The 144,179-nt window shown below is 44.3% G+C and overlaps 1 protein-coding gene across 2 annotated transcripts; it reads right to left on the bottom strand.

Annotated features, from left to right (window-relative positions):
* Window positions 1-23,951: 23,951 nt before the first annotated feature.
* Window positions 23,952-132,825, bottom strand: MGST1 (microsomal glutathione S-transferase 1). 2 transcript variants are annotated; one of them, XM_078674031.1, is made up of 5 exons: window positions 132,680-132,707; window positions 89,985-90,107; window positions 85,688-85,844; window positions 41,437-41,531; window positions 23,952-24,509 (listed from the first exon to the last, which is right to left on the bottom strand). In XM_078674031.1, exons 3-5 carry the CDS (start codon window positions 85,811-85,813, stop codon window positions 24,263-24,265), a joined length of 468 nt encoding a protein of 155 aa, XP_078530157.1. In that variant the 5' UTR covers window positions 85,814-85,844; window positions 89,985-90,107; window positions 132,680-132,707; the 3' UTR covers window positions 23,952-24,262. The 2 variants fall into 2 exon arrangements, with proteins under 2 accessions (XP_078530157.1, XP_078530156.1); XM_078674030.1 differs by lacking the exon at window positions 89,985-90,107 and having other exon boundaries at window positions 132,680-132,825.
* Between the last annotated feature and the right edge of the window lie 11,354 nt (window positions 132,826-144,179).

The raw sequence follows: 144,179 nt of genomic DNA, 5'->3' as shown, positions 1-144,179 counted from the left end.
ACCTTCTGCTTCCGGGCCTTTAGGTGGTTTTGGCTGCCACGCAGCCTTTGGCTATCCCGGTAATGGCAACAGGTCAGCTGCGGCAATAAAGGGGCAGCCAACTCTCCGGGTCCACATTCAGTCCTGTGGGAGCAACTGCTCACTCGAACCCGCGAGGCTCTGTCACAACCTGGGCGGTCCTGAAACTTCGGCGTCTCTCCTCTCTGCTACACACACCGCCGGGACACAGAAAGCACTCCTTCCACATTTCCCTGCAACAAAGGGTAAGATTACTGCATTTCCGGACCAACCACAAGGGCTCCGTCCACACTTTCCCCCAAAACACAGGGGAGTAATGACTGCGCTTCCTGGGCTCCTTCCCCGCAACGGAGGGAAAAATCACTGCGCTTCCTGGGGGCCAAAACCAAACACTCCTTTATAAGGGAAAGGTGAAGGACACAGCCCTATGGTAGAGCCAGGTACACAGCGCACTAGAAGTAGTAGTGCACACCACATGGAAACTTCCAGCAAGGCAGGGAGTTCCAGGAAAGAGAAAAAAAAGCACAAGGAAACTTCAGTGCCTGGAAGGCTTTGATGAACCTGACTCGTCCACAACCGGAGGCCAGCACACACAGGCCCTTGGAGAGTCCTCTCAAGCAGGGGCACAGAGCAATGTCCTTGTCATTTCCTTGGCAGAATCAGCTACTGTAGGCCAACCCCAGACAGCACACAGCAAAGGGGCACTACTCCTCCTCAGGTTTCTCCAGCTCTTCTCCTTGGCAAAGGTTCCTATTGATTCCTGATGTAGTCAAACATTCTGGGGAGTGGGCCCCAATTTTTATACAGCAAAATCCTTTGTTCTTTGGTGGCAGAGAAGCCCTCTGCCCAGTCAAACCCAGTTCTGTCCTCCCTTGTACAACTTCCTGGCAGGAGGTGGTGACAGCATTGTGAAAGGCAGACCAGGCCCATTGAGCTGAAAGGAAATCTCCTATCCCTACTTTAAATGCAGCCCAGGTCTATTCAGTCCATCCCTGACTCATCCAGACTCTCTTGAGCCACTGTGCCTCCCCACCCCGTCACCCCAGACAGTCAATACACATCCTAGCAGAGGCAAACTGGATGGGCCCAGCAAGAAAATACCTACTTTATAAAAGTGGTATTTTCAAACACAGAATGTAAAAATCACCTTCACTAAAAGATGCATGTTAACAATCAGAGTTCAGACATATCAAACTTTATTATCCTATACTGTTCTAGGGGTGGTTAGGCATATAAGATGTTATATGCAAACTCCCCTTTCTATCCTATGGGAACAGATAGCCTTGCAAATATACCTTTGACATACATTGCACCCTACCCATGAGGGTAACTTGGGCCTACCGTAGGGACGTCTTACATGTAAGGAAAGGGAAGATTTGGGCCTGGCAAGTGGGGGCACTTGCCAGGACAACATGGCAGTTCACAAGTGCGCATACAGACATTACAATGTAGGTCTGAGTTTCATTTACAGGGCTACTCATGTGGGTAGCACAATCAGTGCTGCAAACCCACTAGTAGCATTTGATTTACAGGCCCTGGCACACACTGTGCACTTTACAAGGGACTTACCAGTAAGCCAAATATGCCAATCATGGACAACAAATCACTATCACAATTTATGCAGAGAGCATATGCACTTTGGCGCTGGTCAGCAGTGGTAAAGTGCCCAGAATCTTATAGCCAAAAAAACAGCGTCAGAAAAATAGGAGGCAAAAGGCAAAATGTTTGGGGATAAACCTGTCAAAAGGGCCAGGTCTAACACCTTCTCAACGGGAGACCCTATGGGACATATGTACAAGCCCCTATCGTCACCTCAACGTCACTATTACTGACGTTGTGGTGGCGATAGGGGCTGTGCCTTATTTACAAGGCACTGTTAAGCCACTTCACCTTCACATTCACCTGTTTTTGCAACATGTTTAGCTGCTCTCTATACAGTACATGTTCCTAGCTAGAGAGGTAAACATGTTTCCCAACTCATTCCATGCATCACTAACCTGCCATACCCAATGCCTACTGTGCTAGCCTGACTTGCCATAAGCTACTGCTTAAGGTGATTTCTTGTTTTCCTAGCGCTTTGTGAGTAGACTTTTCTGTTTAATGCTGATCAGGGCTACTGCTGCGATTCTTTCTTTCTCACCCTTTTAGACTGCTGCTACTGCAGTCGTCCAGTGAACTCCACTGAGCCTCCAGAACTACCCTCTATTGGGAGTTTGTTCTTCGTCTTAGTTATCTGAATTTGCTCCGAAATCTACTTGCACTTTTCCAGAAAGAACTCTTTATGAGTTCTTGCTACAATAGAATAGGTCCTTTTCTTTAGAAAAGGGACGATACTCTGAATGGAACACACTGTTCCTATTTTTCTATGCTTGTTCTAACCACATTTTATTTATTATTTCTGTAAATGATTCGCCACTAATTTGAATAAAAGTACAGAAATACAGACTAATCTACTAAAATGAGGAAATACATTTTAAAACTTTACCAACTCTCTTTATTGACTGAAAACAAAATGTCAAACAAAAATCGATGTCTTGTATGTGTAATGTTCTATTAGAAAATGGTGGCAAATGTTTATTAGCCAAGAAAGGCACAGAACTTCTAGGTTTCTCTGAGTAAGTTTTATGGTGACATCTGTAGTGGAAATCTTTGAGACATGTCCATGCTAGCAGATCTATTGCAAGGGAACAAGTTAATACAGATTGCGCTTAGGGATCGAGTGACACCCATCTTAACTTCTGTTAGAAATTAAATCAAAACAAGGTTTTAGAAAGTAATGCTTGAAAACGTGTATGAGAAAACTATCTGTGAGAGACCTCAGGGAAACATCTATGGAACTCATGATATGACTGATTGAGAACATAGAAAGTGACACAAATTAGACAACATTTTCTGGAGGGAGATGTTTGATGATTGCTACTAATTACTGTAGGACTGGTTTTCAGTAGAATGTAACATTCATCCAGACAGCAGTAGTCAACTTTAAACTGGATCTATGCCGAGGTTTTGTCAACTAACACATCGCAGGAAATGTTTTCCTGCACACAAACACGAATATTCAGCAAAAAATATAAATGCCACAATCCTCATCTGAGTTCTTAAAAGACAATAGATGTTGGTATTCCTCTTCGTGATTGGGGGTTGGCACTCAAAGTTGATATTCTTTTCTGGAAATCATGAGGCAGGAATAAGAATTAAAGTCGGATATCAGAGACATGGGATATATCTACCTATATCATTTTAGAGAATGAGAAATCAAATCTTGTTAAATGTACATACAATATTTTTACTATATGTGGTGCAACAGCTTTTTAAAAAGATATGACAAATGTTTTATGAAATGTGTATATTACGTCACTGCATGTTTTGTACACATTGATGGTTGTCATTTGTTTGTTTTCTGTGGTATCTAAAAAGGGTTTGCTTGCATATTTCACACTGAAAATCTTGCCACAGCTATAACCCCGAAACAATATTGCAATCCATGGTGAATTAGGGACGTGTTTTCCCTGACTGTTACCTTTCTAAACGTGGCATTTTCAGAATAATAACATAAAATCACCATTACCTTGAACTGGCAACAAACTTGTTTGCACATACGGAGGATTGCTGAAGCACCGGCGAAGTCACAGCAGCGCTCAAGACAACATCTCGCCGCACCCGCTCCGCGGGTGCCGCATCGCTGTGTGTGGCGTTGCTGGGAAAAACGCGGAGAGGAGTCCTGTTCCACCGAGGCAGCCAGGCGGTGTTGGGCGTGTGAAACTAGCGGGGCTGCGAGCGTGCGGGGACTTCCATACCCAGAAGTCCCTGCAAGACCGTTCAGGTCCGCTCTCCCTGCTGGCCCGCCCCCCGCCCCCCTGAGACCTGAAAAGGGTGTTCCTGCGGCCAAGCGAGTGGGTCACCATTACCTTGAACTGGCAACAAACTTGTTTGCACATACGGAGGATTGCTGAAGCACCGGCGAAGTCACAGCAGCGCTCAAGTCAACATCTCGCCGCACCCGCTCCGCGGGTGCCGCATCGCTGTGTGTGGCGTTGCTGGGAAAAACGCGGAGAGGAGTCCTGTTCCACCGAGGCAGCCAGGCGGTGTTGGGCGTGTGAAACTAGCGGGGCTGCGAGCGTGCGGGGACTTCCATACCCAGAAGTCCCTGCAAGACCGTTCAGGTCCGCTCTCCCTGCTGGCCCGCCCCCCGCCCCCCTGAGACCTGAAAAGGGTGTTCCTGCGGCCAAGCGAGTGGGTCACCATTACCTTGAACTGGCAACAAACTTGTTTGCACATACGGAGGATTGCTGAAGCACCGGCGAAGTCACAGCAGCGCTCAAGTCAACATCTCGCCGCACCCGCTCCGCGGGTGCCGCATCGCTGTGTGTGGCGTTGCTGGGAAAAACGCGGAGAGGAGTCCTGTTCCACCGAGGCAGCCAGGCGGTGTTGGGCGTGTGAAACTAGCGGGGCTGCGAGCGTGCGGGGACTTCCATACCCAGAAGTCCCTGCAAGACCGTTCAGGTCCGCTCTCCCTGCTGGCCCGCCCCCCGCCCCCCTGAGACCTGAAAAGGGTGTTCCTGCGGCCAAGCGAGTGGGTCACCATTACCTTGAACTGGCAACAAACTTGTTTGCACATACGGAGGATTGCTGAAGCACCGGCGAAGTCACAGCAGCGCTCAAGTCAACATCTCGCCGCACCCGCTCCGCGGGTGCCGCATCGCTGTGTGTGGCGTTGCTGGGAAAAACGCGGAGAGGAGTCCTGTTCCACCGAGGCAGCCAGGCGGTGTTGGGCGTGTGAAACTAGCGGGGCTGCGAGCGTGCGGGGACTTCCATACCCAGAAGTCCCTGCAAGACCGTTCAGGTCCGCTCTCCCTGCTGGCCCGCCCCCCGCCCCCCTGAGACCTGAAAAGGGTGTGCCTGCGGCCAAGCGAGTGGGTCACCATTACCTTGAACTGGCAACAAACTTGTTTGCACATACGGAGGATTGCTGAAGCACCGGCGAAGTCACAGCAGCGCTCAAGTCAACATCTCGCCGCACCCGCTCCGCGGGTGCCGCATCGCTGTGTGTGGCGTTGCTGGGAAAAACGCGGAGAGGAGTCCTGTTCCACCGAGGCAGCCAGGCGGTGTTGGGCGTGTGAAACTAGCGGGCTGCGAGCGTGCGGGGACTTCCATACCCAGAAGTCCCTGCAAGACCGTTCAGGTCCGCTCTCCCTGCTGGCCCGCCTCCCGCCCTCTACGCACCTATATAGTTTTATCTAACTCCCGCAGCGCGGGACGCAGCCCGGGCGAAGACGGGGCAAAGACAGGGCCGTTTCAGGCCGTTACAGACCGAGCAAGACCGGACCGGGCTATCCCCCTTGGTTGTGTCACGTCCTATCTATAGTATAATTCTCATTTTGTAAAGGCTATATCCCCACCCTCAATTATGTCTGTTAGAGCCACAAGAAGTAAAACCACAAAAAATGGTAAAAAAGCTACAGGGACATTGGATGACTTCATCACAAGGACTAGCTTGTCTATTGATAACGAGATAACGAAGCTCCAGCACAGGGTCTCTTTAGAGCTGGAGTCTGCAAGGAAATTGTCAATTGAACTGGCACTGAAAAAGAGATCTTCCCTGGGTCATATCGCTACTTCTAAAACCCCGGAGCGCCTTACTGGCCCTGTTTCAATTATCACCTTGGCCGAAGTCCATCCGATACATGAGGAGGCAGCTCCTATTATCAACTTAGAAGAATGCAGCCAAGGTTTATCTGATAGTGTAGATTCAGAAAATACTCTACCTTCCGAACTCCTGACCGAGGCTAACCTGGGGGATAAAGTGCTGGGGGGAATTGGTTCGAGTGACACCCGTGAAACTGCTAAGCCACTACTCAAACAAAAACGTAAACGTAAAAAGCTATCCGGTTACGCTAGAAAGAAGGCTAAGATAGCATCAAACCAAAGTCTCTTAGGGGGGGGCACCCACCAGCCAATTGCTATCATTACTACTGGGACTGACCCTAAACCCTCTAATAATCAATGCAGCACAGACAACACAGAGCAACCTAACCCGGTACAAAGTATGGATGATCTAACAGAAGAGGGTGAAATCATCTCTACATCTAGGTATTCCACTCAAGGGGACAGGGAAGAATTCTTGAAAATAGTCTGGGAAACGCTTAAAGCACTTCTCAGGCCATTAGAAGTTAGACTAGCTGGAATTGAAAATCAATTACTTGAGGTAGAGAAGAGGGTTATAACATTAGCAAGTATAAGCCTTAATGGCAATAATACCTCCATACATGCTCAAACTCCGGCACCTGCTGTAACCTTAAACACCAATCCATTTAGTGTTTTGCAACAGAAAGAAGGGGCAGCTACTAATAAAAACTCTAATCTGAAAGTTACCCCCCGAACAGCACCTACTCCTACACCATCGAATGTGCCATCGGCGAATACAACTAAATCTCAGCTTTCTGTTGCTGCCCAATGTAAAAAATCGCAGCCAGTAAATGTTCCTACCACCAATCCTCCGACCGCAAATTCCTCTGTTTCTCAGAAGCCCTTGCAAACAAATAGATCTCATAAGAGCAATAATACTCAGGGCCATAATAAATCTATTCTTGAAAGATCTCAAGCAAATAGAATAGACTTACATAATTTTCAGCCAGCTCCTCCCTACAATAACTTTAGGGGAGGATATATCGATCTGCCCCCTGATGCTAGTCCATTTGTTATTGTCCTCACTGGTGTCCCTGAGCTACAAAATCAAAACGAAGAGAATTTTGCTTCATTAAAAAATAAGGTGATTTACTGGTTAAATTCAAATAAACCAATTCCAAATCACATGAGAAGCAAAATTCTGATGGTACGCAGGGTACCATGGGTTGGTCAAATGACAAAGTCTGTTCAGGGCGACTGTATAGTTGTCTCATTTGAGGAACCACATAGTGCGGAACAAATTTGTGCATGGAAATCGTATGGAGACACATACCCCATTACAGTCAGACCTCTCTCATTTTTTTACCCTCCTCCGAGGGTCCCTAAGTATGGTTCTGGTTGGAATACTACTCCTAATCTGTTTCATGGCTACGCACTAAATCCGGTCAGACAAACTGAGCTAAATGTGTGGCCTGGAGTTCCCACATATAATAGGTTCAGCTGCCTAGATGCAGTGGACTGACTTGAGACCATGTCAAACTGTATTCCTTTGCTCTATGATCTGTATTGTACACTGGGTGTGGGGCAGGATTTCTGTAGTTTAGGAATAACCACCTCTCACAAGCAAACTAATACTGAAGGTAACCGAGTATGCACTAACATGCCGAAAGAATGTCAAGGTGAAAATCTTAATCGTGCAATAGGGGCAGTGGTAACAAATACAGAGAATCAAGTAGATAACATATACTTAGATAGTACTGTCCCTTTGTTGGCCTCAGTAGCGCCTCATGTTAACTGTGACCTTTCTGACAAAGTGCCAATCCCAAAACTGAAATTTCTATCCTGGAATATTGCTGGGGTAGGAAAAAATTTGAAGGACCCCGAATGGGCAGATTACGTTGATTCTGGCGAAATCTGCCTACTGCAGGAAACTTGGTCTATGGATATTCCACACAGGTTGGGCTTTAAAACCTTTGGTAAAATGGCAACACAATCTGAGAGGGGAAGGCCAGCCGGTGGATTGATCATATGGATTAAAATTACATTATCTGTAAGGGCTGAATACATAGATATAGGAACACCTGATATTCTGGCTATAAAGATCGTAACTGCAAAGGGGTATGTATACTACATTATCAATGTCTATAATAGACCCATAGGTTGTTCTAGGGTTTCGCCTACCCTGGAAATCTTGGACTCCTTCTTAAAAACAGTAGTCGGCGATGTCCCAGTAATTTTGGGAGGTGACTTGAACTGCAATTTCGAACCAATTCTTGGTATTACTGAAGTTCTTGAGGATGAAGACCACGCATATAACATCCCCCAGCTCGAAACTGCAAAATATGTCAAGTGTACCACCCTAGCAGTCCAACTCCTAAGGCTAACAGTCGACCATAGCTTGAGAGCCTGCAATGGACGTTTACCGTCTGATCTAACCAAACAGCCAACCTTTGCAAAATCAAAAAGCAGGCTTGATTTTATTCTTGTATCACTGAGCATTTGGCACTTTATGATGGATTTTAGAGTAGTAAACAGGGACGAGAGTGATCATTATCCCCTGGAACTCTATATCGATGCACATATGTTCGGTGATTTTATGTACAGGGAAGCTGCTGAAGCTGCTGATGAATTATGTGAAAATGTACATATCAGCAACAATAGACGTGCCTTAAAGTGGCCACATCTGCTATCTGATGGCACAACCCTAGCAACAGTCTACACTCTTTTTGACTCAATCTTTGGCACCATAGCTGATCAACCCTTCCTAACTGAGAACTATGCGCATTTTGTTGATCTACACAAAATCTTCTTTGACAATCTTAAGATTCACATGACTAAAATGCCAAAGAAACATCAGCAAAATATAAGGATGGGTTGTCATGGGAAGCTTTGGTATAATCGTTCTTGTAAGATGGCCAAAAGGAAACTTCTAACTGCTATCAAAGAGGGCTCAAAACTGGATGTTAAACTTGCTAGGGAAGAATATAAGCACGTTTTAAAGGTTTCTAAAAATGAATGGGATGAGCTGCTTTGGGCAGATATGTTGGCTGCTGCTAAAACAAATGACAATGTTGGCTTTTGGAGGTTGGTTGCAAATGGGGGGCATGCAGGAAGAGCTGTCAAGGATACATTTCTGGATGAATTAACATGGGTAAATCATTTTACATCCTTGTATAAACAATACGACAGTGCTGCTGATAAGGACTCATGGTTACCCCCACCTCCTGAATGCCTTGATTTTACACTGGAAGAAACAATGAAGGCAATCAATGAACTAAAAAACAGTAAAGCCCCCGGTCCGGATAAAATACCTGGTGACCTTTACAAACACGCAATTGAAGTCTGGGCTCCTTATATAAACCGTTTATTTAACGTTTTGTCAAAAGATTGTTTGTTTCCCGAAAGTTGGCGTGCAGCGGAGGTTGTACTAATTTTTAAAAAAGGTAACAGATCTGATCCCTCTAATTATAGACCCATTAGTCTAATGGATACCCTACAGAAACTCTATGCCAAACATCTACTATATCGAATGAATGACTGGCTGGAGGAGTCTAAAATATTTACTAAATTTCAGGCCGGCTTTAGGTCTAAGACTAGTACATTGGACCAGGCCTTCAGATTTTGTTGTATTTATTGGAAATACGTACACATTAGGAAGGGTCACTTATATGTAGCGTTTATTGATCTTAGAGCTGCATTTGATCTTGTTCCTAGAAATTTGCTCTGGAGTACCTTGAATAAAGCCGGGATGCCAGGGTGTCTGTTAACACAGATAATTGAGTTACATGCTAGAAATTATGCCAACATTCGATGGGGCCCAAATGGCGAACTATCCCGGGATATTCCAATCAAGCATGGCGTTCGTCAGGGATGTGTATTGGCCCCCACTTTATTTTCTATTTTTGTTAATGATGTTCCAGAATATCTAAATGCCTGTAACAACGATTCACCCCAGCTAAATGGAGAGAGAGTACCTGCGTTGCTCTTCGCGGATGATACCATCTTAATATCCCAGACTAAGAGGGGCCTCCAGATACTCTTAAACTCCTTTAGTGGCTATTGTGAAAAAAAAGGCTTGGAGATAAATATTAACAAAACCAAATGTATGGCATTAAACCCTAGCAGACCTGATAAAGGGGTTTTGACTCTGAATGGACAAACTCTTGGAGTTGTTGACAACTTCTCTTACTTGGGGGTGATACTTGACTCAAAATTAACGTGGAAGGCCCAAATTGAGAAAAGCAAGGTGGTATATGCTCAAAATGTTAAGCCTATAATGAGCAAATTGAATGCCAGTTCAAGTAAGAGTGTAACACCTGTTCTTGAACTCTTTAAATTTAAAATCCAATCTGCTACTCTATATGGGGCTGAAATATGGGGTCCTTGGGCCAGTGAGTGCTTTCAAAAATTGGATAACAAATTTATGAGATCTATTGTAAGGGTTCCTACTAGTACCCCCTTAATCCCCCTTCAATTTGATTTAAATTTTAAACGAACTGATTACTTCACCATTATAAGACCTTTGATGTTCTGGATTAGAATTTGGTCCACTCCAGAATTAATGGACTATAGGAACAGTCTCAAAGAGGTATTAAACCTCGATTCTTTTAACTCCATCCTATGGTTTGGACATATACAAAAATGGTTTAGGATGCTGGGCCTATATTCATTATGGGAACAGCCGGAAAACCTTCCACCCTTTGCAAAAGCCATAGTGAAGAGAGCTTTTTGGTCCTATATGAACAATAAGGTTGTACATGAGAGTAGAACTGGGACTTTAACTAAAGATTTCTTATTGTTTAAAGATGAATCTTGCTTCGAATCATTTCTGGATGAAATTGAGCCTCCTGTGGCCAAGACCCTTTATTTGAAATTTAGATATGGGAATCTCATGCTAAACTCTAATTTAGAACGTTGGTCAAAGAAAAGTGTGACATGTACAATTGACAATAATAGAATATGTCCTATGTGTTTAGTTCCCTGTCTGGAGAATGAAGTCCACATGCTCTTTGTATGCAAGGCGTACACGAGAGCCCGGAAGAAATGGCTAAAACCTATGTGTGCTCTCCTGGGAACTAGAAATTGTCAAACTGCATATAGGATTGTTAAAACAGATACTGCCCAGTTCATTGTATTTAGCGTTAGTGGATTTTTAAAATCAGTGTTTTTTATACGAAAGAAATTGGGTAAAATGCTTTGAGAAATTATGACAGTCATTTTAAGAAGGTTTATTTTATATTGTATTACACCCCTGCTGCTAAAAGAACTAAGCTAAATGAATTATGTCGGGAAAACTGTGTTAAAAGGAGATTGCTGAATTGTGTCTTTTTGCACTTAATTTTTAAACGGATTGATATTCTCTTGTTTAAATGTATAAACATGTGTCTTTTATGGCTATTTTGCCGAAATAAAGATTTTAATAATAATAAAATCTGACTTTACCATTGAAGATGAATTTAAATTACAATTAATATGAGTGTTCACAGCATTTTTCTATTTCGTCTGAAACTGAAGTTATTACTTATTAAATGTAGTAACATAACCCAGCGTTAGCTTGTGGAAGAAATAGCCTCAGAGCTGGGAAAAATGACTTTAGGAGTTTTTCAATGCCAGCACATGTAAAACCGAAGTACACAAGTCCTACTTTTTAAATACAATGCAGCCTGCCCTGTGAACCTTTAGGGCCTACTGTAAGGGGGACTTAAAAATATTTAAAAGTAAGATTTATACATGGCAAATGTATATTTTGCCAGGTCAAAATAGCAGTTTCCAACTGCGCTTCAGGCTGCTGTGGCAGGCCTGAGACGTGTTTTAAAAGGCCACTTTAGTGGGTGGCACAATGAGTGCTTCAGGCCCACTAGTAGCATTTGACTTACAGGCCCTGAGTACATGTAGTAAGTACCATTTACTAGGAACTTAAAAGTAAATTAAATATACCAATCAGGTGGGAAACATCCTTTACAACGCAACCTTTACCATGCAGTGCTTTTACATCGCAACTTGTATAACGCAAACCATTACAACGCATTGCGCTGGGGGGCGCTCTAGGATAGGGAATAGATTTAATTTACTATCCAACACCTTCCCTACTATCCAAGTGGACTGGAGTTGGAATAGTAAATTAAACTATTCACTATCCAGCACCCCAAAGCGCTATGCGTTGTAATGGTATGCGTTGTAAAAACTGCGATGTAAAAGCATGCGTTGTAATGTCATACATCCCAATCAGGTAGATGCCAATTGCACCATGTTTTAAGGATAGAGCGCTACCTACTTCACTACTGGTTAGAAGGGAAGGTGCACAGATTGAAAATGCCAACAAAAACCGGTTTAGCAACATATGGAACACATCTGGGAAAGACCCTGCAAAAAGGGATAGGTCCAACACATACGTTTTTGTCTCACATAAATGAATTTAAATGTTAGTATACCTATATCAATTCAAACAAACAAAGCTTCTAATTTAGTAGGATATGCTGTACGCAGGAGAGCTACCAGTAGCTTACGAGCTACTCTTTGGAAAAACCTGCTATGTAGAATATATTAAAGTAGTCTCTGAATTTATTGTTTTGCAATGATTTAAATGCACTGGCTGGAGTTGGACTCGGAGCATGAAGAAGGAAGACTTGCTATGAAAATTATGATAGCACCAGTCAATGTTTTTACTTGAGGTTTGTTGATTTGGTCATGTCAATTCTTTGAGTAATCTATATTCAAGGTATATAACAAGCAAGTACGTACATGGGGTCTTATTTAATAGCTTACCACTTTAATCCTCAAGCCATTATTACCTTTTTGATGGTTCATATCATAGGCCTATTTCCTTATGTAATGTAAATATAATGGTTCTATGCCAAACCAGGCTTTCAAATGAAAGACTTGTCAATATAATCAAAGGAGAATCTTGTTTTTGTAGACAGGTAAAACAAAAAAGAGCACCTAAATTATGGCCATGAGCCACCCTCCCGAAGCACTGCAGAGACAGAATTCTCGATGTCCCAGACTCTAACAATTTAATGCATAGCAAATATCAAAATGGACTCTTTTCATATACTGATCTCCAGTCATTATTCTCTACACAAGAACTTACTTATGTTAAATCTGGATATGCCCAATAAAAATTGTGACTCCAACCATTTTCAGGACTTCAATCCATCAGGCCTTAGTTGCGCGACTCTTCTGCTGATATACATAATCATATCTAAAATGACATTGTCAACATAGTCGCAGCACTACAACTAAAGACACAAAGCTCTGAAGTCAACCAACCTTAGTTCTACAAATCCCTTGCAAAATACAAGATTAGCTCACAGTACAAAGAATACATAGCTTAACTCTAAATCACACTAACCTATTGGATTGAATCAGAGTGCACTTCCTCCATCTTCCCAGTACAGGATGAATACTTTCAAGAGCGATATCACCTCCCCCATTGCTGTAAAATCTTTATCCCAGTGTATCCATTCTATCTTGAAATATCTTATCCATACCCTCAGTCAGGGCAATTATCTGTATCTGAAAAAGTAAACCTCCCAAATGATAAAAACCTCTTGAACATACAATATACCTCAGATGCTCTTACATCCAATATACAAAATAATATTCAAATGTTTTTGAACTATGGTGTTTCTTAATCAACACTTTGCTATCCCAAGATATCTTCCCAAATATACTATAATTCAGACAGACTACTCCACTTTTAAGAAAACATAACAGGATTCAAGCATTCTATTCAATTTCAGACACCATCCTCCGGCTTGGGAGGGTAAAAGAGAGATATACATTCTATCACCTGAAACATATATCAATGACATTCACCTACTTGAAGACAACCAATTTCACTACTACAAAAGGATTTTCACTTTAAAATGTACTGGGTGATGTTCTTCAACCCATTGTGCTACTACACAAAGACTTCCACTTTAAAAAGTACTGGATGATTTTCTTCATGAAAGATGGGCTTTGACCTACATACAGTAGAGGCAAGTCATTTTCTTGATGTTTAACCCTTAAAAACAAATACCTCCTCCTCACTGCCAAACAAATAAATACATTTGATTCTTCCCTCATAAATGAACTAAAAGTAAAGGAATGTTCTCCTCACATTCCTCTAACAGTAAAGCTACTGGTTTTCACACTTGATTTCACTGTCTCCATCATATCTCAGATGAATTTGCAAATGTCCGTAATTATTCCTTAACTTGTTAATTAAACTCCAACTGGAAACATAAACTTGAGCACAAATAATGTCATGCTTGAACTTAAGCAACATAATTCTCCTACATATCCCTCAATCATCTTTTGCTCCACTCAACAACACGACTCGTTATGTATAAGAGGAAATTGATCATATCTCGCCATTACAATATCAGCATTGGCTTCCCAATGAGCAGAGAAGAGGTTCAAAATATGCTGCTACAGAGATAAAGTTATCTACCTAAACAGACCAGAATATCTCACCAATTTGCTCACCATCGTAGGCTGAATACAAGGGGGCAGGAGTTTGATCACTCTCCACCTAGAAACACCGACATTTTAAAACAAACCAGAGTTAAATCAGACTGACATATTTGGCAAAAATATTTTAACTCACAGCTGTCAATTTGTGAACTCTACCAATGCTTCTCTATTTCAGGAACTTTGATTCCTTTCAGAAGTTTTGCAGTCAAGAGCATTATTACCATGAGGTTAGATACATGTAAAATTATTTGAACACAAAGAAAGTAGATACATGCTCGATATATCTAGTGCAGATGGTTGCATTTGGCCATGAAAGAAGTTTCGCTATGTGTCCTTTCAATTCACTGACACCTGCTGGCATGGTGAAGCAGCAATGAAACCTTGGGTAATTTACTCCCATCGTATATTAGAATAGCACATTTTTGTTTGGAAGTATTTGAATGGATATCTTTGGTTAGCAGTACAAATGTCACTGTGTCTGCTATTATCGTAGCCTGGAACAATATTTAGGGGGCATCATGGATGTAAAGCTCCCACTGTTAAAGGCAATGGATTTGTGCAATAGTCACTTTTTCAAGCAATGAGAATTTCATTATCTCTAGGAAAAATTGTCACAGAAGCTTATGAAGAAATTCGGTACAAATGTTTAATTATGAGTGGTTTTATCTTATATTGCACGCTTTTATTGTGGTGTGTTGTATAGCTTGTTAGGTCTGGTTGCAAAAAACTTCACAGTTTAGAAGACATTATGTCCTCAAAAAGTTACACAAATTGTAAACAGTATTTGGATCAGCCCTGTTCACCCATTGTTTTTATGACTGTAGGAAGGTGGATCATTAGGAGGGATAAGTCTGCATCTACCACTAGCAATAGGGCCACCAACACAATATATGGTCCAGACAAGTCCTCAATAAATTGTTCCCTTAGTAGCTGGCAATAAGCAGGCAGGCTTAATTCAGGAGACAGGTATGTAAAGAATTAAAAAAAATACATTAAATAAGTAAGACACAACACACAATAAAATCCCACACCTATTTATACAAATAGGACATATTTTTATCTTAAATGACACAAAAACAACAAACATCTCGTATAGGGAACCGGAGATATGAATTTTTAAAGATTAATCACTTTCTAGTGCCCAAGAACATATTGCCAACTTGCGACATCTGGTCTCTCTTGATCCGGACAATGTCAAAGTTTGAGGCTGATCACGATGAAGCCCTGGTCGGATACACTACGAGGTGTACACACTTAGAAACTCTTCTGGAGGGTTTTCTCTTCATGGTAAGCAAGGCTGGATTTGCATCAGGTTTGCCGGCTCGGTTCAGGGGGACCCACTGATCAACTTCTGGAAGTCTTGAGCTCTGGAGATTTCAACGGGATGAACCTGAAATCGAGGCCAGGTCACGATTGAAGATTGTTGGTTTGACTCTCGACGTTGGGACGATCCACTTACGGAGCTTTTCCAAAAATTGTTCCAAACTTCTCCAAATATCTGGAACTTCTTTCTGAAGTTCCTCTTGTGGGTTTAAAGTGTCTAAAACACAAACTCAAGGGTCTTGAAGCTCTGAGATGGTCCTTGAAAGTATCGGACTACAGTTCCTACAATGCACCTGGCCAAATACTTAAAAGTCGACTCAACGCACTCCAGGCTGGGGACCTCATGATGGAGACGGTGTACGGAAACTGTTAACCTGCTGCTTTCCGGGAGTCCACTCATGAATTCTTTATGAAGCAAGGCAAAGTACTTTTGGCTGTACTTCCAAGTGTGCAACAGGAGCAGTCCTACAGGCAGCAAATTGTGCCAGCTTCCCCTCTCGTCACATGCCGCAGCTCCCTGCCTGCTGCCTTTTCTTGTGTTTACTCCTTTTTTGTTTCCTTTTCTTTTCTTAACTTGGTTTTCTTTTCCTAAATCTGTTTTCTGTCCCACTGAGTTCACAGTGATGGAAAACACATGTAAAAGTTAGCCACGAGTGTAGGAATGGTTTTACAAAGGTTAACAGTCACCAGTGGTAACAGCATGCACAGGAACGCGACAGCAGGCTTTGAAAAGACTCTGCTAAAAATACAAGCCCCGTCCGTTACCATGTGCTTGCTATACAGATCGTCTGCTGAGCGGACATGTTCAGGATTTCTTCCGCTTGCTCCAGTATTTGGATTGGCGAGTGTGTTTTGAAGAGCAGGAAGCCCCTCTAGTGGATGAAGAATTAAGAATCCTGCAATAGGGAGAATTGAACCGGACTGATTTAATGGTAGGAGAAATACTCAACTTAAAGTTTTGGACCTTTAACATGTAAACAAATGAAGCATCAGACTTCATTTAGAAAAGATTGTGTTTTTTTAATCTGGATTTATTGATGCAACAAAGACATGTAAAACGTTAATTTTGGAAATAGAGCACTTGGTAGTGCATTGAACTAATCTGATCAATAAGATAATTTTTTGTCATTTGAAGGGTGTTTAACCTTGGAACAAAGAATCAATCAATGTATAAAGTTATGAGGCAGGACCCGCATATCACAAATGAACAAGTGAGAATAATTAACACAATAAAGGAGAACCTGAGTATTGAACGCCAAGTTTCACAACTAAAAGTCATTAAAGACTTCACAGAAGAATAATGGGGTAATGCCCCATAGAACATATTGGGGTTAGAGTTGCACTTCACTGTTTATATAGGTCTCCTTCCATACTGTTCCCTTCCTTAAACCCCTTTCCCCCCCCTGGCCACTCCAACGATCTGTGTCATAATGACAATCAGACTTGGTGCTTCCTGGAGGTGGACCTTCTGACAACGTGCAAGCCTTTGTCCTTTGGCTCACCAAAGGCAAGCCCGTCTGTGCCTGTACGCAACTGGACCATGCCCAGAGCCAGGGCCCATGGTCCTGCCACTGGTACACCATGGACGAACCTCAGTCCCTCAAACCCAAGAGAGGAACCAGCTGCTCCCTCACTTTACCCAAAAGTATGGAAGGTCCCTTAACATCCCAGAACTACTGCTTCACCTGCAATACCTACTCTACAGTGAGGCCAAGCTGTCAGACTCCTGACCAGCTGATGCCCTACCCTTGTCAGCAGACACTCGGCCCAAAGCTCCACTGCATGCTCTTCAATGTCCGATCCCACGGCATGCATGCCTTTGAACTCTGGGACACCATAATCACACTCACCCTTAATGTGATCTTGGAATACCTCAACTTCCAGATCAGACTCAACGCAAAACCACCATCAGAGGAACCACCACCTACAGACCCCCGATCCAAGCTTCTGCAATGCCATTTCTGACTTCATTGCCTCCCCCGGCAATCAACTCCAAATACTTAATCTTCCTGGGAGACCTGAACTTCCACCTCGAGCACCCCAACAACACCAATTCTACCACCCACCTGGAAAACATGAAAAACCTCAGCCTCTCTCAGCTGGTCTTCACCCCCACGCTCATCACAAGTCACACTGGACCCTATTTTCTGCTCTAGTAACAGAATCAAGCTCTCACATACAACCAAACTCACCTAGACCAACCATAGTATCATCCATTTCACACTCACTGGCTCCCCAGGACTGCTGACCAGGCCACCCACCGACCCTGCTGGACATGGAACGGTGTCACAGAACCCATATGGATGCTCCACCTCTCCGAGAACCTCAAATGCAAAGTCCAGAATTTCTAAAAGTGGTTCTCTGCCACCACAGACACCATCGCCCCCTTGAAAGACTCTCCCGGAGACAGACCCGTAAAGCAGCAGCTAGTTCACCCCCAAACTTCAGATCCTCAAACGCGACTGCAAGAAACAGGAGTGAAGCTGGTGCTCTAGCAAGAACCCCTTCGACATCAGCACCTTCAGATCAGCCCTCTGCAACCACCAACGTGACCACAGGGAAGCCAAGAAGGTTGCCCTCACCAACCACATCGAGGCCAGCGCCAACCATGTCAAGGAGCTCTTTACATTCGCCAGAGAGTTCTCCTGCCCAGTAGCCACCGAAAACGCTATCCTTCCCTCTCAGGCTCTCTGCGACACCCCAGCGGAACACTTCCATCAAAAGATCACATCTACAGTAACTTTGACCCCCAGCCCACAAACCTTAACCATCTCCAAGCACACACCGACACGGCTGACACCAACCGACTCTCCAAGTGAAACAGCCCTGGATCCAAGACACCACCACCATCATGAACTCAATCCACTCTGGCTTTTCTTCTGACCCATGCCGTCACCACATCTACAACCTAGGGAAAGTAGAAATCAGCATCCACCACACAGAGATCCTCTACTCATTCATCACTACAGCCACCGTCCCCGCCGCATGAAAGCACCCAAAGGCCAAGCCTCTTCTAAAGAAGCCCTCTGCCAACCCCAGCAAAGTCAAGAATTACTGCCCCATTTCGCTACTTCCCTTCCCGGCCAAGGTCTTGGAAAAAGCCTTCAACCACCAACAGAATAACTCGAACAGAACAACCTTCTCAATGCCTTCCAATCAGGATTTCGGGCCAAACTACATCACCAAGATTGCACTGATCATAGCAACGGATTACATCAGATGCCTCCTCAACCAGGGGGAAAAGGTGCCCCCATCCTCCTTGGCCTCTCTGCAGCCTTTGCCACTGTCTACCATCACACATTCTCATCACTAGACTCCGACACCTAGGCATCCAACACAATGCTCTCAACTGGATAGCCTTCTTCCTCTTTGTAAACTCAGAGGATCCATCTACCTCCTTTCTCCTCCAAGAACATCATCTGCAGCATCCCCCGGGGCTCCTCCTTTAGCTCCACCCTCTTCAACACGTACTCTTGCAGACATCGCCAGCACCCATGTACTCCGCATCATCTCTACACTGATGATACACAGCTCATCCTCTCCCTTACAGATGACGCCAACACCCCCAGAGCCAACTTCCAGAACACCATGTTCAAAGTGACCAGTTGGATGAGGACCAACTGCCTTAAATCCAACTCGGATAAGACAGAGGTACTCATCTTCTGTAGCAACCCCTTCTCCTTGAACACCTCCTGGTGGACCACCATTCTCAGCCCTGCACCCTTACCCTTCAACCACACACACAATCTCTGAATCATCCTGAGCTGCCAACTAACCACTCCTCCTGCTTTCACAGGCTCTGCATGCTCCGGAAAAATCTTACGATGGATCCCCACCAGAAAAACAGTGCCCCAGACCTGTTTCACCAACTGCCTCGACTATGGCAATGCACTCTACGCCTGTACCACCAAGCGACTACTCAACCACCTCCAGACAATCCAGAACACTGCAGCAAGACTCATCGTCAACCTCCCTAGAAGAACTAGCACCTCACCCCACCTCCGAACCGTCCACTGACTCCCTGGACAGAAAAGATGCCTCTTCAAGTTTCTCACTCACACCTACAAGGCCCTCCACAACTTCGGACCTGCCTACCTCAACCACTGTTTTATGTTCCATCGTCACACCAGGGAACTCTGCTCCTCCTTCTTCGCTCTGGCCCTCATCCTTAGCATCCGTCGGAACCACTGCGGAGGTCGTTCCTTCTCCTACATCGCTGCCAATGCCTGGAACAATCCCCTCCACCTGCGCACCTGTTATTCACTTATGCAATTCAGAAAAAAGCTCCAGACATGACTATTCAAGCAAGGATGGCAGGATCTAGCACCGGGAGACCCTCCTGGGAGACAAGCCATGCTTTGCAAGAGCCTTCCGATTGAATGAATCTTGTGTGGTTCAGACCAGGCTTCCAGGAATGCCATCCTTTTCTTGTAGTTTCAGGCAGCAAACTTGAGTTGTTATGCAGCTCTCACATAAATATTCAATTATCTATGGCGACAAGCAGGGGGCACCCCTGTCCAATGAGGTGCAGGGTGCCACCTAAAAGTATGACAGCTTCCTCCAAAGTTTGTCATATTCTTGGCCCACAAAACATTGCACTTTAAAATTCAAGATGGAGATGTCCTCTCCTTTGGAGTAAGAACTGACTAACCCAACTAAACCTACTGGTGTGGCTTTTTTCCATTAAGCCTCCACTCCAGAACTTCTGCAAATTCCATTCCTGGGCTGTCATGTTGCTGGGGGTAAAGAAAGAGGGGGTAGGCCTGGCTGGCATTACTTACTGTCCTGCTCTCTTTGAAGCCCAGTTTGATTTACCCAGCCCCAACCTGGGCTGATCTCTCCAGATGCAGAGCTCCCACATCAGATAACCACTGCTTTATGCAGTGCACTTTCACCTCATCACAGCAGCCTGGCTGGTCCTGTTAAGGCTGACCAATAAAGTGAGGGTGCTAGAAGTCTGGATTTTAAATCACAGAAAATAAAGTTCTATAACTTATTTTTTGTACTAGTGTTGGCAAATTCAGCAGTGGCAAGTTGTCATTGCCAGGGTATATAAAACATATTTTATAATGTCCCTGCTTATAGTACCATGGCACCCCACCATGGGGCACTTAGAGGAGACTTTGAGGATGAAATATGTAAAAATATGGTAGAGGACCAATTTGGAAGTACCTTTTATTCCAAAGTCGAATTTGCATATAATGTACTTTTAAAGACAGTCTGCAAAGCAGAGCTGTCTGTAGAAATGGCAGCACAGTAGTGCACACTACAGTGAACGAAATCTACTGGGCCTCTAAACCCTCTTCCTCTATTATATACTATGGACTTATAGGTAGCTTATATCCCCTTTCCTTATTATATGCTAAGGACTTACATGGACCTGTCTTTGCCAATTGTAATTATACCTAAATGCCATATACCTTTTTCATCAGAACACTGGGCCAGGTTAACAGAGCCCAGGGCACAGTCAGAGTCAGTTACCATCAGTATCAGTAAAAAAATCAGGGTGATCAGGGCAAAAGGGAAGACTTTCTCACAATGATTTGTTAGATCTGGAGTTAGCCAAAACCGTTTTATTATAATTGTATGTATATTATATGTTCTTAAAGGGGCTTCCAGTCAGATTTCTTCATACACTGGTCTGTTGTCATGTCATTCACATTTTGCTTCCTCCGATTACAGCCTATAGCATGGAATAATTGGTCAGCTGACCTCAGCCACTGGAAACCTCAATTTGAGTAAATGCATTTTGCTCTTTCACAAGGAGCACACCAGGAAGTTCCTTCCAGTGCTAGTGTTTAAAAAAAACATATTACTTTAGTGTTGTCTTTTTCATAGCAGGACACTTTCTACACGGTTATTTGTGTTTACACAGGGTAAAGTCCAGCTTTATCAGTTCCTGTCTGGTGCTAATGTTGTTGTAAATTCCTTTTGGAGACCTTTTTTGACTGCTGTTATTTCACAGCATAACAAATTGTGTCCATTGAAACTGTTGTTTATAAAGCTTTCCTCTTTGTAGGTCATGCTGAAATGTATTTTAGTTGAGACTTGGCTTTTTAGTATGCGTTCAGTGCTCCTGTGTCTCATGCTTATATGCACATTTGCCTGTTATACATGGGATAAAGTACCCCCTACATAAAGTAAATTGCAAGTCACCGAGGAGTTCCATGGCCATATAGAGGAGCGAGGCTGAAGGCAGAGTTCCTTTATAAGGTTATGGAACTCCAAGGTGACTTGCAATATCCTTATCATGTATGGCAGGGGGTACTTTATCCCTTATAATACATCACACATCACCTTTCTCACAAACCACTTAAATCGTTGGGGTGGGGCTGTTTCATATGAAAGAGAGAGCATGACTGCAAACATGAAGAACACATCAAAAATAGTTTGCTGGTTGTTGAGAAAAATATATTAGAATCAGTTGAATAGAAGTCAGTTTTCTATTTTAAAGCCGCAGCAGAAACATGCAGAAATAATCCAACTTTTCTATAATTTCCAAGGAATGCCAAAAATAAACATTGCCATAAATATCTACTTTTTGCTTGACACTGTAAAGTTAAAAAAACAGAGCAGATGAAAGAAAAGCAACTTTTTGTTTTTGTTCCTTTAAACAGCTGCTTTAATTGTGCTCTGTGACCTGACCTGCCTTTCTCCTCTGCTACGACCTCTGGCAGCAGGCATTGTGGCATCAGACCTCAACTTTAATAAGCTTTTACAGTTGACTTCTGATGTCATTTCGTTATAATCAGTGACTGTGTCGCAAGTTGCCAATTATAAAGAAATTAGAGAAGCATTTTTATTTATGGATTGCAAAATTCTATGTATTATATTACTAATTGTAGCGCTGCTGTTTATTCCAATTTGCTGTCTTATCCACCTGTCTGTTTCTCTATCTGTCTATCTACCTGTCTGTCTATCTATGGAACTCTCTCTATCTAGATCTGCCTCTGCAATCTTATCTGCCTTTGCAACCTTATCCATCTGTCTTTGCAAATCTATCTAAGCAATGATATCTATCTATACAACACTATGTGTATACACAATCCTGTCTATCGGTCTTTGCAAGCCTCTATATCTGTTCAAGCTTTCCTCTCTATTTATATAAAAATTTTAAAAATCATTAACAAAGGCGAGAGACTCGCAGCCAACACCAGAATGATTGACTTTGAGGCCTGGTGGTTAGCCAAAACCTTTTGATTTTACTAAAATTATGTGTTAAAGACAATGGCTATTACAGGTTATTATACAGACTTCCTCCATTGTTACTTTGGTGACATTCACATTTTCTTTCACCAACTCCTGCATAAATCATGTGGTATTGTGACAACTCACTTAGGCCGTTGACTGACTTCAGACTTCACTGTAAGTTGCAGCATGTTGCTCTTCCACAAACAACGCACCCACACACAAAGTAGTTTACTTCAGTGCCAGAGATTACTGTGATAATGCATTTTTTCCCCGTTTGTGAGGGCCCCTAAGCATTCACACCAAAAAATGTTTAAAAAAACCATGATAAAACAAAACATGAATTGCCAAAGTCAAAAAGCAGGCGGCCAATGCCAGACCTAATTAGCTTTCCCAATAATTTTTCATGTTTTGCCACTCGTTGAATGAGATGTACATCAAGGCTATTTCCTTCTGTGGATGGATTGCCCCATATTGGTTCCCGTTAAGTTTGGGTGATGGGATTCAAATAAGCCTTTTGTTATACTGAAGTAAAATGTGTGATGCTTGCTCTATGTACTTCACTGACAAAAGATTTTTATGGTTAGCTTATGATTTTTCTGTTTCACTAAGTGGTTGATGTTTGCATGCTTTAGTCTGTTAAAAAACAGAGTGCTATTCACTATGCATGTTTATTTGTTTTACTGTCATGACAATTTTTTGCATTTACAGTTTTTTTAACTCACACAGTAAAGATGTGTTTCAAAGTAATATTGCTTTGAAAATACCGTGAGTTTGACAAAAATATCTAATATCCAATATTGAAACCTCTTAAGTTCAGGAGTTACAATAAAAACGTCATATCCTCTCACAACGCTTACTTGAGGGGGACAGCTTGACTCTGGGAACGCAGCCTGTTCAGGAAAGGCATACTACTCCCAGCTCTTGTACTCTTGTAGCTCAACGTGTTGCTTCAATATGGGATTTTCTTTCTAGCACATCTGGGGGCAACGCTCACAAAGTCTTGAAACTATTACCAAACACTTCAACTAGTAAAAATAAATACCATATCTGCGTGGTTTGCCAATGCATATTTTATGTGCTTTGTGTTATTATCTTGTGTACCACTTGTCATGTTTTGCTTTCTGTGATATCATAGTGTGTTCTTCAACTTCCAGCTTTATGAAAAGGCTAATATTGTTGTTTCAAATATGGCCATTTTATTTATTATGTTTGATATTTCTTACCCGTGATCTATATTCCAATAAATTTCTAATACCATAATTCAATGTTTCAAATAGATGATCGGTGATAACCTGTTTGTAAGCAGTTATATAAGAGGGAAAAACATAATGCAATGCATTTACATGTCTTTATTGATTTGGACATATTTTAAACATGCAAATCAAGTAAGGGTATATGAAGAAAAACTGTCATGGGAATCATGAAAAACAGTTCTCCTGAGTAAGCTGGGTTCACATTAAAAAACAAATCACACAACACTAAATATTGTAGTATTTGTTAGACAGCAGGTTTAGAGTTGGACTGTGCAGTAATAATGCTCCCAAAACCAACACAAATGCAGGTGTTTTATCTGATGCAATATTGTAATAATCCTTATGCAGCACATGCACGAAGTAAGCTGAACAATCCAGTAAAATGGCATTCATTACAAGTACAAGCCAGTTGTTAACAGTCTGTAAGCCATAGAAATAGTCACAATAAAACCAGCAAAGAACGACAACCCTCTACATGGCTGGGGAAGAGGGACCAGGTATGAGATGGAGTGGAAGATTCTTGATCCTGCGAAGATCCTGAAGTGCAGCAAGGCAGTGAACAAATCCGGCCGGCTCAGAGAATACAGCAAGCCGATCCCGATAAAGGGGACGATATTCTCAAGATCATTCAGGTGACACCTGCACAAACACACAAGTCATTTGGGTTAATTGAGATGGTCACAGAATTGCAAAAAGCCCAGACTGAACGGTTGTAGCTTGGTTTAAATGAGATACAAGTTAGATTGCTTCATTTAAATGGCTTTCCCCTCTTTATTTCTGACAGCTAAATCAGAAAGCTCATCATTTTGTTTGTAAAATATTCCATTTCCCTTCTCATTACATTACTTTCATATCTTTGCATTCCGAGTATATTGTCCCTTCGTCTCTTTGTAATAGTTCATTATATTTATTGGAAAAATAAATTGGTATTTTTTCAGTGTTCATAAATATAATGGACTGAAGGCACTAAAGAAAAGATGGAACCGCTTTCAGAGATACTGGTCATGAACTGGTGTTTTAAAAAATATAGAAAAGTATGAAGTATGGCGAAAACACGAACAACATACGGAAGCATAAAATATGGGAGGAACGGGCATGATAAAAACACCTTCACCGCTTTCAATTATGTTCTTGCAATGAATTATGCAAAGAAAATTTCTTACCCTACATAATTTCTTCCCATGAATTTTTCTTAACAATTGGTCCACCCTAATAGCACCAGAAACAACTGAAAGTGTGAAAGCTTAGGGCCTTATTTAGAGTTGGGCAGATGACAAAAAGGTGTGGATGTCCGGCTGCCCTAATTGCAATATAAACAACCTATATGCACTGTAAATTAGGCAGATGGGACATTTGCCACTTTTGATCAAGGGCGGCTCCTCTGCTAAGGTGGAAAGTGCATCGCCCCACTGCCTTTCAGCAAAGCAAAAAAGGAAAAACTTAAATCTTAATAACAAGATGTTATTCTCATTTTATTTTTCTGTGCTAGCACAGGTTTGTGGGGAGGGGCTAAGCTGCGCAGAGGGGAGGAGGCACACTTCTAATTACTCATGAATGTTTGGCCAGCCCTCTGGGGCCGGCCAAACATTCATGCGCACTTTGCATGTTCTCCACCCAGGCTGCATTACAGCTTGGGTGGAGAACATGCCTAGGTTTCCATTCCAGCCAACTTACCTCAGACATGACCTGTGCATGCAATAAGTTACTAGTCCTTAACCCCATCAACCAACTGCCATCTACCACACCACACTTTCTGGATTTGCCACCAACAATGTAACCCCCACATAGCAGGTAGAGGTGGTGGATTTTCAAAAAGGACTTCATGGTGATCTTAAGCACTTCTCGAAATCTGATGTGATAAAATGCATAAAGTCCACCTTCCATAAAGCTTCTGGTCCACACCTTTACCAGAACATTTGGAAAATGCAAACGAATGCACACAAAAAGAAGTGCAAAGTGCTCATTCAGTTATTGCTTACAAATCAAATTAATTGCTTTCTTCGTCGCAATCCACCAGAAAATGTCATCCATTAATTTATAAAAGCAAATACTCTATATTGACCTCAGTTGCTGCGAATGTGAGGCCAGATTAAGAAAGATTTCTAGGGCTGACGCAGGCATTAGCAGCCTCATTTGAGTCCCCTGGAGTATTATAGTAGTACAGATTGGAGGGCAGAAGCTTGTGTATCCCTTTCTATACTATACACTGCACAGGATGGCATTTTGCGCCCTCATACTGCTAAAGGGCTATTGCATAACATGCCTGGGAGAAAAGGCCAATGCAAATGAAGGAACAATTTGACTTTGCCCTCTTGCCATATTAATGGTTCAGGAGCAAAGAGGCTTAAGAAAGGTCGCTGATTGTTGCCCCAAGACTGTATTTTAAGAGGGGTCACTAGGTTACAGTGAAGCCCACACAACTATCATGTGGTGCATTAAAACACTTCACCCACCTGTGAGGGGGCCCCTGCCAAACCTCAAAAGTCAGGCCAGCCCTCCTGCAGTAGTTTTAAAAAGCATCTCTGTATTTCAGTACTGTACACTTCCCAGTAGGTATGAACATCCTGAGAGTTGTAGCTGAGGAGTGTAGAACACATTTTGGGAGAAATGGAGTGTGAAAAAGTGGATTATTAGTTGAGGTGGATGGTGGTTCATAACAAATATTATTGTTATTATTCTTGTTAGGTCCAGTAAAGGTTTTAGTAATTTAAAACTGAGCTCAACCCCTGGGTAGCTAAGACACAGGGCGGACATACCTGATTTATGAATATGTGTAAAGCATTTAGAATGACCAAAACAGTTAAAAAGACAAAAACACAACACGATAAAAATCCCACCCAAATGTATTAACTTAGAGAATAATCTAATGAACAAAATATCCCAAAATGAAAAATAAATCTAATGAAGGGAATAGGAGGTAAGATTTTTTAAAGTTTTAAATAAAGATAGCACCAAAAAGCCTTACGCACTTGGCATGATCATCAGGTTGCGTTTGGTGGGACCCTAGGCATGATTTAACCCTGACTGCGATGGAGCACGGGTCGAATACAAAAACCAGACTCTTGTAAAGAAGAAGACTCTAGGTAGGAAAGTTGGGAATGAAAGAAATTCAAATTGTTGCCCAAGGAAGGTCCCTTGTTAGCTGGATACTTTTGGCGCCCTTCGCCTGGTGAAGACATTCCCCTTCGGACTTAGTCACTATTTTGGAGCTTGGATTCCTCTAGCGTTTTATGGCTGAAAGCTGTAGCCAAACAGGATCCACAAGGACAGATAGCCTCTTTGTGTCTTCCCGCTGAAATGGTTTGGCTGCTTCAGAAAAGCTACGAGCTGAAGCAATATGAATCTTTTGCCCAGCAGCAATGCACCTTCATCAGTTTGACCTGGCAGGTTGGTCATGGTGCCCCAGATGTCTTTGGAGCCAAAAGGTTTCAGTATGTTAGGAGGAGTACACTTTGAAACACCCAAGGGTCCTAAGACCTCAGGAACAGCACTTGGGGTCAAGACTTACTCCAGCAAAAGCCACAGAAGGGTTCAGGGCAGGTCCAGTTGGAACTGGTCAACTGGGCTCTTCACAGGAAAAAGGGCTTCTAGCAGATTTTTGTGTCCCTGTAGCTTAACAGGAGGTCAGCTAGCTGACACTTGTGGAGAAGTCCAGCTTTTCAGGCCTCCTCACAGGTCTCAAAAATAGTTGCACTCCTTTGTCTGTCTTTGTCTGTATTCCCCAGGTCCAGTAGTGTGTTGAAGAGGACACAGGGATGTAACATTTATGCCTGGCACTAGCCTTTTGGTTTGGGGGGGGGGGGGGGGTACTCCTGGGCCATCCCTAACCAGAAGGGAAAATGATCCCAGAGGTAACCCAACCCACTTTTTCAGTTTCTATGTACCCTACAGCAAAGAATTCCACAGTGCCCCTCATTACCTAAATCCAACATAGCAGACCCTTTCTTCACCTGTGCAGAGTTTCTGGGCTCACCATAGAGGTGTTGCCAATAAAATGAGCAACCCCTCCTCTGCTGTCAGTCAAACCTGGTTCTTAAGGCAGTCCCTCTCCCACTGGGATTGGTGCCTGGTGGACTAGACAGACAAATGAGGGGGCAGGCCCAGGTGCTAGCTACATCCGTCAGTGACAGGGTGGGCCCCTTTGAAGTTAATTAGGTTCACACCTCATTAAAGGGGCTATTCAACTCCAGGGTGACAATTGGAAGCTCATGCAAATGGGGTTCTAGTGTCTTTAAGCTGGTAAAAAGGTGCCCTTTTAAAAGTACCCTTTGTAGAATATTTAGTAGAAATAGGACTTTGCCAATGAATTGGATTTGTAATAGAGTTTTGAAAAAGCCCAAGAATTAAGTGTGTAGCTGGTTCCTAGGCTGAGATACCATTGTTATAGTTAATATTGTATCCCAATGCTTTCCTATGGAACAGCTAAGCCTGCCATGAGAAAATAGCTTTTAGGGCCTTCTCACTGTAAGGACATGTTTAGCATTAGCCTCTAGATATCCTACTTTTTAATACCATGCACCTAGCCTAAAGGGCATTTAAGGTTTACTTAGTGGTGCCTTATTGATATTTAAAAAGAGGGTTTAGGTCTGTAAAAAGGTTTCTTTTGGCAGGCTGAATTTTAAATCTGCACTGACAGTCTACAATGGTAGGTCTGCAGTTATGTTTTGCACCATCACCCTAGTGGTGACACAACTTGGACTGCAGTCCACTAGTGACATTTAACTTACAGGCCCTGGGCACACTTTGTACAATCTACAAGGGGCTGTAGGTAAGTGAAATATACCAAGTAGGTGTATAGCCAATTTCAACATGTTTTAGGCATCAGAGCAGCATTAGCATAAAGTCAAAACAATCAGCAGCTTTAGTCCAAAATAATTAAGCTGACCATTGGGAAACAATGGGATTTCAGGGAGCATCTATTGCAGATTTGTAATTATATGGTATTCAAATAGTGCAAACATTGATGAGCCACCTTACTATGTAAAGTGCCAAAAGCAGACAATAAAATCAGAGAGAGTTTCAGATGAAGGCTTCTGCTGCTGTTTGAGATAGGAAAGGGACTGTCTACTTTACTACAATTGCGTGTTCTTTTGAGCGGGGTTTATTCAGCTCTACTCTTAATTAAATATTAGGTGAGTGATCCTGATGGATGCAGAACCTCCATACCAGATGTGGGTTCATAGATGAGCTTGTCAACAAAACAGGTGTGATATTTAATATTATCAACCAGACCAGGGGTGGGCTGCATGTGATTGCTTTGTAAATAATGCAGAGTGGTGCTCCATGAGAGTAGGGGAGAGGTGGTTGAGTATTTTTTTTCCTTTTCTTTTTAGAGTTATATATAGCGCGAACTAGACCCGATATATCAGGTATCAGAGCACTTTACATGAGCACCAGTTTTGTTACAGATGGACACATTCATTGTTGTTAGGCACAGGGAGATTAAGAGATTTACCCAGAACCACAGGATGCTGAGCATCATTGTCAAGAGTCGAACACGGTTCCCCAGCTTCGAGGTTGACCACTCTAGCCATAAGGCTCCAAATTTATAGTTCTAGTGTAGAGGGGAAAAGTAAATAAGAAAGATTTTTTTTTACTATTTGCACCTCTATGTCATGTACACCTCTGCTCATTTTTCATTTTCTCTATATTCAATAATTATAAATTTTTTATTTACCTTTCCTTTTTTTCAAGTGGTAAGATGTATATTCTTCCTTAATTGTTCCTTCTTAGATGAAGGTAGCTTTTCGCCGCATGTTACTCTTGATAGTGTATACAGTCCACATATTTTTATATCTGTAGTGGAGATGATACGAGAAACTCTCAAAATTCACTTTCTCCTCACTTAGCCCTTCCCTTGTGGCCTATTTCACTATAGCTTACCTCTTGCTCAAAGTTTTAGACTCCCGTTTAAAATATTGGGAGAGGAGTGCTTCTATTGTTTTTTTGTCAACTAAGGAAGAATATACATCTTACCACTTGAAAAAAAAGAAAAGGTAAAATATACAGGGCTATTGGATCAGCTTAATATTTGATCAGAACAGTAGAACTGTTTTTTAGTGGGGCAATTTTATTGTTTTTTTATGACTGTCTTTTGTTTTTCTTCAAATTGTGTTTGGATTATTTTATGATCATATGAATTGAAATGTATAAATTGTGCCAACGTTTTTAATCCATTTTTTATGTACATCTTCTTGGGAGTATTTCCGAAATTTTAAACGTCAATATACAAATAGACTTTTATACTAATAAAATATTGTAAGTGCCACACTTTAGTCTGAGAATATACTTGGGATTGAGGCTGGCTCTATATTTGCTACAAATGTGTGTTTGAGGAATGAATGAAAAGATGATGTGAGGATTTTCATAGTGGGTTTCCAGGGATGTCTATATAAGGCCAAATTGTCACAAGTACCCTGTTCCCTGGAACTAGTAGGGTCATCTCTCTCTTCTTTTACTATGTATTTGCTGCACCATGATCTGAAGCTAGATTGGTAGTTGTGCAGGAGATCATATGAACAACTAGATTTATATTGCAACTAATTTCTGACAGAAACCTCTCTATATATTTTTTAAATGAAGTCTCAGAATACATTGCTTGGAACATTCAAGGTTTCATGATCCTGACTAGTGACAGGTTACTTCTTCGCTAAATAGGTGATAGTGTGTAGGCTCAGTAATGAGGCTAAGCTAAGATTTCTCCGACAAATGCCATGTGTTTTGGAATATGTTGGTCATATTTACTTTTAAGCAATAATCATAAGACAAATAATGGGCCTTTCAAATTAGAGATTCTCAAATTAGTTCTTCAAACATATCATAACAAGTATTGGATATGTTGCAATGGAATATGTAGAAGTATGAAGAAAATGGTATTAAGAGCAAAAAACGGCTTTGCAAAATTGATTGTCAGCACAGACACTGCTAAAATGGACAAACATACAGATGTACAATTGTCATTTTATAAACAAATCCTATAGTTATTCAGAATACGAGCTCCCAAATGATGGCCAGCTATTGTCCTGTCAGATAAACTAGAGACTATATACACACTGCGGTAGCCAAACAAGTAACCTTGATCAATTGCAACATGACAAATACATGGCCCTACTCTGTATCACAACCCTTATAGTTGATTCAAATACTTTCTTTCAGAGAAAGAAAAACGTTGAACAAATTATATACTGCTCTCCGACAAAGTTACACAAGAGACCATTTAGGGAATACATTACTTTCTGACTCTGCCCCTCTGGTTTTCCTCCTTTGGGACATTGCTGGTGAGTACTTAAGAGCTAGTTAATGTTGGACTAAATGCAGAGCGTTAATCAAAATGATTTCTTTTTTAATGTTAAAATCTATCCATACCAACTATCATATCTCTGTAATTGGAAGAGGATTTATTTTGTGGTTAGAAGACAGACTGAATATGACCAAGGTCCTCATTTGGAATTTGGAGGAGTGAGAGTCTCAGCATCTGCCCCAACCCATGGATTGTTCATCTCATTTGGGGATAGTAGTGCCAGCTTTCCGGTAGTGAGACCTGGGGGCTCTGCTGTTGGAAACCGTTGATAGTCAGCCTGTCCTCTACAGGGCCATAGTATGTCTGTAGGTCTGCCATATTTAGGGAAGGCTTTCCAATGTATATGTTTCCTGTTCAGAAATCCGAGAAAAAGCTGGTGGGCCCAAACAAAAAAAAACACAAATTAGCCAGATGCAGTGCTTCACAACCATTATTTTTGTTATTAAATAACAAACTCCTGCGTTGAAAGTTGGTTATTGAAAAACAAGAATGAGAAACAAACACAAGTTTCTTTGTTTCCTACCTTCAATGACTGCACTAAAGGCTTTACATTTCTCTGCCAGAAAGGCACAGGTCACTAACTCTGATAAGTGGCCCTCTGCCAGGGGAGCAGAGGCCATTGCCACCACTGACTTAATGGGCTGCCTACCAGGGTGGTCTGAATGACCTTGCAAGCCTATAGAATGGTTTCATAAAAAATACAAGAACATTTCAGCCTGCTAATTCCAGTGGCAGCTGGCGTCTACGGGGAGAGGAGAATGGGAAATATTATTTTATATTTTGTTTACAAAAACTTCTTACCTGACGCAATGTCTCACTCCAAACCTCTTCTTTACTGGAACCGGATGCTGGTACTCCGTCACCCAATCCTGGCACTGCAGCATGTGAAGAGCAGCAGGAATGGTGGGAGTGGCCTCACTCAGCACTCCTCAGTGCTCTGGAGGCCTACACTTAGACTCGAACCCAGCTGTCTTAAGACAGCTGGATTAAGAGGTTTAAAGTGTGCATGTGTGACTGGCCCTTTCCCTGCTGCTGTCACTCAGCAGCGGTCCCGCCCAGTCCTGACACTAGGCTCAGGACAGGGTAGGAAAAATAAAACCGTAATAAATTACCATTTTATTTTTTATCTATGGGGCTTTGGGGGGACGTATAAGTGGTGTGGCGTTACTTACTCAAACGGAGAAGCTGCCCATGCCTAATTCTAACCATTCACACATTAGAATATTGAATGAGGCTTTGAACACTGATACTTCAATGAAGCAGTAATATCTTACAGACTGATCATATACAAATATCTAACAATAATGGCACCTCTGCAATCAGGCACTTTGAGAGGAATGGGAATCAAAGCAACAGCCATATCGTCTATGATGATGCAAGGTCACTGTCAAAGAGATTTTCTTTTTTTTCCAAAGACCAAGACCCTAGTAACTGAACTAAGGATGATTCAGGCGGGAACTTAAAGTCTGAAATTTCCTTTCTTTAGCTTAATGGGATAATTGCACACAACTGCAGGTACCCATGCTTCTTCTCCAAGATTTTCATATATGCATCGCTTGCAAATTTTTATCATCTGGCTCATATGCAAGATCAATGCATATGGTCACTATTGAAAACACAAGAACCATTTACACTGGTGTGAACAACCTATATGTGAAATATACTAAATTGTGCACCATTCTGTGTGATGGGTTACCACTTATATATTTGCGAGATCCAGAGGCAAAATGCATTTACATCTGCAAAACAACTCATTCAATCGTTTATTTGCCCAGTGAAAATGTACATTTTAAAAGTGAGGATGGGAGAGAGAAAGAAAACCAGAGATTAAAGCAGATGGGGAGGGAGTCTTTGACCTCAACATTGTTATAATCACCACAATCAAACGAAACACCCACATTGTAACTGTTCTTCCCCATTGAATGATGTCAACCCCAGAGACGAAATGCAGCACAAAGGAATTCAAGAATCTGGTACCATAAGCGTACAATGATCTACCACTAAAGCACTAGCATGCAATCTTCCAGATAAGCTGTATCTTTGGAGAGGCTGGTGTTATGCTTATGGTCAGTTTATGTAAATGGAAAACGTTGAACTGTTACTCAGGAGCACATTCTCCGAGGCTATGTGGGTAAGTCATAGTGGTACAAAAGGGGCTGGTGATGGACGGAGCATCTGAACCAATCAAACACTCACACCCAGTCAACAGATCTGGGTATAATCCATCACCGTTCTTTAGCCCACTCTGCCACCCCAGTTCAGACATGGCCATATGCAAATCAGTCTGACCCTGTGCCTCATGGGAACAGTCCAGCCCGAATTGCCAAGCCATGCCTTCCCTGGACCGGAAACAAGCTTCCGAGGACCGGTTTCTGGCATTTCAGCCGTCTTCAGCTCGGCTTGCTTGAATCCAGTGGCAAAGTGAGCAAGGGACTCACGTCTGAGCATACCCTGCCAACTTATGGCGAACAAAGTGGTACAAAAGGGGGTGGTGATGGACGGAGCATCTGAACCAATCAAACACTCACACCCAGTCAACAGATCTGGGTATAATCCATCACCGTTCTTTAGCCCAATCTGCCACCCCAGTTCAGACATGGCCATATGCAAATCAGTCTGACCCTGTGCCTCATGGGAACAGTCCAGCCCGAACTGCCAAGCAATGCCTTCCCTGGACCGGAAACAAGCTTCCGAGGACCAGTTTCTGGCAATTCAGCCGTCTTCAGCCCGGCTTGCTTGAATCCAGTGGCAAAGTGAGCAAGGGACTCACGTCTGAGCATACCCTGCCAACTTATGGCAAACAAAGTGGTACAAAAGGGGGCACATGGCACTTTGAATTAATTTGATATAGGGCTCTTTGTTTTGTTTGATATAGAGCTGTTATAAGGAGATTTTAGCTGGAGATATATCAGAACACTGTAGCTATAGCTAAGACAAGATGCACAATTGTGTGTGCTGCAATTCAGTGAGGGTTTTGAAGTGGAGTATCATGTAGACCCTGCAGTAGTAGTCAAGTTAATTGATTACTTCTGCATGACCACTGTGATCATTTGTGGTAGTATCCACTTTAGGAGGTATATTGGTAGAAAGCAATCTTGATACCTTTCTTTACTTGATATTTGAAGGGCAGGGTGGCATTAAACGTAAACCACAAATAGGTGGGGGTGGTGTCCATGGACAATATCAAGTGTAAGTCATTGGTATTTACAGCAACGAAAAGCAGCTTTTTGAATTTGTGTTAAATTGAGGCATAGAAGATTTACTTACCTAAGGACGAGGATGTAGCGTAGGTAGGTGGTGTTTAAATGATTTGTCAGAAACCCTCATTTAACATGAGTCCGAGCTGTGTCCAAATTATATTTTGGAAGTTATCAAGAACCTTGGTCAGTGGAGACTGTTGAAGATCAGGGATATTGCTTATGCCTGATGTACCCCAGAACTCAAACCTAAGAGCTCTTTTAGGCACTGAAATGCAAGGCAATCTTCGGTGAATCCTGCAGGCTTTGCATCAGAAATGACATTGCCCAGTAATGCACATTGGTTTGTTTGGGCCGCAGAGGAAAATGTTACAGTCAAAATGTTGAAATCTGCACCAGAGTCATGGAGTTTAAAGTCACACACATAGATATGGTCCCTGGTAGTGAGCAGTTCCATTACTTCTATTGAGGATGATGGTGCCAGTAATAGAATCACTGAACAGGTTTTTGATTTTCAGATGGGCTGAGAGAAGCACAATTCTGGAGATTTGAATAACCACAGGAGTTCATTGATTGCTCTGCAGCTGGATGAATATTTGGGGATCAGTGCTGTTTGACTTTTATTATTATTAGATGATGATGATGGACGATTGAGCTTTTTTTAAAAACTGCCCAATGCCAGAGGGTTGCCCATGTGGAGTGGGAAATCTCAGATAAGATGATGGTCTTTAGAAAATGAATTATATTAAGGATTGTAAACTCCTATGTAGGAGAAAAAATACATTATGTACAGTTCATGTGCTGAATTGGTGGGGTTGCCTGAGAGGGTGTAGGATTGTAGATTTCCAAGATACACATTTTAGAGGTCTCCAAGGAGCTCCTTTGCAAACAAGACTTTCACTATGTCTTATTTGCTCCCAGGATTTATTAATTAAAGAGCCTATGCGATGCACTGAGGGCAGATAAAGCCATGTTCGGCGGCTTTCTAAAGCATGTCTTTTCCTTGCATGGCAAATGTTGGTGTAACATTTGCTGCCTCCTGCTTTTGCAGATCTGACACTTATTTGCTTTAAGGGTTGGACATTGCCGATAGTCAGGATAACTTCCTCTTGATGGCATTGAGGATGCAGAAAGGAATAGAGGTGTTGTTGGATAGGCAGAATTAAACAAGCAAATATTTTGACAGCGTTGAGCTCCTGAGACAGCAGGACAATAGTATTTGTCTCATGAGGTGGGCATTAGAGTCAATATAACACTGGGATTAAAGTAATGGAGAAGATTGTGTTTATAAAGAGTGTAACGTTCGGAACATTAACTAGTTTCATGACTAGGTTCCTAGAGGACATTGTTTATATAGAGTGTAAGCTCAAAACAGATGGCCCTTTTGGGAGAGTGAATTGGAAGTGTCATCCACCCAGATATTAAAGTCTCTGATTAATTAGACAAAAAATGAGGTGCAGGGCAAAGATACAGCAGGTGAGTATGGGCCTTTTGTTCAGTAGGCTAGCCGTTCCACAAATAAGGGATGCAGCTGATGTGGAGATTTGTCAGGATGTATAAGAATGAATTATAGAAAGCCCTGAGTAGTTGCGCTCATTTTTATTTTGGATTGAAAAAAGGTGATTCCACTGCTATTTCGAGTCTTTCAGCTTTTGAGTCTGTTATAAGATGCTAGTTGGAGTTTGGAGAATGTAAGTATACTGGAATTTGAGAGGCAAATTTCTGCTAGAGAGTGTGGGGGAGAAATTAAAGAAGCATTTACAAGCTTTTCATGATTTGCTAATTTTATCTTCCTCATAAATAGGGTGCTCAAATGTCAGAAATGGGACACAAAACTCAATGGGAACTCTAGGCTGGCAAAATAATTTTGCGTCAAGTGGTATGCCTTTTTTGTTTTAGCTAAGGTTGCCATATCAAGTGCAAATAGTGCAGGCATGATGCTGGAACCCAATAAAGCACCAGAAGGAAATTCAAGGAATTAACTTGTAGCAACCTGCTATTTTCCTTAGTCAGGCTGAAGAGCATGCATGACCTATCATTGTATTTATAGGTCAGGTCTGCAATAATTTATTCAGACCTCAATCAACGAGACATTTAGTGACATTATGCATGCCCCCCCCCGAATGCTCGCTATCACATTTCCTCCTTATCCCTGCAGCTCCATGTTGTCATCCTTGAATATTTATTTCCATTCCATTCCTCAAAACCAAGATGGGCACTAGATCGTGCAAGTGGAGAAAGTATGTATGCAACGTCCATCTCATGGACTACAAACTGCCTTTAATATACCATTACAGGCCCGCTCCAGAGTTAAAGGCCTGAGCCAAAGGCGAGGCCCTTCACAAGGGAGCAAGGTTTTAATGTGTGGAATAGCCCAGCTATGGTGGGCAATAAAGTTAATAGACCATTCTTCCCAATCAGGGCAGGATGCTATTATTAGAAAACCAAAGGCTTCTCAGAGCCCTTGGCCTTGAAGCTTTTGTTTATAGCTCTTGCTGTGAATGTTCTACAGTTAACAGCTGCATGTATGGTCACTGCTGTTGACTGTTAAACATTCACAGCAATAGCTGTGAAAAGAGGTGAAAGACAGCCCTAGGTTTTTCCTATCATGGCTAAACTAAGTTTTGCCGTTCAGCCAAGACAGTGAGACACCGGAGCTGAGCGCTCGCTATCACATTTCCTCTTTAGCCCTGCAGCTCCATGTTGTCATCCTTGAATATTTATTTCCATTCCTCAAAACCAAGATGGGTACTAGACCGTGCAAGTGGAGAAAGTATGTATGCAACGTCCATCTCATGGACTACAAACAGCCTTTAACCCCTTGCATGCTGCCGCGATTCTGCACCTGTGTGGCACATTCCGATCGCGGGTGCGGTCATGACGGCCCCCAGCCATCATCAGCACATGAGCACTGTAGTGCATGACGGCTGGGGGCCTTCATCAGCATGCAAGGGGTTAATATACCATTACAGGCCCGCTCCACAGTTAAAGGCCTGAGCCAAAGGCGAGGCCCTTCACAAGGGAGCAAGGTTTTAATGGGTGGTATAGCCCAGCTATGGTGGGCTATAAAGCTAATAGAGCATTCTTCCCAATGAGGGCAGGATGTTATTATTAGAAAATCAAAGGCTTCTCAGAGCCCTTGGCCTTGAAGCTTTTGTTTATAGCTCTTGCTGTGAATGTTCTACAGTTAACAGCTGCATGTATAGTCACTGCTGTTGACTGTTAAACATTCACAGCAATAGCTGTGAAAAGAGGTGACAGACAGCCCTAGGTTTTTCCTGTCATGGCTAAACCAAGTTTTGCCGTTCAGCCAAGACAGTGAGACACCGGAGCTGAGCGCTCGCTAACACATTTCCTCTTTAGCCCTGCAGCTCCATGTTGTCATCCTTGAATATTTATTTCCATTCCATTCCTCAAAACCAAGATGGGCACTAGACCGTGCAAGTGGAGAAAGTATGTATGCAACGTCCATCTCATGGACTACAAACAACCTTTAACCCCTTGCATGCTGCTGCGATTCTGCGCCTGTACAGCACATTCCGATCGCGGGTGCGGTCATGACGGCCCCCAGCCGTCATCAGCACATGAGCACTGTAAAGCCTTTTGGGAGCGTGAGGGGATTGGAATCCCCTCAGGTTCCTTGAAGCCTTTGTTCACAGCCAGAGCTCTGAACAAAGAAACATTGGAATGTTGGAGCTCCAGGCTTATACCAGCCATTATAAGCCTGGAGCACTCCATTGTTTTCAATGGAGCTCCCAGCATTCCAATGTTCTAATATCCATTGTTCCTTCTTTGATAAGGGAAGTCCTGGAACTATCAACTACACTGGGCTTCACATGAAAACACTCAACCACATCTCCCCATACATCTGATGGTTTATTTTCAAATTGAACTCCCCCATAAAATTGTTAAAAATATCCAGGAGCAACTGAAGGCTGTTGACTGCACGGGCTATTAGAACCGCATCATCCATGTAGAGTAAAACAGGGATTATGGGGTTCCCAACTCTTGGAAGATCTTTTCCTTTGGTCACCAACTCCAACTCAAGACCATTTATGAAAACAATAAATAAATAAAAAGGGGTCTATAATACAGGCCTGTCGTACACTCTTGTTAGAATAGAAGGAAGGGGTACAGTAGCTATTTGAATATAAAAGATCCAGGGCTGTTGTTCTACAGTGCAGACCAAGGTCGGCCAATGCAGGGTCAATCCAGGCCTTTCCAATCATAGACCATAGTTTGCCCCTATCCACTAGATCAAAAGTGGTTGAAAGGTTCATAAAGGCCATTAAGAGGGCCCCTACCCTGGCATGAGTATATTTCCCCGAGATCAAAAAGAGGTTTAATGTTTGCTCGACAGTAACTACCCATGGACGGAAGCAATATTGAACCTTCGGGAATAATTTGCTGTTGGCTGCTCAGTTTTCCAGTATTTGGAGAACTACCCTCTCTAGGATGTAAACAGTGGAATGCAGAAGGGAGATAGGACTGTAACATGAGGGATGATTTCTATTTCCTAAAAATAGGGACAATAATGAACTCCTTCCAGGGTGGAAAAGATTTGCAACCAAAGGGGCCGAAATAGAGGGAGTTTGTCTAAAAATGTCCAGAGGCACCCCATCTGGCCAGACACCTTTCTAGCACATAATATTAAAATTGCTCTAGAGATTGCACTAACTTCTAAGGAGTTGATAAGGGTGAAGGTCTCATCAGGAGAGGGGGACGGTATCTCGGCGATGGGATGGGGTGATAGATCTTTACTAAAAATCTTTGATTAATGATAGACTAACTCCTCAGCGGGGATGAGGCATTCTATTTTTGGTTGATTGCCATCTGAGAGGTAAAGCCTGTTAATAACTTCCAGAAAGCTCTTGAGTCCCTAAGGTCAGAGGCCACTTGCAAATCATCTCAAGCCTGCTTCCATACCTAATGTTTCCTGGATTCTATAGTGGATTTATATAGAGACCTGAGGATTCTAACCTTATCCATGTTACGTGGGGACGCCTTGAAGGCCTCTTTTAACTGTTTAAGTGCTGCGGTGCAAGAGGAGTTACACTATTTGAAAGGGTAGGGTTTCATTTTTGTAGGTTTGATAACCAACTGGCTGGATTGAAATTTTCAAATAGACTCAAAACTGTCCCCAGTATCCTCAACTTTTACTTCCTCAGATAAACATGCCATGACGTCATCTTTCTTCTGGGCAAAATTGGCTGTTATGCCTTTTATCCCATGTGAGGCTGATACTCTTATTTTTGGAGTACTCAAGGACAAGGGGACTACTTCGCATTTGCAGTTTGTGAACAGGGCATGTTACAAAGAAAGACGACATTGGGGCTGTGGTACAGTCATATTAGATGGGAAGATATAGGACACCTGTATGTATGGGATACTATGGGGGGAAGACAAAATGAAGACAATTGAAGAGCCTTTGCCTTTACCAGGAAAGGTTGGAAGACTGGAATCACCTTTTTAAAAAAAAGTTTGAGCTGAATAGAAGATTGAATTTCATAACAGTCTGGTTCAAAGCGATGCTATACAGGGTGTGTAAAAAGTGAGTTAGGCTTGCTCATGCCACTCGGTGACCCCACAGACCTGGGCTCCACTCAGGGGGGCAAAAGATAATGTTGAAGTCACTTATCCAAAGGACAGCCCCCCCACCATCCGGAAATTTCATACAGCAGTCTGTTATGAATTGCTGCAACTCTCTCGCCAAGTCAGTGGGCTGGTTTTCAAAACAATTAAATTACTAATTAATCAATAAAACATCCAGGCCTGGGGACTCAAAGGTGCAACATTTTGGGCTCATGGAGTAAATGTTAGCTTTTCACCTTTCAGATAACCATTCCTTAGAGAAATAAGGACCCTACCCCCTCATTTTCTGTCAAGTTAACATTCTGTCTCTGGTGATATTTTTATTTTTTTACACAAGGCCTGAATGCCAAGACTTTTATGGATCTACTTGGTGCTTTTCCTCATATAATTACATTTACCCCATTAAAATCACATTTGGACCATACATTTTAACCAGACACCTCTTTCTCATTCCTCCAGCATCATTATGTCTGCATATCACAACCAGTTCATACCGTGATTTATACTCCTTCACACATCACCTGCATTTGACACGTGATTGTACTCGACACTCTTGCATGGTTCTCTTCTTACAACTGTAACTGCACCTTCTTAGTTTCCTGGTTCTCTGATCAATCATCACCCAACCCACACCAAATGGACATCCCATAGTCTCAGTCCTTGGGCCTTTGTTTTTATCTACAACATCTACCTCCCTTGGCAACGTCATGTCTTGGTTCAGTTTCTTCTATCACATTTATGCCGAAGATCAACATGTTATGAAAGGCCCTTCACTCTCTTACATTAAACTTGACTAAAGGTTAAAACATGCATTTTCCAGTCTTTTCTGAACCTGCTCGCCTGTCCCAAAATACGTATTTCCCACTGATGTCCTCGTTGGAATGGCATCTAGGAACCTTGAATAGCTATTCAATTTAAGAGCAGTATTATGAACATTCGTAGCCGCATGCAGCAAGCATATCACTTTATTTACTCATTTCCGATAGCCATGAGAAGAAAAATGTCAAATTTAGAAAATTGAGTTAAAGAAAAGTTATGACTATAAAGCAACTGTGTAGTTGAAGACTTTGGGCTTCTTTTCGTTTTATATAAGTATTTATGTATGCAATGTATATCTCTTTAACTGTGGCATTTATATAGTTCGAACCTTGCCGGTAGGTGCTGGAGTGCTGTACAGGGAAAAAGGCAGAGTGAACATTTATTATCACAAACATAGGTTTTAACAAGACACAGTTGCATTGATAATTCACAGCCCGAATCAGTGATTTCAGCACACCGTCTAGGGATGGGGCGTCCAAAACTGACCCAGAAGGGTTGGCTTGAGGTATACCATAGTATATATATATATGCATACAATATACCTAAACTATACATAAGTGTAATGACAAATCAGCACAATACATATATTTTGCCACTCCACTCAGTTTTGTTTTTGCATTATGTTCACTATTTAAGTAAAAAAATCAGACTGCGTTACCTGCGCACTCTTTCAACATCTGGGTCTGTACGCAGAAACTTCTTAGCTCCTTCACCCTTAGAATGGACACCAGCATCTTCGGGGTTAGCAAAGGCCTATTTAAAGAACACAATTACATTATGACTTACAAAAATACACCAATTGATCATCTGTTAAAGTGCAACACTGGTTCATACACAATCTTTATCAAAGGCAATGTGTCCGATAGATGACGTTGTAAACAAGCACTTCTCTTTCAACACGACTAAACCCTCTGTATAAGGACACCCCAAGAACTCAAATCTAGCACATACCAAGATCTCGACCATAATAGTCTGCACCGTCCGGACATTCTTAAACAGAGGAAACATACGTTTCTCAAAAACACTAGCTTCAAATGCCAAACAAAATGCCATCTGTATGTTCTTATAAACTTCAAATTATGAAACATATGCGATTATAATTTGACACTCACCTTCAAGTGGTACCTGATTGTATGCAGTTTTCAGATCTTTGTTTGTAACGTGCTAGGTATCTCCCAGCATGACAGGCATTTCCAATATTTTAGTAAGAGGATTCAATAACAATGTTTTTTGTTAAGGGAGTGCAAGTCTGCACACAATCCTATGTTCCCCCACCTTCTTCTTTCTTGTGATAACAACAGCAGAAATCTGTTCCACTGCATCCAAGAGCCTGATAATCCCTTGCATACACAAATTATCCAGCTGTGCACTGACTTCGCAATTCTGAAATACACTCTTAATGCCCATTCCTCACTTTAGGAATGACATGAATGGCACCCTTTTTCAACATCATTTTCTGCTCAGACCCTTTCATACGACCAATTTTGTAACCATTCATACAAAATATCTTATGTTATTTAATAAGGATTTATATGTCGCACTAATCACCCAGAAGGGTATCCAGGTGCTCTAGAAGGTGTCAACTGAGTTGACCGAGAGAAGACTATATGTAAAGCCAGGTTTTAAGTCTTCTTTGGAATTAGAGGAGTGAGCTGTCTGCTCTGATAGGGAGGGGATCTTATTCCAGGCCTTGGGGACGACACTCTACTATACATCACTGCACTCTATGACAGTACACTCTGCACCATTCTATAACCCAGACACTCAACTCTGTATTACTGTTTCTATGCCACTGCACTCTATAGCGCTGCACAAATGAACTCTACTGCACTCTACACCATTAAACTCTATGCCGATACTCTATACCACTCCACTCTACCCTGCACTACTTCACTCTACTCTGAAACAATCTACACTATGCCACTGCACATTACATCACTCTACTACACTTTTCCTTACTCCACTCTATGCCACTACAAGCAAGGCTGTGCCACTCTTCTCAATGCCACTATAATCTACGCTACTGTGCTCTACGCTACTACTTTATACCACTACACTCTACCTTGCACAACTATACTCTACCCTGAACCACTCCACTCTACTTTGAAACAATGTACTCGATGCCACTGCACTCTATGCCAATTCAATCTGCATCACTTTACCCAAACCCAATGAACCATACGCCACTGTACCTATGCCCACTACTTTGCACCACTGCACTTTACACCACTATACTCTACAGCATGTTAGTCTATGAAACTGCACGCAACATCACTCTACACCACTGCTCTCTATGTCACTACACTGCATGCCCCTCCGTTCTACTCTGTACCATCTAGTCTATGTCACTGCTCTCCACTCCACTCTACTCTGTACCACTTTACGACCCTGCACTCTACGACCTTGCACTCTGACACTCTAATCTGCTTCACTACACTCTATGCCACTGCATTCTTCTCTACTCCCCTCTTTTCCACTGGCCTCTATGCTACTATGCTCTACACCTCTGCACAACTTCACTCCACTCTGAACCACTCCAAGCTAGACCACTTTACTCTACGCCACTCTACTCCACTCTGCGGTACTGCACTCTATACCAATGCACTCTACACCAGTTTACACAAAACAAATACACTCTATGCTTCTGCCCCCTATGCCACCGCGGCAGTTTACACCACTTAACTCTAGGCCAAACTACTACACTACAACACTCCACAATACTCCACTCTATGTCACTCTACGGCATTAAACTCTGCTTCACCGACACTCTGCTCCACACTATGCCACTCCACGCCACTCCACTCTAAAGCCCTTCACTCCCCCCTCTGCCATTCTATGAAATTACTCCACTCTATGCAACTTTCTCCATGCCACCCCATCCCACTTTACTCCACTCTATTGTATGACACACTACTGCACTCTATGCCACTCCACTCTATGCCAATCTACTCCATTCTCCTCCACTATTCGGAACACCCGCTACACCATTCCACTCAGCTCCACATAACCTCATGACACTAACAGCCTGATTCATCAAGGTACCGTTTTGCGAGTCTCTAATAGAGATTCATAAGGAATCGCTATTAGAGACTCGCAAAACGGTATTCATGTAGGAATTGCTAAATAAATAGCGATTCCTACACATTCCTTATTTGCGAGTAGCAAATTGCTACTCGCAAATAAGGAATAACTCCCCATTCATTCCTATGGGCCAAAAGGCCCATAGGAATGAATGGGGAGTATTCCTTATTTGCGAGTAGCAATTTGCTACTCGCAAATAAAATAGCGATTTAAAGGGTGCCAGGGGTGTCCAAAGGACACCCTGTAGCACCCCTTAAATGCAAATTGGAACAGGTGTTGCGCACACACATGTCCAAAGGACATGTGTGTGTGCAACATGCAACTTAGAAAAATGCTTTTAAAAGCATTTTTCTAAGTTTTTGCTATTTACCGAGAGGTCTGACCTCTCGGTAAATAGCGGCCCGAAATTGCGAATTAGCAATTTAAAATTGGTTGATGAATTGCATTTAAGGAATCTCTAATAGAGATTCCTTAAATGCAATTCCTCGCACAATAGCGAATTCTGTAATAGCGATTATTGCATTTGGGATGATGAATCCCAAATGCAATAATTGCGCTCGCAAAGGGCCAGATTCTCAGAATCTGGCCCTTTGCGAGCCGATTTTCGTTTCATGAATCAGTCTGTAAGACACTCTACTGAAATCTGATACTGTACTCCATTGTACGCCACTCAACTCTACGCCATTCCACTCTACTCCTTCCACAACACTCCACATCACTGTACACTACTAAATGACAGTCCGGTTCACTCCTCTCCATGCCACTCAACTCTACTGTACACGACTCCAAGCCATGTCACTCTACACCACTCCATAACACTCCACTCTTCTACTCCACTTTGCAACACTCCACTCTCCTTTACCCCACTAACTTGTATCCATGTTGAACAGCAGCCACTCTGGTGTACAACACTGCCAAACATATTGGCAAATCCAATAGCTCTTACAGAGGTGAGATCTACTGGCGTTGCCGTTGCTTGTTAGATATTATCGAAGGATGATCATTTTTTAGCACAGCTGATTCTCACAGGGTACATCCAACACATGGTTTGTGTCTTTGAAACTGCTTCCTCGGGGCTACATGATAGTCTGAGTTTCAATCACTCCTTCTCCTTCCTTTACTGGATTTCTTTCACTAGTTTCTCTACATTGTTGTGCTGCAAAAATAAAGTTTTGGGATTCTAATTATCAGAAATCACCTTTCATTTTACTAACAAAAAGCACTCATAATAGTCAAATGTCCAATTTGCAATGATTCTCCATTAAACCCTAGTTCCAAAGAAAACTCCTGTCCACACTATGCTTGTAAACTGGTAAGTTGTGCTACATAGAAAAAGTGGAGATAATGTAATTTGGAGCCTGAATGAATTACAAACAAGAATGACCAGTTTACAAAAATATTGTGGACCTGAATGTAGACCACGAGGACTTGGAGTTTTGTAGGGAGGGGGGGGGGGCAGGGTTACCCTGCACCTCTTTATGTTTTTTTTCTTCTAACTTTCACAGTACAGAGGACTGAGTTCCTGAGTTCTGAGATGGCAGCTGCCACATCTTTGTTGATGTGGCATCCAATTATTTCACATCTTTTCATATGTTGGATCTGCTGGCCTCAATTTCTCAAAAAGTACTGAATGGATTTTCACCAAGTCAGAAAAGTCATACTTTCCGGACCAAGATCAAGTTTTCTGCCGAATTTGGTGTAATTCCGTTTAGCTGTTTTAGCAATATCGCTGATCACTACTGCACTGGAGAATTGCAGTTGTAAAATCTGTTTTGGGATCACTCTTTTTTCTTACCCCACTTGACATCTCACCCCACAACGTGGGCAAAGGTGGATGAACTTTTTTGGGGTAAGTTTTGTGAAGACTTGTCAAATGGTGCCAAAGTTATTAGAAAACCAAACTATACCTATCCAGTGGCGATCACCACTGGGCAATATAAATATAATGATCGCCACTTGATAGTTATAGGTAGGACCATATTTCTATAGGAAAAGCTTTTTTTGGAAAACACGACGGTGATGCGACGAGCGCAAGGTAGGTAGTTTTATTATTATTTATTTTGTACTTTCCCCATCCTATTGTCTGTTGACTCCCCCACTCACCCTTGCCACCTCAATAACCCACCACTGTTACCTGTGCCAGACACCCCTGCCTTTGTCTTAGATGGGATTCCATTCATGACCCTGGGACAAGTTTCAACTCTTTTTAAGCATCTCTAGAGTTGAAACCTTTAGCCTAATGGCTTTGGGGTGCATGGATCTTAGTTGTGGGATTCAAAAACGACTTTGCAGCATTATAAAGTATGAAAAAGGCTTATTAACATAATATATTAAATATTGTAATGCTTTATTGACATTGACAAAGGTGATAGGGATTCATTGCATACATTGATGAATGCCATTGTAAGATGGTACCATAATGAGAGGTTTTGATGTTGTTTGCATTGGGTCCCAATGTCATATCTCCGCTTTTATTGTTATGGTGGCACCCTGATCAAGCTACCTGATAAAGGCCTGACTTTAAATAGTTACATCCACTTATATTGTTTCTAGCAAATATTGTGGGGAGCATTGTGGGTTTAGGTATTGCTAGAGTGTGAACTGGTAGAGGATGTCACAGTTTGAATACAGTATGGACACTGTGCTCTCAGTAAGGTCCAAACAGTTCCTGTTTTGTACCCAACACACGTTACATTGATATCTTAGGGACAGGCAGCCCTATGACACTGGGCAGCATGCGATAGAATGATTACTTCTGTTTCATTTCAAATATCATAGTGATCACTTTACATATCAACCTAAATGATGTGTGCTTGTAACCTACATTCAATTGGTTATAGAGGATGTCACCTGCCACCTTATACATGCTTCCAATTTAATGTGTAGCATTTAGTGTGTCCATAATAATGTGCTTGTTTGTTATGTGCTTGAGGACTACATGACTAGCCCACACCTCCTCTCACGAGAAGGATTTAGTCTGCTCTGCCACGCTACCATGAGAGAGTCAAGTGCTACAAAGGGGGACTTGATTGTCAGTAGAAGGTACATTGCAGACTTTTTACTTGTGAAGGACCCACATCCTTCCTAACTAACAACCCAATGTCTTATGCTGCTCAAAGACGGTGGGTGTCTAATTTCTGAACCTGTGCTGCATCTATGCAACCATGTCTATATCTGTCAGTAATGTAGGGATTCCTTTATTCAGAGCTATTTCTGAAAGAAAAAGTTACAGCAATGTCCAGAACATGCTTCTTTAACATATAGCATTTGCATAGTCTTCTATTTTTTGACTTTGTAGCAAATTAGATTTGTTGCATAGCGTATACATTGATGTTCTCGCGCATTTTGTCAAACTGTTTCTGTGCACAGAACTGTGCACAAAACTAGAATAATTACATTAGCTTTTAGTTAAAAATGTGCTAACATTTAATCTCTAAGCACTGTCACCAGGGAAATTTATGTATTTGGCCCCACATTCTTTAGAGTAGACACACATTTGAGAAGCATGAACAAATCAGAAAGCTCATGTATCATCCAGCCTTTTTTAAAGGTCTCATCTTTTAACCTAAACTCGTTTTGGCAGCAGTGCTTTAGAATGCATACCTGTTTGCTATGGAACAGTCTCTATGGTTTAGAAACACCCCTAACCTCCTTCATTTGGTCTGTAAAAACCTGTCTGTGTATACAATAGCCTGGTATTTCCTGAGCGAACTGCTATAAAGTCTGGCACATTGTGACACCTAATTAGGTGAATTTAGTTGAAAACGTCGACCTTCCTTTCTGAACTTTTAATTACAGTATTACCAGTTGTCCTCCTTAATATCAGCAATATTTATAATGCAGTACAGTATTTATCCAGTGGAAGGGCTCTGCAAATCTTATATTGTTCTTCATCTCTCATGCTTTGTAGGGAATATGATGATTCTGAAAACTCATGCTGTCAGAAAAAGATAAGGTTCCACATCACTGTACGTCTTTAGGAAGATTGTTATAAAATATTGTGAAAGCATTATCTTTTAAAATCAAGGATAGATGAGCATTAGGGGGCGCTAGTACTTGTGTGGTTGAACGTTTAAGGCCAATCTATGTCCATAGCCTGCTTTTATGGCAAAAATAATTTAGACCACTTTTTAACGTTTTTGCCCCAAGGTGGAGTGTTAAGCCAATTCTGGAATAAATCCCTGGAATATAGTGAGAAAATATGATAACATAAAAAAAACAATGATTATTGGTGAAAAAAAGTTGAGAAAAATATAGTTGTAATTGTCAGTTTAATTGCCAACACGGTTTGTACACAGTCAAGAAATAAAATGTGTTAAACAAAACTAAGGATTTTTTTTTTAAAGTGTTAAAGTGGTTCAAATATATTAGGTGGGACTTTCGAAAACAATGTTAATTAAAAATTTCGTTTTGATTGAAAATATTTTACATTATAAGCATTAAAAGTTGTCCTTTAAAGTTTTTTTTTATGATTCTTTTTTTTAATAGATGGAGTTTTTACTTACAAAACTGCAAATCTATGTATTATATTTGTACATTTTGACAAGTTCAAAACAAATGAAATTAAAAGTTTCTTAACAAAACCTAAGAGTAAAAAAGTTCTTCATGATTTGTAAAAGTTGAAACTGGTCATTCAAAAGAAGTTTAAATAAATATTCAATTGACTTTAAAGAAGTGGAACCTGCTAATTAAAATATCTGTAATATTTTTTTTAAAAGGGGACTTTGGTTCATGGGTTTTAAAACAGATTAATCTGTTACAAAAGGTCTCACCTCTTTTATACAAGATGGACAAGTTTGGTACAAGTTCTGAAAACATGTTAAGAGATTTAACGATAACAAATAACTAAGGAAGAGTGTAAGAAACTACTTATACTTAAATTTAATATCACAAAATACACTGGAATGTTTATTTTATGATTTCAACCATTTGGGAAAACATTTTATCCGGCCTACCATAAGTTCTAGATTCATAATAAAAGCTGAGCTTGAAAAAACTCTGGTAATTCATTTTCTTTTCAACAGACCAACTTATTTAAAAATGACATAGTTTACAGAAATATAGAGCTGTTCTTTGTTGGAGTTAATAGTAATGGGTGGAACTCTAATGACAGCTGCTTCATACTGGCCACAGCAAAATCTATAAATCAAGCATAAGTTGACAACTAAAGCACAAACCTAGCCAAAATGTAGTGGATTACAATATAGGGTTAAAGATTAGCATAAAGTGAAAGAATGATAGGAGAGATAGCTCAGTTGAAGGCAGTTAACACAATTGTTATGCCCATTAGGATGATTAACTGGTTTTTTAAATCCAGTATTTCAGTACTATGAGTAGCAACAGTGGGTAGCTAAACCTGTTACCAACTGTTGCTAAGTCCAGATTGCTCTTGCTGGGCTTTCACAGAGCAGCACTGAAGAGCAGAAAGCATAACTTCTGGAGGCGAGGGAAAGGAAGGCACAGAGGGTTGTGGGGGTTGGTGGTAGGTGGCTAGGTATTGTTTTTATAAACATTTGGTACAGAGAGGAGAAGCCATGGTATGTAAGCCTACCCATTATTCCTCTGGATCTGCGTAACAATTGAGAGAACCAACAGATCATTTTGGGGGCCATATATAACACAAAATTATAGATGATGAAAAAGTCAAATAACAGGATGTTTTTCCCCTCAGTGTTCTGAGTGACATCATAGATAACTCAAGCTTCACTCTCATTGTCTACTTGATGTGACTCAGAACCCCTTCCTTAAAAACATTCACAGAAGTCACAGTTACCCATCTTTAATTCTATATATGATACATAGGATTCTGAATCCCTTTATAAACGCCAGTCTCTAATTTCTTCATCATCTGTGACTTGTGATTCATCTAGTCGTCGATTATAAAGAAAAAATGTCAAAACTAAATTGTAATACGTTGCTGCAGTCGAGTTCTGATGTTGCGATGCCTGCTGCCAGAGCCAACTGTTGAGGGGAAGGCAGGTCAGGTCATGGAGCAGCTGGTTAAAGCAACCTCCGAGCAGTAATTCTCATACTGCTCGACTTGTCCGCCACATTCGACACCATCTCACATCAGATTCTGCTGGATAGACTGCACTCAATAGGCATCCAGCACACAGCCTTAAATTGGTTGAGGGACTTTCTCAAAGGCAGAACCCAAACAGTGAACCTCGGATCTTTTAAATCCAAGACCACCTCGGTAACTAAAGGGGTAACCCAGGGCTCCTGTCTTAGCCCCTCCCTTTCAATGTGCACGTCGCCCCCCCTTGCTGCACTCCTTAGGAACATCGGGTTTAACCCGATCTCCTACGCAGACAACACACAACTCCTTCTTTCCTACATTAAGGACACCCCCATTAAGGACACCCCCAACATTCAAAACATGTTCGTGGAAGGCATGGAAGCAATATCAACCTGGATGAGTAGCAATTTCCTGCTGCTAAACGCAAGAAAAACAGAAATAATGTTCTTCAAAGATACAGTCACCAGCTGGTCCCCTAGCTGGTGGCCAGAGGAACTAGGCCCAGCTCCTTCTCCTAAGCCAGTGGTTAAAAATCTAGGAATCCTAATTGACAACAAATTGAATTTGGATGAACACATAGCAGCAACTTGCTTTCATGCCCTCAGCCTGCTCCGTAAGTTATTCCATATCCTCCCCTCTTCAACACGCAAGATCCTGATTCATGCCCTAGTGCTTAGCCACCTGGACATTAGCAATGCTTTGCTGATCTCCACCAAGGAATCTGCCTTACATAGTCTACAGGTGGTGCAGAACACAGCAGCCCGCTTGGTAACCAGTGCACCCTACCAGTGCAACCCCCTCACTTCCCCTACTACACAAACTCCACTGGCTACCCGTTCGCAAAAGAAGCCATTTCAAAATCTGCTGCATAGTATTCAAAGGCCTAAACCAGATGGGTCCGGTATATCTGGCCGATAAATTGATCAAATACACACCATTGCGTACCCTTAGCTCGGAAGGGAAAGTCCTTCTTTTCATCCCCCATATCAGACACACCAGATTGGGAGGAAAATCATTCTCTTACCTGGCACCCAAACTTTGGAACCAATTACCCCTGGATATCCACCTCTCCACTAACTATCTAGGCTTCAGTAAAAAACTAAAAACCTTGCTTTTTTAAACTCTACATTTCCTACCGCTACACGCCCTCAGCGCGGAGATACCCCACATTTGGGGTGATTCAGGCGCTTTACAAATGACAAATAAAAATAAATGAATAAACGAAAATAAAGCATTGCTTTTCTTTCTTCTGCTCTATTTTTCTAGCTTAAAGTGACAAGTAAAAAAACATGTTTATTTAGATAATTATGGATAAGTTACAATCTTTCTGCATGTTTCAACACATTTCGAGCTGCTGCAGCTTTTTTTTTTAAAAACTGACTTGTATTGATAGAACTGATTCTAATTGATTTTTTTGCAACGAATATCTAACAGGTTTTTGATGTCTTGAAATTTGCCCTAGAGGTTCTATATGTATTCTTCCTGTTTGCAAACATGCTTTCTACTTTCACATGAAAGAGCTCCTGGACCTCTCCGCAGCATTCGACACTGTCTGCCACCGCACCCTAGTACAGCGCCTCAGCAACATCGGAATCCAGGAGAAAGCACTAGAGTGGATCATCTCGTTCCTCGCCGGAAGAACCCAGAGAGTCCGCCTCCCCCTGTTCAGATCCGAGGCCACCGGCATACCACAAGGATCATCACTCAGCCCAACCCTCTTCAACGTCTACATGAGCCCCCTCGCAGCCATCGCACGCCAACACAACCTCAACATTATCTCCTACGCTGATGATACCCAGCTGATCCTCTCCCTCACCAACGACCCCGCCACCGCCAGAATAAGCCTACACGAAGGGATGAAAGACGTCGCCGAATGGATGAAGAACAGCCGCCTGAAACTGAACTCAGACAAAACGGAAGTCCTCATCCTGGGATCATCACCCTCCGCCTGGGACGACTCCTGGTGGCCCCCTGCCCTGGGCACCACTCCCAAGCCGATGGACCACGCACGCAACCTGAGTTTCATCTGGACTCCTCCCTCTCGATGACCAGACAAGTCAACGCCGTCTCCTCATCCTGCTTCAACACCCTGCGGATGCTCCGTAAGATCTTCCGTTGGATCCCCACCGAGACCAGGAAGACCGTCGACCAGGCACTCGTCACCAGCCGACTGGACTACGGGAACACCCTCTACGCCAGAACCACAGCCAAACTGCAGAAAAGACTCCAACGCATCCAGAACGCCTCTGCACGACGCGTCCTGGACATCCCCCGACACAGCCACATCTCTGGCCAGCTGAGAGACCTGCACTGGCTCCCCGTCAGCAAGAGAATCACGTTCAGGCTCCTCACCCACGCACACAAGGCTCTCCACGACCTGGGACCCAAGTACATCAACGACTGCCTGACCTTCTACGCGCCCACCCACCAGCTACGATCAACCAGCCTCGCCCTCGCCGCCGTACCACGCATCCGCAGAGCCACCGCCGGAGGAAGATCCTTCTCCTACCTGGCAGCCAAGACTTGGAACTCCCTCCCCATCCACCTTCGGATGACCCAGGACCATCTTTCCTTCAGGAAGCAACTCAAGACCTGGCTGTTCGTGCAGTAACGTTCCCCTCTCCCCCAGCGCCTTGAGACCCTTCCGGGCGAGTGGCGCGCTATACAAATGCTATGTTATGTTATGTTATGTTACCAAGATTTTAAGTGGTTTGTGAGAAAAGTGATGGTGTGACCATGTCTTTTTTGGGATAAAGTCCCCCTTCCGTACGCGATAGGGATATTGTATTTTACCTCGGAGTTCAATGTTCTTTTTGTTCCTCACAAATATTTTTATTAACATTTGAGTTAACCATCTTCTCATGTATCAATCCATAATATTACATGTGATACAGTTGATAACATTGTTTAACCGCGCATTATTCCTATTTGTTTGGTATACATTTCACAAAGAGCTTCCCGTTACTACCTCTAATGTGCCAACTGATAATACAGACTTATGAGTGGGTGTCCGAGCGTAATCACGGTTGGGTGTAGTGTTCTAGGACGTTTGATGGATCGATGTGCAGTTAGGTATCCACTAGTGCATGAATACTCACAAACATTTTCCCGGGGCCGCAATGATTGGTCTCTGGTGTGACCGAGGGCAGCACTAATGCCAGTGGGGGAGGTGTAAAGTGGGAGTAGAAGAAGCACAGCATGTATATCTAGTGGCTGAACTCAATCTCAAATGTGAAACCAGACAACCTGGTATGAATCTCGGCTTTGCCACTTGAACAAATTGTGTGACCCTGGGCAATTGTTCTATTTCAATTTCCCTCCTTTTTCTTCATTATCACATATATGAGGACCTTGAAATATATGACTTCAAGATGAGTGCTGTACAAAACCATCTCCTGTGCTTGGAAGTAATCACTAATGGCATTGTTGTCAGGGTGGAGTAGGTGTGTGGGGGGAAGCATGAACGTTTCTAAATTCATATATGAAAACCACTGGAAAAAAATGACTTCTATATACACTGCTATAATTTGATTTATTAAGGTGAAATTGTTCTACGGGTCAGTGAAATACACTTTTTGAATTTTGAAAAGACTCATTTTTACACGTTTGCTGTCTTTAATGGTGGCAGTGTTCCTTAAGTTAAGGGTCTAACTTCATTTTGTTTAAGTGCACTTAACTTTGAATTAGGTGCTTGCATTATATATATTTTTTTTATGTTATTGCTGAGTCGAGTAAAGTTGCTGCTGCTCAGGGGGCCGCATGTAAAGGTCAGGAGGGCCGCATTCGGCCCCCGAGCCGTACTTTGAGTATGATGGCACTAGTGTATGCAGCCTGTCATGAGAAAGGAATCTAATTGAAAAGGGTGACCTAGATTGTGAAACTCAGTGAAAAGAAAAGAAATTAAACGAGAACCAAATAACCATGCAGGGAGGTGCGTTTGTGCTGTTTTCATCAGGGGTGTAGGAAGGTAGGTGGGGTCCATTATTCCTTGATTGTATACCTCGGAGTTCAATATTCTTATAAAAGAACTCCGCCTTCAGTTGCGTTCCTCTATATTGTTATGGAACGTCTTAATGCCATCCGATATCCTTATAATGTACATCACAGTACTATAGCCCTTATATCTTTGGTGCTAAGGCAATTCCAGCAATTTACTCTAATTTCCATTGAAATGAATGGGCACTGCATGACGAGCTGACCTTGTCAGTAGCATGGAAGTGGTTAAGGCCAACTCAAACAAAAATGCCTTATTCTTAAATGTTACTTTAAGAGTGCATCAGACCACAACATAAAAAGCACCTCCTCTTCAGACTAAACTGTGATGAAAGTAATGTTGAGAATGTCACATTTTCATCAAATAGTTACTAAACAGTTAGTATACCGGCCACAGCAGCCAAATGTGGACTTTACATTAAACAAAATGGTTACTTACCAGTAGGAGTTGTTTTGCAGCGTGAAGAATTTTCTCGATTCACATGCTGTGCATCCTTCCGCCATCTAGTGGTTGGGTCCGGAATTGTCTTTGTTGTTTTTTTTTCTTCTGTTTTGGTCTCTGTCGACCACAATTTGGTGCCAGGTACGTCCCCTGTTTGACGTAAGACGGTATCCGAGCAGTTGATAAAATGTTCCATTCCTTGAAGACGGTATTATTTAAAATAAATAAAATCTGAAAAATACCCTGGGTGCGCTTCCCTTTAATGACTCTTAATGTGTGTTGCTGCACAAAATGCATCAAACCACAAGGTTAGATAGTTTTATCCGTGCATTAAATACTATTGTGATGCCAGTGGGTGGCTTAGTTTTCCATTGCCACACTGAATAATTATTATTTATTATTTCTGGGATGGATAATCTATTCCACAGAAAGTTTAAATTTGGAACCTTGGACATGTAAAATCTAAAACAAACTGACCATCAACAAATAATTCTTTTTTTTGGGGGGGGGTGGCTTGATGTCGACGCCAATCCAAGATGACGTGACCGCACGGAGCTCCAACGGACCGGGAAGCCTTATCGGAACTGGAGGCTGCTTCAGCGCTCGCCAAGGACGAGACTACTGAGCGTCTTCCCCTCAATTCTACTTTTGCTTTGAAGGGCCCTCATGGCCCGGGGGATTTCTCCTCAGAATAAGGTTGCACCTGCCATTTTAAAAGGAAAACGTGCTTCCTTTTTTACTTCAAGCAATATCAATGCCGTTTTCTACAGTATTTACATCTCCAAATGGCCTTTTGTTGTGACTCTTGTCATGTTTCTCCTAAAGAGGGCACTTTTATGGCTCTTTTGAAAGTTTTTGCTCTCTTCAATATCTCTTTCCTGTGAAGCATTTTCTTCTACCTCATGACAGATGTCATTGGTTGTTACAATATGGATGCTTCTAATTTATATTGAGCCCTCATTGCTGTTGCTGATAAAGGAGGTCAACCCTACCATTTCTTCTGTGTTTCTGGATGTTTTTTGATTGCGTCTCTCTCCTCCTCACTGTATGACTGAAATTGTTTTTCATTTTTGGGAGTCTCTACCTATGGCCTGCAGCTTGCATAGTCCTTTTACTGTATATGGGGAGATTACGGAATCTTCCACTCTCACCTGCAACCAAGCATACTGGAAACTTAGATTCCACTTATAACGACATGATATAATACTACTACTCATAAATCTGACCCTACACCAGGTGCCATTCCAAAATCCCAACTTTCAAGCAAAATGGCTTTGGGAACTTTTTAGTGTGTACTAAAACCTTTCATGGAAGAAACTACAAAAAAACTACAACTTTTGAATGATAAATTGTCTTCTTTGGAATCACGTGTGTTGGTTGTTGGGCACAATACTGAATTTCTTCACTCTACTTGTCCTTGCATCTCTGTTTTGTAGTTTGAGATCTCTCTTCTGAAGAAACACACTGAGGATTTGGAAAATCAGAATTGCAGAAATAACCACTGCATTTATGAACTTCCTGAAAATTTGAAGGGCTCCAATCCGACAGTTTTCTTTCAGACTTACTTACCTAAGATTCTAGATATGTCAAGTAATACACCTCTCAACATACAATAGGCTCATAGACTCAGTCCCAAGGTCCCAGCAAAACCACGTGGTGTTATTTTGTTCTTCATCAATATACGAATCTACTAAACGTCCTGTCGGCAGTTAAATCCTAAAAACACATTTTTGGGGAGGGGTACAGACTGTTTTTCTCTAAAGATGTTGCAAAAGCCACCGCAGATCTTCGTAAGAAATTTCTAGATCTTTAACCTCGGCTCAGAATTATGAATGCCAGATATGGTTTAATACACCCTTGCCTCTTTAAAGTCACCTACAAGGAAAAGACTACTACTTTTGACAAGTCGGCGACTCTACAGGAATTTCTTCAGCAACATGGAGCAGATGTCAGGGACACTCCAAATTGTACTTAATTCTCATTTTGTTTGTCTAAATGGGTGTTTCCCTTTTCGTATAATTCTTTGATTGTTGTCTCTTTCTTGATTCCCTTTCACAATGCTTCTCCTTAGTCCTTCTTTTTCTCCTTTTCTTCTTCTTCTTATAAAGGTTTCAATTCATAATATTTTTTCTTCTTTAATACAGGTATATTTTTATCCCCCATCTCCTCTATGGTTTCCTTCACTGTTGATATCGTTATCCACCCAAGGTTACCCTGATGTCCGATGGGACTCATGTGCTGTTGTCGTCGTCTCCTGGTGTTGCCAGTCCCATATCGTCTTTGTATTTTGTAGGTATTTTTTCAATCGTCATTCGTATGACTTGTACTGTCTTTTGGTTTCTTGTTTCTTTTCCCATGCGTTCGTGTTTTTCTGTGAGACTCTTTTTTATCAATTTCTTCTCTCTAAGTTTCATCACAGCATTCTCTTTATTTTTCCTTTTCTTTTTACACACATTTTCTATTTATATCTGTTTTTTTTTTTCAAATGTGACTTATCCTAATCCTGATATCATTACTGTAAGCATATTGAATGGTCATGTTTTTATAATTACGTCACCTTCCAGGTTACTTCTTGGAATGTCAAAGGTCTAGGTAACCCTATTAAAAGACAATAGGTGTTATCTCACCTAGCCAAGGTAAAAACTGATATTGCACTACCGCAAGAATCTCATCTTCCAAACTGAAGAGAAGTTGGGTGGGTCATGTGTTTAATTCTCTTGCTTTAGGTAAGAAAAATGGAGTCCTGATTCGTTGTCATAAAAAATTGCATGTTTCAGTTATTCATCAAGAATATGATACCGAAGGCCGATGGTTTATTGTAAACTTCTTATTGATAGGATACCTATAGGTATTTTCAATGTAAATGGTCCTGTCTCTGGTAACAAGGATTTTTGGACAAATATTTCTGACAAACTGCTTTTACATGATGATGATTACATTATATTTGATGGTGACTTTAACCAAATCCTTGATCCCATATTTAATGGGCATTCGACTGTTAAGTTTCTCCCCAATAAAATGCACTCACAATTTACTTCCACTATTCGCCATAAAAAGTTAGTTGAAATATGGCGACTCTGTCACCCAGACCTTTGAGAATACAGTTTTTATTCAACACCACACCATTCACAATCTCGCCTTGATTATCCTTTTCTGAGTACACCTTTAGCACGAAATGCTCTTCAAGCTTAGATAGGATCACTTTTATTATCAGATCATGCTCCAGTACATGTGGATTTAGAACGTATCCCTTTTTCACCATACTCAGGCAGATGGCTCTTTTAATAATTCTTTACTCTTAGATCCGAATTTTAGCCAACAATTTAGTTCCTTTATTTCTGAATTCTTTGATAATAATTCAACCCCAGAGTCATTATTCGCAATGATTTGGGATTCCTTCAAAGCCGCTGCCAGGGGTTTTATAATAAATTTCATGTCACAAAAGAAAAAATCTGTGGATGCCTAATCCTCTCAACTTCTTAATAAAATCAAACAGCTTGAGGATATTTAGTACCACGCCAATAATGAATCTTCTTTGGTAAATCTTATTGCTGCTAAACTTACTTTTAATAGACTATCAACGGGCAGTGCCTCTTCTTATTTATTGAAAAGCAGTACTCATTACTATGGGGACAGAATAAAATTGAGAAATTATTAGCTAATAATTTAGAAATAAAAAAGAATAGAACTAGGATAAATCTTTACAGTGCCCGGCATGGAATCTTCTTTTTAAGGATAATGATATTTTAAATGAATTTGTTTCTTTTTATAAAAGCTTAATTTCTCCAGAAACGCAACCAACACAATCTAACCTCTCTACATATTTTCAGTCCATTTTTTCCCCTCCTTCTCATCACGTTGATATTGCCTCATTAGAAACTGATATTTCTTTCGCGGAAATCTCTCATGCAGTCTTAGTGTTACACCGAGTAAAAGCCCCTGGGCCTGATGGCTTTACAATTGAATTTTAGAAACATTTTTCAAAACTGCTCCTACCCAATCTTTTACTCCTATTTAAGTCATTTATACATAAAGGTATATCTCAAGGGACTTTCAAAGAAGCCATGATTTGTTTAATTCCAAAAGAAAATAAAGATCCCTCTCTTTGTATGAATTATCGTCTCATTTCTTTAGTCAATACGGACTATAAGATTTTTGCCCAGATTCTAGCTTTGTGCATTGACCCCATCCTGCCCAATCTGATAGGCCCTGAACAATCTGGCTTCATTAAGGGACGACTAGCCTCTGATAATTCTACAATCTTTTTCAATGTTCTTAGCAAGGCCTCATCTTTGGATCACTCTATAGCTGCCACTGCTTTAGACATGGGAAAAGCTTTTGACAGGATTTGATGGGACTTTATGTTCCATGCAATAAGATTGATTGGTGTTCCATCTAAACTGATTTCACTAATCTCCCTATTATACTCTAGTCCCTCAACTTCAATTTTTGTTCATGGTAAAACCTCAAATTATTTTCCTTTGCTTCAGGGGTTTGTCAAGGATGTCCATTATCACCCCTATTATTTGTCATCGCCTTAGAACCCTTTCTAACTAAAATCAGACAAGATACTTGTATCTCAGGCTTTTAATTTGGTCCCATCAGGTTAAAATGTCTGTTACGCTGATAACATTGTCTTATATTGTTCTAATCCTGAAACCTCTCTTCCCCCCTTTTTTTCACCAAGTTAATACTGTTGCCCTTTTATCGGGTTACCGACTTAAAAATGATAAATGTGAGGTCCTCCCGTTAAATGTGCTATGTCAAAAACATCTTTTGAACACTCAGGCTTCTTTTGGCAACCATCTAAAATAAAATATCTGGGCTTGTGGTTCTCTTCAACAATTCCTGAAACATTAAAATTAAATTTTGATCACATTATCAAATCATTAAATGATACTATTACTCGCTGGCATCCACTTTTTCTCTCCTGGTGGGGCCAAATGGAATCAATTAAAATGATGCTCACTCCTTTGATTTTATATATTATTTCTCTGATTCTGGTTTGCATTCCTGGATATAATTTTTAGAAAATTGACTCTCTCTTTACACAATTTCTATAGAAAAACAAACATCCTCATATTGCTTTAATTTCCATGAAGCCATTACAGTTAAGGGGTTAACCCAATACAAGTTTCTGGACCTGAGTACAGTATGGCATAGAAAAATTGGTCCTCAAACCAATCACTCATCAGAAAAAAAACGGCTTCACCGTTCCAGCGGCACATAGAGAGTGTTGTCCTCTGCACGAAGAAGTGACGGACCAGACCGTCATTAACTTTTGCCCACCTGCCGGACGATTGAGTGGCAGCATATTGAATCCATGGCAGTGGAACGCCTGTTCCTGCCATACTTGTGAAACCATTAATAGCCTCCTGACCTCGATGATATATGGATGAGGATTCCCATACCACAAGTTGGTTGCCCCATTTCACCCCTGTCCTGAGGAAGACTTGCAGGCCCAGGTGCAACTTGCCTTAGTGCCACTAGTCGAGTCGAACATCGACAAACACTAATTCTCCCTTTACCTGAACCCCACCAGTACATATCCCCCACTTACCTTAGAATATAGGAGGCAGCCCGGTAGGCACTATGACTACCCTATCTAATGACATAATGACCCGAGATTAAGAAGCAGAAGATCTATTTAGTCACATATCTAGCAACAAACCTCTGAGTACTATAGCACAAGGTGGCCAAAAGTCTAAAACAGAGGGTATGAAAGATACATTTGTGAAACTAGAGAGATTGAGAAACAATTAACAATCCAGATGGTGGGATGCTGCCACATTAAAGCTATATTTTAGAGTTAAAAGAATCCTAGAGGACTAAGGTCACAGATAATCCCAACATTCGAGGACCTGGAAGAGGACCTACTATTAGAAAGGGAGAAAGAGTTGATGAATGACTCTAATAAGTTAATGGGAATTCTCATAGAGAACTGCAAAAGAAAAGTCGCACAGTTGCAGAAGGATATTGCGACATTAGAAACTGAAATCAACGATCTGAACTTACATGATGTATCAGCGAAAAACTATGCCATCCTAAATTACATTATGTTGAGTCACATTGCAGATATTAAAATCCGCAAAGCAAGAAAGCTGCAGAGAGATGAGAGAGATTATACTAGCGGGAGAATTTTTACTTTCGCCCGCAAGTATGACCACATGGTTCCTAAAGAGAACCAACCTATTACTTCTGGGACTAAGTCCATGAGCTCCAGCTCTACCTCTCTTGACACTGCCCAGATCGGGGACAGTGAGTCTGATAACAGTAACACTGCCAAGGAAAACAACAGTTTTTCATTAGAAGTGAGGAGAATAAAGAGGGAGAACCGGGAGTTCAAACGCCCCGCCCAAGTAGGAAAACAAGGAGTTTAAATAGAGGCGGCACAAGGGGAAGAAAGACAAGGTGTCAAGACCAGGTCATGGACCCAAAAGAAATAACTGATGTAAATATTGTAAATCTGTCTGATGTTTGTTTATCCAAAGATGTGAGTACAGTGCTTACAAAAGGAATGATTTTTTGCCCTAATTCAATTGGAGATATCTGTACTTTGAAAATTGATTTGTTTAAATTCATACGACTCTTACAACTGAAAAAACATTTTTAATCTATACACACAGAAAATAAAGAGATGCATAAAAATTTGGGTATGATAGTGTCTGATGAAACAACTATTCAGAATATCTTGAACACACGTTTGTTGATGTCTCTGAGTGAATGTGAAGATGAAGCAATAACGTCTGAAATTATTATGAGGGATATGGATATAACCAATGATTACAGCATATCTAGTAACCTGAGAGAGAAATCGAAATGGACACCCACACTGACATTAGGGAACAACATAGAGCTTTTTCATGAATTGGTTTTAGCTGATTTGGATAAACATGATGACAAAAATAATATGCTGATACACAGAAAAGACAACCTGACGTTTGGAGAAAGACAAGCACTAAAAGAACTGTGTGAGAACAAAGAGATAACAATAAGAGAGGCGGACAAAGGGGATAACATGGTCTTGATGAAGAGCACAGATTACAATAATGAAATCTTGACACAACTTAGTAACTTGGAATGTTACGAACCCCTTAACTCTAACCCTATGTGGGCACTAACTGAGCACATCACCAACCAACTAAGGAGATGGCATGGTTTGGGACTGATAGATGACGACAAACTGACGTATCTAAAGCCAAATAAACCTAGATATCCATTGTTGGACAGGCCACACGAAGGGCCGCTCTCCCCCGGCCCAACCAGGCCCGAGCCCAGCCACGCAAGTACCACACACCACCATTGCACGTCCACCGTCCCCGCAGGGACCCCTACACTCGAACCTGTTGACCGCGTAGGCCGACCCACTACCGGCCTGCGCGCCCATCCTGGGCGCCATCTTGGACACTCCACCACGAGGCCGCCTGGCCCCCGATCGACCTCAACCCTGGGCCTGGCCAGGCCTCAGACATTCCGGCACCAACGTCCACCCAGGAGGTGAGCGGGCTACTTGGTCAGTCAATGGGAGCAAGAGGTGTCGATGGCTCTCCCCCGCCAAGTGCCGCTCGCCCATCGCCTCCCCGGGCGCTGGCTCCACCCCCCTGCTGGGTGTCGGGACTCCCTCATCCCGGACCTCCCGACCTCCAGGTGCGAGGGTCCGGACATCAAAGCACACCAGCCCTATAACTGGGGCAGCTCCGGAGCAGGACGGGAGTTGTATCTTGGAGTCGAGAGACGCAAAGAAGAACTCATCCTTGACGGACTACTGGCGCTGCCGTAGCTCTGTCTTGTGCACCCTCGTCTTGCCTGCTGGCGCTGCCGCGGCTTTGGGAACCACCCTATCCTTCATCGTCGTCGGGACCTGCTGGCGTGGCCGCGGACCGTTTGTAACCACCACCTTCATCGGGACCTGCTGGCTCTGCCGCGGACCGTCGTCTTCCTTCATCCATCTCGGGACCTGCTGGCTCCGCCGCGGCCCGTTCATCTACACCACCGAGCTCGAGGATTGAGAGCTATTTCCATCTTTTTGGTAACAAGACTGTCCCGCTACCCTTTTCCCAAACAGAGACCAGAATAGAGGGGACCCCTGAGTCCAGACCTCCTTGTACCATTCTACCGTACTTGAAGAATTGCCTATAAAGTATCATTGAACTTTATCATTGTGTGGTGTCCGTCTGTGGGGGGGGAGTTACTTGTCTGTACGATTCACTGGAGACGGCTCTCCCCGGAGACCTCTCCCCTTATCCTCGGCCGACCCTCCCGGTCCGTCTAACATTGGTGGCCAGCGGCGCGATCCGAATCACCGCATAAACCGTACAGAGAGTAGCTCACCCCACGGCGAATCACGATGTCAACTAAAGATAGCGGATCAACGGAGAAATTCCAGATGGAGAAATTGGATGAGTACAGCCATCGTGAACTTAAACAGTTCTGTATCGAATTAGGTATCGCTACCACCGGACTAAATACCAAAGATGACTTTAAGCAGGCCCTAGAATCTTGGGCAGAAACCGGGGCTGCCGGAACCCCCGATCAAAACATCGCAGCACAAACCCCCATGGCCCCTGAAGAGCGAAGAACGGGTCTCTCGCCAGACGAGATCCAGGAACGAGAAAGAACCCGACTACACGAGCTGGAAATGGCCCGGATCAAAATGGACGTTGAACTGAAGTTGGCCGAACAGAAAATCAACTTAGAGCACCTGCGTCTCCGAGAAGAAAGAGAGGAGAAACAGAGACAAAGGGAGCTCGAGGAAAAGAAACTGGCATATGAACATGAGCGGAAACTAGCTGAAATCGACCTACGCAAACAGAATAAAGAAGCAGGGGTGTCCGAGCAACCCCACACTCCAGGGGCAACAGAGAAGAAGGTACACATCCCCAAGGATGTCGTTCGAGAATACTTCCGAGAGGACGACATCCAGCAATGGTTTAAGGCCTATGAAATCGCTATGACTGCACACCGGATCGATAGAAGCGATTGGGGGGCCGGTCTGTGGGGGAGATTCCTCAATGAGGGCCGCGACGCCCTGCTGCAACTCCCGGACCACCAGATGACCTCCTATGACCATATGAAAGCCGCACTCCTCACCCGCTATGGCCTCACACCCGAGATGTACCGTCAGAGGTTCCGAGACTGCACCCGCATCCCGGGTACAACTTGGGTGGACTATGTCAATTACTTTAGCCGAGCCTTCGAGGGCTGGATCAAAGGAAGCAAGGTCACAACCTACGAACAACTGTTCAATCTTATGGTATGGGAGCATCTGTCGAACAATTGCTTCATTGAACTTCGCCAGCACCTTCTCGACAGCAAGTTAACGGATCCCCGGCAGCTCGCAGCCGAAGCTGACCGGTGGGAGATCACCAGAGTGGGTCGAAATGGGTCCTACGAACAGAACCGGAACAACAATGGTCAGCACCGTCCCCGAGGAGGAGGAGGCCAAGGACGCGGAAGAAGCAACGCTCCGGTCACCCCCACTACCAGCACCACCCCCCCGGCCAACCGGGGCAGCACCACAGCGCGACCGGGATATCGAGCCAATGGTACCTGCCATCGATGCCAACGAGTCGGACACTATGCAAACGACCCGAACTGCCCCCAGTACCAGAGCCCAAGACCCCGCCAAGTAGCCGCTGCTGCTCTGGGGGAGGAACAGATCTCAGAGGAACAAGAAGAATATGAACAGGAACACCAAGAATGGGAGCCAGCCGCCATGGCTCTCGCCTGCCTAGGGGGGGGAGACATGGTCCCGCGGGTCCCCCTACCCGCTAATACCCAGAAGTACAGCCAATGGGTGGGCATCAATGGACGCCGGGCTGAAGCCCTTCGTGACACTGGGGCCAGTGTAACAGCCGTCCGCTGTCACCTGGTGACCCCCGAACAATACTTACCAAACATTCTCTGCCCGGTACGTTCAGCCGATAACTCAGAAAGTCTGTGTCGGATGGCCTGCGTCCCCTTCGAATGGGGAGGGGTCTCCGGCATGTTGAAGGTGACGGTCCGAGATGATGCCCCCGTAGACTGCCTCCTGGGTAATGACCTGGAAAGCTCTCCATGGGCAGCAGTCGAACGAAAAGAGCACCTGGGGATGTTGGGCGTCCCGGACTGGGCGTGCGTCACCACCCGGTCCATGACCGCCCGTGCCAACCCCCGCCCAGAGGAACCCGAATGGCCGGCGCCACCGCCTCCGGTCGCCCCCGCCGAAACCACCGACCGTGACGTCCCCCCCGAACCAGCTCAACCTCCAGACCTCGCTAACCCCGACCAGTGGCCTCAAGAGGGGGGGCCCACGCAAGAACAATTTCGCCAAGAACAAAAGACCTGTCCCTCCCTCGCGGGACTCCGCCAGCAAGCGCTAGCCCAAAGCGCAGGGGATACCTCCGGAACCCACTGGGTCTACTGGGACAATGATCTGCTGTACAGTGAGCAAAGAATCGCGGAGCTGGGGGCCAGCCGAGTCCTAGTGGTACCCCTCCGTTTTAGAGACTTTCTGCTAAACCTGGCCCACGATGTCCCCCTGGCAGGACACCTGGGTCAAGACAAAACCTATAGCCGCCTGGTGACCCACTTCTTCTGGCCCAAAATGAGGGACAATGTACACCAGCATTGCCGATCTTGCCCCACGTGCCAAGCCAGTGGAAAGAGCGGCCGCAAACTGAAAGCCCCCCTGCAACCTTTTCCCGTGGTCACCACCCCGTTCGAGAGGGTCGGAATCGATATCGTAGGGCCCCTGGACCCACGCACAAAACAAGGCCATCGATTCATCCTGGTGCTAGTGGACCACGCCACCCGCTACCCGGAGGCTGTTCCCCTGCGGACTGTGACAGCCCCGGTAGTCGGCCGGGCGCTGATGGGGATCTTCTCCCGGGTGGGCTTCCCCCGGGAGGTCGTCAGTGACAGAGGCACGAACTTTATTTCGAAATATATGAAGTCTCTCTGGCAACAGTGCGGGGTTACCTACCGGTTCACGACCCCCTATCACCCTCAAGGAAACGGACTCGTTGAGCGGTTCAACCGCACGCTCAAAGGGATGATCGGGGGGTTGGAAGAGCCCCTCCGTCGCCAGTGGGATGTGCTGCTGCCGTGCCTCCTCTTCGCCTATCGAGAGGTTCCCCAGAAGTCCCTGGGCTTCAGCCCATTTGAACTGCTATATGGACACCCCGTGCGGGGACCGCTCAGCCTAGTCAAGGAAGGCTGGGAGATGCCCCCTCTAAAGAACCCACCAGATGTTTTCCGCTACCTCCTAACTCTCCGCAACCAGACCCGGCGATTCCGAGAACTAGCAAAAGCCCACCTAGAGGCCAGTCAAGAGGACATGAAAAGGTGGTATGACCGGAATGCCTCCTCCATCGAATTTGAACCTGGGCAACAGGTATGGGTGATGTCCCCCACCGAACCCTGCGCCCTACAAGACAAGTGGACAGGGCCCTTCAAAGTGGTCGAGCGCAAGGGTCCGGCTACCTATCTCATCGACTTGGAATCTTCCCGGAACCCCCTCCGGGTCCTCCACGCTAACAGACTGAAACCGCACTTTGTACGGACAGAACTCAGCCTCCTGATGGCCACAGACAATGGGGCTGAAGAGGACTCCGAGCCCCTCCCTGACCTTCTACGAACTCGGGAGAAAGACGGCTCCGTAGATGGGGTCCGACTCTCAGAGGCCCTCACCCGAGAGCAACGCCAGGAGTGCCGAGTTCTCCTGTCACAATTCGCCAGCCTGTTCTCCCTCACCCCAGGTGTCACTTCCTGGTGTACGCACGATGTGGACACGGGGGACAGCCCCCCTATCCGCCACCGGGCCTACCGCGTGCCAGATCGGGTACGGGCCTGCATCCAGGAAGAAGTAGCCAAAATGCTCACGCTCGGGGTCATCGAGCCCTCAGACAGCCCCTGGGCCAGCCCTGTAGTACTGGTCCCCAAAGCAGCTGCCCCCGGCACCACACCAGAACTCCGGTTCTGCGTCGACTACCGGGGCTTGAATGCGGTCACCAGGACAGACGCACATCCCATCCCCCGGGCAGATGAACTAATCGACCGCATGGGAGCTGCCCGCTACCTCAGTATCTTCGACCTGACGGCGGGCTACTGGCAAATCGGCCTCACACCCCGGGCACAAGAACGTTCTGCCTTTTCCACTCCCGATGGCCATTACCATTTCACCGTCATGCCCTTTGGCATGAAGAATGCCCCAGCAACATTCCAACGGCTCGTCAATCAGGTCCTGGCGGGGCTCGAAGGATTCAGCGCCGCCTACCTAGACGACATCGCTGTATACAGCAACCATTGGTCCGAGCACCTCCACCACCTCCGAGCAGTGCTGCAAGCCCTTCAGCGAGCTGGCCTCACGATCAAGGCCAGCAAGTGTCAAATTGGGCAAGGGTCTGTAACCTACCTCGGGCACCAGGTGGGAAGCGGCCTGGTGGCCCCTCTGCAGCTAAAAATTGCCGCCATCCAGTCCTGGCAGCCCCCCATCACCCAGACCGAGGTACGAGCCTTCCTGGGCCTCACGGGCTATTACCGAAGGTTCGTGAAAGACTATGGTACTATCGTGAGGCCCCTCACAGAACTCACGTCAAAAAATCAGCCCCAGAAAGTCAACTGGACCCCAGAGTGTCAAGCTGCATTTGAACAATTGAAAGCCGCCATGTGCTCCGCCCCTGTGCTCCAGGCCCCCGACTACAGCCGGGAGTTCATCGTCCAGACGGATGCCTCCGACCATGGCATTGGGGCAGTCCTGTCTCAAGTGAACACCGAAGGCCGTGATCAACCGGTGGCCTTCATCAGCCGGCGACTCCTACCACGGAAACAACGCTGGAGCACCATAGAGAGGGAGGCCTTCGCGGTGGTGTGGGCCCTCAAGAAGCTCCGGCCCTACCTTTTTGGCACACCCTTTCGGGTACAGACCGACCACCGACCCCTGCAGTGGCTGATGCAGATGCGGGGGGAAAACCCGAAGTTACTACGCTGGTCCATCTCCCTACATGGGATGGACTTCACAGTTGAACACCGGCCTGGGCCAGATCACGCCAACGCAGATGGCCTGTCCCGGTTCTTCCGCCTCGACGAGAAGAGTCCCCAAGAGGATGGGTAACTCTCCCCGCCTTCAGCTGGGGGGGACGCATGTTGGACAGGCCACATGAAGGGCCGCTCTCCCCCGGCCCAACCAGGCCCGAGCCCAGCCACGCAAGTACCACACACCACCATTGCACGTCCACCGTCCCCGCAGGGACCCCTACACTCGAACCTGTTGACCGCGTAGGCCGACCCACTACCGGCCTGCGCGCCCATCCTGGGCGCCATCTTGGACACTCCACCACGAGGCCGCCTGGCCCCCGATCGACCTCAACCCTGGGCCTGGCCAGGCCTCAGACATTCCGGCACCAACGTCCACCCAGGAGGTGAGCGGGCTACTTGGTCAGTCAATGGGAGCAAGAGGTGTCGATGGCTCTCCCCCGCCAAGTGCCGCTCGCCCATCGCCTCCCCGGGCGCTGGCTCCACCCCCCTGCTGGGTGTCGGGACTCCCTCATCCCGGACCTCCCGACCTCCAGGTGCGAGGGTCCGGACATCAAAGCACACCAGCCCTATAACTGGGGCAGCTCCGGAGCAGGACGGGAGTTGTATCTTGGAGTCGAGAGACGCAAAGAAGAACTCATCCTTGACGGACTACTGGCGCTGCCGTAGCTCTGTCTTGTGCACCCTCGTCTTGCCTGCTGGCGCTGCCGCGGCTTTGGGAACCACCCTATCCTTCATCGTCGTCGGGACCTGCTGGCGTGGCCGCGGACCGTTTGTAACCACCACCTTCATCGGGACCTGCTGGCTCTGCCGCGGACCGTCGTCTTCCTTCATCCATCTCGGGACCTGCTGGCTCCGCCGCGGCCCGTTCATCTACACCACCGAGCTCGAGGATTGAGAGCTATTTCCATCTTTTTGGTAACAAGACTGTCCCGCTACCCTTTTCCCAAACAGAGACCAGAATAGAGGGGACCCCTGAGTCCAGACCTCCTTGTACCATTCTACCGTACTTGAAGAATTGCCTATAAAGTATCGTTGAACTTTATCATTGTGTGGTGTCCGTCTGTGGGGGGGGAGTTACTTGTCTGTACGATTCACTGGAGACGGCTCTCCCCGGAGACCTCTCCCCTTATCCTCGGCCGACCCTCCCGGTCCGTCTAACATCCATGCAGTTACAAACTACCGAAGGTGCATAAGGCCTTACCTTTTCCACCCGGGAGACCTATTATCTCGGGTGTAGGGGGGCCCAACGGAGAGGATCTCTGAATACGTAGATGTCTTCCTGAATCCCCTAGTGCGAAACTTACCCTCGTTTATCAGAGATACCAAGCACATTTTGGGTATCCTATCTGACTTTAATTGGGAGGATAAGATGTACATGGTAACACTAGATGTTACGGCACTTTATACCAGCATTAAGAGAGATTCTGGTTTAATGTCAGTAAGAAAGATGTTAAATAAAAGGGCAGCGAGTGCATGGAACCATACTGAGATGCTTATCGAAATGATGGAACTTATCTTGGATAACAATATATTCCTGTTCCAAGATAAATGGATCAGACAGAAGCAAGGAGTGGCTATGGGCTCCAGGTTCTCTCCCTCGTATGCTAATCTCTTTATGGGATGGCTGGAGGAAAGGAGAATCTGGGGTCCAGAAGGCCAACAGTGGAATGACTCCATCCTATTTTGGGGACGATACATAGACGACTGTATAATGATATGGACAGGCACACAGACCAAACTGGCAGGCTTCATAGAATACATGAACGACAATGACTGTAATATTCATTTCACATCTGAATACAGCAAATCCACGATCTCCTTCTTGGATATAGAATTCTTTGTACAAGGAGGCAAAATTGAGAGTAGGATCTTTCGGAAAAAAACAGCATGTAACGCACTACTACACGCGTCAAGTGCTCACCCACCTCATCAAATACATGCAATCCCTTATGGTGAACTAATGAGAGTGAGACGCAATTGCAGTGTAGACACCGAATTTGAAGAGCTCAAGACAGGGACTCTAATTAGATTCCGCAAAAGAGGCTATGATGGAATTACTCTAAAGAAGGCAGAAACTAGAATAAACATGATAAAACGTGAAGACACCCTTAGGGACAGGATGAAAACTAGTAATGAGGCCAACACAATCCGGTTGATCACTGGATACACCAATTGGTCAGAAGTTTTAAGACGCAGTATGGGACAACACTGGCACCTGTTACGCACAGACAAACTTTTAGACAAGTATGTCATGAAAAAACCGACAATTACATACAGAAGACGCCTTACCTTAAGGAACATGTTAACCCTAGCTACCCTACATCTGCACACAATGATAATTGGTTAACACAACACGGTAAGGGTTTTCATAGTTGCAACCAGTGCATGGCATGCAAATGGGCAACACATAACAACACATTTCAATGGTCCCTATGGCAAGAGATACGAGATTAGGACCAACATCAACTGCCTATCCAAATTGGTTGTCTATGCGATAGAATGCAAATGTAAAAAGATATACATAGGCAGCACTATCAGACCATTAAGGGAAAGAATTGGTGAACATATAGAGGCGGTGAAACAGGGTGATATGAGGTATCCCCTAGCAGCGCACATGTCCATATGCCCACTACAAACGACTAACATACAATTTGAATACTACTGCATTGACTGTACACCCAGACACCCTAGAGGGGGAAACGGGGAACTAATGTTACGCAGGAAAGAAGCTCTGTGGATTCTGAAAATGCGTAGAACGGAGTGTGGTCTTAACATTGACCAGGAGCTGCATTACTTTCTGGGAGATGATAAATGAGCTGCATCATTGAAAGAGATATATGTGCCTGAATGTATTATTATACAATTGACATAGATTGTTAACTGTAAGATATATCTTAAAATCTACGAGCCATCGAATTTGCATGGATTTTCAATGAGCTGTCGATTTGAAAATTATGTATCTCTGCAATCAAACAATTTTTCTTTAACGACATATGATTATGAACAAGTTTACATGCTTATTGGACAGTCTATAATATCTTAATTGTGACATATTTAATTTATCCGAAGGAGAGACGTAAGTGAATTCTGAATGCACCTCATCACAATTCACATGCGCAGAATTGAATAATTGTTGTACATAAATCACGCCAAAACGAAACAACAACCTGACACCTTTGATAGTCACGAACACGGTATAACTATCACTGAAAGGAGTGGATGAGAACACTTATCACACCTAGCAGTACTGATTATACATACTTCTCTGTTTCGTGTTCAGTGATTGACACATGACACCATTTATGCTCATCACTTGAACCCGGAAGCGGTCACAATGAGGAAGTGGCTGCAGTATTGAGCGTTTTAAATGGTAATGGCATCAAGAGTCGGGAGCTTACCAACCGTACACGGTGGTTACATCATGCTCCTGGATGTGTCTGCGGTATTCTGCGGGCCTGATATGAGGTAAGAAACTATCGGGAGTGTCTTTTGGAGATAACCGAGAACAGACAAAGAACGCTTTAAGCAATAGCGTGGTCTAGCGTTGGGTCACATCAAAGGACATTTGTAAATGCAGATTTTGGAAACGAAATTGAGGGTATATACTGCACATAATACTCAATTAGTACATCGAATGGATGTATTTGCTGATCATGTTACAACTTTATCCACATAGAACCTAGGTAATAACACGATTTACATATTAGAATCAATTGTGTATATACTATTGAATAGAAACATCAAATCGATGTACATACTTATCGTATTACCACTTTACTATGACTTGAAGAACTAGTGGAATAACACGTATCTTAACTAATGTTAGACTGGATACGGTTTTAGGATACTGCAAGGAGGTTTCTATTAATTGTGGCTATCATGACAACATTTCTTATCTGGGCTATATTTACCAGGAAATAGGGGGAATCTTGACCTATAATTATGAGTGGTTTTAGTGAGGGGGTAGAATGATTGGACCTGATTGTCTTATATTGGATATCAGATTACGATAACCAATACATTGGAAACTTGGATTTGAAAGTGGAAGGAAACTGATTTCTGGACAATTGCCTTACAAATTAGAACCCCTTTGTGGGTCGGAATTATCACCACATTTACAGTAGGTGTCTCTCAGTGAAAATTAACTGATTTTGGGATGACTTATTTTGATTGGGCCACAATGGCCTAACAATATGGATAAAATGTCCTAACTTATTCGCGCTTGTCTTATCTAATTTGCAAATTTCAGATTTAGAAGATATAGGTATTTACATACTTTTCCGGAATCTGAATATAGCACGGGGAACTAAAGGATTTGGTGATCACAATGTGTGTTACACACTCAGCTGATTTTCTAAATTGGCTATTTACGTCTATTCACACGTATTTCACACTGGTTTATATGATCACGTTCGTTATATCAGGGTTCCGTCTTTCATCCCATAATAAATTTTGGGCAATAAGGTTGCACTTCTAGTGACTCTTGGATAATTTTGAATGTCTCTTCGCTCTATATCTTTTTTGGATTAGATCAACTTAGTTTTCAAACTCTGGAACTTGTATAAACATGTGACGTTACTTGGTGCTGATTTTTATTGTTTAGTGCATGTTTAGTTTTAGCTATGTTGAAACTTAATGATGTGGTAGTATCACATACAATGGAATTTTGTATGCTTATGTTTGTACAGCCTTGAGGAAGTCACGGGATCATGCCCCATATGCGACGAAACACATGTTGGCTGTGGCTGAAATCAACAGAATAAAGCACGAAAAAAGAGAATTATAAAGGAATTGTGTATATTTTGTCATGTGAATTACTATATATGCTCGCTAAAAAATTGGGAAACGTTGTCTAAATTCCAACGTGTGCTTGGGACTTCATTCACATATCCCCCACTTGCCTCACAAGATAACAATCTGTGATTGTAAACAATGTAAATAGACCATGTAAAATATTTTTAGGCCAGGCCAGCAAGATTGATATGTTTAATCAATCATACACCAACCATTCTACTTCTCTTTACTTCTATCTGGGATCATTTCCCACCCACTAAACCTTTGAGCACATCTCTCCTTTTGCATGCTCTCCTTGGAGCAACCGCTTCTAATACTGTTGCAAATTTGAAAAAGGTATATATTCTTACCACCTAATTAAATAAAACTTACTGTATTTCATTGTCTTTTGGCTGCTGCACATCTTCATTTTTTGCTGGTATAAACTATGGTTTACCTTAAAAAAGAATGGTATTAATTTAGCTCTTAAAATAAAAAAATGTTATGTAATTTGTGCTTCTTCTGACTGGTTTGCGGACTACTTTTTCTATACCTTAATTTCCATGTAAACTGATAGATCCAATGGATGTCTTAGATTACATATCATTCTGCTTTCTCTCTAAAACAAGCTACCCGATGGCTCTCTTTGGAACTCCCAACTTTTTCTCCCTCATGGGTACAAAAAGGGACATCTGTTATCTCCCCCTTTGAATTTCAAGAGAATCTTGCTTTCACTTCGAACTCATCTCTATGTTGTTCTCCAACTATATCTGACTCTCGTAAACTTTTGGCGCCTCTACTACCATCATCTTATCCCTCTCTTAATTCTTATCAACAACAACCCATTTGGCCCAATAAATCATTACGAATCAACAGTCGCACAATTTATTGGAAAAAAAGGCATTCTAAGGGTCTGCGATGGATCTCTCAACTTTTACTTAACAATCAACCCCTTTCGTTTACAGACCTTCAAAAAAAGTTTTCTTTATCAATTAATTTTAAATCGCAATACAATTTTTTATATCCATCCCTTAACCAATACCTGCTTACATTACCAAATACCTCTAATCCCCCTGCAAAATGTACTTTTTTTCCCCACTATTAGATTCCTCCCCTTCTGCCTCCACTATATACAAGACTTAACAAGCACCTTCAGACTGGCTTAAATCAAAGACCGAATTAGCATAGGAAAATGATTTTTCATAATGTTGGCCAACTGAAGCATGGGATAAGTTATGGTCTAAACTTCCTAAAACCTCTTGAGCTGCTAACACCACACAAACCCTTTATTTTGTTTATCAACGAGTGTTATTTTATCAAATGACTTTAGCGTCCTTCTCATCAAACACCCATTCTACTTATTGGTCCTGTCCCTGCCCTATTGCTGACTTAAAGCACATGTTATTTGAATGCACACCTATTTATCAGTTTTTTGCAATTGGTTTGGACACAAATTAAGATGATTTTCAAAGTCAATATTCCCTTTCCTTTAACCAATATGCTCCTAGGCTCTTTGTCACTCCAATGGCTGCAGTCACCATCAAATTTTAAGCTCCAAGATCTATTGTTAGCTGTTGCTTTTCATTTAATAACATCAAATTGGAAACAAGCGGATAAAGTTACTTTGAGAACCTGGTGGAAAGCTGTATGTTTTCATCATAGATTAAACACTAATTACATTTCTCCCATATCTCTAGCGATTAAAAGAGATCTCTTATTGCATCCAGTAACCACGCACTTATCTTTATCTGCCACTTCTGCTACAAAAATTATTACTACATCAGATGATGTCCGGAAACAACCTTAACCTCACCCTTTGTATTTTTTCCAAATAATTAGTAGATATTTGTATATTTCTATTAAGTCTTTTAGTTTTTTCCTGATTGTTATGCTCACAGTGTAAATCACCTAATATTCTTGTTTTCACTTTAATACCATAGAGTAATTACATATTGTTCCCTACCCCGATATTCCTTTCCCTTCCTTTTTTGTGTATATAGGACATAGATTTTTTTGTTTATATACAGCTTGATAGTTATAATCTTTACATATTCTTCTTCCCTTACAATTGTGGTTTTTGTTGACTATGAAACCCATCTCCACATGTATGCTTGTAAACACATATATGTACATGTGTGTGTGACTTGAGTATCATTCAAGAATAAATGTCTGGAAACCCTGATGCTGCTACAATGAAAAACACAGCAAAGTAGTCACTTTCTGTACCCAATGCATTTATATGAATGTGTGTGCTGATTCGGTGTGCTTTTGCGAAGTAAAAAGGTCCCTCATGCATTTTAAATCCATGTCTCCAGGCAGAAAGAGGTATGAAATAGCCAGTAGCATGAGGTGGAAGAACAATACTCATCTGGACTTAGACAAAAGCACATTTTATTTGTATATTAAATAATTGGTAATAATAGGTCACGAAGAAAGCTAAACTATCAAGCCTGATCTAAAAAGGACTGATTGCTTTCTGAATGCAATGCTAATATGACATAAATAAGATTCAGTGTGATGACTCAGTTAACTTTTTAGATGTGAAGTAGTGCCTTCTGGATGTCAATGCAAGCATTTCGGAAACAGAATAACACCCTAAAAAGGCAACATCATGGGGTGGGAGAGATGTACTCCTCTGTGCGGAGCCAGTGTCCATGTTATGGATATTTAAATGAATGTTAACGGTAGGTCAAATAAGGCAAGTGCACTGTGAAGCAACATCGGAGGCCAATTTGCAATTACAGGAGATAGTGAAAGAGAGTTAGCAATGGTAGAGGTTGTGTTCACAAGGCACAAAGAGGAACATTACCTAGTAACGAGTAAGGATTCAGTTTTTGATGAAAAGTACTCAGTGCTTGATATGTAAAATAAAGAGTGGAGGCGCCCAGAGCTCTACTCAGAAGACTGGGGCAGACAAATAAAGAGTGGAGGCGCCCAGAGCTCTACTCAGAAGACTGGGGCAGACGTCATTAAATGTCGGCGAATATCAAGGCTACATAGTCAGGAATCCATCTCTGCCCTCTTTAATCCATGACCAGACACTCCCTGCCCCTTCATCTCATGTATGCAGCTTCTTGCTTTCTTGCTTTGTGATGGTTTATCTGTATTTCTTTTCATGCTTCTTTCTCATTTGTCTTTCATCTCTTGCTCTGGGGAAATGACTGATGAGGGAATATAGGTGCTGATCCCTAAAAATGAATGCCGGTGGGGCCCATCGGCAACCACCAGCTCAAAATAATCACTGAATATATTGTAGTTCTTTCAAGGTCAGACTCAGAAGGAGAAATTGGTAATTTGTAGAATGTGTTGTGTGGTCAGAATCGATACATATTAGTTCCATATTTTTTCCAGCATCAGGGGCACACCCGTCATGGTCCAGCAGCAGAGATATATCTGCTGGAAAGATGTAGTATAACAGCACAAAAATGCAAGACTTCAGCATTGATGTGTGTTGCCAACAGGAAAGCACTATTGCAGACTACCTATGATTTTAACTCACAGACCATTTCTTTGCACCTATGAGGATCAGCAGACATATTCAGAAAATGTATTGACTGGGTAAACTTCAATAATGAAAAGGTGGAAGGGCTTTGCCTGAGCCTCTTTATGGCTAAAGTTAGTGTATGTGTGTGCTTTCGGCTGGCCAGTTTCCAAGTAGGAGCTTCAGTGGTGTTGACTCATTTTCCACTGACAGATGGACAGACACATTTTTCACCCTCAGATGTGAGGAAGATGACCTGCATTAAGAATAATTATCACTTTATCCACCAAAATCACTACTCTTCCAGTTCCACATTCAAAAACTGCCAATTCAATGGCAAGAAAACACGCTTAGGAGGCGAAGTCTCCATGTTGCATAAGGGGGAAAAATTGAGGAATTCAGAATGGTCAGATTTCCATATGTTAGTCTAAAATCTCAAATTTCCTTCTATTTCCTTGCCCCCAAAATTAACACTAACAGTAAATCCAGGATGGGGAATAACAGGAATGATCATAGGCCATCCAAAATGTGGCACAACATCCACAAGGCATATGTGCTCACCAGAACAGTAGTCATTAGGAGAGAAGCAGGTACACTCTCCTTTCTCATTCAGTTAGGGCAGCCCCCCTAAAGTGAGACAAGTTAGGGGTGCTGTAGAGATTTGGCAAAATCAAAGTCCTTTTTGACCAATTTTTATTAAGTTTAATCATTAAATCATATAGACATTTTATAAGTATACACATTAACTCTCTCAACACATTAAGGTATCTTATTCCGGTCAAATATATGCATTGCAATACTGTTGGCATGGCAGGAGCAATTGGTTCAACTGACAACATCAACGTTCAATGCTAACATTAAGGCTTTGAAACAGACTGTAATAAGTTTACGTGTAAAAACCAGTAAAAATGTGTCCCTGACCCCTCCCATTATACCACAGAGGAACAAATCCAAATGAGACCATGTTTCCTGAGGCATTTTTAAATTTTTGTCTCAGTTGCAGATATAAATGGGAATGGGATGGTAGAGGTGAGGTATCCCAAGCTTTTTATTTACTTTTACTGCTGGTCAAACTTTATGAAGGTGTGGAAATTAGGAGGCAAGTTGTGGTTTTTACTGAAAATGGGATAGTGAGTGTGTATTTGACACTCTCTTTGGCATACTACAGATAAAAAAGTGTATGTATCATCAGGAGGGAAACAGTTGAAACACTGTGGCCTCAGCCACGCATATTACGACATTGCAAATGTAACCACGATATGCTTTTACCACGCATATGCATGGTTACTGCAGTGCATGGTCTAGCTGCTGGCTGCTGGCTGCTGGCTGCTGCAGGAATGGAAGCAGCAAGACATCGGCATGAAGAGAGGAAAACGACTCGTTGAGTGGGGCTGTGCTGGGCGGGGTAGGTTTCAGGTCTGTCCTGGGGCAGGTGGGTAGTTTTCAGGGCTGTGCTGGGAACAAGTGGGGTAGTTTTATAGGTTGTGCTGAGGGTAGGAAGGTAGTGTTTGGGGCTGTGCTGGGGTGGGGAGTAGTTTTCAGGGCTGGAGGAGAGCTCACCAGAAAGAGAGGCAGAGGACGCAGTGAAGTAAGTTGGGCTGTGCTGGGGTAGTTTTCAGGGCTGTGCTGCAGGCTGGGGGGTAGTTTTCAGTGGTGTGGAGGGTTGTGAAGTTTTAAGGGCTAGAAGGGGTGTCAGGGTAGTTTCCAGGGCTGGTGGTGGGGGTCGGGTATGTTTGAGGGCTTAGGAGAGGGCAGAGTAATTATTAGGGCTGGGAGAGTCAGGGTCGTTTTTTAAATTAGGGGTTATGGTGTTAGGCCTAAGGGCAATGGAAGGGGTTGGGGTAGTTTCAGAGATTGCGGTGGGGGGGGAATGGATTGGGTAGTGTTGATTAAGGGGCAAGCTTTTAGGGCCAAAGGCTATGGGAATGGGTAGTTTGGGAATGTTGGAAAGTGGATTATTAGTAGTGGCAGACATGTATTTATCACTGCCAATAATACCACTGACTCAATATAGGGCTCAGATTAGGACTTGGAAAATTATTCCCATGCTCAACCCTTGGTAGCCTGGTTTCAGGCAGGCATGCTTAACTTCAAAGACAGGTATGTAAAGCATTTAAAAACAAAGATTCAGTTAATATTTAAGACACAACACACAATACAATTCCAACACCATTTTCTAAAAATAGGAATTATTCTTATCTTTTAAATGACACCAAAACAAAGAATATCCACTGTAGGGAACCAGAGTTATGAATTGTTAAAGATTAGTCACTTTCTAGTGCTTAGAAACCAACAGTGCCACTTTATGTCATTGTGTTGCCTCTGACAGGGAAACATTCACATTTAGCAAATATTCTGGAGGATCTCTCACCAGACTCGTGCAGCCCGCTCCAGCAGGCTTGATCTTGTTAGAACTCCTTCCTGAAGCTCTTCTTGCAGGTCCAAAGTGTCCCACACACGATCCAAGGGTCTGGAATCTCCAAGAGGGTACTTGAAAGTGTGAGACTTCAATTCCCACAATCCGGTTGGACAAAACGCTTGCAAATCAACTGGTAGCACTCCAGGCTGAGGATTATTTGTGGTGATGGTCCAGGTGTGCTCTGTTAACCTGTAGCTTGCAGAGAGTCCACCCTTTAGTCCTTTTGAAGCAGGTTTGATCCACAGGACTGTAGTTTCAGATGGTGCAAAAGGCGAAATCCAGTCCTGGTGAATGCACATCAAACTCTTCAGTGTGGGCCCGTTTGATTCTCTTAGGTTTCAAAAGTTGATCTACTTATTCAGTGTTCTCTGGGGTCAAGCAGGAGGGCATTCCTGTCCAATGAGGTGCAGGGCAACATTCCAGAGCATGGCCACTTTCTCCAAAGTGTGGTAAAATGCTAACCCAGAAACAACTGTTCTTCCAAAATTCAATATGTCAGAACTTTCAGCAGAGGGAGAAGAGCTGGCTAACCACACCTCTAGGATGGCTAATCTCCATAGTCTCCCCCCTTGCATCTACACATTCATTTCTTAAACCTAGCATCAGTCTTGGTTCAAAGAGGAGAGTTGTAAATGAAACTGATAACTTTTCTCCCTCTTCGCTTGAAGAGCATTATTTACTACCCCTCCCTTGGCTCTGGAATTCCTATGCCCAGCACCCTCTCCTCCCCGAGAGGCTTCCTAACCCCAGGGGTCATTATAATCACCTCTTTAAAGCAGCCAGGCTTATCCACTTATCTCTGACCAATCTTGGCAGAGTAGTACAATTTGGAATTTTGGCTTACAGACAAAAGAGTAAATAAACTTCCTCTCTGTACATTTTGGAAGAAGTTAAAACATACCATATTGTTGGATTTATCATGACCATTCTCCTGAGTCCTTTAATCCTAGTTGTAGGGCTTTCTTTCTCTAGTTATTAACTAATAACCTCTTCCAATGTTAACCTATGGGCTGGGGATCTGCAATGGAAAAATAAACTGGGCAATTTCTCCGATACCAGGGCCTTTCTATAAAACAGGTTTTATAAGGCCCCTGCTCATTCCTGCAGGACCCTCCAGCCCTGGGACACCTAGGAAAATATTGCAGATCCTCATTCCATGGTGCTCCTAGCACAAAGCTCGATTTTGGGAAGCACTTTACTACAATGTGGGGAGTGAATGTGCAATTTCACTAACTCCAGGGCATATAAAAACCTTTTTTATAAGGATTCTCCTTATAAGTACCTCAACCCCCTCCCCCCCCCGAACACCTAGGGGAGACCCGGGGGGACCAACAATGCCAAAACATTGTAGTTGATCCATTTCTAAGTGCCCCACACACCAAAGTCGAGTGTGGGCACAATTTCTATTTTAAAAGCAGTCCTGCAACACAGGGTGGAAGGGGGTAGGCATTGTGTATGATAAGCAGCAGGTAGTGGGTTTGTAGATTAAGGGAGGGGTGGGAGTAGTGGCGAGCTTAGCCATGCATACCCCCTTACCAGTCATGCCTTTACAATCAAATTGCTTGGTAAAGGCATGCATGGTAAAGGAATCTGTGGTTAAGACACATTTGTGGTTCAGGCTGCATAGTGGCAGAGGCATGTGTGGTTCAGCCAGGTGTGCCTCTATCATACAACCACATCAGGATGCCATCCCCTTGGATGATTGCTTTGAAACTCTTCCCACCACTGAGCACTGGGAAATGTAGGAGGAATTTCTAACCAACCTACAAGGTAGAGTTCATCCTGTCTGTCAAGATCTGTGTTGGGACTGGCTCTGTAGTGGGGAGGAGAATTAAGGGTAGCTTTTGAGGCCAGTTTTAATAAGTGTGGAGCATGAGTTTTTATTTAGTAAAATGGGAGCGTCGCCATTCCTGTATAACATAGACACAATTGTATCCAAGGGGAAGGCCCTCCCAGGTAGCTACAGACTGGGATGGAGTAAGAAGGCTGAAGCAGTCGGAGGCCTAATTATCCGCTGGTGAATAATTGCATGCAAGTGTCTTTTCAGTTGCACGATACTTAGATTGTAAATAAGATCTTTATTTAGGGTGAAAGTCACAAAAATGCTTGTTAGATTGTGTGTTGTTCATTGGACTATGTAGGTGGAATGTTACAAAAAGCATGCTTGTTGGGAATGTTTATGTTATAAGACATTTATGTCATATTGAAATATATGTCATTTTGAAATATATGGAGGTGCCGTACTAATTTAAGGAAATGTGGTTTGAAAATGGACTTCCAACAGTAGTAACAGTCTGTCAATTAATTCTGCAATGTTCTATTGCAGCTTCACCACAGAATGCTAATGAAGAACTAGAATGCTAATATTGTATATGTACTCACCCAAAAGTTAGGCATTGCTGAAAGCCATTTTGCTGGACTAGGTATTGTTGGATTTAAAGCCTTTTCTTTGGAGCAAGCTGAAGTGAATGAGCATTGAGGTGTTATGGCCAATATGAAATTAGCTGGTAAAGAATATGAGGGAAAGTATGGACTTTTAGTCATTTATGTCATAATATATTTTTTTAAAGAGCTAAACATGGTTAAAGAGCAAGATCTTTACATCCCCTTTACACATTGTTTCCCTGTCACTTAAAACCACCAATGTTTTTAAAATAGAATAACTTTGGCTCTGAAGAAGGTTTTTTAATCTTTCATTTAAAATAGGTTTTTTTAATCTTTCATTTAAAATATCGTAGTAATAGAGATAAGAACCATTTCATATACATATTCAGCATGCCCTATGCACAGGGAAGTGAATGATTCTAAAGAGGTCTTGTTCAGCAAATATGTCTTGCAGTGCAAGAATCTTCTGCCTACTAGGTGAACACTAGCACTTTATTAGAACTCTGAGATCTTCACAGCAAGCTGTTAGGGGGTGAATGCATGTGGGAAAATGTTGTAATGAGACCTGACCCAGGTATTAGCTTGGGTATTAACTATGAATCTCCTAGGTTGATATTGGCTGACTAGGAGGCTCCCAAGTGCAGCGTTTCTGGTAGTGTACAGCTGTCTGATTTACGATATATCTTGATTAAAGCTACAGATAAAAGAAGGGCTAAAATGAAAGGAAGTGCAGGCTGGCTTGTGCTCGCCTGTGTGAAAAAGGTTCGGTGACTAGTGTGGAGTTACGAGGGCAGTTAATGCCCCTATGGATGTTTCCGGCAGCTGTGCTGACCAGCCCATGCTTCCTTTCATTTTAGCCCTTTTTTTCTCCTTTTATCTGTAGCTTTAATCTTAAATGTAGATCCACCCTCAAAACAGGAGCATGTCTACTCACCATGACAACGGACGCTCTGACGCCTGCACATGCGTAGTCTTTCCTATATATTTTCATTCCAGAGACGCTACTCTCAGGAACCACGAGGAACACATGACCACATCGAGAAGGATACTTAGGCTTCGGCGCAACCGAGGACCAGTTCCTACGGACATCTGCCGCAGCTGCACAGGTTCCAAAATGGTCCTGATCCACCAAGTCGTGAGTAGACCTATAGGAATTGGCAACGGGTAAGAAACTCTTTTCCCCACAAGTCTTAATGGCCCACGCGCCACTTGCCTTTTCATTACAGGGTCAGCACCACTGCCGGAAACATCCATATGGGCATTAACTGCAACTTGCAAGTGTAAGGATACCTATTTAATGTGTCCACTTCCTTCATGCATATGTATCAACCCGACAAAGTCCACAACACGTTCCTCCGCATAAACTCTGTAAAATCACCAAACCGTATCACCATTACGGTTTCACTTTTTACCGCATTTTCCCGACATTATAGCATGTACCAACCGGAAAATATGTATTTATGTGATGATGACTTTCAGCATATCATGCTAAGACTCTAAACTGTATGTTTTTTTGTCCTAAATGTTGTGTGTCCAGTAATGTTATGAGAGGGAAACCCCCTCCCACATGTATGGCACCTTAGCGCGTACATCACATTTTAAATCACACACTCACTATAAGTGTAGATTTCACCTTCACATAGTTGTAGGTCCTGAGGAAAGCCAGTTTTAATGAAAGGCCTGGCTGAAACAGGTAGACCCCCCACTGGATGCAGTCCCCAACTGTTACTCCACCTACATCCATTGGCTTTTTTTTATTGCTATTAGAGGCCCAGACATTAAAAATAACCCCCCTGGGAACTGGGACCACTAAATAGCTTTTAATCTTTCACTTTCACATCACCTCCACTGCACACTCAGTAAAATACCTGCTCCACTGTAACACAGGCGTTGTAGCACACCCCGGACACATTCGGTGTCACTGGGTGGGCCCGATGATCAAGCATGCCACCAACTAGGTTGGTGGGTGAGGGCTTCGTACAGAAACTAATCGTTTCCCTCATCTCTTCCCAAACAGTCCTGAGTCCTGTACCACATGCTAATAGGCTAACCCTTTCTTGATTACATAATCCTTTAGATTAACCTTTCCAATGACGTTTCCTTTCTTGGCCCAAATCTTTAACCACAGTGCTAATGGACGAAACGCCAGTTTGTCTGAGAGAAAAGCCATCCCGAGCTATTGGTGCACAGGACACTCTGCGGTAATGAGAGTACCCTTCTCAGGAAAGTGTTTTCTGCACCTTGCAGAGCCTCCAGCCCAGTGTGGCCCCATATCTCACTACCATTACTAGCCTTTGCGATACATTTGGATCTGAAAATCTTCAAGAGGACCCCTATCGGTTTCCCCCCACTCTAGAAACATAGTTCAAAACAGTTGCGGTCGCTCTGACCAGATCCCCCTTAGTCTGGATAATTAGGGAGGACCAACTCAGAGCATCGTCAAACACTACTCCCAGGTAAAAGAAGACATTTGTCATCGGGATCGACAAGGTTCCTATCTTAAAAATAAACTGCTTTGCTATGCAAGGTCCCACCTGCATGACAAATGATTTGCTGTGATTAACCAGCAGATCCAGGTCCTCCATGAATGGGACAAAGAAGTTCAACAGAAGTTGTAGCCCCATGGCTGTCCTCGCCATGAGGACAGCATCATCTGCATATAGGAGAACTGGCTCGCTGTGCTTGCCTACCTGTGGGAAGTCAGCTATTGCCTCCAGGAGGGCCTTCTCCAAAGAGATAATATATAAATTACAAAGGAAGGTGGCCAGGATACACCCCATGCGCAACACTCTCTTAATATTAAACTTGTGGGTTACCTTAAGATCTTTTGAGTAACGGACAACTACTTTTGAGTCTCCGTGGAGATGCCTTAGAAACAAAACAATGTCCCGTCGATGCCAATGGAGGACATCATCTGCCAGAGCTTCGATCTATTAATACGATCGAAATCTGAAGAAAGATCCATAAAGGCTAGATGGATAGAACGGGGGGAAGCCACAGTGTACTTGTTCAAAACCATATACAGGTTTAAACATTGTTCCAGGTTTCAAGTCTGTTCAAAACCATGCGATCCGCCACTTTCACCAAGTAATCTAAAAGAGAGATTGGCCTATAGCAAAGAGTGCTGTCCCAATCTCCCTTTTTAAAAACTGGGACAATGGTCGATAGGGCTCAAGAATATGGGCAACCAGCCTGAACTGATGCATTATTGACTGCTGTCAGTACAGGCACCCAGGTTTCTACTTTGGCGATGTAAAGGTCTGGGGGAATCCTATCAGGGCCTTGTTTTCTGACAATCCCATAATACCAGATCTAACCTCTTGAAGCTGAAAAACCATCTCAGACTTGCCTTCCTCCCTTTCCGGTCCTTCTGTTGGCACGGTATCGGTCTGAAAAATGCCCTCAAAGTGGTTTACCCAGTCTTCCTCTAGGATGTGGGCATCCATTAGGTTACCCTTGTCTCCTGCTAAAATGATGCTATTAATGATGCTCCAAAACTTTTAGCTATTGCTCAGGGTACTGGCCTCTACTAGTTCTGACCAGACCTCCTCCTTCAGGGCAGACTTGCGCTTTGCTAGGGCAATCTTGTAGACTCTCCGAAGGTTCTTAACAGCCACCTGGTCATGAGGTGTCACTCCCAGGTCCTCTTTCAGTTTTCTGAAGTCACGAGTGCATTCAGAGTCAAACCATCTTGGTCTTTAATGCATAGGGCACCCCCCTGGGGTCCGTAGTAGCTTCACTATGCCACTGGAAATACTTCCAAAGGCATCCATAATGTCTGTAGGGGTTGCCACGCTATCTAGGCAAATGGTAAACTCCTTGTGACACTGCATTAAAAGGGATTCATGAAACTGCTCTGGAACAATTTGATCCCACTTTAATCTCCTCCCACTATCCACGGCTATTATAGGGTGCCCCGAGGCCTCCTTGGTAGACTTGTTAACTCGGGCCCTTCTGTTAAGATATATATGGGATTGTGGTCACTATGGGCATTCACCTTAACAGAAAAGGCCTTAACGAGGGAATAAAATGGCGTGGAGACAAAGGTAAAATCAATAAAAGACTTGCACCATCTCCCGATGAATGTTGGGACAATGTCAGTTTTCTCCGGGAGCAGCCTATTCATCGCCGATGTTAAGTTGAATTCATGCAATATGGCACAAAATTTGATTCCCTGAGGGGAATGTTCCATGTGCAAACCAGCCTCTTGCGCACAACCCATGGCACCCCCCCCCCCATTCATAATTTCCAATGCTTGCTTGAAAGGGAGCTATTTGTTTCACATAAAATGATTTACAATTGAGGAGTACTTCCAAGTGTGGCATTCTGCCCAGGTTCAAGCAAACAAACACTAGTGGAGCAAGCTTTTTGTGGACATATTGCAAACAAAATCTTGTCTTGACATTCACTTTAACCTATATTTGTTTCTAACTTTTCACTGCATTGTTCTCCTTACTCGTATGCTTATACCTTCACTTCTAGGATGAAACAGCTTTTCTTTTAAGCTCCTTTTTATTGTGGTCAACTCATTTAGTCTCCCTTTTCACTATTTAGCTATTACTTTGTATAAAAAAAGTCTAGTTCTTATGAATTGTTTGATTTTATTTTCAAACCTGTATGCAAATGGCAAGACAATATTACAAAATAAAATATTGGCATCCCTGCACTAAAGCGTGCATTGCACAAGTACCTTCATACAATATTCGATTATATATATATTTAAAAAAACATAATGTTAACTGGACAACCTACATGATCTGTTCCATTTCAAAAGAAAGATAATGAACAACATTTACGGTAAACAACCCACAGTTAATGTAATGTTAGCAGCAATATCTAAAAAAAAACCTAATTTAACGTACTTATATTTTGTACTATTTGAATTAACTTTATGAATGCACCAAATAACTAAATGAGAGACCCGTGCACTGTACAAATGGAAACATAATTTCAGGAAACTTCAGATTTTAATATGTCCAGCCATCTCTGTTACAAATGATTATTGCTGCACAGTACTAACCGGTGCACACATCATTGCCAATACTTACTCATAAAATAAGCTCATTTTTAGCAGCAGAGATATTCTAGTTACTGCTGTATCACCAATAATTGTATCTGAAAGACTGCCTCATAATCAGGGTTGGCGTCAAACTCAATGTGGCAAATTAAAGTCAATATCACCTGGCTAAGAAAAGAACCTGCAGCTCATTATTTTAACAAATCCAGCATTTGAAAGCTGAAACCCACAATATCTTGTTTTTTTTGGTTCCATAACACAATTACCTTGCTCCCCGCTTACCTTTCTTGTAAGTCTGAAGTATGCAGTGCATAGGCTCATTAACATCATTTTTAAAAGGACGATGGTGGCGTAGGTGGAGTAGGCCAGGAACACTTCACTGTCAATAAGTTCTGTAAGTTTTGCCATTTCTTTCCCAGTTAGAAATACCCTAAATGAACTAAACAAGACATATGCACATTACAGATTGTGATCTCCACTAAAACACATTATAATTAACTTTCTGAAGACTAAAAACTTTTCAGCTAATTCCATTTCAAAGTTTCCCCCAGCAGCGGTTATGGCTAACTCCGCCATCAACCACGTGTAACATATTTTTCATTTCACAAAAAATAAAATACTTAAAAAAATCATGAAGAAAAAGTCCTCTTCATCTCCAAATCCCTCATCCTAGTACATTTGCTGCTTTACAAGATTATCCGAAACAAGCGTGTTTGCTATTACCCGAGGTACTGTCCATGTTAGCATAGAACCTGCTCACACACATTTCCCATTCACATAATTATAATTTTTATTTTTTTTAATAGGTGTGGAATAAATAATTAAGACATCACCTGTTTAGAGTAGAACATAAATCAAAACAAGATAAAGCAAATACATTTGCAAACGTGAGTTGCTAACCTGCTCGACAGAGGAACAAAAACAAAGGCTCTTTTGGGGAAATTCAGCATCTCCCATTGGTAAGTATTTTCAAGACTTCTGTAGAGATCAAATAGACGTTTTGACCCATTCGGTATTTTAAGGGTCTCATGTAGGCAATTGTAACCTGGCTCAAATAGTCTCTCTCAAGGAGTATCAACTGGTGTCCCTCTCATTGTTAGGGATGACCTTGCTGGTCATTCTAATACAGGAGCCAAGATAGCAGATATTGGTGCTCGGCATATTACACAAATAAACCTTATCATTTGGAAGCAACTTTGTTTGAACGTGCACCCCGAAAAACAAAAGGAACCTGTTGATACTTGCTGGGAGAGAATATTTGAGTCAAACGACAATTATCTTGGTGAGGACCTTAAAGTAACAACCAGCTCGAAACGTTGACACATCTCTGGTTGTAATTGGATTTGAATCACATTGAGAACACTACTAATGCACTAAAACACTGGACTGATGATTATTTTTGTGCTTTTATGGCCAATGTAAATACTCACATCACAATGAGCACTGAATATGCACTAAAAAAGAGTGGACTTATGTTTGCCATTCTAATGCTGACATTAAACGTGGTTGAAGTAGTGGAAATAAGTATAGTGTTGATTCACCAGTTATAATGTATGATATATACCTATGAATAAATCCTACAGGACAATTACTTTGTATAACCCTTAATAACTGGACTTGGATTCCAGGTGCTCTTGATCATGAAAATGGTACTCCATTGTAACCTACATCTAGCAGGTCATTTCCAAACCTATGCACCATAAGCATAAAGAACCTCTGACATACTCATTATCACTACTATCAGCGAACATAACAATGAATTGGAAGGATGATATCATATCTTTCATACAGATATATGATAAAAATGTGCATCCAAGAGATTTGTAAAAACCTGCAAACAAATTGTCAATTATAAAACATATATCGGGGGTTTCCCAATCTGCATGTTAACTCGATTATACTACAGGACCAGGATGCTTTCCTGGGTGATTGTGCGCTCTACAAATCTGCATAACATAGCATACAGGGTAATGTCAGTTGTAACTTAATCAGACTATACCCACATTTTAGACATTCAATTTTGGTTGATCTAAACTAATATATTGTTTAAATGCCTCCTCAAAAGCTTGGAAAAATGATAACCCAGTCTACATTTTGAAATAGATTAATCAACAGAAACCTGAAGATTCAAATATGAATTTCGTACTTACAGGAGACTTCAATAATGTATTTGAACCAGCCATACTACTTACTACTTGGATAGTCTTAAGAACTCAATTTATATGCGATTTGTGACATGATCGTGATCTTCAGGAGAAGAAACCAAGATATGCTCCATTTTTGGCCTACACGCATCACGTTAACTCTATGGAACAGAAAAAGTAAGAATTTCCCCAGAGATTCATGCAGAAGCAACACAATACTCATTGAAAAATGTAAGATTACTTAACTACACCCTAGTTACTCCTTATTATCATATTCCATCAGGTAACCACATTCAGGATAATTGGGCACAAGGAGAGAAATTATTTTCCACAAGTCACCTCTTTTGGTGGAAAATAAAACAGAGTTGTAAACAAATACGTTTCTGGGTGACTGAAAGCCTTAAAGTACCTTAACTGGTTGCATAGGCCAATAGAGGGTTATGCTGAACAGAAACAACAGAAATCATCAGATTCACTTCTTTTCCCAATTCAATTCAATTAATATTTATTATGATTTAGAATTCCAAAGAATTCCACATAAAATGCATGAGTAAAAAATCATCCCGTACATACCAGAATGCAAAATAAAATTACAAGTTCAATTTTATACTAAAATACAAACAATTAAAAGAGAACACTTTTTTCCTTCAGTAGACTAAGCTCTACGATGGACAACATCATTTCAATACAGAAAAGCTTACTACCCAAACAGACTTATTTCAGTTAAAACACACTATGGGCTGTCAGAAAAACCTGATTAAATAGAGGTACACAGAAGAATTAATAGCAGTTATAATTCGGATTTAGGGAAAAGAAAAAGACACTACCATATCCTACAAAAGTACAAGTGCTCTGTGCAATTTTTGGAGGAGTATTTCCCAACCTGGGGCACTAAGAGGTGAAATACAAAAGCCTCATTAACATACAAATGGTCTTTTAAAGACCTGTGAAGTGCTCGGGTACAGCTGTGTGTGTGTGTGTCTGTGCCCGGAAGCTTTCTCAGCCTGGGCTGACACAGGCAGGGTGAGATGAAGAGGGTGACAGAGGGAGGTAGAGGGAGGGAGACAGAGGGAGGGAGGGAAAGGGAGGGAGAGGTAGGGAAAGGGAAGGAGAGGGAGGGAGAGCAAGGGAGGGAGGGAAAGGGGGGCAGACACAGACAGAGGGAGGGAGGGAAAGGGAGGGAGAGGGAGGGAGAGCGAGGGAGGGAGGGAAAGGGAAGGAGAGGGAGAGAGAGGGAGGGAAAGGGAGGGAGAGGGAGGGAGAGGGAGGGAGAGGGAGGGAGGGAGGGAAAGGGAGGCAGACAGAGGGAGAGCAAGAGAGGGAGGGAAAGGGAGGCAGACAGACGGAGAGCGACGGAGAGCGAGGGAAGGAGGAGGAGGGAGACAGAGAAATGGAGAGGAGGGAGACAAAGAGAGGGAGACAGACAGAGGATGACAGACAGAGGGAGGGAGGAGGGTGGCAGACAGAAGGAGGAGGGAGGGAGGAGGGTGGCAGACAGAAGGAGGAGGGAGGGAGGAGGGTGACAGACAGAGGGTGGAGGGTGACAGACAGAGGGAGGGAGGAGGGAGGGAGGGAGAAGGGTGACAGAGGGAGGAGGGAGGGAGGAGGGTGACAGACAAAGGGAGGGGGGATGGAGGGGGGAGGGTGACAGACAGAGTGAGGAGGGAGGGCGGCAGAGTGAGGAGGGCGACAGAGTGAGGAGGGCGACAGAGTGAGGAGGGCGACAGAGTGAGGAGGGCGACAGAGTGAGGAGGGCGACAGAGTGAGGAGGGCGACAGAGTGAGGAGGGCGACAGAGTGAGGAGGGCGACTGAGTGAGGGAGAGTGAGGGAGACAGAGAGGGAGAGTAAGAGGGAAGGAGAGAGAGGAAGAGAGAGAGGGAGACAGAGGGAGAGGGAAGGAGAGAGAGGGAGACAGAGGGAGACAGAGAGAGAGGGAGAGAGAAAGAGAGGGAGTGAGACAGTCAGAGGGAGTGAGACAGAGGGAGTCAGGGAGGGAGTGAGACAATCTGAGTGAGACAGAGGGAAAAATAGGGAGAGATGGAGGGAGAGAGAGGTTGAGGGAGGTTGTGAGAGGTTGTGAGAGGTTGTGAGAGGTTGAGAGAGGTTGAGAGAGGTTGAGAGAGGTTGAGAGAGGTTGAGAGAGGTTGAGAGAGAGAGAGAGATGTGTGTATGCCGGGTCTGGTGTCTCAGTGGACGAAGGCGTCCGCTGCAGGGACCTGTGTTCAACCTCATGGTCACAGTTTTTTTTGTTGCTCCAGCCCCGCCCCCTCCCCCACTGACCCCACCCCCACTGGTGCAGCCCTCGGACACAAACCACACTGTAAATTTGGCCCCGAGAGAAAGTTTGTGAGTACCCATGATCTAGACTGTATTACAGACGCAGAAGAAGAGGCAAAGAGGCTATCAGTAGGTGCACTGACTGTGTGCAACTTACCTTGGAAGAGGGGCAAGGGGCCTCCATGAACCTCCCAGGCATTCCCCAACAGGCAGATACAGTCACTCATTGCAAGCATGTACAGTGGGATGTCTGGCCTCCCCCGTCCCTGCCGGTTGCCTCCTACACAGCAAAAGGCAGACTAGTGTCTTCAAGCAGCAGGTGCATTTTTACATTTCCAAGAAATGTTTGAATATACATATTTACTGCCATATGTATGTTTCATATTTAGTATTTGCTGATTTTTGTAGAAGTCTACATCCATAAAGTGAAATCTAAGGATGACACTAACATCTGGAAAGAGAGAGAGAGCAGTCAAAGAGCATGCTGAGAAACCACACGCTGCACAGATCTCATCGAGACTGCATGTACACTGAACACGCCAACAGTAGAATGAAAACACAGGCGAACCAAAGGAGAGCATGTATAAGCAACCCACTAATGACCAAAGTGGGAGAGCAATCCCTTAAACCACACTAAGAGTATTCTGGGAGCACAGATATACCATTTAGAAAAGAAGGGAGCACACTGTGGTACTACATGTCATTATGTGTGTGTTATTGTGGATGTGCAATTTTAGATGGGTGAGTGAGGAAATGCAGGAATGGGTTAACAGATGGATGACACAAATTCACAAGTGCAGCGTTAAGTAACCGAGTGCACTGATGAAGAATGACTGACTGCCATGCCACCCTTTTTATATTTCCATTACAGTAATGTCTGTGAGCAACAGACTCAGGTTCCATTGCTTTGGTGGCCTTCTTCTTGCTGGGTTTCTGCTGCTGCTATATCAAACTCACATGCTCTGTGTCTGCGCATACCCGCCCACCCGAGATGCTACCGAACCTGCTGTAGTCACCTGGAGTGGAGCATGATTTTTAGCTTTGCATCGCCATGTTTTCTTTTTAAAGCACCTCACCTCAACAAATACATAAAACCCTTGATCTTATGCTACGCTCATGGATTTGCAGTTGCTCACAACCCTCCTCCCAGAAGTAGGGCACAGAGACCGTGCTTCGTCAGCCAAGAACCTTGAATCCTACCAAACAAAGTAGGCCATCTTTTCACATAGCCTAGATGCAATCAGCCTTAATTTGCTTCAGTGCTCTTTCTACTTGAATACATTTCTGGGATTGTCCCTCAAGATAGCTTCTTGTTGCCCACGCTATAGGTGTTTTATTGACAGATGTGCATATCTTAGTCCAAAATTCTTGGCCTCACAGAAAGCACACTCTAGGCCCCACAATGAGTTTCAGGTGCATGCTTTTCAAACAACTTCTCTTGTATACCAATGCAACCCACTATCAACTGTTACAACGCTACGCCATCCTACTGTGCTATAGGAAGCAAGTTTGTAAGACAAATGTAAATAACACATCATCAGACTGTTGACAACAAAAAGCTTAAATGTAGATTACACACAGATGAATATGCTGGCATACCACAATATATAGTTTGTTACAATCGTTAAATATTACCAAGTGTAGTCAGTTCCTTCCATCCAATGCTTTTTATTTTTGATTTCTAATTCTCAAACTGTTGGCAGTTGGCCATCGCAAAGCAATCCGCAAGGTTCTCCTTCCACTTCTTATCACAGTGCATGGAACACATCATGCATTGTATGTAGGGGCTGCAAGCAGTTTTAGTATTCACTGCCAAAGGGGAGAAAAGGGAGTAAAGAACATATCATAGGGCAGCTAATTCAATGAACTTGCCAGTGAAGCTAAGCTCATGTAGCTAATCGGGCACAGATCATAAGGGGAAGATTAACAGAGAATCTGAATCCTACATGTGACTCTCAGACCTTGCGTTTTGCTGGAAACCTCTGTCTCACTTAAGGTCACAGAGAACCTTAAGCTCCTAGTGAGAAAATGTTCCCTTTTGCGTGGTCACCCCCATTTTTTGCTGAATTTAATTATTGTTAGACTATGCACACCGGGGCACTGATGTCCATTGCCCACTGTATGTGCTCTACTCCCTGAAACATACACAAACTGGGTAATTCTAGATTGGTGTATTTAACTATTGTATAAGGCCATAGTATATGGTGTATAATTTGCACATATGGCATGGAAAGTTAAAGGTCACGTTTAGACTGCAACACTTATGACGCCATTCCCTAGTGCGACGAAGAAAACATGGCTTCAGGACTACCATTGCAACCTGATTGCTTCAGTTTAAACTACCACTGAAAACTGTTAAAATAACTATTTTTGACAGGTTAAAAACCTCCCTTTTCAAGATTAGTAAGTCAACTGTATGTAGGCCTTGTAGCCCACAAGGCACGGTGCATGATATTTAAAAGTGGGACAAGTAGAAAATAATGTTAAAATGTTCCCGCAGTGAGCATTCCCATAAAAGTATTTTTACTCCGACAGGCCTAGATGTCCTCTGCAGAAAACCGGTTTGCAGATTAAAATATTAATACTGTTAACTTATTTTCACTTCAACAGGCCTAGATATCCTCAGCAGAAAACCGGTTGGCAGATTAAAATAATAATACTGTTAACTTGTGAAAGGGAATAGCTAGTAAAATAATTAACCTACTATTTTTATAGTTATTAAAAATCCAATTCAATGATTAAATAAATGTTGTAACTTCTTCGGTGCTCATTACGGAATGGTTTTCAAGGGAATTTAGGTAACAGAACCTGGTGAGAGCCACAAATGTCATCCCATCCTGGATTCCTCTGGGTGTCTAGGTTTCAAAACCGTACAGGTTTGCTAGGTTTCCCTTGGTGCTGGCTGAGCTAGGGCCCATAGTCCTCAGCTAGGCACTTTACTAATAAAAGGCTAGTGCCTAGTGGGCTTTGGTCTGCCCTTTGCAGATCAGGGTCTACTGCCCTGATATGCCCCCAAGTAAAAAAGAAGTAATTTACATAAATGTCTGCTAAATCACATGTATGTATGGGTACCCACAATGTCAGAGATGTGCAAATAACCACTGCTTCTAAACTCTAGATCTTGTTCCCATTTTGGAAATATAGGTTTCCTTGGCACCTATTTTTCACTCTTTATTTTTTACCAAATTAACTGCTATGTACCCAGTACACAATGAAAAAACATTGAAAGACGCAGCTCAGTTATTGGTTTTGGGTACCTCAGGTTCTTGGTGAGCCTACAAGTCCTGTTTATCCCCACAACCAGAAGTATCCAGCGGATGTAACGGTATATTGCTTTTAAAAATCTGCCATACTTAGAAGACGTCACAGTTGAAAACGTTGGCACAAATGGCAGTTTTTTTCAACTCAATTTTAATATTTTTTTATTTCAATTGTTAGTTTATAAAGAAAAAACTTGAAGGATCTGCACAAAGGACCCTTTGCTGAATTTAGAATTTTGTCTACTTTTTAGAAATAGTATAGTTTTCCAGGCTCTATTATTGCTTTGCCACCCATTTTATAACTAACCGGAAGAAGGTTAAAGCACAAAAAATAAAACAAATATAGGCCCAGTCCCAGTAAAATGACAAAACTGTGTAGAAAATGTTGGTTTTCTGACAAAGGTCTGCCTGTTCCTAAAAGCTGGTAAGATGGTGATTTAAGCAACACAAACTTTTTGTTGATACCTATGCAGAGAAAAAAAACAGATACTTTCTTCTGTGGTATTTTTTTTCCAATTTTTCTGAAATTAAATTAGCTGTATGTTGGCTAATTTCTTGGTCCCCTCTGCAGAGAATCGACAAACCTGGGGTATCTTTAGAATCCTCAAGCTTTTGGAGGATTAGGATGCAAATTTGGCGTGGATACCTTATGTGGACAAAAATATGCATGGGCCTAAGTGAGAACTACCCCAAAACGCCAGAAAAAGGAGTAGCACTGGGTAGCAGTGAAGGGGTTAATATGTATTATGGAAAGGTAACTTTTAGAAAGTTACCCTGAACCTGCATAAGCTGAAAGGCAGCTCATTTGTGTTACCTGTCTAGCTACTTCCAGCAAGTGCAAAGTGGGGATGAAATTCCTCCCAGGAGCACAGAATTGGCTGGCCAGAATGGGCTCAATAGAATAAGTAGTGTGGGCGCTGTGCCTCTCCTGTTGAACCTCTAGTGTCAAATCCTGAATGACATGTCGGGCTAAAGCATGTGCAAAGGTTTTTCACCCTTCAAAGGGAGCAAACAGGATGCTAATACAATTCTTGTGCATCACCGGTCTGGTTGCTGAAGAACGGTGCATTTGCAGTACCAGAATTCTGTTTGTGGGTTTGTAGCGGGTACAGGGCCTGCTTCAAACTCGATTTTAGTGTCTGATGTGGGAGGACTCTAGCATGGTCATCGTACACTCCCCATACACACCCCAGCCCTCAGAGCCCTAGTGTGGTGTGAGCAAAGTCTTTCACCATCTTGAAAATGCCCTGAAACATTGTATTTTGGGCCTGTTTGCAATAAAGCAAACAGGAATTACTGCAAAAGTAAGTGGGTTAGAGCCAGGTAACTTTTCCTCCACTTGTTAGGGAAGGACTAGGAATGTCTTAGGGTGTCCCCTACCCACAGGTTGGTGAACCCTACAAACTTGGACCCTCATCCAGGCTTCTTCAGAACACTGATGGATCTTGCGAAAGGATACCAAGTGGACTTACTTTACAACATTTATAGAGCGCGAACGAAGGCCCTTGGGCATCTCGGCGCTAGGATATCTGCCGTATTTAACCAAAGAGGGGGGGGGGTTGAGATTACTGATTAAAAAGCCAGGTCTTGAGTTGTTTACGAAAAGACCAGAGAGAAGGGCTAGTTTTGATGGCATGTGGCAGAGTGTTCCAAAGTTTAGGTGCTGACACAAGACATCTTCCGTCTCCCCAAGACACAAGTTTGGTACGAGGTACCACAAGCTCATGTAGATTGGAGGATCGTAAAGATCTGGGGGGGCGGTAGGGAGTGAGGTTTTGGATTAGAAAGGCTGGTCCCTGGTTGTGCAAAGCCTTATAAACTATACAGAGAGTTTTAAATTTTATTCTATTTCTGATGGAAAGCCAATGAAGTTCTCTGATAGTTTCTGACGCCGAATGATGTTTGGGGACTCCTCCCAAGAGCCTAGCAGCTGCATTTTGGATAACTTGCATTTTGTTAAGGACTCTTTCTTGTGTGTTTAGAAACAGTGCGTTGCAGTAATCCAAAGTGGACAGAACAAGGGACGTTATCAGGGTTTTGCCAGCTGTAGCCGGGAGGAAGGGAAGTATTTTTTTAATAAGTCTCAATTAATGAAAGGCAGAGGAGGTAATCTGATTGGCATGTGGGAGAAAAGTGAGACGGTCATCGAAAATGACTCCCAGATTCCTCACCCTGCTCACAGGTGCAGGAGGGGGACCCAGTGACAGCGGCCACCAGCGGGAAGACCAGATGTCACCAGCGGGAAGGTCAGATGTCCGAAGATGACTACTTCGGACTTATCGGAATTCAGTTTCAGGCATTTGGAGGCCATCCAATTCCCTATGGCTTGCATGCCCAAATTGAATTCATCTGCTATTTTTTGGCCGTCATTCCTGATGGCGAGGACCAGCTGGGTGTCGTCAGCATAGGAGGTAAGGCTCATCCCGTGAGCTCGGATGACATTGGCAAGGTCCGACACATAAATATTAAAGAGTGTCGGACTAAAGGATGAGCCTTGGGGTACTCCACATGGCAGCGACAAGGTGGAGGAATGGAAAGATCCCATAGTAACCACCTGGGTCCTTTCTGCCAAGAAGGAGGCCAGGAGTTTCTTGGCCTTTTGTTGAACACCCATGTTTTCGACACGGTCGATCAAGATGGTGTGGTCGACCGTGTCGAAAGCTGCTGACAAGTCAAGCAGTATAAGAACTGCTGTTCCTCCAGCATCACGGATGGATCTAATATCATCCGCTGCTTTGATCAAGGCCGTCTCCGTCCCATGGTTTTGACGAAAGCCGAACTGGGAATCATCAAGCAAGTGATGTTCCTCTATAAAGGCTGAAAGTTGGAAATTCAGTGCCTTTTCGGCAATTTTCGCCAAGGCTGGGAGGCTAGCAATTGGCCGGTAGCTCTTAAGTTCTTCCACGTCGAGATGTGGTTTTTTGAGCAAGGGTTTTATGAGGGTCTTTTTAAGGGTAACTGGATAGATGCCTGCTCTTATCATGGTATTACAGATAGTGGTGATGGCAGGAAGAACCACTTCAATAACCGGGAGTAGAACTTTAAGAGGACATGGGTCTAGAGCAGAACCCGCTTTGATGGAGGACACGATGTCCGTAAACTGGGATGTGGAGACATCTGCAAACTGGAGGAGCGTGGGGCCAGTACAGGGGGCAAGAGACAAGTTAGTGGAGGTTTTAGCATAGTTGGCAAAGGCCGAGTAGATGTCATTGACTTTGCTAAAAAAGAAGTTGGCCAGAGCATCGCAGAGCAATTGGGAGGGGGGTGGATGTAAGTTGGGCGAATAGCCTGCTAGCTGCTTGGTAGTTTCGTACAGTGCCTTATTGGAGTTTTTAGATAGTTCAATTCTTTCGCAGTAAAACTTGTTCTTGGCCTCATTAATCATAGTTTTGTATTTAGCCACCATTTCTTTATACTTGGTTTGGCCTCTTCGGAATAGTCTCTTCGCCAATGCCTCTCTTTGCTCCTGCACAGTTGTTTCTGTGTCCTTAAGGCCTCCGAGTACCAGGGGGCCGATGGAGCAGATCTATTGCAAGATCGTTGTTTAGTCTGAACCAGAGCGGTGGTCGCAGAACCCACCCACTCATTAAATTGAGTAATGGCAATGTTAGGGTCAGGTGAAAGGAGAGGATTGGAAATGGTCAGGAGTGATTCTAGACTGGAGCTATCAATGTCATTCCATGCCAGAAACGGCTGACGAGGGTTAACAATTGACACAGGGGCACCGGTGTCGTGAGTGGTCAGTGAAGCCAGTATGACATGATGGTCCGACCAGGTAAGAGGAAGGATTTGGGTGACATGTAAGTCCTCCAAATTGGTGAAGATACCATCGAGTATAAGGCCCCCTTCGTGAGTTGAAGATTTTACCAGCAAAGGGAGGCCAAAGTTGTCATATCTGCTAGAAAAGCAGCCGTGTCATTATCTTCAAGTTTGTCAAAGTGAAAATTGAAGTCGCCTAGGACAGTGAAAGAACTGTCGAGGGCTGACACTTCCAGGATGGACCTGAAGTCGGAGATGAATCCGGACCTATACCCTGGTGGTCGATAGAGGAGGATACCTTTAAAATTAACAGAGGGCGTAAACTTAATGGAAAATTGTAAGGCTTCACAGGAGGGGAGCGGGATCATGTTGGTTCTGACCGCGTAAAGGTCGCGTGCAATAATTGCAATCCCGCCGCCTTTCTTACGCTGTCTATCCAATCTATAGGTAGAGAAGCCATTGGGGACAGCGATTACTAAATCTGGGTAGGACGAACTGTCCATCCAGGTTTCCGTCATAAATAGCAAATCTAGCTTTTTGTCCTCTATCAGTTCAAATATGTCCTGTCGGTGTTTACCGAGCGAACGGACATTAATGAGGGCAATCGATTAGGATTTCAGTTTTTTATTTGTGTTACATAGAGGGTATTTCAAATACAAAGGTATTGATGTAGAACAACACCGACAAAGTTGAGCGGAGTTTCCAGCAAGGAACAGTGGGTCAAGTGTAATGCAGGATTGATGATGGGGGGGGCGCCATTGCTGGAGCTGATTTACAGTATAAGTGCCTCGTGGGGGCAAGGGGTGAAGACCAGGGGGGGTGGCCCTTGGCCCGGTACAGGCGCGGACGCCTTCGGAGCGCCGCCGGCGCGCCCGCTGAGCGGACGGGAGGGTCGGTTGTTTATATCCATCAGGAGAGAGTGGGAGGAGGGTGGGAGGAACGATGGTCTAGAGCGCCAGCCTTCCCCAGCCCAAGATGGCGGCTGAAGTGGCTAGAGGAAGTGACCAGCGCCTAGCAACGGCGGCGCTGTGTCATGCGGTGGGAGACAGCCTCGGGCGATGTGAATCTCGCACCAAGGTGGGGGCTACTGGTTAAAAACTCGCAGTAAAATATATACAGGTTTTATAAAGGGTTAGTTATTCTTCAATCAATAACAACCACAATGTCAGCGTTTTTCAAGGCAGAGCGCAAGGAAGCGCAGAGTACCCCCGGCTTCCGCCTCAAGGGTGAAATTGACAAATACCACGGGGGGAGATCGCCACGCCCTTAAGTATCCTGGGAGGGCGGGAGGAACGATGGTCTAGAGCGCCAGCCTTCCCCAGCCCAAGATGGCGGCTGAAGTGGCTAGAGGAAGTGACCAGCGCCTAGCAACGGCGGCGCTGTGTCATGCGGTGGGAGACAGCCTCGGGCGATGTGAATCTCGCACCAAGGTGGGGGCTACTGGTTAAAAACTCGCAGTAAAATATATACAGGTTTTAAAAAGGGTTAGTTATTCTTCAATCAATAACAACCACAATGTCAGCGTTTTTCAAGGCAGAGCGCAAGGAAGCGCAGAGTACCCCCAGCTTCCGCCTCAAGGGTGAAATTGACAAATATTGACTGAACATTCTGCACTTGGCATTTGTGAAATGAGAGAAGGAACTGAGAAGGCTGGACCCTCTTCGGTATTAAATCTCACCAAGAATTATAACGTGTAGCCCTTGGATGGTTGCAGGACTATGGAAAAGCTGACTAGTGGCAACTGGAAATGTACTAGACTTTGCTGTTGCTCTCTGTCTTAAGTACTACCCGTGAATACAATGGGGCCTTGCACGTGAACTCCTGTGGCTGTTTGGACGCCAAAAAGAAGTTTTGGAATGTTTTCAAAACTTCTACTCCAGAACTTCAACGTATCTGATCTGTAGTTTCATGGCATTGGACTGAATTTCGGATTTGTCTCATTCAGAGGAGAGTTTTTCTTTAGCACAATTACATGTCCCTTTACAGGTTCCCTACATCCAAGCTACAGCAGGGCCAATCTATTTGGAGTAGCTGACCTGCACCCTATCGCAATCGGCCTCATATCACACCTAGGTCCCGGTCTACCACAACCATTGACTACCATTCGACCTTTGGGCTGTTTGGCATTTTTTTCACTTAAATCTTTAAAACTTCATATCTCCAGTACCCTATATTAGATTATTGTCATATAGGCATCATTTTGTTTACTGCATTTTACTCAATGTTTCTAAACTGAAGTTCGATTTTTTATTGTGGCTTGTCTGTTACTTTTTGCCTGTTTTTTTACTTCTAAATGCTTTACACATTTTCTCTATGTTTATCCATTCTGCTCTTTGTCACAGATACCAGGGGTTGATCGTAGGTTTGAATTTGTGAAGCCTTTGTCTGGACATAGCATGATAGTGATTGTATTGCCTGTGATGGACACCAATCCACTCCAACTAATAAACCACGTTCTCACATCCCTCATTGTGAGTGGGCAGTTAATTATCAATGTGTGCCCTAATTTGTTACTGCATGAAACGGAAATAGGAGGTTTTTTATTTATTTATATGAATGACACCTGGTACATAACAGAGCAATATAGAAACACATTCACTGTTACATTTCTGCAGATCACACCTGCTAGAGTTTAGCGGGTGAAAAATTCCTGGTAATAACTGATGTTTTCTGGTGCGGTAAGCATGTAAATCTGCATGTTATGCTCCATTTGAGGTGAGAAACGTGTAATATGTGATAACTATTATATCCAATAAACTCCAAATATGACTTCATCAATGTGATAATCGTTGCATCACAAACTGGATCATTTATAATTACAGCCCTTCTCTTAATTCTTTCAAGCCATTGAAAAAAATAACATTTACTGTCCATTCATAAGTCTAATGGTCTATAGGAGAACATTAAAGTGTTCCCCAGTCAAAATATCTGAGTAGAAAACTGACTCACAAATTCACAAGTAGCTGCACAAAATGATCGTAGCCACAAGCACACCGTAAAATACAAACTAATAATGAGGCAATCTACGCAGAGAATCCTACCAAAAAAATAAGAGCTAAGCCCTTTGCAGTTCACACCTCTAAGGACATGTCAAGATTTCCTGGCCAGCATTTTCCGACAATCTGCAATTTTAAAGCAAAGCCAAACCCATTTTATAAATGCCTAGCTGATACAATCCACAATCTCTTAAACTTTGACAGACTATATTACAAAGTGCAATAGCCCTAGACCTTCGCTTTCCTGTCCCTAAAGTGCCCTCCTGCCCTGCCTTGGTATCCACATGTGAGTTAAATAACTTTATGCCATGAAGACACCAAAGATCAGGAAGCAAATACAAGAAAAACCGGAAATTATCTCTCCAATATTCCCAAGGTTGAATCCATGAACCCTGGAGGAACTCTGTCACTTGTTCCTAGCTAGCAGGAAACACGAAGGGGGTAATATTACCTCTGGCCTCAGAAAGCTGGAAGAGACCATAATGTCTGTGGGGAGCGAAATTTCCCCAAGACATTATAGGAAAGCAAGTAATTGGGCATGAGAATCTGAAGTCTAATAGTTTCACTAGACCTTTCCTTCCCTTTCACATGACGGCTCCCCTCCTTCGGTAAACATAACTCACCCCTTCCTCTGCCGGACCCACTATAGCCCTAATCACATGTGGAGGTAGAATTATATATATAACACTCCAACAAACTATTGCAAGGATTGGATTTTCACAGGTAAGCAACACACTGTCACAATTTGCAACTAATAAAGTCAAACCCTTGTTATTTTCTATTTTTCGATCTTGTCATTTCGTAAGATTTGTGTGTCATGTATGTGTTAATGTCATTGTTTTTATAAAAAGGGAATATAATTGTAATACTTTAAAATAAAAAATATATATATTTTCTTACCTACTTTGTTGTTAGTATACTGAGGCTATGTGTGTCAACTTTCTTTGTTTAAACCTGATTCTAGATAGATATTTTGTTGCCTAGGAGTTATTACTATTGAAAGTATTGTTACCCTGTCCTAGGAACATTCACTAGACTCAAGGGGTTCCTTTTATTGTACTGCATGGGGGTATTCATTCTGATATAGTTGTTTAAATTGTATGCAGTGCCACTGGAATTATGCGAGTGTGCGGCCACGGAGATGTTCGCATAATTATAGACATGCCACATAATCCATCATCTGCAGCATGTTCTGCAGATTCTAACAACAACAAAAAGTTGTTTCTATCTCAACTGGTTCAAACGTTACTAAACATGCAACAATACATGTTGATATGCAAAGCTGGGCTGCTCACCTTTCACTTCCTTATTCCGATAATTGGGTGTTAAACTTGTGCTATTGAGAGGCAACCAATGCCAAAACAGTGTTACCAAGTTTAAAAATGAAAAAATGATGGCATAATACCAATGGCAGCACCTCCATTTGAGTGGAGGAGCATTGCCCTACAAGGAAAAGCCCCAGAGAAGAGATCAAAAATAATATGCTAATAAAGTTTATTTATTACCATTTTATTTTTCAACAACCGACCCGTCCTTAACTGATTAACAGGACAGGGTGAGGCCAGTGCTGCCGAGTGGCCGCAGGGAGCTGTGAACTTTAAAATGCGATTTTTTTTTGCCGGATGTCTTGGGACGGCCAGCCAGACATGCACATTTTAAACATCTTAGACAGCTGGGTGAGGAAAAGTGCAGACCTCTAATGCTCTTGAGCGCGCTTAGTGAGGCCGCTCCCTCCAATGTTGGCACTGCTCTCGTGCTGGGGAGAGCAGCGCATGGTTTGCTTAAGGGAGATGTCTGAGTCCCGCATTGGAGCCTGCCTTCAGAGAAGACCAAAGGAGGAGGACGTTGTGTCGCACAGGAAGGTGAGTGAATTGTTTGTGCCCCCCAACCACCTCCCTCTGTATATGTCAGTCACCACTGAGTAATACTATTACAAAATGTGCTGCATTTGGCATTTTGATTAGCCTTTCCTTGCCACAAAATTTACTCAACCATGTCGCATACTTTAGCCATCTCTTGCCGCTTACAGTGGCCCTGAGTGCATGGTCCTAAGCAGGCATAGGTTAAAGGATAATATAGCGAACAGATCTGATGACATGAACTTTGTTGCTATTGCGAGTTGTCAAGCCCCAACCTAACCGGGGCTTGCGGTGGTGGACTACATTAAAATTCTCCATGGGGCCAGCAGCATGGGACAGAACTCTTCAGCTATTCCATGCCTGATCAGTTGGTGGTGGGAAGTTCATTTGCTGTGATTGGTACAGTACATGTATTTGCTTCTCTTAGGTTTTGAATTATATTTTTACAATAATTCTAAAAGGTCTTGTATGTATTCATTTCATGTAATTCCATGACGGTCAAAAGCTGTGTGGTGTAAATTCTTATAATGTCTTGAAAGTTAAAGAATGCATGAGGTCACCTCCTGCAATGAGTAAGCCAACATCCATGTCATTTACTTGTATCCTTACAAATAAATGAAGGGCAGTGCAGTACAACTGCTTACCTTACATTTTACCTCGACATAGAGGCAATGAAGCCCTGGGTAGGCTCAGTGACGAATTGTGTTTGAAAATGGTTACAACGTACTAATCAAAAGGACAGATGGAATTTAGACTATTAATTCTGTGCGTTGCAGGACATTTTACTGCTTACATAATTTGCATGGACAAAATGTTCTAATCAGAAAAAAGTGTAGAAAGAGAGGTTATTTTGGAACTTTTCGCAAGAAACAATGGATGTCTTTAAACTGCTGAGCGAGAGTCTAACAATCGCCAACGAATAATATTAATTGGTGCAGGGCCCATAATATTTAACGAACCCCACATCTAAAACTACAATGAGGCACAAGCTACCCATTTATTATTGTTTATATCAGTAAGGAGTCTGCAAACCCGTACCAGCGACAAATCAAACGACAAAATCAAAAGGAACAACATTAATGTATCTCCAGAGGGGTGTGTGTATTTGTCGGTTTTTTTGCCAAGCTGATAAACTGGTTGGTTGAGTTTGGCCAACCGCTTTTCATTGCTGTATTTCAGGGTCATTTTAATGATTAGCCGTTTAACTGGGCAGTGCGAGCCCATGAGTAAAGTAAGTGCACAACAGGTAAGGAAACAGAAACCTGAAGTTCAACTGTAGTAGCATGTATACAATACTTACTGCCCCTCTAGTGGCAGGGATGCTCCTATCATGTTTAATCGTGGAAGTGGGGAAAAATAGTAGGAGAACCGTGGGCGGAGAATCAGAGGGCGAAAATATTCCAAGGATTTGGATCAGAGGGTGGAGTCAGAGTTGTGGCCAGAGTGCGCAAAACAGTCCAATTTTTAGTATTCGTTTGGCTTTTCACAGACCTGTTACAGCGTTTGTTAATTAATTCAAACAATAGATACACACGATTAAGGTGTAATATGAGTTATTGACATTAAAATACATTTTCAAAGTGGGATATGTTTCCAATCACAGAATGTCCCAAATATGCTTAAAAGTTGAATCACAAGCCATCCGTCTCCGAGCCATGCAGTTTCTGTCCTTAGCACTTCATCTCCCTTTTTCTACAACAGCAGTTCAAACATGAATGGCAAAATAGACTAGATTGCAAATGTTTTTCATATAATTATGGTTTTGCCATATTTGGCCACAATACAAAATCAGCGGCATATTCTGACAATGTTAATTAATAAATTGTTTGTAGCTCAAAGGATCAAAAGTTAACAAAAAAATTTGACTTGGGTTGCTGCAAAATGGACAGCCCTTTGCAACGGTTGACTGATCACCTTTCTCATTGCTGCATTTGTATGTTATACAGGTACAAATGAGGCAAAATCTTTCCAGAGACACTTATAATGCGTAAAAATGTAAAAATAATAAACTATCAGAAAATATAGTGTATCAAGCTGCAGCCTTTTTTTGCTGCATAATTTTGTCAACACTGCAGCATGCTTTTGTCCTCCTTTGCTGCATAATTCCAGAGCCCCCAAAGCAGGCAGCACGTGTTAAAAGTGCTTGTGCATGAAGCAGAGAGACTGTGTAGTTTGCAAACATAGGGGCAGATTAGGTGGTGGGACCATCCGCAGGGGCAGCGGCGGTCCCTCCGTGCAAATTAGGATGTGACGTCACCCTGGCGGTCACATCCTGTATTGTTAACATTGCGGCGGGTGCTGCTTCAAGCAGCACCCGCCGCAATGTTAAAAATGCATGAATTACATTTACATGCACAAAGCGGCAGGCACCACGCGGTGCCTGCCGTTTTGTGCATGTAAATGTTGGGGGGTACCATAGGTACCCCCCATGTGCAACCCGCACCCCCCGACACCCTGGGGGCCCGCAACGGGCCCCCAAAAGCCAAAGTCCACATGCTTTTTCACGGCGGAAAAGCCGCCCAGGAAAAGCATGTGTCCGTGAACATTCTAATTTGGCTGACGGTGTCTTGCAGACACTGTCACCAAATGGCCCTCCCCACCCCGCGGATCAGCTGCGGACGGACCTGCCGTCCGCCGCTGGTCCAACCTCAATCCCACCACCATCCTAATCTGGCGGTGGGTGTTGTATGTGGCTGCGGCGGTTAATCCGCATCCTCCAGGCCGGCGGTGGCTTCCGCCGGCCCGGGGGATGCGGATTAACCGCCATCCTAATCGGCCCTTTAGTTTTGTGTTCGTGTAAATCCTGCATTGACGATCCCTGGTGAGTTGCAGCTACTACTGCTTAAAAAAGGCCAATGGAGTTACCAATGGGTGAGGTGGACCCCCTCAAGGGCAGGGCCGGCTTTAGCGCTGGTTGCGCCCTGTGCAACAATGTTTGTTGGTGCCACCCAATGACCCCCTCTGCCACAGATTACCTCACTACCACCCTTTAACAGTGCCCCTCAAGTCTCCATAACCACACTCTCTCTCTCAGAGCACATTACATTACACAGAGACAATCAATTATACATGTGTAAATCACAGTATAGGAAATGTCATATAAGACCTAGGACTACAAAGTGTAGTAGTCACATGACAACCATACTAGGAGGCAGTATAGGTTAATAGTGATTGGTCTGGAGAAACACAAACTTAGAATTTAAAACGTAAAGCTATGGTTGGGAGTTCTCTTTAAAATTCAGTATTGATTTCAACCCACATGAACACTTCTTGCAACATTAGGATAATCAAAGGCGGGGTAGGTGGGGGGGGAGAGAACGATCTAATTTATACATTGCAGCTTACATGCAGCTCTTAAGTGCCAGTTATTAGTTCACTGTTCTATGTTAGGATTTTAACTTATAAACTGCAAATATCAAAGGGATCTCTCTGACAAAAGCAGTAACCCACTGACCTATTTACATTATGTGCACTTTGTGATCTGCATGGTTTAGTTCTTTGCAGCAGGCAAATCTCTCTCTAGGAAGAACATTAATCACTGGAGTTATCATGACATTTTTATTGTTGCTGAAAATTGCTGGAGGCCAGGAAGGAGGTGGAAAGCCCTTTTAAAACCATAATATACTTGACATAATATGACACCTCCCACCCAAAGTCAACACCCACTGCAGTCACACTGGTCGCACCGCCCTAGAGCTGACTCTTCTCAAGGGTCCTGGACATCAGTGGCAGAGTCACTGGTGCTCTAGTGTGCGCTGCTTCACAGGCCTGCCCACAAGACATGAGGTGAACTTCAGTTTGCATTGTGGTGGACAGGCCTTCAAGGTTAACCCACACTTGCCACCACTAAGGCACACCTGCTGTTGCTAAGACACCAGGGCTTCGAAGGTCTTGCAGGGCCTTCTAAGGTCTAGCATGGGAATGTGCTCCCTCAGGAGAGTGGTCTAGAGGATTGGTCATGTAGGCTGAACCTGGTTCCCCAGTCCCAGATTAAGTCTGTTCTGATCAGAGTACCACATTCTCTCCTCCACTGAACACCATACTTCCCCGCTGAGAGAAACTTGCACTGCCTTGAACTACAACCCAATCGGGGGCATGGCTGGGCTGAGGACCAAGATGGCTGCTCGGACATTAAGCTCCGGGACATGCAGCTGTGGTTTGACATGGCCCTCGGAGGCCCCGCAGCGACAAGGGTCGCGGGTGAGCCTGAGGGCGGGGCTCACACTGCTCAGGGGCCGTGCCATAATCTAATCATGAAGCACCAGTGACCTGCTCCCTATGGTCCAAGACCACGCCGCGTGCACACGACTGCATTGCGCTGGGAATACTTCCACCCAGCTAGAATCTCCTGCTGTCCTGGATTCAACAGTAGGAGTTTTCATTTGAGCATATTTATGGAGCAATCCTCCAGCAGCTCTGAGGGACTACCTGCAGCGGACTACACATTTCTTCCCCATGTGAGTGAAACACTATTCAGCGAGCCGCGCACTGAAAGGGAGCTGCTGGAGACTAGCGGCTTCACGCCAGCCCACCGACCCGCATTGAGATAATGGTGAAAGACTCGGCTGGCGCCATGCCTAATCTGGCTAGTCTCAACGCCACATTCACATAAAATGTTTAACTTACCATTGTTGAGGGGGGCAGGGCACTGTGCCCTTTGAGAAATATATGGAGGAACTGCGGTGCCAGTTACATGTGCTAACACGGCATCACAGCACTCACGATTACCAGCGAACTGTGAGCTGCAGTTGGCATAGTAGGAGCTTTCCCAAAATCACACCCTGCTCTACACCTCTGCCATTGTCTTCGACAGTGGTTGCCCCCTCCAGCCCCCGCCTTACATAATGGAGCCCACAGACCCTCGACAGCGTCCATTGTCCTTTGACTACTAAAACCCCCAGACGCTGTGAAGACGATCTGCACGATGACGGGTCCCGGGTAGATGGGCATTACAGCGCCAGAAGGGACTGCTGACATTCTTGCCAAATTAAAGTCTGGATTCAATGTGGTAGAAGCTTGTCCTGATGTTATTGCCTCCAAATTAGAAGCCATGCATGAATGCCTTGAGGCAGGAGGCTCGTATTTCCACCGCTCGTATCTCCACCACAGAACATCATATCTCCTACGTCGAGGATGCATGCTCTACCAATACTCCGCGTATTGAAAAGCTACTCTAACAGACAGCTGCCAAGGTGGAGGACTTGGAAGCGAGGTTTTGCAGAAACAATATACGTATTGCGGGAATCCCCGAATCCACAAACACGGGTCATATGTGCAGCTATGTTGAGAGCCTTCTTACTGATATCTTTGTCAGAGAAGCCTTCACTGCCTCATTTATAATTAAGTGGGCCCATAGATGCTTAGGACCCCAGCCAGTCCCGGAAGCACCACCCAGACTGATCATCGCTTAGCTTATAAACGACCAAGTCCAGGACACACTGCTTCGACTTGTCCGCCGAAAGGCTCACTGAAATACCAGGGCATGGCGCCAACATTCTAGCCTGACTTTATCCCAATAGTACAAGACGTGAGCCGGAAATTCACAGAAGCGTAATGTACCCTGTGCAACACAAATGTTAAGTATTCGATGCTCTATCCAGCAAGGCTTCATGTTTACTTAAATGGCAAGACACATACTATTGAAACAGCGGATGAAGCTACTCAATTCTGTAACAGCAACCGTACAGAGCTCAATGCTGAAGCCGCCATATGTGGTGCAGCGTCTCCCGCACACCAAATACTACGAATGATGCAGCACTGTTCCTGGTGAATACCTAGAGAGAACTATGCTCCAGATTTTTGCCCTATCAACCTTGACGGTGAACCCGGTCTCCTCCCCCCTGCTGATGACTATTGTATGACATGATTTTAGTCATTCTGTTTTCTCTTTTTTTCTCACCAAGATATAGCAGAAACTCCTACGTGCAGAAAGCAATGTTGATGTACATGGCACCATACTATTTTTAATAAATAGGTTGTAATTGCAATATGCATACCCATGGTCAGTTAGGTGCACTACTTGAGTGTTGTTTCTCTCCTAGGATGACCCCTTTAATGTTTATTTGTTCTCTAAAAGGGATAAGAATGTTGGGATTCTCTGGTAGTAGTTGTTATACTACCAGAAGTGGGAGGGGGTAATGGGACATTTAATGTCATATTGCTTGTTTTTTCATGCATTACTGTTCAGCTTACTTTATTGGTCTCATGACATAGGAATGCTACACACTGTACTCTCTCTAAATGCTGCATTTTTTTCATAATCGACAATACAATACCAGCTTATCTCCCACCTTGTCTGAATACTGAAGCCTATGCCCTCATCTATCATGAGTGTTAGCATCTCTTCTTTAAAATGTGTGTCCCGGAATGTGCAAGGTCTTTCTAACTCTCGAAAGGGCTGACAGGTTCTGTCATATTTCTCCAGACATGGAGTACAGCTGGCCTTCCTCCTGGAAACACACTGTACACTAAGCACAATGCCTCAGTACTCCTCAGCTTGGGGCACAAACCGTTTCTTTGTGAACTGTAGCACATATTCCAGAGGGGTATGCATTCTCATACATAAAGCAATACCATTTCCTGCAAGTGAAGTAGTTGTTGATCCTGGTGATCGCTATTTGATTGTAGCAGGGTCACTGGGCACCATCCCCATATTATTAGTTAATATTTATGCACCAATCATAGATGCCCCCGAGACCTTTGAAGATATATCAGCGCACCTACCTACTTTACATACTTCCACTATACTTATGGGTGGAGACTTTAATCTCTCCATGAATCAATCAATCAATCAGGGTTTTATAAAGAGCGCTACTCACCCGTGAGGGCCTCAAGGTGCTGGGGGCGGGGAGGGGGAAGAGTGCAGCTCCGGCTCAGTCGAAAAGCCTGGTCTTGAGGTTCTTCCTGAAGGTGTGCAGGGCGGGGGAGCATCTGGTGTAGACTGAAGGAGAAGGCTCTTCTGCCTGCTCTGCTTTGAGGATACGGGGGTTTCTGCTAGGGCGAGGTCGGCGGAGCGGAGGTTCCTTTTGGGTATGTGGAAGAAGACTCTTGTGTTGAGGTATTTGGGTCCGATGTTGTGGAGGGATTTGTAGGCATGGGTGAGCAGTTTGAAGGTTACTCTCTTCTCGACGGGGAGCCAGTGGAGTTCTCGTAGGTGTTGGGTCATGTGTTCGTGCCGTGGGTCATGAGGATGAGTCTGGCTGCGGTGTTCTGGATGGTTTGGAGCTTGCGCAGAAGGGTTCTGTTGATTCTGGCATAGAGGGCGTTGCCGTAGTCCAGTCTGCTGGTTATGAGTGCATGGGTGACTGTCTTTCTGCATTCAGGGGTATCAATTTGAAGGTCTTGCGGAGGATGCAAAGGCAGTTGAAACTGTTGGAGGCAACGGAGTTGATCTGGTGGGTCACGGTGAGGGAGGCATCAAGGATGATGCTGAGGTTCCATGCATGGTCTGTGGGTGGACTCCCGAGGGCAGAGGGCCACCAGGTGTTGTCCCAGGCAGATGTGGAGGGTCCGAGGAACTCAGTCTTTTCCGAATTGAACTTCAGGCGGCTATTTTTCATTCAGGCTGCAACGTCCTTCATTCCTTCCTGGAAACAGAGTCTACTGTATTTGGTGCTCTACGTGAGGGAGAGGACGAGCTGGGTGTCATCGATGTATGACCCAATGCTGAGCTCATGCTGTCCGACGATGGCGGCGATGGGCCATGTAGAAGAGCGTGGAGCTGAGTGACGATCCTTGGGGTACACTGCAGTTGATCTCTGTTGGTTCGGAGAGGAAGGGAGGGAGTCTGATCCTCTGGGTTCTATCAGAGAGAAAGGATTGGATCCAGCTGAGTGCGGTTCCTCGAACCCCGGTGTCGTGGAGTCTGGCTGCAAGAGTGCGATGTGAGACGGTGTTGAAGGCTGTGGAGAGGTCTAGAAGGATGAGGGACGCAGTGTGACCCTGGTCGAGTAGCATGCGGATGTCATTAGGATGCGAGGAGAGCGGTCTCGGTGCTGTGGTTGCTCCGGAGTCCGGACTGGGAGGAATCTAGGATGGTGTTCTCTTCGATGAAGGCGGTCAACTGAACGTTTACGAGTCTCTCAGTGACTTTGGCCGTGAAGGGGAGGAGTGAGATGGATGGTAGTTTTTCAGGCCCATCGGGTGGCCGTGGGTTTCTTGAGGAGGGGTTTGACCTCGGCCCGCTTCTAGTCATCTAGGAAGATGCCGGCTTTGAAGGAGGTGTTGATGTCCGTCCTACTTCGGGCGCGATGGTGACGGCCCTGTGATAGATGTGTGGTGAGCAGGGGTCTGTGGGGGATTCTGAGTGAGTGTTCTTCATGGTCACGGTGGTTTGTTCAATGGTGGCAGGATTCCAGGTTGTGATGGTTGTCTTGTCAGTGGTGGGCAGGGTGGTGTTGTCCTGCGATGGTGTGGGAGCACCCCGCTGACCTCTCAGCCTGGGTTCACCTCTGGCTTGCTGGGAAATGTAGTTTTTCTTCAAGTGTTCAAGTGTTTCGCTAGAGTTAGCGCAGGAAGTACTGATCTCTAGACACAGCGTGTGTTTCTGGTTTCTTTACCGTCTTCAGTAGAGAATACAGCCAATATAAAAGGTTTGCTGAGGGCTGCCAAAATGTTCATCAGGATAAGTGCCTCTCATGGCATACGGGTGCTTCAGCCACGAGCTCGTCAGCCCAAGCCCTCACAGGAGCGCTTTTAAATAGTCAAAGATGGTGTGGGAGCACCCCGCTGACCTCTCAGCCTGGGTTCACCTCTGGCTTGCTGGGAAATGTAGTTTTTCTTCAAGTGTTCAAGTGTTTCGCTAGAGTTAGCGCAGGAAGTACTGATCTCTAGACACAGCGTGTGTTTCTGGTTTCTTTACCGTCTTCAGTAGAGAATACAGCCAATATAAAAGGTTTGCTGAGGGCTGCCAAAATGTTCATCAGGATAAGTGCCTCTCATGGCATACGGGTGCTTCAGCCACGAGCTCGTCAGCCCAAGCCCTCACAGGAGCGCTTTTAAATAGTCAAAGATGGTGTGGGAGCACCCCGCTGACCTCTCAGCCTGGGTTCACCTCTGGCTTGCTGGGAAATGTAGTTTTTCTTCAAGTGTTCAAGTGTTTCGCTAGAGTTAGCGCAGGAAGTACTGATCTCTAGACACAGCGTGTGTTTCTGGTTTCTTTACCGTCTTCAGTAGAGAATACAGCCAATATAAAAAGTTTGCTGAGGGCTGCCAAAATGTTCATCAGGATAAGTGCCTCTCATGGCATACGGGTGCTTCAGCCACGAGCTCGTCAGCCCAAGCCCTCACAGGAGCGCTTTTAAATAGTCAAAGATGGTGTGGGAGCACCCCGCTGACCTCTCAGCCTGGGTTCACCTCTGGCTTGCTGGGAAATGTAGTTTTTCTTCAAGTGTTCAAGTGTTTCGCTAGAGTTAGCGCAGGAAGTACTGATCTCTAGACACAGCGTGTGTTTCTGGTTTCTTTACCGTCTTCAGTAGAGAATACAGCCAATATAAAAGGTTTGCTGAGGGCTGCCAAAATGTTCATCAGGATAAGTGCCTCTCATGGCATACGGGTGCTTCAGCCACGAGCTCGTCAGCCCAAGCCCTCACAGGAGCGCTTTTAAATAGTCAAAGATGGTGTGGGAGCACCCCGCTGACCTCTCAGCCTGGGTTCACCTCTGGCTTGCTGGGAAATGTAGTTTTTCTTCAAGTGTTCAAGTGTTTCGCTAGAGTTAGCGCAGGAAGTACTGATCTCTAGACACAGCGTGTGTTTCTGGTTTCTTTACCGTCTTCAGTAGAGAATACAGCCAATATAAAAGGTTTGCTGAGGGCTGCCAAAATGTTCATCAGGATAAGTGCCTCTCATGGCATACGGGTGCTTCAGCCACGAGCTCGTCAGCCCAAGCCCTCACAGGAGCGCTTTTAAATAGTCAAAGATGGTGTGGGAGCACCCCGCTGACCTCTCAGCCTGGGTTCACCTCTGGCTTGCTGGGAAATGTAGTTTTTCTTCAAGTGTTCAAGTGTTTCGCTAGAGTTAGCGCAGGAAGTACTGATCTCTAGACACAGCGTGTGTTTCTGGTTTCTTTACCGTCTTCAGTAGAGAATACAGCCAATATAAAAGGTTTGCTGAGGGCTGCCAAAATGTTCATCAGGATAAGTGCCTCTCATGGCATACGGGTGCTTCAGCCACGAGCTCGTCAGCCCAAGCCCTCACAGGAGCGCTTTTAAATAGTCAAAGATGGTGTGGGAGCACCCCGCTGACCTCTCAGCCTGGGTTCACCTCTGGCTTGCTGGGAAATGTAGTTTTTCTTCAAGTGTTCAAGTGTTTCGCTAGAGTTAGCGCAGGAAGTACTGATCTCTAGACACAGCGTGTGTTTCTGGTTTCTTTACCGTCTTCAGTAGAGAATACAGCCAATATAAAAGGTTTGCTGAGGGCTGCCAAAATGTTCATCAGGATAAGTGCCTCTCATGGCATACGGGTGCTTCAGCCACGAGCTCGTCAGCCCAAGCCCTCACAGGAGCGCTTTTAAATAGTCAAAGATGGTGTGGGAGCACCCCGCTGACCTCTCAGCCTGGGTTCACCTCTGGCTTGCTGGGAAATGTAGTTTTTCTTCAAGTGTTCAAGTGTTTCGCTAGAGTTAGCGCAGGAAGTACTGATCTCTAGACACAGCGTGTGTTTCTGGTTTCTTTACCGTCTTCAGTAGAGAATACAGCCAATATAAAAGGTTTGCTGAGGGCTGCCAAAATGTTCATCAGGATAAGTGCCTCTCATGGCATACGGGTGCTTCAGCCACGAGCTCGTCAGCCCAAGCCCTCACAGGAGCGCTTTTAAATAGTCAAAGATGGTGTGGGAGCACCCCGCTGACCTCTCAGCCTGGGTTCACCTCTGGCTTGCTGGGAAATGTAGTTTTTCTTCAAGTGTTCAAGTGTTTCGCTAGAGTTAGCGCAGGAAGTACTGATCTCTAGACACAGCGTGTGTTTCTGGTTTCTTTACCGTCTTCAGTAGAGAATACAGCCAATATAAAAGGTTTGCTGAGGGCTGCCAAAATGTTCATCAAGATAAGTGCCTCTCATGGCATACGGGTGCTTCAGCCACGAGCTCGTCAGCCCAAGCCCTCACAGGAGCGCTTTTAAATAGTCAAAGATGGTGTGGGAGCACCCCGCTGACCTCTCAGCCTGGGTTCACCTCTGGCTTGCTGGGAAATGTAGTTTTTCTTCAAGTGTTCAAGTGTTTCGCTAGAGTTAGCGCAGGAAGTACTGATCTCTAGACACAGCGTGTGTTTCTGGTTTCTTTACCGTCTTCAGTAGAGAATACAGCCAATATAAAAGGTTTGCTGAGGGCTGCCAAAATGTTCATCAGGATAAGTGCCTCTCATGGCATACGGGTGCTTCAGCCACGAGCTCGTCAGCCCAAGCCCTCACAGGAGCGCTTTTAAATAGTCAAAGATGGTGTGGGAGCACCCCGCTGACCTCTCAGCCTGGGTTCACCTCTGGCTTGCTGGGAAATGTAGTTTTTCTTCAAGTGTTCAAGTGTTTCGCTAGAGTTAGCGCAGGAAGTACTGATCTCTAGACACAGCGTGTGTTTCTGGTTTCTTTACCGTCTTCAGTAGAGAATACAGCCAATATAAAAGGTTTGCTGAGGGCTGCCAAAATGTTCATCAGGATAAGTGCCTCTCATGGCATACGGGTGCTTCAGCCACGAGCTCGTCAGCCCAAGCCCTCACAGGAGCGCTTGCTGGGAAATGTAGTTTTTCTTCAAGTGTTCAAGTGTTTCGCTTTTATATTGGCTGTATTCTCTACTGAAGACGGTAAAGAAACCAGAAACACACGCTGTGTCTAGAGATCAGTACTTCCTGCGCTAACTCTAGCGAAACACTTGAACACTTGAAGAAAAACTACATTTCCCAGCAAGCCAGAGGTGAACCCAGGCTGAGAGGTCAGCGGGGTGCTCCCACACCATCTTTGACTATTTAAAAGCGCTCCTGTGAGGGCTTGGGCTGACGAGCTCGTGGCTGAAGCACCCGTATGCCATGAGAGGCACTTATCCTGATGAACATTTTGGCAGCCCTCAGCAAACCTTTTATATTGGCTGTATTCTCTACTGAAGACGGTAAAGAAACCAGAAACACACGCTGTGTCTAGAGATCAGTACTTCCTGCGCTAACTCTAGCGAAACACTTGAACACTTGAAGAAAAACTACATTTCCCAGCAAGCCAGAGGTGAACCCAGGCTGAGAGGTCAGCGGGGTGCTCCCACACCATCTTTGACTATTTAAAAGCGCTCCTGTGAGGGCTTGGGCTGACGAGCTCGTGGCTGAAGCACCCGTATGCCATGAGAGGCACTTATCCTGATGAACATTTTGGCAGCCCTCAGCAAACCTTTTATATTGGCTGTATTCTCTACTGAAGACGGTAAAGAAACCAGAAACACACGCTGTGTCTAGAGATCAGTACTTCCTGCGCTAACTCTAGCGAAACACTTGAACACTTGAAGAAAAACTACATTTCCCAGCAAGCCAGAGGTGAACCCAGGCTGAGAGGTCAGCGGGGTGCTCCCACACCATCTTTGACTATTTAAAAGCGCTCCTGTGAGGGCTTGGGCTGACGAGCTCGTGGCTGAAGCACCCGTATGCCATGAGAGGCACTTATCCTGATGAACATTTTGGCAGCCCTCAGCAAACCTTTTATATTGGCTGTATTCTCTACTGAAGACGGTAAAGAAACCAGAAACACACGCTGTGTCTAGAGATCAGTACTTCCTGCGCTAACTCTAGCGAAACACTTGAACACTTGAAGAAAAACTACATTTCCCAGCAAGCCAGAGGTGAACCCAGGCTGAGAGGTCAGCGGGGTGCTCCCACACCATCTTTGACTATTTAAAAGCGCTCCTGTGAGGGCTTGGGCTGACGAGCTCGTGGCTGAAGCACCCGTATGCCATGAGAGGCACTTATCCTGATGAACATTTTGGCAGCCCTCAGCAAACCTTTTATATTGGCTGTATTCTCTACTGAAGACGGTAAAGAAACCAGAAACACACGCTGTGTCTAGAGATCAGTACTTCCTGCGCTAACTCTAGCGAAACACTTGAACACTTGAAGAAAAACTACATTTCCCAGCAAGCCAGAGGTGAACCCAGGCTGAGAGGTCAGCGGGGTGCTCCCACACCATCTTTGACTATTTAAAAGCGCTCCTGTGAGGGCTTGGGCTGACGAGCTCGTGGCTGAAGCACCCGTATGCCATGAGAGGCACTTATCCTGATGAACATTTTGGCAGCCCTCAGCAAACCTTTTATATTGGCTGTATTCTCTACTGAAGACGGTAAAGAAACCAGAAACACACGCTGTGTCTAGAGATCAGTACTTCCTGCGCTAACTCTAGCGAAACACTTGAACACTTGAAGAAAAACTACATTTCCCAGCAAGCCAGAGGTGAACCCAGGCTGAGAGGTCAGCGGGGTGCTCCCACACCATCTTTGACTATTTAAAAGCGCTCCTGTGAGGGCTTGGGCTGACGAGCTCGTGGCTGAAGCACCCGTATGCCATGAGAGGCACTTATCCTGATGAACATTTTGGCAGCCCTCAGCAAACCTTTTATATTGGCTGTATTCTCTACTGAAGACGGTAAAGAAACCAGAAACACACGCTGTGTCTAGAGATCAGTACTTCCTGCGCTAACTCTAGCGAAACACTTGAACACTTGAAGAAAAACTACATTTCCCAGCAAGCCAGAGGTGAACCCAGGCTGAGAGGTCAGCGGGGTGCTCCCACACCATCTTTGGTGTTGTCCTGCGTCTGTTCGCTGAAGTTGTCATAGAGGGCCTTGATTTTCAAATGGAAGTAGGAGCTGAGCTTGTTGCAGAGTTCCTGGGATGGTTTGACGTCCGTGGCTTCGCTGGGGGGTTTGGTGAACTGCTGTATGACGTTGAAAAGCGTTTGTTGTATTGGTGTGGATTCTGTTCTTGATGAAGGTCCACTTGGTGTCTCTTATGCGCTGGTGGTACAACTGGCCCAGCTCACCCTACGAAGCCACACTCGCTGTGCACACTCACTGAAGGTACACATCCCCATCTCTTAGTAGATGCATGACATCTTAAATATCCAAATACTAAGGAATACACGTTCTTATTTGGCGCCACATGGAACTTGGTCCCAAATAGACTATTGGTTTGTCACACCTGATCTAGCACATACACTCACTAAGATTTCGCACATGCCTAGAACATTATCCGATCATTCCCCTGTACTACTCACTATACAGACGCCAGACAATTTGCCACCACAAATGCCTTCATTGATGAAGTCTTCCGCACTGAAGTCTGAGAGGCAATAATTGAATACTTTTAACACAATGCAGGCACAGTGCAGCATTTTTCAATGCTATGAGACACTTTCAAAGCATTTATTAGAGGGGGCTGTACAGAAAAACACTCTGGAGTTCTCTGCTCCATTCGCAGAGACCAGACGCCAGTGAAACAAGCCCTAAAAACACTTGACTCCAAGGTGCCTACGGGAGAAAATGCTGAGTACTTACGGAGGCGAGCAACACTTATTCAGGAATTTCAAGACTTGGCCCGCCGCAAGGTCAAGTACCTAAGTAATTATCTCAGATCAAGAATGTATAGTGAGGGAGAAAGACCTGGACACACATTATCCAATCCTCTGCGCCCCATACCAAGTCACAATGAGCCCCTCCCTCCACTTCGATGATGGCACCATAACAACATCACTGAAGGACATAGCACATACATTCCTGCAATACACAACCAACTTATATTCTCCTAAAACCAATGCCCATATAGACATCATCACAGACTATCTTGCTGAAATCGCGATGGTTTGGGTGGAGAAAAGACAGCAGCAGTTCCTAGCTGGACCGATCACTTGTAAGGAGATTGCACAAGCCATTGAGGACCTAAACAGAAACTCAAGCCCCAAGGCTAGATGGCTTTACCAGTGCATTTTACAAAGCATACAAAGACGAATTAACCCCGTCCCTACTTGAGGTATATGTGGAAGCCTTGTTGTGCAGAGTTCTCCCCCTGACAATACGAGAGCCCGTTATAACCCTCTTATTGAAGATCCGTAGACAACCAGAATACTGCTCATCCTACCGCCCAATATCTCTACTGAACCACAACAATACAATTCTTGCTAAAGTGCTGGGTACCCGACTATCTCTTCTAATCAGTACAATAATTTCCATGCCACAAACAGGATTTGTCGCTAACCGATCCACATCAGTAAATTTGCGTACTGTATTTGCAGTCCTTAATCAAATTGATCCTGATATCCCTGAGGAGGCGGTCCTACTGGATGCTGAAAATGCATTTGATTCCCTAGAATGGCCGTTCCTACTTGCTACACTAAGTAAACTTGGTTTCCCCAAGGGGCTTCTGTGACCATGTCCACCTATCATACGCTGCTCCAACAGCGCACCTTAGAGCAAATGGCACCATCACAGACCAGTTTCTCCTGTCCCGAGGAATGCGCCAGGGATGCACCCTGTTGCCTTTATTGTTTATAGTAGCGATTGATCCTATTGTTCAGCATCTCCATGGAACGCCACCTGGCTAGAAGGCTATGGTTCCGGCATGGCCCATAACTGGCGTCGCTTTATGCTGATATTATGCTTTTCCTCAGAAACCCTGCGTCAAACCTCTCACCGGTGTTGAGAGAGGTGGTCCGTTTTGGAGTGCTGTCTGGACTCAAGATCAATTGGTCTAAAGTGGATACATCTCCATTGACATACGCTATATTTCTGACACCTTCAGACTTCCCTCTCCGGTGGAGCTTAGACGCCCCTCGATACTTACACCGACACAGTTCTGAATTCATAACGCTGATTTATGGCCCTGACATAGATAAGCTAAACACATTGGTTGAAAAATAGATAAAACTCCCCTTATCCATAGCAGGCAGAATTGCAATAATAAAGATGTTGGTACTCAACCGGTTTTTACATTTGTTTTTAAACATCCCCATTGTGCTCTCCAATGCCTTCTTTGATTGCCTTCGCAGCACACTTATCCGGCTGATATGGGCAGTGAGGAAAAGTGTTTTTCTGATTAGCATCATCTGTACCAGGACTCCATTGTTATTTCATTGCCATCTCATGTCAAACACTTCCACACGACCCACCTGGTCATTTCTGCTGATGCCCCTTTTACTAAGTATGGAAGGTATGGAAGATTTGGGCGGTTCCCCCGCCGCCAAGACCCAGTAAGTGGGTTATCCCGGTTCTTCAGCAGGGAAAAACCCCAGGATTGGCTGGCGCACCTTAACATTGCCATATTAAAGCTGTGGTTTTGGAGTCCCAGATTTTTTATTTTCACTATTTAGTTGTCAAGTCTCTTATCATTGGTATCATCCTGATGCACAACTCCAATTCCTTAAGCCAGAGAGCTCGCAAATTCATCCCTACCCACCGGAAACACTCCTGCCACTGGGGTTACCCATAAATGTCTCAGAAATTCAGACAATCGCAACAACATGCTGGGAGTGGAAGAAACTGCAATGGTGTCTTGGTTTTGAGCATCTCTATTCCCCGCACATCCCAACTGTTAAAAAATCCATGGTTATCTGTCACAACTGAAGCCCTGACCCAAAAACGCTTCACACCTGTCATCTACAAATAATTACAGACATGTTCAATGAGATAGGCTTGCGTTCAGTCACATCACTTCATTAGGGAGGTGACATCACACAGATTGACAGATTTATCCTATACAGGCTAAATGGCGCACTTCGGTCAGCGATCCCCACTGTCCCCCTTGAAACACCTGACTTTCCTATGCTAACACAGATAGTCAGAACTCCTGATAGCGCTCACTTGGTATCCAGGCTTTACCATGGAGCAATTAGAAGGAAATCCATCACTGACCGGGGACAGAGGGCTGCCTGGTAAAGAGACTTAAGCTTCCGTTTGCCCAACAAAACATAGTTCTACTGTTGTGAGCAAACTAAACTAGTCTCAAGTAATCCTCAACATAAGTTACTACACTCCAAATATTTACATTGATCATATTACACTCCACAGCTTCTATTTAAACTTGACCCCACCAAACCTCTCAACTGTCCTAGATGCACTGCATAACATACAGATTTCGTACATTTAGCCAGGAATTGTGTACCCATACTGCAGTATTGGGAAGAGGTTTTCCGTATTTTATCATTGATGACAGAGACAGATATCGAACCTCCATTAGTAGCCCTACTGGGCCATGTCCTCCCAGTGCCAAAGGGAGCACGAAGTTACACTGCTATTACTTAACTATTGGCCAAACGCCAGGTAACTTTCCACTGGGGAGCACCCTCCCACCCCACAATCAAGGTATGTATGCAGGATCTGGTTAACTGTGATATTACCAGTGACATATATGCCGCACTTCAACCCCCTGCCAGGTCAAAAAATGTCTGGCAACCCCTGAGAACATATTTACAAATGTCTCCAATTGAAAGCGGCGTCCTCTCCCTGGTTCAGCCGCTTCTAACGATGTAAGGTAAAAACCCAAATTTCAATGAGATTGCACACTCCTGGTACACACAGTGGAGACGGCAAAAACACTGGTCATCTACGCTCCTCATAAGCAGGTGATAAGCTGGAACTCATGTCCCCTTCCAACACAATGTACACATGATAGGATAGTATGCTGGATCATACAACCAGCAGATAAGCGAACGCCGGAGATAAATTATGTAAAATAAAAATACAGTGGTACATATTAATTGTAAGTTAAACATGAGAAATGTCAATGAACTCTTTGCGAGACCTTTTTAGGTCTCGACTATTCTATCCCGTTAGGGATGAATTGGCGAGATTATAGTAAGCAGTCCGAAAAGTCTACCTAGCCTGCAAATCGCGTACAGTTCATGTGAGGCAGGTGTGCGAGGCAGGCGCGTGCACATCAAACACCATCGGCCTCGGCATCAGACTTCAAAGGAAGACGCTCGCACTCCACCATTTGTCTGAGCCTCGGCATCAGACAGTAGCACAAGAAGAGTACAAAGTTCTCCGGGAAGAGTGGAAAAGGTGGTGTGCGTGTACTAGAAGGAGGAAAAAGGGGGAATCCCCTTATTGGAACTAAAACCCTCACACACCCAGTAAACTAGGTGTCATGCTTCATCATATGGGTTCTGATCCTCGTCAGACTGGCGCTGCAATGTCTGACGGGCTCCCGAAACCGGGGCTCTTTATCGGAGATCTTTTGTTCCGGCCATATGGTGCATGCGTGTGAGAGGGCGGGGAAGTGTAGCCGTGGCGTGAAAGGTGAATTACAAAAGGTGGCTCAGTCCACAATATGATTTATTCGCGTGGTTGACTCCCTTGATTAAAAGGGTGGGAGAGGAGATAAATGCCCTGAACCTATCCGAGCATATAATCTACTACCCTCTGGTCAGGTCGACATGTTTCTTGCCATACTGGCAATTCTTCAGGACCTCTGTGAACAGTACTACACAAAAAGAAAAATTATTATCCAGTGTGGTATACAACCTTCTTTGGTAGGTTTTAACAGGTGCGCAGGCCGATTGGTCCTGCTGAAGTTTTGCGACCTGAAAGAATAAGAACACATCACAGGACAACATGGTGAGTGCATTATTCCGTCGTGTAAGGTACGCAAGAGCTAGTTTAAGTACACACACGTGAGTGAAGGATTAAAATTGGTGAAATAAAGTCACAGGCATAGTAATAAGGTAATCGTGTACAACAACTACCTCACTTATCCAGAGTCATACTCATTTGAGTTGGAGGAAAGCAATATATTACTGCAAAGTGAAGAAACCGGGCTCTTTGCTTACCCCAGAGATTTCCTTAAGGTGCCCCGCAGACTGCTCCCGTGGGACCGGCTGTCAAGGTATGGTACCTAAACGGGAGGAAATGCCAAGGGCAATGTATATTACAAGGGAAGGGGTCCAGTCGGGGTCAATTCTTGGAAAAACGGGACTGGTAAAGCCCAAACAGGGACAACACGTGAAAGCTGCTAGTCAGACTCAGAGTGGGGGTTGCCTCGAGAGGACCAGTGCCCTGTAATGCAGAAAGTACCGGCAGTGGTTGTCCGCCTCCAAAGGGACGAGGGAGATCAAGGAAACAAACGCCGCTTGCGCCACGCCTCAGCTGAAGGACCAGCGGAAGAATGCGGTTGCGGCAGTGCGTTGTGTCCCGACCCCCCGCGAGCAACCGGGCAGCCAACTAACCACGATTACAATACTGTGCTACGGAAGCAATTGTTATCCTGAACACTGCATCAGACTTCAAAGGAATCCGCTCCCAAGACACTCCCCGACCCCCCCATCAGACTTCAAAGGAATGTGCTCCCGCTCCCCCGCCACAGTAATGCTGAGAGCTTGGGGGGGGTTTTGCATCCATTTCGCGGGGAAGAAGTGTTTAGTTCGGCGTTCTTTGCACCTTTCTTGGGTTTTTTTCTGGACGAAAGTGAAAGCCTACCGTGCTTGTTTACAGTAGCCTTGCTCCTCAAATGCTGTTGCTGTGTTGCCATCTCTCTAAGGACACTCAGCTTGAAAACACTTGACTTGCTAGCTGCAATACTACATCGGCTATGCTTTGCCTCTAGACACGTTGATCCCTCGCACACTGTGCTGACTCTGCCCCTCCTGATTCTGAAACTGACCAACGCAGTCACCACGCGGTCTCTTCTCTCTGTCTTAGGATGTCTGCCCTGCCAACATTTACTTAGGACCCTCACCCTCACACCTCCTCACCCTCACACACCCTCACTCACCCTCACACCCTCACCCACTTCACCTTCACTCACCCTAACCACCTTCAGCCTCACTCACCCCTTCACCCTCACTCACCCTCTCACCCTCACTCACAATTACCATCACCCACCTCCTCACCCACCTCCTCACCCTCACACACCCTCATCCTCACCCTCACACCCCCTCATCCTCACCCTCACACACCCTCATCCTCACCCTCACTCTCACACACCCTCCCCCTCACACACCCTCACCCTCACACACCCTCACACACCCTCACTGACCCTCACACCCTCACTCACCCTCACCCCCTTCACCCTCACTCTCCTCACCCTCACCCACCTCCCCACTCTCACACCCCCTCACCCTCACCCTCACACCCCCTCATCCATACCCTCACACCCCCTCATCCTCAGCCTCACACACCCTCACATCCCCTCACCCTCACATCCCCTCACATCCCCTCACCCTCCCTCACTCCCTCACCCTCCCTCACTCCCTCACCCTCCCTCACACCCTCACCCTCCCTCGCACCCCCTCACACACCCCCTCACACACCCTCTCACCCACCCTCACCTACCTTCTCACCCTTACCCACCCTCTAACCCGCACACACCCTTTCACCCTCACACACCCTTTCACCCTAACACCCCCTCACCCTCACACACCCCCTCACACCCTCACACACCCTCACTCACACCCCTTCACCCTCAGACCCTCTTACCCTCACACACCCTCTCACCCTCACATCCCCTCACACACCCTCTCACCCTCACAAATGGTCTCATCCACTCACCCTCACACACCCTCTCACCCACCCTCACCCAACCTCACACCCCCTCACAACCCCTCATACCATCACACACCCTTACACACACCCTCACACCCCCTCACCTCCTCACCCCCCACTCACACCTCCTCACCCTCACACCCCCTCACCCTCACACCCTCACTCTCACACACACGCTCACCCTCACCCCCCTCACCCTCACACACCCTCACACCCTCACACCCCCTCACAACCCCACACCCCCTCACACCCCCACACCCCATCACACCCCCACACCCCATCACAACCCCACACCCCATCACAACCCCACACCCCATCACAACCCCACACCCCCTCACAACCCCAAACCCCCTCACAACCCCAAACCCCCTCACAACCCCAAACCCCCTCACAACCCCACACCCTCACAACCCCACACCCTCACAACCCCTCACCCTCACAACCCCTCACCCTCACACCCCTCGCACTCCTCACCCACCCCCTCACCCTCACACACCCTCACCCTCACACACCCTCACCCACCCTCACCCACCCTCACCCTCCCTCACACCCCCTCACCCTCACACACCCTCACCCTCACACACCCTCACCCTCACACACCCTCACCCTCAGGCACCCTCACCCTCACGCACCCTCATCCTCACACCCCCTCATCCTCACACCCCCTCATCCTCACACCACCTCACCCTATCTCACCCTCACACACACTCACCAGCATAGCATAACAAAACATAGCACAGCATAACAAAACACAGCATAGAATAGCATAACAAAAAAGCACAGGATAGCAAAACATAGCATATCATAACAAAACAAAGCATAGGATAGCAAAACAAAACATAGCAAAACAAAACATAGCATAGCAAAACACAACAAAGCATAGCAAAACACAACACAACAAAACATAGCATATCATAACAAAACATAGCATACCAAAACAAAGCATAGCAAAACATAGCATAGCATAACAAAACACAACAAAACATAGCAGAACAAAACATAGCATTACAAAACATAGCATAACCAAGATGGATCGCACACCGCTAGCCTCTCCTCCGGGTCGCCCCTTAGCACTCTGGTACATGTAGTGCATGTAGATGGACGGGTAAAAAGTAGTTCACCACAGTTGGTGCGAGTGGTTACTCGTTATCCCCAAGTTCTCTGGACCCGAGACATGGCCCGGGTTTCGGGACAGTTTCCCTCGTCAGCAGAGCAGTGTTTGGGGTGGATGAGAAGGCCGCCAAGTAACCGTCACAGGCCCTGATGCCTCTCCGGCGCGCAGGTGCGTCTCCAAGAGCTCGTCAGCTCAAGGCTCACGGGAGCCGTTTAAGTACAACCAAGATGGATCGCACACCGCTAGCCTCTCCTCCGGGTCGCCCCTTAGCACTCTGGTACATGTAGTGCATGTAGATGGACGAGTAAAAAGTAGTTCACCACAGTTGGTGCGAGTGGTTACTCGTTATCCCCAAGTTCTCTGGACCCGAGACATGGCCCGGGTTTCGGGACAGTTTCCCTAGTCAGCAGAGCAGTGTTTGGGGTGGATGAGAAGGCCGCCAAGTAACCGTCACAGGCCTTGATGCCTCTCTGGCGTGCAGGTGCGTCTCCAAGAGCTCGTCAGCTCAAGGCTCACGGGAGCCGTTTAAGTACAACCAAGATGGATCGCACACCACTAGCCTCTCCTCCGGGTCGCCCCTTAGCACTCTGGTACATGTAGTGCATGTAGATGGACGAGTAAAAAGTAGTTCACCACAGTTGGTGCGAGTGGTTACTCGTTATCCCCAAGTTCTCTGGACCCGAGACATGGCCCGGGTTTCGGGACAGTTTCCCTCGTCAGCAGAGCAGTGTTTGGGGTGGATGAGAAGGCCGCCAAGTAACCGTCACAGGCCCTGATGCCTCTCCGGCGCACAGGTGCATCTCCAAGAGCTCGTCAGCTCAAGGCTCACGGGAGCCGTTTAAGTACAATCAAGATGGATCGCACACCGCTAGCCTCCCCTCCGGGTCGCCGGTTGTGGCATCGAGGCCTTTGACTTTTGTGTGGCGGCCTTCTCTTCCACCCCTAACGATCTTTCTCTACTGATGAGGGAAGTTATCCCGAAACCCGAGACATGTCTCGGGCGATATCCTAAAACCCGGGACATGTATCGGGTCTAGAGATTCATCATTCCAACAAGTACCGACTTGCACCCACCTGGGTGATCCACTAAAGAACTACAAGTACCAGAGTCCCGAGGGGCGACCCGGAGGAGGGGCTAGCGGTGTGTGCTCCTTTGATGACTAAACACAATATGGCTCCCTTGAGCTTCGGGCCGACGGGCTCTTGGACGACGCACCTGCGTGCCGGTTCTGGCATCGAGAACTACAATGTGAAAACGTTCCTTCGGTGGCCTTCTACTTTAAATAAGCAATTATGTCTATAAATGTGACAAGCGGGTGACAAAGACACATAATATACTAAATTATTTCAAACATATAAATTTTTATTATCTTTTTTCTTTTTTAATTCATCACAACTGTTATCAATCCAAATTTATCAGAGAATTATTCTTAATTCATATGAAAAAACTCAAAAACACATACATTGGAAAATATCTACAAGACGAATAATGATTAAAATTACCCCTTGGCAACAACCATACCTCTCAACATACTCACGTGTTAACAATCACACCACACTCAAACCACACTCTAGGATGGAGAAGGAACTGAATTGTTAGCAAGATGACAGTGCTAAAACATATGGGAGCCCAGATGTAGCTTTAGGCCCACGCAGGTCTACGCGCGTTTCGGCAGCTTTAAGCCGCCTTCATCAGGACCTTTTTCATCGTGACTGTTCAAATACCAGGGGATCAATCGCCCCAAACAAATGGAGTCGCCAAAGACGTTTCCAGTAAATATCAGGAGACTGAGCGTCCTGTGTTATCAAGAGATTGCTTTTTAATACAAGGAACCGCGTTGACAGTGATTTTTGCGCAACACGAGTTCGTGGTTCATTCACAGATGTTCAAAATCGGAGGGAGGCTTAAGGCATCAACGGTCAGCAGTGGTAATTCATGACATAATTTAATGTGAACGTTTGGTCCCATATGTAGGTCAGACCGGCTTCTCAGTCGTGGACCCTCAACAAACCGGCAGTGTGGCCGTCTATCTGCACCGCGCGCCGCCTCTCCCGAAGAACATTTCTACATTTCAGAACCGACTTGCACCCACCTGGGTGATCCACTAAAGAACTACAAGTACCAGAGTCCCGAGGGGCGATCCGGAGGAGGGGCTAGCGGTGTGCGCTCCATTGATGACTAAACACAATATGGCTCCTTTGAGCTTCGGGCCGACGGGCTCTTGGACGACGCACCTGCGTGCCGGTTCTGGCATCGAGGCCTTTGACTTTTGTGTGGCGGCCTTCTCTTCCACCCCTAACGATCTTTCTCTACTGATGAGGGAAGTTATCCCGAAACCCGAGACATGTGTCGGGCGATATCCTAAAACCCGGGACATGTATCGGGTCTAGAGATTCATCAGTCCAACAAGTACCGACTTGCACCCACCTGGGTGATCCACTAAAGAACTACAAGTACCAAAGTCCCAAAGGGGCGATCCGGAGGAGGGGCTAGTGGTGTGCGCTCCGTTGATGACTAAACACAATATGGCTCCCTTGAGCTTCGGGCCGACGGGCTCTTGGACGACGCACCTGCGTGCCGGTTCTGGCATCGAGGCCTTTGACTTTTGTGTGGCGGCCTTCTCTTCCACCCCTAACGATCTTTCTCTACTGATGAGGGAAGTTATCCCGAAACCCGAGACATGTCTCGGGCGATATCCTAAAACCCGGGACATGTATCGGGTCTAGAGATTCATCAGTCCAACAAGTACCGACTTGCACCCACCTGGGTGATCCACTAAAGAACTACAAGTACCAGAGTCCCGAGGGGCGATCCGGAGGAGGGGCTAGCGGTGTGCGCTCCACTGATGACTAAACACAATATGGCTCCCTTGAGCTTCGGGCCGACGGGCTCTTGGACGACGCACCTGCGTGCCGGTTCTGGCATCGAGGCCTTTGACTTTTGTGTGGCGGCCTTCTCTTCCACCCCTAACGATCTTTCTCTACTGATGAGGGAAGTAATCCCGAAACCCGAGACATGTCTCGGGCGATATCCTAAAACCCGGGACATGTATCGGGTCTAGAGATTCATCAGTCCAACAAGTACCGACTTGCACCCACCTGGGTGATCCACTAAAGAACTACAAGTACCAGAGTCCCGAGAGGCGATCCGGAGGAGGGGCTAGCGGTGTGCGCTCCATTGATGACTAAACACAATATGGCTCCCTTGAGCTTCGGGCCGACGGGCTCTTGGACGACGCACCTGCGTGCCGGTTCTGGCATCGAGGCCTTTGACTTTTGTGTGGCGGCCTTCTCTTCCACCCCTAACGATCTTTCTCTACTGATGAGGGAAGTTATCCCGAGACATGTCTCGGGCGATATCCTAAAACCCGGGACATGTATCGGGTCTAGAGATTCATCAGTCCAACAAGTACCGACTTGCACCCACCTGGGTGATCCACTAAAGAACTACAAGTACCAGAGTCCCGAGGGGCGATCCGGAGGAGGGGCTAGCGGTGTGCGCTCCATTGATGACTAAACACAATATGGCTCCCTTGAGCTTCGGGCCGACGGGCTCTTGGACGACGCACCTGCGTGCCGGTTCTGGCATCGAGGCCTTTGACTTTTGTGTGGCGGCCTTCTCTTCCACCCCTAACGTTCTTTCTCTACTGATGAGGGAAGTTATCCCGAAACCCGAGACATGTGTCGGGCGATATCCTAAAACCCGGGACATGTATCGGGTCTAGAGATTCATCAGTCCAACAAGTACCGACTTGCACCCACCTGGGTGATCCACTAAAGAACTAAAAGTACCAGAGTCCCGAGGGGCGATCCGGAGGAGGGGCTAGCGGTGTGCGCTCCGTTGATGACTAAACACAATATGGCTCCCTTGAGCTTTGGGCCGACGGGCTCTTGGACGACGCACCTGCTTGCCGGTTCTGGCATCGAGGCCTTTGACTTTTGTGTGGCGGCCTTCTCTTCCACCCCTAACGATCTTTCTCTACTGATGAGGGAAGTTATCCCGAAACCCGAGACATGTCTCGGGCGATATCCTAAAACCCGGGACATGTATCGGGGCTAGAGATTCATCAGTCCAACAAGTACCGACTTGCACCCACCTGGGTGATCCACTAAAGAACTATAAGTACCAGAGTCCCGAGGGGCGATCCGGAGGAGGGGCTAGCGGTGTGCGCTCCATTGATGACTAAACACAATATGGCTCCCTTGAGCTTCGGGCCGACGGGCTCTTGGACGACGCACCTGCGTGCCGGTTCTGGCATCGAGGCCTTTGACTTTTGTGTGGCGGCCTTCTCTTCCACCCCTAACGATCTTTCTCTACTGATGAGGGAAGTTATCCCGAAACCCGAGACATGTCTCGGGCGATATCCTAAAACCCGGGACATGTATCGGGTCTAGAGATTCATCAGTCCAACAAGTACCGACTTGCACCCACCTGGGTGATCCACTAAAGAACTACAAGTACCAGAGTCCCGAGGGGTGATCCGGAGGAGGGGCTAGCGGTGTGCGCTCCATTGATGACTAAACACAATATGGCTCCCTTGAGCTTCGGGCCGACGGGCTCTTGGACGACGCACCTGCGTGCCGGTTCTGGCATCGAGGCCTTTGACTTTTGTGTGGCGGCCTTCTCTTCCACCCCTAACGATCTTTCTCTACTGATGAGGGAAGTTATCCCGAAACCCGAGACATGTCTCGGGCGATATCCTAAAACCCGGGACATGTATCGGGTCTAGAGATTCATCAGTCCAACAAGTACCGACTTGCACCCACCTGGGTGATCCACTAAAGAACTACAAGTACCAGAGTCCCGAGGGGCGATCCGGAGGAGGGGCTAGCGGTGTGCGCTCCTTTGATGACTAAACACAATATGGCTCCCTTGAGCTTCGGGCCGACGGGCTCTTGGACGACTCACCTGCGTGCCGGTTCTGGCATCGAGGCCTTTGACTTTTGTGTGGCGGCCTTCTCTTCCACCCCTAACGATCTTTCTCTACTGATGAGGGAAGTTATCCCGAATCCCAAGACATGTCTCGGGCGATATCCTAAAACCCGGGACATGTATCGGGTCTAGAGATTCATCAGTCCAACAAGTACCGACTTGCACCCACCTGGGTGATCCACTAAAGAACTACAAGTACCAGAGTCCCGAGGGGCGATCCGGAGGAGGGGCTAGCGGTGTGCGCTCCATTGATGACTAAACACAATATGGCTCCTTTGAGCTTCGGGCCGACGGGCTCTTGGACGACGCACCTGCGTGCCGGTTCTGGCATCGAGGCCTTTGACTTTTGTGTGGCGGCCTTCTCTTCCACCCCTAACGATCTTTCTCTACTGATGAGGGAAGTTATCCCGAAACCCGAGACATGTCTCGGGCGATATCCTAAAACCCGGGACATGTATCAGGTCTAGAGATTCATCAGTCCAACAAGTACCGACTTGCACCCACCTGGGTGATCCACTAAAGAACTACAAGTACCAGAGTCCCGAGGGGCGATCCGGAGGAGGGGCTAGCAGTGTGCGCTCCATTGATGACTAAACAAAACATAGCATAACAAAACATAGCATAACAAAACATAGCAGAACAAAACATAGCATAACAAAACATAGCATAACATAACATAAAACAAAGCATAGAATAACAAAATAGCAAAACACAACAAAACAGCATAGCATAACAAAACATAGCATAGCATAACAAAACACAACAAAATATAGCATACATAACAAAACAACAAAACATAGCATACATAACAAAACACACCAAAACATAGCATACATAACAAAACACAACAAAACATAGCATACATAACAAAACATAGCATTGCAAAGCATAGCAAAACATAGCATAGCATAACAAAACACAACATAGCATAGGATAGCAACACTAAACATAGCATAACAAAACACAACAAAACATAGCATAGCATTACAAAACAAAGCCTAGGATAGCAAAACTAAACATAGCATAACAAAACATAACATAACAAAACATAGCTTAACAAAACACAACAAAACATAGCAAAACAAAACATATAATAGCATAGCAAAACATAGCATACCAAACACAAGAAAACATACCATAGCATAACAAAACATAGAATAGCAAAACAAAGCATAGCATAATAAAACACAACAAAACATAGCATAGCATAACAAAACATAGCATAGCATAGCATAGCTAAACATAGCATAGCTAAACATAGCATAACAAAACACAGCATAGCATAACAAAACACAGCATAGCATAACAAAACACAGCATAGCATAGTATAACAATTCAAAGCATAGCAAAACAAAACAAAGCATAGCATAACAAAACAAAACATAGGATAGCAAAAAAAAACATAACCTAGCATACAGCATCACTCCGCACCACCACAGCATCACTCAGGGGCACCACAGCATCACTCAGGGGCACCACAACACCACTATGCGCTACCACAGCTTCACTGAACGCCACAGCATCACTCGTTCGCCATCACAACATCACTCAGCGCCACCACAGCATCAATCTGTGCAACTATTCAACAACACCTGGTTCAAATATGTTCTCTCAATGTTTCAAGCTTTATTACAAATGTAACAAAAAGTTGTTAATATTTCATTTCTGTTCTTGGATTTATGTCACAATAAAATACACTGAATATAATCTTCACAAAAATTATTTACAAAACTTTAAGCTATTGCCATTATAAATAACAATAACTTTTATTTAAGTATTAATTATTGAATAAAAATTAAAAGCCATTGTTATTTGTAATATCAATACATGTAAGTCTCGTAAATACAACACAAATTGCATTACAAATGCGATAGGCGTCACATTTGCGAAAGTTATAACTATTGGCATTGTTAATGACAAAGCTATTAATTTCACTATTTTCAAAAACAAAACAAATAAAAAATGTGTCATTTACACCAATAGCTCAAACTTTCCTAATGAGAGACCTATTGCATTGCAAATGCTTGTTTGTCTACTGTTGTTGAATATTGAATGTAACATGTTATATACTATGAAATCAATAAAAACATACAAAATAAAATAAAACTACAACCCAATTGTGCCCCACTATAAACACCTGAATGCAACTCAATTCAAATTATACACTAGACGAGCAGTATGCTGCCTAGAAAAAAAGAAACAACATCCTGGAAAAGCAAATACTCATAGGGAATGCAAGATTAAGTAAAGCATGTGAAATGTAAGCACGCACAACATGGTTACCGTAAACGTGTTTACACTCACTATTCAGAAATCAGCGAGTGCTTTTGCCTGAAAAGTTAAGGACATAACTACAGGGCCCAGAAGTTACCCATTTCAATGTACATTGCTTTTATCCTTACGTAAGCAGTGTGGTTTAAAAAGATCACGTTGGTGAACACAGAGCTGTGGTCCTTTTCCTTCTCTGCCCACCTGCCCGTCCCTGAATGCCCATGAATGCGGAGCCTTATCTGAAGGCGTTGGCTATTTCTGCCGTCCAGGGGCGCATGTTCAATATAAAAAAGTTGGGAAACAGAATCTTTTGAATTAAAGAAGTAGGGGCACGCTGTGCCCTGCCGATCCCACCCACTTCGACCACTGGTAGCGTTACAGTCCACCTCCTTCACACCATATCTGCCAACTCATACGGTGCCGTGTGACACACACCCTTTACACGGTCTCCGATGAGGAACCAATATCACACGTGGCAGGGAAAACGAGCTGAAAATCACTGTAAATAGTGGTTTTCCAGCACGTTTTCCAGTTTTGAACTGTGGTCGTCCATTAAGGGGTTGTGAAAACACCCCAACAAAGACACTAGCCTCAGCAAGCTCTTTTTTTGTTTTTGGGGTAGAGGCTGGGGTGGGAATACAAAGGGGCAGATTTATGAGGCCCTTGCGCCTCTTTGTGCCGCAATTCCGTCACTTTATTTGACGCAACGGCGGCGCAAACAATGCGCCCTATTTACAACGTGACGCATCTAGGAGATGCGTCACGTTGTAAAGCCCTGCGCCACAAGGAGGCGTTCCTGCGCCATAAGGAGGCGTTCCTGCGCAGGGGGGGGGGCGTTCCTGCGCAGGAACGCCTCCTAAAAGTGGCTGAGTGAAATCTATAAGATTTCACTCAGTCACTTTCAGGCCAATGCTGCGTCAAAACCCTGCACCTGCTTGAAGCAGGCGTAGGTCTTGACGCAGCATTGTGAAGATGGGGCACCCCCGAGCCTTGCTGGAGCTGCGTCGCAGGCGCGACGCAGCTCCAGCAATGCGCCACCTTTACGGCACAGATGCGTCACGCATCTGTGCCGTTTTTGCCCCATGGTGCGCCGCATTATAAATGCGGCGCACCATGGGTGGCGGAGCTGTGGCACACTGTGGTGCACATTAACTGGCGCATCCCTGGGGATGCGCCAGTTAACATAAATCTGCCCCATAGTTCCTTGTAGGTACTTCTCGGCACGAGGCCCCACCCCTCCTCACACAGTGAGATTCTTATTCAAGTTGGCAGGTATGAACATATTTCACCCACCACGGTGTCACGCAAATTAAGTTCATATGAATGTGCACTAATACACCCCCATACCCCCGCCCCTCCTTATCCCAGCTCAGAATAAGCCCTCCTCAACTCACATGCATTGATAGAGACCCACCCAACCCCGCCATTAACAGGCCAACGAAGCATGTGGGTTTTAGCTTTCTCTTTGCTTAAGGCAACTCGGCTCGTGAAGTTGAGAACCCTTTTCCAAAAGTTGGGAATGTACCAAAACAAATATGTTGGCACAGTTACATATTAAAATAAGGGTTTTAAGACCCGACAGCTACAGAGCACGGATTGTGCCAGGACAGGTGTGTGGTCATGTTCGTGCAAAGGGGGAAGAAGTCCAGCCGATGAACGGGACTGGAATCCGACTAGAGTCACTTTCTAAGCACATCTTGTTCTAACTGACGGAGGCAGCATGTTAAAATCTTAATAAAAAGACGTTATGTAAGGTTTAAACATATCTAGGTTAGGCTGGCCTCGAAATAAATACCCCCAAAGAGCAGAACAGATCTTGACGTAAAATCTAGCAAGAAGTGGGAATATGAAGGATTCTGATCAACTGTATACAATGGGTCGAGCATTATCTATCACACACAAAACACACCCCGAGCAAGGGCTTGCTCGGAACCTAACCGGTGGGCGGTTTCTCTCCCCTTCGACAAAAAACATTTAGAGACACACCAATGAACTATTTTTCACGTTAAACTGGTAAAAGGACTCCTTCTCAATCCTCCCCCCCCCCCCCTCATTTTATGGGGCGGAGGAACCTAGTAAGTGCTTAGAAGCGAGGAACACAATAAGACATCACGCTATGCTTGACCAGTACGGCGTCAACAAGAACCCCAGCCCGCACAGCAGCGAAAACGCACCTTGTGTTTTCAGAGTCCTCGCGTGAAATAAGTGACTGCCCACAACAACCTCCTTCACCCTCCCCCTTGTCGGTACCGCCCAGCCTAAACCTCTCTGCCGACTGCCCGTCCTCCTCCCTCCCTTGGGGACCTTGATCAGTTCAGCCAATACTGTCTTGGTGTACTTTCCTTCCCTCTCTCCCTCCTGCACACAATTATTCCCCACCCCCCGGAAGTTTTTACACTCTCTTCGCTCCAGCACTTTTCCTCATTCTCAATCAGTTCGTCCCCTCTCTCCTGAAGCGCAGCTGCCTCCAAACAGTAAAGCAAAAAAAAAAAAAAAAACTGGCCTAAGACTCTTCACGTGACGCATGGGGTTAGCGGTCAGCAATGCCACAGGCTCCAAGAGGCGCTATGAAGCTCAGTTTCAGGGGGTTTGAGTATTACTCCCTCTACTTTAGTTCGCAAATCCACGCTCGTTATTGCGTATCATAACAGCATCTCGCAACGTCTTATCACTTCTGCCTGGTCAGGCTGGCAGCGAGCCCAGCATTACAAATCACTGTTGAGAGAGGCAGTGTGGCCGATTGAGAATCGCATTCTTTGTGTAACCGAGAGCCCAAACTGATTTTCAATGTTATTTGTCTAAGCTCTTTGTGGGAATGTGGGCGTAGGTGATTGGAATTTTGTTCTGACTACAGCGCCCTAGTTTGTGGGTTTTATCTGTGATTTTTTTCAGTTAACATAGCTGTTCGCTTTAAAAAATGCGCGTTTCTGGCTAAATTTCGAAATACATTATGTTTGGTAGTTCTCACATCAAAGTTCCGAGTGACAGGCGCACGGAGAGATGCGGACTTTCTGTGCTTGGAATTTGAATATGAAGTATACTCTGGTTCAGCGAGCCAAGAGCTGACTTCTGGGGCTGTTCACAGCCTTGGCACTCGCAATCAAACGTAGAAGTGGAAATTGTTGGGAAATTACTTCAGGAATTCACAGATAGTGATCTCGCAGTCCTAAATCCCTCTTTCCCATGCAACTTTACCCCATGAATGTGTAAAATGTGAGGGTCTACTTTTCAAGTAGGTGGCATGGCTAGCACTACCAGAAGGAAATCCACACTATTTCCCAAATATTATTGATCGAGAGATGTGATTGGTGAAGTTTTTCACTTAAAACCTGGGAAGGTTTTATAATTTCCTAAAATCGGATAAATTCACCCATCCACACTAAAATTGGACAAGTTCCTTATGAGCCCTGTCTGCGGACAAAAACACATAAATGACACCCTATAGGAATACTAACACAGCGATGAGGGGTGGGAGTAAGGGCTGCAGTGTAAACTAAAGATACAAAGACAGAAACAAAGAACATGGAGAAAAAGCAACAGAAAGAAAAGCAAATAAAAAGAGTAGCTGGAGAGAGACATGTAAGGAAGAGTTCAAGGTGTGGAGAAAAGGGAAGAATGAACAAGCATGTAAAAATCCAATAGGGCTTGCCTATGGAAGAGCTATTGGCTTTGCCAATATGTTTTAGCAATGCTGTGCCCCTGAGAGGCTACGGTCCAGCTTGGGTGAAAGTTAGTGGGATAAAGGAGAGTGGTGTGGAGTGGAATGTCATAAACTGAATTTGAGTGGAGTGTTATGGAGTGGCTTGGAGAGATGTACAGTAGAGCTGACTGGCTTGGAGAGGAGTGATGTGCAGGACCATGGAGTAGTGTACAGTGTTGTGGAGGGTCATGAAGGGAGTAGAGTGTGGTAGAGTGGAAGGGCATGGAGTTGAGTGGAGTACAGTGTCAGAGTTCAGTAGAGTGTCATAGAGTGGAATGGCACAGAGTGGCGTGTAGTGGTGTAGAGCAGAGTGGAGTAGTGTAGAAAGTAGTAGAGCGTTATAGAGTAGAGTGGCATAGAGTGGAGTAAATTATCATAGAGTGAAGTGGCAGAGTGGATTGGAGTAGAGTGGATTAATGTGTCATAGAATAGAGTGGAGTACACTGGCATTGAGTGGATTAGAGGGAGGTGCGTAGAGCATCGTAGAGTGGAGTAGTATCATAAATTGGCCTAGACTGGAGTAGAGTGCTGTAGAGTGAAGTGGCATAGAGTGGGATAAATATCAGCGGAGCAGAGTTTTATGGAGTAGAGCATCATTCTGGAATTCCGTGTTGCAGACTGGAGTGTAGTAGAGTGGCCTAGAGTGAAGTGGCAGAAAGTACAGTGGTACAGAGTAGATTTGCGTAGAGTGCATTGGTTTTGAGTAAAATGCTGTACAGTGAATTGGCATAGAGTGAAGTGCCCTTGAGTAGCATAGAGTGCAGTGGCATAGAGTGGAGCAGTACAGACCAGTTCATCCTTCTCTGGCCTGGCTTCACTACAGGAGATGGAGACAGCATTGTGCAGGGGAGACACTGCCTATTCATGTGCGCGTGAAAACTCCTCCCACTACTCTAAATGTAGGCCAGGCCTATTCAACCCAACTATGAGTCACCCGGGAAAGGCAGGAAACACCTCAACCCGCCAACTTGTGACTGTCTACAGTGAATGCACATCCCCAGCCCCTGTCACTTCAAAACCAGACAGTCAATACACAAACCAGCAAAGGCACACAGAATGGTTAAACAAGAAAATGCTTATTTTCTAAAAGTGCAACAAAAAGGGGGGGAACCTGGTATTCTAATTAATTCTAGCAATTTATTAATTGCAACAACCACACTATAATCTTTTGGTGATTGGGTTATTTATTTACCCTATTTTTTAAACAACTCTTTTTTTGGAATTAAATAAGGACTTCACATCCTTCTAGTTGAACACATATCCAATTACATTTACATATGTACATACATTTACAATTTACATCACATTTACCACATTTTACAATACCAACAGTTTTTACAAACATCAATATAACACCATTTTTCACAAACGTGAATACAACACAAAACCAATGTATCATATACAATCAAAACAACACCACTAGGTTTCCTTTAGGGTTCCAAAAATCCAGTCAATTATTTCCTGAATTATACGTGTATCATATATAATTGCAATATGTTTATGTTTGCCATATAATTGCCATCTTTATTGTAATTGCCAACGCATTTCAAGCCACAAGGATTCTCAAGTAGCTCTCATCAGGGGTTCTTAGTTTTAACACATTGGAATAATCTACAAAAAAATAAAAATAATACAAATAATCACTCTTTAACCTACACCTTTCTTTGTACTTATTGTGTCTTACACTCGTATTATCATCATACCTGCCATTGTTGGATTTTAAATAATTCTGAATGGCTAGGCAGCTCTCTGGATTTAAAGATGGGCCAACTGTGACCAAACCTATTTAAACAGAAATTCCATTGAAGCAACCCCAAAAGCAATTACAACTTTCTTTCTATTAAAGTATTGCTTTAATCCAGATACCTCATTTGTTTTTAGGAAGTGCAGAAGCCGCTATTATCATGGACTCGTTTATCTCCTTATTAGTATCAGACCAAATCTACAACAGGAAGCAAAACACCTTTTATCACAAACTGCTCCCTAAGTAATCGCATCATTGTCTTATGTTGTTCCTGAAACGAATGCTGTTGTCGGCATACCTTATCGGCTCTTCGTAAATGTAGCATTTACGTAACGTTTCTCTAGGATCGGCCTCTATTTGCAATGAAGAAGAATAGAAGTATTGGCCAGGCGATAGTGAGAGAAGATATTTTTCAAAAAGTACACAAAAAAGATTTGCAAGCACAGTGGAATATGAAACCATTGTCGCATGTGAATCTACGATTGAGGGCACAGAGTTTGTACACCAAGATGTGAAATGGAAACATACGATGTTCACAAACTGTAAATCCAAAAATGTTGTGTATGCTGTAGTTTGCCCTTGTGGCAAAATCTATATAGGTAAGAGAAACCAGCAAATAAATCAAAGGATAACACAGCATAGATCTAGAATCGAGAAGAAGGTGAGAACTTCCCCTATGGTAGACCACTTCATAAAGTGGACTGTTCTGGTCGCATTGAATCTATCTTTAAGAATGGCAGATGTAGATTCTGTGCTGTTGGCTAAAGAGGCATACTTAATATTGAAGTTCAACAGTGTCCTGACAGGACTGAACGAAATGTCGGAGCTGTCACGAGCGTAATGTCCCAAAAAAACTTGATGGTTGTGAAGGAATCCTGTAAAATAATGCCCCTAAAAAAACATCTAGGAAGGTGCTCATGCAATTTCAGATGTGTTAAGAACGTTGATTTTTATAAGCTTGATAATGGAACTGCCGCTGTTTTTAAGCCATTCATTGTACACACAGAGTTTTGTTTTATAAGTTCTGCAATAGTGCAGGAATGCGCTCTAGCGGAGAAAATTGAAGAAAGCAAACTCGTAACGGAAAAAATTGATAAACTACAATTTCCAGAAACCAGAGTCAAATCACCATTTAAACCGGAAGGTTTGTTTAGGAAGTACTTCCCCTGCTGGCTGTCACGGTCGAGCTGGAAGGAGAAAGGACCCGGTTTTGAAGGAGAGTGAGGTGAGAACACTAAGACTTCAGAGTAGAAAGGAGGAGAGACTGTGTGCAGAGGCAATATCATGGCAATAATCACACACGCTCTGTTGTTTTTCTAAACAGATACACGTGTCAAAAACAAAAAGCTGGCGATCCTAGAGAAACGTTACATAAATGCTACATTTACGATGAGCTGATAAGGTATGCCGACAACAGCGCTCGTTTCAGGAACAACATAATAAGACAATGATGCAATTGTTTAGGGAGCAGTTTGTGATAAAAGGTGTTTTGCTTCCTGTTGTAGATTTGGTCTGGTACTAATAAGGAGACAAACAAGTCCATGCTAATAGCGGCTTCTGCACTTCCTAAAAACAAACGAGGTATGCGGATTAAAGCAATACTTTAATAGAAAGAAAGTTGTAATTGCTTTTGGGTTTGCTTCAATGGAATGTCTGTTGAAATAGGTTTGGTCACAGTTGGCCCATCTTTAAATCCAGAGAGCTGCCTAGCAATTCAGAATTATTCAAAATCAAACAACGGCAGGTACGATGATAATACGAGTGTAAGACACAATAAGTACAAAGAAAGGTGTAGCTTAAAGAGTGATTATTTGTATTATTTTTATTTTTTTGTAGCTTATTCCAATGTGTTAAAACTAAGAAACCCTGATGAATGCCCCTTGAGAATCCTTGTGGCTTGAAACGCATCGGCAATTACAATTAAGATGGCAATTATATGGCAAACATAAACATATTGCAATTATATATGATACATGTATAATTCAGGAAATAATTGACTGGATTTTTGGAACCCTAAAGGAAACCTAGTGGTGTCGTTTTGATTTTATAAGATACATTGTTTTTGTGTTGTATTCACGTTTGTGAAAAATGGTGTTATATTGATGTTTGTGAAAACTTTTGTATTGTAAAATGTAGTAAATGTGGTGTAAATTGTAAATGTATGTAAATATGTAAATGTCATTGGATATGTGTTCAACTAGAAGGATGTGAAGTCCTTATATAATTCCAAAAATTAGTTGTTTAAAAAATAGGGTTATGAGAAAGTGCCATCTTTCTTGCCTTGGTATGCCCCCACTTTTTTTCTGAACTGCTGATGTATTTTGACTGAGTGTGCCCTGGGTCCCTGCCAACCAGGTACCCAGGGCCTCTGTTCCTTCCCTACAAAGAAAAGCTTTGCTAAAACAAAACACCCAATTGGCATCTCTGGCCACCTGTCAGCCCCTAGTAAATGGTACCCTAGGTAGCCAGGGCTTGGTGACCAGAGAAGACCTCTGAGGGCTGCAGCACTTATTGTGGCAACCCTCAGGGACCCCTGGTACCCACACACTGCCTTTGCAGGCTGAGTGCCTAAGTACAGAACTAAAGCAAGAGTCGACATGGCACACATTCCTGTTTGCCATGCCCACAGAACCCACTGCCCTGGCATACTTCAGTCACCCCTCTAGCTGGGTGCCCTGTGCCAGAGGTGAGGGCACCGGGGCATGAGCCCTGTGCCCCTACAGTACCCAGGGCCATTCCTGGGCACTGTAAGTGCAGTGATGCCATTTAAGAGTATTAGGTGCTGGGAGATCGTCATTACGAACTCCACAGCACCATAATGGCTATACTGAAGACTGACAAGTTTGGTACCAAACTTCTCAGCACATTAAACCCGCACTGGTGCCAGTGTGGGATTTAATGTAAAATGCACGAGAGGGCATCTTAGAGATGCCCTCCAAAACCCGAACCTACAATCCACATCTGGGCTGAGTGGCTGCAGAGGCTGCCACACAGCAGACATGTTGCTGGACCCTTGGGTGGAGAGCCCCCCGCTCTCCTGGGCCTGCAACAATGCACATCCTGGGTGAGTTGAGATGTCTCCTCCCCCAGGATGGACAGGGGGAAGCTTCAAAGGCATACTGCCTCTGAGAGCTACTCCAGACCATTTGCTGTACCCAGCAACCAGCCCCCCACCAGGCCTACCCCCACCCTGGTGGGAAGACTGGCGGGAAAAACTACGTCAGGAAGGGGGGTGCCAACCTGTTCCAACTCCACCCCTCAGGTGGAGGAGGCGAGGTGAAGCACGACCCCGGACCCCGGCCATCTTGTAGATGGGGAGTCCTGCCTAATCCCAGCTAGGTTCCTGCGCCCCTCCCACAGAAGAGGAGCAGGCTAGGGGGTGTACTCACTCCAGGACAGGGACCCATTGGTCCCTGCCCATGCCCTACCTGTAACACCCCTAAATTCAGTATTTAGGGGCTCCCTGAACCTTCCTTCCTTAGATCCCGATATCAAAAAGAAGAAAGAAGACCAAGAAGAAGAAGACCCACCATGCAGCTGCTAACAACAGGACAACAACAACTGACTTGGCCCCAGCCCTAACGTCCTGTTGATCCTGGAACCTGCTCCTACCTAAACCCGGCGACCTCTGCGGACAGGAACCTTGGGACACCCAGAGGACCTGCATGCCTTGACCCTCTCGACGATTTGGAGTCCCATCAGCAGAAGCTCTGCTGCAACAAGCCACCTGGTACCCGCCAGGAAGCTCCGGACCAGCCCACTCTGCACCAGCCGAGCCCAGGCCGCGCAAACCCGAACCAAGACTACAAGGACGTGCCCCCGGCGACTGTACCCTAAGGCCAGTGCCCAAAGACCCTCCTCGAGGAACCAGCCGACGCCTGCAGACTCAGAACCAGGGGCCACTCCAACCGCGACCAGCCGAGGGTAAGCTTTTCCGACACCCAAAGACACCCCTACACCCGGCACCCTACAGCCCCCTGTGCCTCCCTTTGGGGTACCTACCTGTGCTCCAACATCCCAACTTACCTCTCGAAGTGCTGGTCGCCCCTGGAGAGTCACCGTCCCGAGCCTGCAGCCTTTGTTCCTTTTTCAAGATCCTCATTGGATAACATTGAGCGCCCGACGGCTCAAAAGCACCCTGCACCCAGCCGCCCGAGTGCTGCTGGCTGTGACCTCTTTGCCCTATCCTCCCCCCTTGCCCAGAGCAAGTGACCAGCAGCTCTGCTCCCAGAGCCGCATGGCCTGCTAGCCAGCAGCCACCAATCGAAGGCCCCCTTTCCCTCGTTGGATAACATTGGGCCTACCTACCTCTGCACCCGGCCGCCCCAGCGCCACTGGGACTGAACTAACTGTACTCACCTGACCCTGGGGGACCCCTGAGTCTATGCCCGGAACCCTAACTTCACCAACCAAGTACTCACCTGGAAACCGGTAATTAACTTACCTGCCATTGGATAACATTGACCCATTTTTGACTCGAAAATTTTCTAATTGTGAAGTTTTGAAAACTGAAAATATTCCTATAAAATCAGCCGAAGTCCGAATTCGAAAATACTCCCCTGTGATCAGGAGAGAAGCCAGTACTGTACCTTTCAGCCCAGTACTGAACCGCAAAAGTAATCCCTAGGGGGGTTACTAGTAACCTGTATTTTCTCCATAGGAACCCATTGTCTGCTTTTCTATGAAATTTCTTCTGTCTACTTTTGAAAACTTCAAATATTCTTTAAAAATCGTACGACATACTGAAACGCAATTACCTACCTGTTTTGAGTTAAGCCGCCAGTGCTGGCCCTAGGAGACTAGTGCTGGGTTACAAAAGTAACGCAATCGTACTTTACCTGTAACCTGAATTTCCTCCTATTGAATACCATTATGAGAATCACCTCGAAAAGTTTCGCAGTGTGAACTTTTAAAACAGCTTTATATTCAGGAAAAATCATCACTGTAATTAAAACGCTTTTGCTAATCTGGTTTCAGCTTAGACCCCAGGACTGAATCCAAGATCTAGTCCTGGAACTACCAAAGTAATCCATAAAGTAATCAACTGTACTTTCCTATGAAAACACATTAAGCTTAATGCTAGAGTGTGTTTCAGAACTGTATTGCTATTAGCTAACCTGTAAATATTGTGTGTACAAACCTATTGCTCCTCTGCAAAGTATTTACCTGAGAGTACTCGTATCTCGAAAAGTATATTTTTATACCCGTTGGTTCTAAAAATAAAACAACTTTATCTAAGGATATAATAACAATTGGCCTGGAGTTCAGTTCTTGAGAGTGTGAAACCTTTTGCTGACTGAGTGTGTACAACAAATGCTTTACATTGTCCTCTGGTACTGCCTTACTGCTCGACCAAGCTACCACTTTGGAGAGTAAGGTCAGTTCTGCCTTTAACCTCTGTTAAACCTTTGGGGTTTGTGGACTCTATACACACTGTACTACCTTATTGTCCAGTATATGTAGAGCCATCTTCTCACAAGGGTAAATAAATAACCCAATCACCAAAAGAATATAGTGTGGTTGTTGCAATAAATAAATTGCTAGAATTAATTCGGATACCAGGTTTCCCCCTTTTTGTTGCATTTATATATGGCCCTACTTGGATCCAGTCTCATGGGCCTGACCCCCCTGGTTATTTTCTAAAAGTAGCATTTTCTAAAAGACAATTAAATAATCATCTCACTAAAAAGTTGTGTTATTAAATTCGGAATGCAGAGACTAGCTCCATTTCTCTGTCTTGTCCCAATGGAAAGTTATATTTGTAAGCTGTCACAAAACAACTCCCATGTTAGCCTTCGTGACAGAAAGCCTTTAAATAATGAACAACGAAATTGGCAGTAGTTTACTATCAGGACATGTCACACACACACCAGGACATGTCCTACCTTTCACATACAGTGCACCCTGCTCAGGGTGTACCTTGGGCCTACCTGTGGGTGCCTTATGTGTAAGAAAAGGGAAGGTTTCGGCCTGGCAAGTGTGTTCACTTGCCAGGGCAACATGGCAGTTTACAACTGTGTATGCAGACACTACAGTGCCGGTCTGATAACCCTTTGAAAGGCTGTTTGTGTGACTGGCACAATCAGTGGTGCGGGCCCACTAGCAGCATTTGACTTACAGGCCCTGGGCACCCGCAGTGCACTGTACTAGGGACTTAGTAGTAAATGAAATAAGCCAAACATGGAAACACCAATCCAGAAACACAATTTACAGTAGGAGCATTTGCACTTTAACACTGAACAGCAGTGAGAAAGTGCACAGGGGCACTAAACCAGCACAATACAAAGGCCAAGGTACCATTAATAACAGGAGGCCAGAAAACAAAAAGACAGGGGAAAAACACCAAAAGATGCAGCGGTCTAACAGGCGTAAAGTGCAGTGGTGCAAAGTAGTTGGCTTAGGCGCAGTGGTATAGCGTACATTGGTTTTGAGTAAAGTGGTGTAGAGTGCACTGGTGTAGCGTGCAGTGGTTTAGAGTACAGTGGCATAGCTTAGACTGCAAAGGTGTCGAGTTACACAGCATAGAATGCAGTGGCATAGAGTGCAGTGGTAAAGGGTAGATTGTTTGGGAGTAAAGTGCAGTGGTGCAAGGTAGAGTATAGTGGTACAGGGTAAAATGCAGTAGCATAGAGTAGGGTGGTGTAGAGTGGCACAGCATTAATTGCAGTGGCGTAGAGAAGAGTTAATAGAATAGAGTGACATGGAGTGCAGTGATGTAGAGTGCAATGGTGCAGAGTGACATAGTGTGCAGTGGCATAGAGTAGAATGTTGTATAGTGGCTTGAAGTGCAGTGGTGCAAAGTAGTTGACGTAGGTACAGTGGCATAGGGTACATTGGTTTTGAGTAAAGTGGTGTGGAGTGAATTGCCATAGAGTGCAGTGGTTTAGAGCAGAGTGGCATAGAATAAAGTGCAGTGGAATAGAGTGGTGCATTGTAAAGTGCAGTGGTGTGGAGTGGAGCAGAGTGGAGTAGAGTGGGTATAGTGCAGTGGCCTAGAGTATATTGTTTCAGTGTAAAGTGGAATGGTGCATGGTAGAGTATAGTGCCATTTTGCTTCCTGTTGTAGATTTGGTCTGGTACTAATAAGGAGACAAACAAGTCCATGCTAATAGCGGCTTCTGCACTTCCTAAAAACAAACGAGGTATGCGGATTAAAGCAATACTTTAATAGAAAGAAAGTTGTAATTGCTTTTGGGTTTGCTTCAATGGAATGTCTGTTGAAATAGGTTTGGTCACAGTTGGCCCATCTTTAAATCCAGAGAGCTGCCTAGCCATTCAGAATTATTCAAAATCAAACAACGGCAGGTACGATGATAATACGAGTGTAAGACACAATAAGTACAAAGAAAGGTGTAGCTTAAAGAGTGATTATTTGTATTATTTTTATTTTTTTGTAGCTTATTCCAATGTGTTAAAACTAAGAAACCCTGATGAATGCCCCTTGAGAATCCTTGTGGCTTGAAACGCATCGGCAATTACAATTAAGATGGCAATTATATGGCAAACATAAACATATTGCAATTATATATGATACACGTATAATTCAGGAAATAATTGACTGGATTTTTGGAACCCTAAAGGAAACCTAGTTGTGTCGTTTTGATTTTATAAGATACATTGTTTTGGTGTTGTATTCACGTTTGTGAAAAATGGTGTTATATTGATGTTTGTGAAAACCTTTGTATTGTAAAATGTAGTAAATGTGGTGTAAATTGTAAATGTATGTAAATATGTAAATGTCATTGGATATGTGTTCAACTAGAAGGATGTGAAGTCCTTATATAATTCCCAAAAATAGTTGTTTAAAAAATAGGGTTATGAGAAAGTGCCATCTTTCTTGCCTTGGTATGCCCCCACTTTTTTTCTGAACTGCTGATGTATTTTGACTGAGTGTGCCCTGGGTCCCTGCCAACCAGGTACCCAGGGCCTCTGTTCCTTCCCTACAAAGAAAAGCTTTGCTAAAACAAAGCACCCAATTGGCATCTCTGGCCACCTGTCAGCCCCTAGTAAATGGTACCCTAGGTAGCCAGGGCTTGGTGACCAGAGAAGACCTCTGAGGGCTGCAGCACTTATTGTGGCAACCCTCAGGGACCCCTGGTACCCACACACTGCCTTTGCAGGCTGAGTGCCTAAGTACAGAACTAAAGCAAGAGTCGACATGGCACACATTCCTGTGTGCCATGCCCACAGAACCCACTGCCCTGGCATACTTCAGTCACCCCTCTAGCTG

The sequence above is a fragment of the Lissotriton helveticus genome, chromosome 1_1 (genome assembly GCF_964261635.1).
Source record: "Lissotriton helveticus chromosome 1_1, aLisHel1.1, whole genome shotgun sequence".
NCBI lineage: Eukaryota > Metazoa > Chordata > Amphibia > Caudata > Salamandridae > Lissotriton > Lissotriton helveticus.
Note: the sequence above shows the minus strand (reverse complement) of the source record. Positions and strands in the feature narration are given on the sequence as shown.

What these genes read in the sequence shown, in the direction of transcription:
- MGST1 (XM_078674030.1), bottom strand. Translation starts at nt 85,813, where the DNA reads ATGGCAAAACTTACAGAACTTATTGACAGTGAAGTGTTCCTGGCCTAC. An exon ending in ACTTCAGACTTACAAGAAAG is followed by an intron (nt 41,532 to 85,687) that starts GTAAGCGGGGAG and finishes TTCTTTAAATAG; the next exon opens with GCCTTTGCTAACCCCGAAGA. An exon ending in GATGTTGAAAGAGTGCGCAG is followed by an intron (nt 24,510 to 41,436) that starts GTAACGCAGTCT and finishes GTGTTTGTGCAG; the next exon opens with GTGTCACCTGAATGATCTTG.